General features: G+C 41.6%; 1 protein-coding gene across 2 annotated transcripts; it reads left to right on the forward strand.

Annotated features, from left to right (window-relative positions):
- The first annotated feature begins 45,894 nt into the window (after positions 1-45,894).
- Positions 45,895-85,014, forward strand: LRRC8C (leucine rich repeat containing 8 VRAC subunit C). 2 transcript variants are annotated; one of them, XM_021690147.1, is made up of 3 exons: positions 45,895-46,032; positions 75,259-77,515; positions 84,998-85,014. In XM_021690147.1, the coding sequence occupies exons 1-3, from the start codon at positions 45,895-45,897 to the stop codon at positions 85,012-85,014; spliced, it is 2,412 nt and encodes an 803-aa protein (XP_021545822.1). The 2 variants fall into 2 exon arrangements, with proteins under 2 accessions (XP_021545822.1, XP_021545821.1); XM_021690146.1 differs by lacking the exon at positions 84,998-85,014 and having other exon boundaries at positions 75,259-77,669.
- Positions 85,015-144,179: the final 59,165 nt, after the last annotated feature.

Consider the following 144,179-nt stretch of genomic DNA (forward strand, 5'->3'; position numbering starts at 1 on the left):
CCGGGCGCTGGGCGGCGCTGGCTGCCGCTGGCCCGGCTGCGCGCGGGGCGGCGCTGGAGGCGGCTCCGTTCGCGGCCGGGGAGGCGGAGGGGAGGAGGGCTGCGGGGCTGGGGCGGTAGCTGCGTCCCGGCTGGGAGCCCGCGAAGAGGACGAGGAGGAAGGCGCCGCCGTGGCCGCGGCCGCAGTGCTCCGGGCGCCACACGCCATGAGCAGCGGCCCCGCCGACGACCCCGCTGTCGCCGACCGCCGCTGAGCCGGACCGGGAGACCGCTCGCCGCTCCCCAGCACCCTCCCCGCCGGCACCCTCGCGCCCGGAGGTAAGGGCGGGGACCGCCGAGGGATGGAGAGGGGCGGCCCGCCGAGGACCGCCGGGCTCGGTCCGCTAGGTGCGCGGGAGCCACTGCTCACCCTGCGCCTCGCTCGCGTCTCTGTCTGCTGCTCGCGCTCTCGGGCGGGCGGAAGGTGGTCGCCTGCCCGGGGTTTGCTCCTTGCAGCCACCCGCTGCTGGGGCTCTGGGACCCGCCAGCCCCTACCCCACCCATTCCGAGCCAGCCCCAGCGTCGGGGCCAGGGACCCCAGCCTGGCGCCGAGCACCGCGCGGCCGCCGCAGGTTCTGCGGACTTGGTGGGGGGTGGGGGCATCGGGGGTGGAGGACGAGGAGAAAAGGCGGCCACCGCCGGGGCGATCGTTCTTCTTCCCTACCTGAACCCCCCGCCCCCGAGACCCCACGGCCTGTCCCTTCTGGTCTGCTCTCCCTTTGTACCCCCGAGCCCCTGAAGTTAGCACTTTCGGGGAGAGAGGAATCTGATGGTCTCCGACGGGAACGAGAGCGCGGTGCCTGCCGCTTTGCAGGACCGGCGGGGAGAGAGGGTTTAGCCAGATCGGGCGGGCCCCAGAAGCCAGGTGTCTAGGCCGGCTGTTGAGACCAGGACCGCCGCCTTCAACCCAAACCCAGGGTCGCCGGTCTTTCCCTTTCCAGCTGGTTGCCAGCAGCGAGGTGGTTAGGGATGGAGTCAGCAACTCCGGAACCTTAGGATGTGCTCTGTAGACGCTAATTCCATTCTTTTCTCCCCGGCCAGTTCTTCCCTCCCCCACCCCACGCCTGCGGGTGTACATCACATTACAGTTCCTTCAGAAGCTCGCAGGGTACCTAGCTCTGAATAACCACAGACACCTAGCCCACATCCCAGGACGGTATTTCAGAGTGTGAAGACCAGACTTCACCTGGTTTCAAATTCTTTTTAAACATCTGAAACTCAGCAAACCCGTTAGGAAAACACTTGCAAGTCCACATCCTCCTTAAAGTAAAAAATAAGAACCAATTTTGTGGGAGTGCTAGCGTTGGGCAAAGGGAGGCTTGAGTGACCCTATTTATCGCAGCTTTACGGGGGAGGAATAGATAAAAGAAATGGCAGTCCTATTTTATTCACATACTTCTTATAATGTAAGAAATGGAGCTTCAACCAACGGGCACATTTCCGGACAGGTATGGAGTGGTTTCCTAAGGCATCCATGAGGCTTATTCATGGATAAATCAGTAAGATGTCGTCTAGGTGGGAAAGGAGGCAAACTGATGGTATCCCTCTTGCTTGGCACAAGGAGCTTTATACGTGTATACATTTTTTTTCTTTATTTTTTAATGATTTGTGTAAACCCAAAAGGTACATTGAACTTCCCCAAATTCGCTCCGATTCATAAACCATGTGTTGGATGTGTGGATATAGATGACCCATTAGATGTATACTACTCTAATCTTCGATATTTGTATTTCTTCTGACTTGCTTAATTAGGGAATACCAGGGGTGTAACCCTGATTTACTTTACTTTGGAGTGATTAATTTAAATACTGTCTTGAGGTCAGTTTGTTTGTTTGCTTTTGAGGGGCAGTTGGGGACCAGCTTTGCAAGGATGGATATTTTTCATGGTTCACATAATGGATTGACCACAGATGGGTCCTACCACTTCAACAATGCTATCAGAGATAGCAAGCATGTTTAACAATTTTCTTAGTAATACAGTTATCAAAGTCTCTGTTAATGGTACTAATCTTTTATTTCTCAGATTGACGAAGCACTTTGTTTAATGGAATGCTTTTAGAAGAGAATGCTTTTAGTGAAAAAAATGTATGAGGGAGTATAAAAGAATGAATAATTTTCCACTTATGTAAATTTTAACTTTTAAGTACAATACAAAGTTAGCAATTTTTAAAACGCCTAAGGTGTCTAATTTTTACCAAATTGCTGTTACGATTTTCCAATAGTCTGTAGTATTTTTAAGTTATAGTCACCAATAACATTATAATAGAGCCCAAGTGTAAAAACAGTTGGGGTGGAAAGTTACACATATTTTGCCAAGCATTGTGTTAATGATTTAATGTGGTGGGTACATTGCTATAATATAGTCTAGTACTGTAGGTACCTAACATACATTATACTCAGATATGTACAACACATGTTTAAAGTAGATGGTGCCATCTACTTTTTACAGAAGAAAGATGGTCAGTCTGTGACTTGCCCAAGACAAGACAGCTAACTTAATGCCTGAATGAGGCCAAACCTCTTTAGCCTTAATGACGTACTTTTCTGTTATCCAGAGCTGCCTATCTTTTTTCTACAAAGATTTATCGTTAACTTGCTGTAATGACTCTATGAAGAAGCTGAGATTGAAGAAGTAATCACTATCCAGGGTTTTCCATGTAAATAGTATATAGCAGAATTCACATTTGGAATTGGGGCCATCTATTTCCTAAACCCGTGTTCTTGCCACTGATCTCTATTAAATGACAGATTAAGAACTTAACCTAATGGACATTTTACTTTTTTTTTTTTTTTTAAGATTTTATTTATTTATTTGACAGAGAGAGAGGGAACACAAGCAGGGGGAGCGGGAGAGGGGGAAGCAGGCTTCCCTCTGAGCAGGGAGCCCAATGCGGGGCTCGATCCCAGGACCCTGGGACCGTGACCTGAGCCGAAGGCAGATGCTTAACGAGTGAGCCACCCAGGTGCCCCGACATTTTACTTTTTTTCATCAGCTGTTCTCATCAACATGACAGTGATGGTCTCATAGGCTGTGATACACTCTCAAGATTTTATACTCAGTCCCTGGAGTGCTGGCTGTATCTCCAGCCCTAGATCACTGATGAAAGCATATTTGCAACCAATGAGGGTGACATTACTATGGAGGTATCCTTGAATCCACTTCATTTCTCTTAACTTATAAATCAGGCTAGATTGGCATGGGGGGAAGAGCATGGTCTCAAGATGGGAAAAGCTGGTATCAGATTTGGTTTTACTGTCCAGTAGGAGTGTAAACTAATTCATGCTGTGGAACTTTCCTGAGCCCATTTCCTGATGTATAATGGAGTTAATAAAACCTATTAGTTGGAGTATTGTGCGGACTAAATGTAACAATCTGTATAAAGGACAGCTCCTGTCACCTACTAGGTGTTCAGTAAATGGTAGGGATTAGCACCCCTGTATCCCGGTGTTGATGGAAATTTCTGCTGGAGTTTGCTCCATCTATATTTTACATGCATATAGTGATTAGTCATTGCTATCAGTGATTCATTCTTCATATGGCTAGACAAAGGTCTAATCTGGTTTCTAGCATCTTTAACTTTTGAATCACATCCTTTTTTTGTAGTCCTGACTTACATTTACTCACCTTACATAGTTTGTCATTTGCTCCACTCTGCATATTTTTTAAAACTTTACTAGCCATACTTCAGTGAGTTGGAATTTGTATTTTTGGCAAACACACTTTCCTGTTTTCTGCTTCTCCTGATTTCTCGGCCTTGCTTATCACTCAAGGCACCATGACAGTCCCACTTTCTTCCCACCACATACCTCACCCTTGGCCAGATCTCCACTAGCTAAAATTCTGCATGTCCTTCAAGGCCCAGCCTAAATGCTACCTCCTTCTGGAGGTAGTGTACCTTCCATTTTAAATACTTTCTCAGTTCGCTTATAAATCAGACACCATATACCCTAATAATTAAAAAAAAAAATTTTTTTTTTTTACTTTTTTAGTTATTTGCCCAGATAATATCCTATGAAAGTCTGCACACTCTTTGAGGCAAGGGAATTTTTCTGTTTCTTTATATTTCTTGCTTAGTATAAAATACAAATGGTTTCTAATTTCTGAATGAAAGATGAGTCAGATATTCTGAGGGAGAGCCTTGCAGTAATTAGGAAAGATGCCTAAATTATTTGTCTCTGTTACATGATTATTAGTGACACCTTCCTCTTCGAGACTTGTTTGTCCCAGCCTTCTCCACCAATTTAACTGATATATAACATTTACTGGAAGGCCTTTTTTTCTTTTTCTTTTTAAGAGAGGGAGGGTGGGGCACAGAGGGAGAGGAAGAGAGAATCCCAAGCAGGCTCCACGCCCAGCGCAGAGCCTGACCCCGGGCTCGATCTCACAACCCTGAGATGATGACCTGAGCTGAAATCAAGAGTCTGTCGCTTAACTGACTGAGCCACTCAGACATCCCTGGAAGGCCATACTTCTTAAAGCTTTGGCCATTCGGTACCAGGTAAGATAGCTATGGTTCATTAATAAATGGCTCCTGTGGTGGGATAAAAAACTCATTAAGTTTGCAAGTATTGAGCACACCAACAGTATTTGAGTGGTTTGGTATTTTTAATGGTCCAGATGGATTTCTTTAATAAGGAGTAGGATTTACCTGAGGGAAAGGAATACCTACCTTGAGAGAAGGTTGAGGTAATGAGCAAGGAGGATTTCAAACCACTTTGGTTGGAAATAGGACTAACCATGGCACAGGGTGGAGGCTGCAACCAGAAGTGACTTCGTGAGAGAATTAGCACAGGAAAAAGACGTAGACAGTTTCACACAAATATGAGAGGTGGAAAAAATGGAAGAAGTAACAGAAAGGAAGCATGACTATAATAGTATATGACTGAGGCCTGCTAGATATATGGTATTCCTGGAGTGTAGGAATAGGAAAGAGATGGTGAGGCAAGATTGGCAAGAAAGGAGAGGAACTAGCGTGGCCTCAAAAGTCTAGTACCTTAATACACTTCCATTTGTACCCCGGGCTGGCACAGAAAGACAAGAGGATAATCTCAGAGGTTTGCTTAAAGCAGATAGTTTGGCAGGAAGATATTGAAAGTTTCCTAATTATTAAGAGTAGAGAATGACTGAACTCTTCTCTAGTATCAGACATGAAATAAAGAATCTGGGCTATCTGCTTAGAAGTGTAAAACACTCACAAGTTCTGGTAGTGAATTTAGGATCATTTTCTGATGTTGGATGGGTGTTCTTCTAAAATATGGTTCTATAGGGGCACCTGGGTGGCTCAGTCTGTTAAGCGTCTGCCTTCTGCCCAGGTCATGATCCCAGGGGCCTAGGATCGAGCACCGCATCAGGCTCTCTGCTCAGTGGGAAATCTGCTTCTCCCTCTCCCTCTGCTCTCCTGCTCCCACTTGTGCTTGCTCTCTCAAATGAATAAAATAAAAAATCTTTAAAAAGAATAAAATAAAATAAAATATGGTTATATAGTCTGTGGTATATCTAGTTGTGAATGGCAGCTGGTAGAGAAATGGCAGTATGGGTTCAGAAAATGAATAGGATTTAGAAAAGGGGGAATTGGCAAAATTTAGAAATCAATTTTAAGAAAGATGCCTTAAAGCTTAGGGAAGTAACTGAAGATGTCTCAGAAGACTGAAGTATTTTGAGTCAAAGGAATCCAGAAATATATGTTGTTTGAAGAACACTTCTAAGAACTGGGAAGAACCGGAGCTATTCTACTGGAGAAGGGTGGGAAGGTAGAGCAAAGAGGAGTTATTTTGGCTAAGCCAAAAAACTGCCCGAAGACTTGAAACACTAGGGAGAACATAATGGAGATCATAGAGAAGTGTTTCCCAACCTTTTATTTCATTATTACTCTCCCTCCATGAGTTTTTTTTTAATAGATAAATTATAATACAGATACACTGTATATCTGTTCATGAACTGTGGCCTTTTGGCAGGCCACAAACCATTATTTAAGATTTCTTTTTTTCCCCTGCCCTCCAGAACTGATTTTTGACAGGGACGAGATTGCCCCCCCAGTTGAGAACACATGGGGTGGCACAATTCTATATTATGTCCAAAAATTGTAAAAGAGCCATATGGAACTAAAAGACCTGAAGAAAAGTCAACATATTTATTTGTATGAATGTGTATGATGCCTTACTTGACAAATTCTCTGGCATTAGATTGTTCTTTTCTCTTTTTTGCCTTTATAAAGAAAAGCATACTTTATTGGCTCTTAAGCTGAAATATACATGTAAAAAAATATATAAGGCTTCTAGTTGTCCCAGTTCTACCTTGGCAAAATTATTAAATTTATAAAATTATATTCCAAAGCCCCCTCTACCTGCATTCTTTTGGGGAATAGGGATAGGAAGCCCTCCCCAACCTTTAAATGCTCAACACCCTTTACTTATGTTATGCTGGGAAGGTTCTGCTATTAACTATTCATTCTTGTGACCAGTCAGTTATACATGAGTATGAATTAGTTTGTCTTTAATAGAGCATTTGTATTTTAAGCCATTTATTTATACTTATGAAACACTACGTTCCCTACCAAAGAGATTTCAGGTCATAACAAGTAGATATTTGGTGGGAGGCAGTGGGGCTCTGAAGTCATTCTTAGCTTTTTCGTGTTCTGTTCCTTACTCCAGTTCCCTAGGGAGCATAAGCCTGGGCTTCTGGTGTCCAGTCTCGGGAGCTGCAAGCATTAGAAGAGCTTGGCTTCTTTGCATATTGACTTCTTTTTTTTTTTTTTTTTTTAAGATTTTATTTATTTGAGAGAGAGGATGAGAGGAGAGAGAGAGCACATGAGAGCGGGGAGGGTCAGAGGGAGAAGCAGACTCCCTGCTGAACAGGAAGCCTGATACGGGACTCGATCCTGGGACTCCAGGATCATGACCTGAGCCGAAGGCAGTCGCTTAACCAACTGAGCCACCCAGGCACCCCATTTTTTTTTAAAGACTTTATTTATTTGACAGAGAGAGACACAGTGAGAGAGGGAACACAAGCAGGGGGAGTGGGAGAGGGAGAAGCAGGCTTCCGCAGAGCAGAGAGCCTGACGTGGGGCTGGATCCCAGGACCCTGGGATCATGACCTGAGCCGAAGGCAGACGCTTAATGACTGAGCCACCCAGGCGCCCCTGCATATTGACTTCTTTCAGCATTTGGAGCCCATCAGCCCTTGCACTCTCCCCTCCCCCCAAATCATCTCCTCCAGCTTTTGTTTTAACTGTATTCTTATTTTTCCTTTCCTTCACTGTCAAACCTGCAGCAATTGTTTTTCAACATCTTTTCTCTTTCATTTTTGGAGCTGCACTGAAACCTCCCTGAGGGTAGAGACTGTATCTGTCTTGCTCACTTCTGTATCCACAGCACCTACACAGTGTCTGGGACACAGCTGCTCAAGACAGCATTGTGGGATAAATATTTAATGATAGATGCTACAGTAACATTTCTAAGCTACCAGTTTGGAGTGTATCCTTCTCCCTTTCTATTATTTTAAATTCTGATTATGAAATTTGATAGTGTAACTAGAAGTTATCCTTCTTAATAGGGTCATGAAATATGTACAGGGACATATTTCTATATGTGATTGGAAATTAGGGGCAAGCATTATATAAAATATGAAGTCCGGACACCAAAATAAATCCAAGGCAGAAGTCACTAAATAAGCTAAATATATGAAAACTCATGAGTCCTGTGATTTCATTCTGTGTATTTGAAGACCTTGTCAAACCAATAAAAATTATTAAGTACTCTTTCTCAAATATTGTTGAAGTTTATGAAAATTAGAAACAGGTTCAGGGGGTGCCTGGGTGGCTCAGTCGGTTAAGCACCTATCTGCCTTCAGCTCAGGTTATGATCTCAGGGTCCTGGGATCGAGCCCCACATCGCATCTTGCTCCCTGCTCAGTAGGGAGTCTGCTTCTCCTTCTCTCTCTGCCCCACCCCCCTGCTCATGTTCTCTCTCTCTCAAATAAATAAATAAAATCTTTAAAAAAAAGTTTCAAATATTTTATCAAATAAAATATAACCAAAATATCAAATAAAATATAACCAATAAATCCAACTTCTAGAAAAGTATTATAGAGGCTTATTAAGCTAATAACACCTTGATTTTTCAAAATAACTATGAGAATAGCTTCATTAGAAAAAAACACTGCCAGGCTAATTTGTATTATCTCCCTTGACATTAACTCCAGGATAATGTTCTTATCAGTAAAGTTAGGAAATACTGTCCAGCACACACAACTTTCTAGTTAATGCAAAGCTGTGTGGCTCCCAGAGCACGGTTAAAGCTGAGGAGTTAGTAGCTGCACACGCGTCTAGAGTTTGGATCTGAGTTGAGGGCTTAGGTATTTTATCTACAAATCTATGTGGAATAATGGGAAACATGTATCTGATATTTTGTTAAATGGCCCCATGGTGGATAGAGTGGCTTGGTGTTGAAGCAAGGATTGGAAATGATCTTTGTAAAAATAAAATAAAACAAAATGAAAGGAAGTAGTCAAAACAAAGCAATAAAATTTACTTAAGGAAAGTAAAGGGTTATATCTTGAAGAAAAATCAACAAGCCAACCATATAAATATACCAGAGTTTTGTTTGGGTACGTTCATTTCTGTAGCACCAGTATTTACAATAGTGCCTGACATGTAGCAAAGGATCAATAAATATTTGTTGAATGAATAAATGAATGGAATGCAAGATGGAGACAGACTAACCATATGCCATGAGGGCAAAAGCAAATTTATTCCTAAGGAAATGGTGCTGGATAACTAGAAGACTGAATAGATTGTTAGAAAAGCTTTCTAGACAAATCATTTATTTATGAGCATACATTAAAGTTTTATTTCAGGCTGACATATAAGAGAAAAGGTTTCTGGTAAGTCAGTTTGAAAATTCATTCTTACCAGGGACATCTTATAAAAGTAATGGATGGTTATACATCATTATGAGACTAGATAAAAAATGTGGGTTGAAGGTTATTAGACTTTCGAGTAACAGTTGACAGTTAACTGGGTCTCTCGGTAGCTGGTTTCCAAGGACGGGTCTTATCCCCATTCCACATTGTACAGGAGGCTAGCCAGGGCAATAGGGATGAAAAAAATTAAAGATATAAAGATGAGAAAGGGTGAAGTAAAAATATGTCTCCTTATAAACTTTGTTATTAGAAATTAGGATTCCATATCCTAAGGAATCTATAAAGCGGTAATTAACAATAAGGGTCTCACTAATCTAATTGACCTTCAGGTGTTTAAAATTTACCCAAAAAAAGCTTAGAAGTAAATACGTTGACAGTAATTATTTCAGTCAACCCTTGTACATGAACATGTAGAAGATTTTACTTGTCCTGAGAGTGTATCCTAAAAATGTAATCACATTAATAACATTTTGTCTATTAGCTTTTTCCCCCCCACATGACAGCTTTTCCCATAATGTGATTGCAATAAACAGAGCAGCCTACTATTGACCTAATTAAGGAATTAGGGAGCAAATCAATTAAAACTAATGATTTCCAGCTTCTCTTACTTATGAATGCCATATTCTGGATTGTAGGAGAGGGAGCAGACTTTGGATGCTACCTAGATACTGTCTAGTGTGTATCAGATATATTCTGAGTATAAAAAATCTCCTGTCTTTATTGCTTCAAATTTGGAACATAATCTTAAGACAACATTATAAAATGTTGTCAGAGAAGAATATAGATGCCCAATGATAAGAGAAGGCCATATTGTTGGTTGTTGTATTAACTACTAACAAATCAGGAAGTCTATAAAAAAAAGTCAGAATTTTAATTTCTCTAGAGGCCAGGAATCTCTTATTATTCTGCTTGTTTACTTTCAGTTATTTATCATTTCAATTCCAAAAAACAGTATAAAAGCAAAAAAGCTGGGGTACCTGGGTGGCTCAGTCAGTTAGGTGTCTGTCTGCCTTTGGCTCAGGTCACGATCCCAGGATCCTGGGATCGAGCCCCACGTGGGGCTCCCTGCTTAGCAGGGAGTCTGCTTCTCCCTCTCCCTCTGTTGCTCCCCCTGCTTGTGCTCTCTTGCTGTCTCCCTTAAATAAATAAATAAAGTTTTTAAAAAAAGCAAAAAAGCTAATTGCCTCTTTTGAAAGAACACATTGAGTTGGGTAAAGACAAAAATAACTTTGCTACCTGGGTAGGATATATAAGTAAATAATTTTACAGCCTCATGTTGATAAAAAGCCATCTCAAAAATAATTTTTCTTTCTCAGTTGTCATTTATTCTATTAAGCTACTTTAAAAAATTATTTTATCTCAGTATGTGTTATTTCTCATATAAATCACAAGCTAAGCAATGGTGGATGACAGTATTTAAAATGTTAGACTTTACTTTTTAAGATAAAATTAATTTTATAGAGCATGTTATAAAATAATGATTATGATCTTCGAATGTTATGAAGAACAAATTATGTTTGTATATATGATATGTAAATTTAAACTATCACATGATAGTATTTTGTCAAAGATTATTCATCCATTATCCAATTTTAATATTAGTCCCAAGCCTTAAAATTAATTATCTTGAATTACAATTTACATTGCCATTTAAAAATAGTATAGGTTGTGTCTGGGTGGCTCAGTCAGTTAAGCGTCTGACTCTTGATTTCAGCTCAGGTCATGATCTCAGGGTCGTGAGATCGAGCCCCAAGTAGGGCTCCGTGCTCAGCACAAGAGTCTGCTTGAGATTCTCTCTCTCCCTCTCCCTTTTTCCCACACCCCATGTGCACATGCGCTCTCTCTCTCTCTCTCTAAATAAAGAGATAAAGTCTTTAAAAATAGTATGATCCCTATTCATATTAAAGATCTATCAAAGAAATATGACATTCCATGCTTTCACTTTACTGCAGCATTGCCTAAAATGTATAACCATCATTAAAGAAATAGACACTAGTTATAATTCAATTTTGTTGAACATAACCTACAAACACTTAAATTTTTAGTGTAAATAATGATCTGACCTATGATATAAATACAAGGAATTTAGTATCTTCCAATTAAATATGCATCCTATCAGAGAACAGGTCAGTCATGCATAAGCTAAAATATTTTAACAGCTTTATTGATACATAATTTCCATACTATAACACTTATCTGTTTAAAGGATACAATTCAGTGGTTTTTAGTATAATTACAGAATTCCTCACCATAATCTAATTTTACATTTTTTTCAACCCAAAAAGAAACCTGTACCCATTAGCAATTACTCCCCACCTTGCCCCCCAACATCTCCTCCTCTCGAGCTCTAGGCAGCCACCAATCTATCTTCTGTATCTATAGATTTGCCTATTCCAGACATTTCATGTAAATGGTATCCTACAATATATGGTCTTTTGTGACTGGCTTCTTTCACTTAGCATACATTTGAGGTTTATCCATGTTGTAGAATGTATCAGTACCCCATGCCTTTTTATTGCCAAATAATATTTTATCATATAGATATATCATATTTTCTTTATCCATTTATCAGTTGATGGACTTTAGGTTGTTATAAGGAATAATGCTCCTATGAATGTTTGTATACAAGTTTATGTGTGGACATAGGTTTTCATTTCTCTATTGGATAGGTTTATGTAGAATAGAATTGCTGGGTCATGTATAACTTTGTTTAAAATTTTGATGTGAGTTTGATGTAAATGAGGTATAATTTTTGCATCATATCCCAAACTAGAATAAAATCAGGGCTAAAACATTTAACTGTCTTTTTAATGAAAACAAAACAGTTTAATTTGTCCAAGTATTCATCATTAGGAATATCCACTGAACTTTGAATTTTAACATACTTCAACCACAGTTTGCAAAGTACTATTAATGCACCACTAAATCTCTTTAAATTTTGGATTAAACGTTCTGGTTAAGAAATATAGAAAAGGGTGCACCTGCATGGCTCAGTTGGTTGAGCATCCAACTCTTGATTTTGGCTCAGGTCACAGTCTCGGGGTCCTGGGAGCAAGCCCCGCATTGGGCTCTGTGCGCAGCAAAGAGTCTGCTTGGGATTCTCTCTCTCCCTCTCCCTCTGTCCCTCCCCCTGCTCGTGTTCTCCATCTCTCTCTAAAATAAATAAAATCTTAAAAAAATATATATATATATGTAGAAAGGACTACTGAAGGCTAACTCTGTAGCTATTTGTATATTTTGGGGTTCCCTATCCTTAGTAAACTGAACACCACCAGTTAATGCCAAACTTTTCTTCTGTGTATTTTTCCTCTTTTTATTGTAGGGTGGAGGAGGGATATTTTTCATATTCCCTTACTCTAGAAGTGTATAAGTGTTTATTAGCTTCTGCCTAGAAAATGTGAACTCCATTCATTTGAAAGTCTACAGTCTTGTTAGTTTCCCTCTGGAAAGAGGTAAAGTCACCTATAAAAGTAAAATATCTCTTATTGGTTAAATTTTTTTCAGGTACTGCTCTTTTGCCTGGGATGGTGATAGAGAGGCTGTCTTGATAAATTGGATCTGTTTCAATCTATTTCCTACTATTCTTTTAATTCACTGTTAGACCAAGACCTGAAAGAAATTTCCCTTAACGCTTTCTCTTCACACCCTTGTAAAATCACCCAGATTTCCCTTTTCCCTTCCTTTCAAAGTGAATCTATTTGTTTAAGGAAGTATTCTCCTAACACACAAAAGACAAACTCTTGCAACCACTTAACCTTCATTCTTAGAGGTGTTCTAAGCAAGTGGGAAGCTAAACGTCTAGTAGGGGCCCAAGGGACTCACTCACCATAAAAACAGAATACTATAAATAACCGCTTCCAAACATAAGCAAATGAACAGAAAACCTCTGAAAAAATTCCTACATATAATTTTAACTGTTAGACAAATGCAAATATATACACAATCTGACTGCAAGCAAAACACAGAAAACTTAAGACTTCTGTGAATGTTGTCAAAGGATAATTTTCAAAAAGTTGAACATGACTCTTAATATAGAATGAACACGTCAAGGATTTATTCAAGCTCTTAATAAAGAAGCCAGCTGGTTCAAAGAGCATTCAAGGAACTATCTGAAAAAAGAATGTTAGAATAACATTTCTAGGTTAGATACAAAAAACTAGGTAATGTCCTTCAGGGCTATAAAAAACAAGCAATATTTGGGGTTTTCTTTTATACTGGACAAAAATCTACAAGTCTGGAATTTAATTAGCAATACTTAGCAAGTCCAAGAAAGGTGTATTTCTCTAAATCTTTGGGTGAGCCTGTTAAACAGGTCTTTAGTATTACATCGAAAAGGTGTACTGCCTTCCCTTTGTCTCGTTTCCAAGTTTAGGGTACTTTTTTCCTTAACAATGCATGCTTTTGCTCATCCTAAATTTTCTTAAGGGCTTTGATTGTTTCTTAGTAAAATAACAGACATTTAGCCATGGAATGTGTCAAATATAGAATGCTGGCCATGGAAATCCTCAAAACATGGGACAGAAACTTTGGGTTCTACACTTGACTCCTTGGAAGTCGTTTATGTCTCTCAGATATCAATATACCTCTCTAATCTCATTCTGGGGAGGAGTTCTATTTTAACTTCAAACCCCAGTTCAACGACTTCTTAGAGCCCAAACTGCTCTCCAAGCTCTCAACTTGGATGGCAAGTCATCTAAGCCCAGTAGAATGAGAACCCATTCAGCCATTAGACTTGGACATTCAGGTGCTCAAACTGCCATATCCCAGCAAAAACTCCAAGGCTCAGGAAGAAAAACACAAAGGATCTCAATAGTATACATGCCATGAAGTTCCTTAATCCAGAGGATACTCACAGCTCTGCTTCTTTTGAGATGAGTGAGTCTCCCTTGAACCTTCAAGAACTATTACACTAGGCATTGGCAAACTGTGGCCCACGTCGTTTGGGTCTGCAACCTGTTTTTTATCTGGCCCACTTGCTGAAATTGGTTTTTACATTTTTGAAGGGTTGTTTAAATTTTTTTTGAAAGAATATGCAACACAGACTATATGTGACCTGTAAATCCTAAATATTTACTATCGCTCCCTTTTTAGAACAAGATTACTTATCCCTGCATTTTAAAAAAAAAAATGACAACTTCATTGTTAGTATGTGTCAAAGTTTTATAACAAACTTCCTGTAAGAGAAAAGCTCTCTAGTAGGCTAGTTTAAAGATTTTCTCTTGGTAGGGACATTTTGGGGGAAAAGAGAATGGTTAGAATAGCATTAGATTTGACATCAAAAGAAAATAATATTTGTTAAAGGGCACTAAACTTGGTTGACAGCTGGCCAACTGTGTGGGTGGTAACTAACTTCCCAGAACGAGTCTTAATGTCATTAAAGTTCATGAGAATCATTACTTGAGTGTTGTATTGCAAGCACATTTCTTTCTGGGAAGAGGTTGCAAATTATATCATACAAACAGATTAAGAACAATTTTTCTTTTACAAGGCAATGTATTGTATATTTTAAAAGCATACACTGGGATGCAGTAAAAGAAAAGTAGACTCTAGGAACTTTGACGCCACACTAACTCTTACAGCTTAACTTAGGACTACACAAATAAATAGGAAGATGAAAAATTTGGAAGGGAGTCATAAGACCATCACAAAAGGATTAAAGCATTGAAAAACTGAATCTATGTGGAAAAAATGAAAGGAATTGGATGTTTCAGCTAAGATGAGGAGGACAAGGAGAAATTTAACAATTACTTCCAAGGGTATAAAGAGGTCTCCAACTGAACATGAACAGCGATTGTACATCTCTTCTCAAAAGAGGTAAAAATTTGGGGCACCTGGGTAGCACAATCAATTAAGCATCCGACTCTAGGTTTTAGCTTAGGTTATGATCTCAGGGTTATGAGATTGAGCCCCACATTGGGCTCCACTCTCAGCATGGAGTCTACTTGAGATTCTCTCTCCCTTTCCCTCTGCCCTTCCCACTCCTGCTCTCTCTCTCTCTCTCAAACAAATAAATCTTAAAAAAAGAAAAAAAGGTAAAAACCTGCAGCATGAGGATGACATCAAGACATCAGCCTTTACACAAATTTTCATAGAGCCTGGGTCTTTAAGACACTTTAAAAATAGAGTAGAGTTGGGGCTCTCTGCCATGGGTCATATATGGTCTTGTCTGAAGGCTTAGCCAGATAACCCCTTGAGATCATGTATTTTTCATTTAAGACCATACAGGGTACAAGTCATCAGGTCTGCTATCCTTTGAGATTAAAACCAGCTATTGTCCCTGAGGACTTACTCTTTGACAGAGGGGGTAAGGTAAACAAATATGTAAGTGGCAAAGGTAAGGGGTAGCACTACCACAGGGGGACAAAGAGATATTTGCAAGTATTTTAAGTATCTGGAAAGGGAACCAATGAAAAATATGACTTAGAAGGCAAAGACCTGAACTCAGGGAGGGAGCCATCCCTATCTGAGGAAAAAGCAATCCAGGCAGAGGGAATAGCAAATATAAAGGCATATCCTTGGCACGATGGAGGAACAGCAAAAAGGCCAGGGTGAGGGAAGGGCACTGAGCAAGGGGGAGAATAGCAGTTATTAAGAGAGGATGTTGTAGACTCATGGAGTATCTTGTCTGCTTCTATTTTTTTTAAGATTTTATTTTTAGGTAGTCTCTACATTCAACGTGGGGCTCAACCTCACAACCCAGATCAAGAGTCATATGCTCTACCGACTGAGCCAGCCAGGCACACCCCCCCCCCCCCCCCTTTTAAAGGTTTTTTTTTTTTTCACTTCTACTCTGAGTGAAGTGAGGAGCTGTTAGAGGATTGTGGACAAACAAAGGTCAAAATCTGACTTGACTTTTAAAAGGATCACTCTGGCTGCAGTGTACAGAAGCCCTTAGCCAATTTTTTTTTTTTTGGCCTCGGGGCCTTTCACTCTTAAAAAATTATTGAAGACCCCAAAACGGCTTTGTGTGTCTTTTATCTGTAGATATTTACCATATTAGGAATTTAAAACTAAGTATTTATTTTAAAATGACAATAATAAAGCTACTACATGCTAACACAGATAACATATTTTAATGAAAATAACTGTATTTGTCTCCAAAAAAGAGAAAATGACATTGTTTACATTTTTACAGTCTCCTCAGGGTCTGTTGAGCCTGTTCACTATCACATGTCATGTCGCTTCTAGAAAATACCGTACACTCACAAGAAAGAATAAAAAGGCAAATAATGTGTAGTATTGACCTCACTGATCCCCCGAAAAGGCACCCTTTGAGAAACAGAGGCACAGAAGGGGCTAGGCTGTAGGAGGCAAGCATGGAAGCAGGGAGACGAGTTAGGAAGCTGTTGCAGTGAACCACAGGAGATCTGCTGGTGGCTCAGGTCGTGGCAGTCGATGTGATGAGAAGTGGTCCTATTCTGGAGATATTGTAAGGGTTGACCCCAATAGGCTTTGTGGACGGGATAGACCTGGATGTGAGAGAATAAAGTCAAAATTCCAGGTTTCGAACCAGAAGAACTGAAATGTGGAAGACTGTGGAAAGAGCAGATTTGGGGGTAAAATGAAGAATTCTGATTTGGACTTACTGATTTTGAAATGCCTGTTAAACATCCAGTTATAAATGTCAAGTCTGCAGCTGGATATTTAAGGCTGGGATTTAGGAGAAGGATTTTTTAATTGCCTTTACATCCCTCAGTACTTTTTAAAGAAAGAATGCATAAAAGTAAGTTTTCTGAGCCTTTCAGTGTCTAAAATCTATTATTTACTCTACTCTCAGACTTGAAAGTTAGTTTGGCTGGATATTGAACTCTATATTAACAGTTATTTTCACTATGAATTCTAAAGGTTTTCTTTTGAACCATTTTCTTCTGGTATGTCACTGTATTGTCACTGAAAAGTCTAATGCTGGTCTGAGTTTTGTTTCTTTGTATGTATCCTTTCACTTGGTCTCTCACAGAAGCTTTTAGGATCGCTTCTTTATCCCTGAGTTCTGAAACCTCATGACGGTACATGTATTTATATTCGTTCATTGTGCTAGACACATTGGTCAGCCTTTTTTAATATTGAGTCTCCTATCCTGCAGTTCGGGAAAATTTTACAGTATTTCCCTGGTAGTTTCTTCATTCATTTTATCTTTTTATTCTATGAGATTTCTGTTTTTTTAGCTGTCAGATCTGAAATCTATAGATCTATTTGTTCTTCCCCTTTGCCTTTTTGTTTGACTTTAAGATGAATTTCCTCAGCATTATAATCTAACCCTTACAGTGACTTTTTTATTATCTTATTTTTAATTTCCAAGTGTTTTTCTGATACATTTATTTTATGGATACAGTATCTTCTAGCACTCTGAGGATATTAATTATTAATTTAAATGGGATCTGTTGCAATCTGTTTTGTGTGTTTCTCCTGCTTTTGGTTTTTCTGTGAGTTCATTCATTCTTGATTATGTGTTTATATCTGTCTTTCAGGTTGGAGGCATTCCCCCAATGGCTGGTAATCTATAATAGTGTTTTCACATTTCATAACAAAACATAGAAAGCTGTTTAGGAGTACTGTGTGAATTGTAGAATTTATCCACTGAAGAGCTTCCCAGTAGGATGTTTATGATGGTAAACAGCCTTTCGGGGAAGGTTTCCACTTAGACATCATTGTTCCAGGATTACAACACCTAGCATCTCATTGCCTTTCAAGGTCATGTCTACATCATCTTTATCCTGCACACAACCCGGTAGTGTGTGTCTATATATAATAGTGTGTATTGACTGGACACATAGGTGTGAGACTCTGTTTTATTCATGTAAAAGCACCAGGGCAGTAGGACTTGTCTAATATAGTGTAGTCAGAGATGGAGTTTACTCTAGAACCTTGAACTTCCAGTCTAATGTTCTTTCTACAACTAATGCTCTTCATACTTTCCATCAAGCCTCCTGCAGGATAGAAGAGATTTTCAGAAATCAGACTTTCAGAATTTCAGCTTATTTCAGAAATCTGGAGTAGAACTAGAAGCATTGTTGAAGTACCAGATTTCATTTAATATCTTGTATTTTAACTTTAAAAAGCACATTAAACTACGCCCTTGTTGGTTTCAATATACCACTTTCTTTTAATCCAAAATCTTTTAGTAAAGTCAGCGTGCCTGTAAAATATGCCATGTGTATCCTGTGGCTTCTCATATTCCCCATCTGGCGTGCACTTACTTCCTCTGGGGTGAGCGCTGCCCCATGCGACTAAAGAGTTGAGTCAGGAGTGCAAATACTATCAGAGTCTCTGCTTTCTCCATCCCTAACGGTGACTGAAACAAGAAAGAACACTCTTTCTTTCTGTCTCATACTAGTAGGAACATAATCACATGGGTCTGTGATGTCAAGGGTTCAGCCTTCTCATGTCTTGACGTTCCACCATTGCTTTCATGTATCCCTCACTGGTCTGATTGAAGGTGATGAATACTAAACCTTCATCCCAACTCACAAGTGGGGAGGAGGATATGTTGAGGACAAACTCCTTGCCTTGAAGGGCACAATTCAGAGTTGACTGTATTTTTTTCTCTTTTTATTTCACTGGCTAGGACTAAGTCACATGGTCACCCCTGCCTCCGATGGGACTGGAACATGTACTTACCTATTATCATGTAAAAAGGAGAGACTGGATGTTGGGAGACAATAAGTGATCTTCTCTCGCACCGTGGCATTGCTGTCTTATAGCTGAAGGCACGCAGAAGCAGAGGTGCACACGTTGCTGACCATCCCATGGACCACAGAAAGGCAGCTGTGTTTGTAGATGGCAGCGAGGAACAGCCTTTCCAAAGTTGTGTGTTCTTCACACTAGCAGGTCTACCCATCTGACGGTGTGCGGTAGGGAAGGGCTTGTTCTTAAGGTCAACTGCTCAGTTAACCTTACCATTACTTTATCATTATCATTATCATTAAGATTTCCTTCAACTCAGGAGTTCCTAAAACTCCAGGTCATACTCCAGAGTTTCTAGGTGCTGAGTAAGCTCCAGGAGCCACATAGGCTGTGGGGCATCTGGCAGATTTGCACATCCCGAGACCTCTGGATTTGTAGATACCTGGTTCAAGAATTGGGGCAGGGTGGCATTTTCATGGGGTTTTGTTTCAATATATCAATGCAACAAGGACAGGTAACACATGGAATTAGAGATGTTAATTTGAGGAAACTGGCCTATCTTGAAAAAATTAGCAAACATTTAAAGAGGACACCACAATTTTGGGGTACTTTTTAGACACTTTCCATGAACAGTAAATATAGAGAAACATACAGTAAATAGGATTTTTGAGGATCCAGAATCTTCCCAAGAGAGAAGCCTAGCTCATATTTTCTTAATTAAATAATGAGCTTGATAATTGTCATATTTACTGCCAGGCACTTTTCAAACTGTGCATAATTTAAAAAGGTTGGCACAGATAGATTTTAAACCCAGGTCTTTCTAGCTGTAAAATTTGCATTGTAACCACTACATTAGGTTGAAAAAAAAATGGCAAGTAGGGGTGACTTTTTATTTTTTGGATGAATGTGGCTGCTTATGACTAAACCTCATGTTCTGGGAATGTCGATGTTCAGTGAGGTAATATATATATACAAGGTAATAACAGGAATATTTTTTATTAGTTTTATTGTGGACATATACTTGTTTTGGGCTAAGGACTTTATATCACCCTAGATGTACACAACAACTGTAATCACTTCATAGAGAAGGAAATTTGCACAAACTACCTTTAAATTTTATATTAAAATGCTCTGAAAATCATGCCAGTGTTCTAAGTAGGAGCGTATCCTTTCCTTATAAGTTCATCTAAGGATGGCTGTAGGCTCAGTAAGCAGCGGCTGCTGTGGTTTAGAAGAAGGATGCTTAATCTGATGACAGTGTGCCTCTGCAGAAATTTTCGGGTGATCTATTCTGCCACAGAAGAGAAAAAAATGTTAGACCCAAACTGGAGCCACACACAAAGGACCATATCACATTAGAATTTTTTTTTTTTTAAGATTTTATTTATTTGACAGAGAGAGACACAGCGAGAGAGGGAACACAAGCAGGGGGAGTGGGAGAGGGAGAAACAGGCTTCCCGCTGAGCAGGGAGCCCGATGCGGGGCTCGATCCCAGGACCCCGGGATCATGACCTGAGCTGAAGGCAGCCGCTTAACGACTGAGCCACCCAGGCACCCCACATTAGAATATTTTATATACAAAACGAAAAATGGCGTAGGGGAGGCAAGGTGTGTTCTCAGTGTTAAACAGCAAACATATTTATAGAGAATCTCAGGAACAAGAGTGTATGACTGTGAGCATCTTTACATTTACTCAGCTGTGTAGAGATTTTTTTGTAATCGAAATACAGCATGCTTTCCAAAAGCCCCCTTGTGCCACATCCAAATATGAGCAGAATAGGTCCCTTATATGAGGAAACCACAAATCTTGAAAACAGTGCTGTTCCTTGATGTGCTTTGGCCACACTACTGTTTGGCTTAACTAACATTTCTGGTAATGGAATTGCTTGAGTCTCAGAATTAGTTTGCTTAGAATTTTTATGTTTCTGCCAGGCCTCTTCCTGTTGACACATACAAACCGAATCAAAATTATTTGCATGACATCATAAGCAGTGTAAGTATAGCATCTGAAAACAGTCTTAAGGCTCTGATAGATTAATTAATCTATTTAGGTGTGTTTGCTTGGAACCTGGAGTGAAGACTATTATAAAATATATTTGTTTTTAGAATATAATCAAAAAAGAGAAAATTTGTAACCTCCATAACATTTTAAAATAGTCATTCCTAGGTGCCTGGGTGGCTCAGTCGGTTAAGCGGCTGCCTCCAGCTCAGGTCATGATCCCAGGGTCCTGGGATCAAGCACCACATCGGGCTCCCTGTTCAGTGGGGAGCCTGCTTCTCCTTCTGCCTCTGACCCTCCCCCCTGCTGTGCTCTCTCTCTATCTCAAATAAATAAATAAAATATTTTTTAAAAATTAAAAAAAAATAGTCGTTCTCCATCTCTCAACATCTTGAACTCCAACTAAGACATTTATTTAGTGGAAGTCAGGAAGGTAGAGAAACACAATATTTTAAAAATAGACAACCATGTCCTCACTTCAAAAAAGATTTTACCTAAGCACCATCCCTGTTTTATATTAGAATCACCTATGAAAAGGATTAAAGAAATCTTCCTTGCCTTTCTTTTTTTTTAAGATTGATTGATTGATTGATTTAGAACATGAGTGGGGGTGAGGGGCAGAGGCAGAGGGAGAGAGAGAATCTCAAGTAGACTCCACACTCAGCATGGAGCCTGAAGCAGGGCTCGATCTCATGACTCTGAGATCATGACCTGAGCTGAAATCAAGAGTCAGACGCTTAACTGCCTGAGCCACTCCCCTTCATTGTCTTTCTAAAACTAAGCAATTGGTATAAAAATTGAACCTGTATATTATCAAGCTGTAAACTATGCTTATTAATGATATGGATGTTCAGTATGCTGAAAATGGACACTTTTCTAACAGGAAAGTGGACTATTCATACTCTCATTTAGCTATTGGATGAAGTAGATTCTACCCTTTAAATTCTTTAAAGTTATTAAGTGTTTGACCAAGAGACTTAAGAGCTAAGAGATTTAAAGCCAGAGTATTGGGAGCCACTGCCAATGGAAAAGCAAACAAATTTAAAAGAAAACACACGCTAATATAATACACACACACAGAGTAGATATTATACCCTGAGTAGAATATAAATTTGAAAGAAAGCATCTCTGATATTAAAATGTAAGCTAATAGGAAATTTTAAGTAGCATCACTCCCATTTTTATTTATTTATTTATTTATTTTAAAGATTTTATTTATTTATTTGAGAGAGTGAGAATGAGAGAGAGTACATGAGAGGGGGGAGGGTCAGAGGGAGAAGCAGGCTCCTCGCTGAGCAGGGAGCCCGATGCGGGACTCGATCCCAGGACCCCAGGATCATGACCTGAGCCGAAGGCAGTCGCTTAACCAACTGAGCCACCCAGGCGCCCTCACTCCCATTTTTAAAGAAATTTTTCTGTAGAGGAAAACACCCTTTCTTTTTAACTATTTCCTGAATTAAATCTTGAAGGAATTCAGTCTTCAATTCTGTTGTTTCTATTGTCTGTGGAATGTTAGGTTTAGTGACTTAAAATAGCTGGCTCCAAAAACAGATTCCCTGCCTTGTATTCAGGATTCTCTGCTTAATGTTGTGTAACGCCGGGCAGGACATCTAACCTTCCACAGACTTGGTCTCTTCTGTAAGAGTGGGCTGACAGTACCTGGAGCCTCGGGCTGTTTGGGGATGAAGTAATATGTTATATGCAAAGGGCCAGACACTGACTAGGTGCACAGTCAACCTTAGCTCACGTTGTGCTGGCGGTGCGTTTTCCTTTATATGTAAAGAGATCTTTGCTAGGGAAGATCAATACTTACTGTCATTCTAAAATAAAATGCCTGTAAAATAAAAATGGATTGCAGTTCTAACGTTTAAAAGCATCATCTACATTCAGAGAATGTTCTGGAGGGGTAAATCATTGCTGTCTGTGTGGAGCTTCGTGTTCATGTTCAACCATGACTGCTCAGACAACTAGGGCAGAGTCTAGGAGCGCCAAACTGAGCAACACTCTGCCCTTGCAGGATTTACAGTATGGGAGGGGAGATAGATGGGTGTATAAATAACCCAGGGAGGGGAGTGAAGGAGTGAACAGAGCAGGTAGGGAAAGTGTTGGTCCTGGACTGCGTACAAAAATACTCAGCCACAGGCTTCCAAAATAGGACACTGCAGTTATGGTCTAAGACCCTTGCAGATGTCATCTTGCGGCGAGTATTTCCCATGGGAAGGGGGCTGCAGGGAGAGCCTGTCTTGATGTACTGGTCTGGGGAAAGAGAGGGTCGGAGGTACCTAGTAACTAAAGATGTGATTAACCTATTCCTTATAGCTATAGAGTATAAATTTATAGAGTACCAAAGTCCCTTTAAGTACGTGAATTCTGCTTTGATAGGCCCAGATAAGGCTCTGGTTTTTCCTTCAGATTTCATCTGATGCTTGAGTTTATGTTTTATCAAAAGAAGAGAGATTGGGCGCCTGGGTGGCTCAGTTGGTTAAGTGACTGCCTTCGGCTCAGGTCATGATCCTGGAGTCCCGGGATCGAGTCCCGCATCGGGCTCCCTGCTCAGCAGGGGGTCTGCTTCTCCCTCTGACCCTCTTCCCTCTTGTGCTGTCTCTCATTCTCTCTCTCAAATAAATAAAATCTTTAAAAAAAAAAAAAAGAAGAAGAGAGATTAAGATGTTTGTAGGGAAATAGGTCTCAACCTCAGCTGTGTGTTAGAATCACCTGAGAAACCTCATGCCCAGGTCCCACCCCAGATATACTGACTTAATTGGACCCAAGCATCAGTATCTTTAAAGCTTTCTAGCTGACCCCAGTGTGCAGCCACTACTCTACCTACCCCCAAGATGTTCTAATAAGCTTCAGAAGACCGGCTCAGCCCAGATTCTGTCAACAGGTTTTCCAATTGACAGTTCCTAATTTCATATCAGTCCACGTGTTTTCCCTTTGGAAACATACCCCTCTCTGCTCTTTCATAAGTGACGTTGGCTCCCAGGGAAAGACTTATTTTAGGCTCTGAGTGGAGCGGCAGGGGGCTTTCTCAGCTGGCATTCTGCCTCCAGAGAGAGTCTTGCCTGTTTTTCACACTTCCAAGGCATGACCAACTGACAGGTTTTGTTGTAGAGCCTTCCATTCAATCACTTAATAACAGGTTCTTCCTGTCTACCGTAAACTTCTCACGTAGCGGTTTGAAGTCTGTTTTTATACACAAAGTTGAAGCATTTTGTATTTGGTACCTTAGTCTGTCTGTATATTTACAGGTTCTTGACTCATCTGTTAGACTTCTATATTCCTTTGCTTATCTCAGTGTATGTAACATTTCTCTATGGATTCTGTTTCTACAACTTTTTCATTCAGCAACTATCTATTGAATGACAAATATGGGCCAGACACTCTCCTAGATGTTACAGACAAAATAGTGTCCAAAGCAGGCAAAAATTCCTGGCCTTGTGGGACTTATATTCAAGTGGGAGGAAACAGAAGAGAAATATGTAAGTAAAATATGTGGTATGTTCGAGGTGCTAAATGCTATAAAGAAAAATGAGGCAGGGCAGGAGACACGGAGTGCCGGGGCTGGGAGTGGTTTGTGATATGAAATCAGCTTTGCCATGTTACGCAAGCAAGAGCTGGTGAAGGCTTGGACCGGAGGGGTGGTGACAGAGATGGTGAAAACTGGTTAGAATCTGGATAAGTTTCAGCAAGGCCTGAAGATAGCAAAGCATTGAGCCAGACAGATATCATGAAGAGGAGCATTCCAGGCAGAGGGTACCACAAATGCAAATGCCCCGAGCCAGGAGTGAACCTGGAATGTTCAAGAACCTGCAAGAAGGACCAGCGCTGCTGGAGCAAAGTGAGGGTGAAGGAGAGGACTAGAATACTGCTATTGGAGGTGGGAGGGGTGCAGATTTCATGCGGCCTTGTAGAATTTTGGTAAAGATTATGGCTTTTTTCTCTAAGTGAGATGAGCAGAGATGTCTAGGAGAGTGTCTGTCCCAATATTTTAATAGGATCATTTGGCTGCTCCGTTGAGACTTAATCTGTATAGGTCAGTGGTAGAAGCAGGGAGATCAGTTCTGACTGCAATAATCTAGGTGAGAGATAATGATGGCTTAGACCAGGGTAATAGCAATAGAGATAAGTCAGAAACAGTTGAATCTGGATATATTTTTGAAGGTAGAATTTGTTGCTCTTAAATAAGTGTGTGATGTTTTTTCCACATTCCTCAAACCCCAGTAACGGACCCGAATCATTTTAGTTGTAGGAAAAGATTAACTTTCTGGCCCTTGAATACCCCAAATTCAGTATCCTGTTGTTTTTTTAAAGAACGACAGTATTGCTGATTTGTTCTACTTCTGATCCACCGTAACTTCCCACTTTTTCCTGCACTTGTGCATTGCTGGTCAATTGCCATGGACAATTTTGACTCGAACTATCAATGACCACTGTTGCACTGCTGTTACTTAGTAAACACCTGTTCTTCCTTTCTTGTGGCCTTTACCTGATTCTGTGGTAGGTCCCTGGAAGGTGGCTTAGGCAGGCAATGGGAGTAGAGGAAAGAACATAATCCTACTAATATTTTTTATAAAGGAACCCTAGGTTCAAAATAAATCAGGCTGAGAACACCTCTTTTCCCATTCCCATCTTCCTTCTCCCAACTCCTTGAACAAGGCAAAAAAAAAAAAAAAAAAAAGATTTTTCTTTTCAACCTACTCATAAATCTGTCAGGTGGCCTTGGATTGCCTTCTTTGCATCCCTTTTGCCCCTAAGCAGAGTGCAAGCATGAGAAAATGCAGAGTATTACAGAAGACATCTGGTGGTTCTCTTCCCCCAAACTAAGTGCACTTAACTGCAAATCCTGGTATTCACAGAAATATTTCTGTTACACATTTTTAACCACTGGAAGAATTTCAGAGTAAGTATACCCTTGTCTTTCATTCAGCAACTATTTATTGAGTACTTTTTTATGTGCCAGGCACTGTTCTGCACAATGGGAGATAGGAGTAAACAAGCAAAGTTCCTGTTTCTTTTTTTTTTTTTAAAGATTTTATTTATTTGAGACAGAGAGAATGAGAGAGACAGAGAGCACATGAGAGGGGGAAGGGTCAGAGGGAGAAGCAGGCTCCCTGCCGAGCAGGGAGCCTGACGCGGGACTCAATCCCGGGACTCCAGGATCATGACGTGAGCCGAAGGCAGTCGCCCAACCAACTGAGCCACCCAGGCGCCCAAAGTTCCTGTTTCTTATGGAACTGAGCTTATAACTCAGGAGACAGACAAAAACACAAGTAAACAAGTGAATACATATGTAGTACATCTGACAAAGATAATGCTGTTGAGAAAAGTCACTTAGAATGAAAAAGGGAATGCTGGGCTGGCGTGCTACTGGCCATAGCAAGTTAGTATTAATATTTTTAGTAGGGTAACCAGAAGGGCGCCTGGGTGGCTCAGTCGGTTAAGCAGCCGACTCTTGATTTCAGCTCAGGTCGTGATCTTAGGGTTGTGGCATCAAGCCTCACGTGGGGCTCTGTGCTCAGCAGGAGTCTGCTTGAGAGATTCCCTCTCTGTCTGCCCGACCACCCACTTGTGCTCACTTGCGCGCTCTCTCTCTCAAATAAATAAATCTTAAAAAAAACAAATAGGGTGACCAGAGAAGGCATCTGATAACATGACATTTGCGCAGAAACCGAAGGAAGTGAGAGTGACTCAGTCCCACATCTGGTAGGAAAATGCTCCTTGCTACAGGAAGTCCTTAGGTAGTTTTCTTCTTGCTATGCACTTCCTAAGTGACTTCATCCTGCCCCATGGCATTACCCACTTCCTGTAGGGTGATGACTCCCACATTTGTATCTCCTTCCCAGATCTTCCTAGCTCCAGCCTAGTGTAAACAGCTGTGGATGGAGCCCCTGATAGGTGGCTCAGATTTAACAGGTCTCTAACCAAGCTTATTGCCCCCTCCCCAAACCAGTTCTTGCTGCAGCTTCTCTCTCCCCTTAGCAAATGGCAATCCCATCTTTCTCTTCTGCAAGTCAAAAATCTTGGTGTCATCTCCCTCTCTGAAACCCCACATCTCATCCATCAGGTTGATCAGGATTACTTGTATTGGGGAAAACTGGAAAAGGTGGAAACTTGGGGAGTTGGGACAAAGCAAATGAATAAAGCAGAAAGCAGAGCAGTAATAGAAGTATCTGCAGGGTACTATTTGATGGTATGAAGAAAATCGAAGCTAAGGGAACGTGAGCTCTGGAACTCAGTTGATGTGAAACCACATCATAAGCCAGATGAGTCCCTACAAGAGCTACAACATCGGAGTGGTCCACTCTATTTGGATACGTCTTAACATCGAAAATTAGCTGGCACAACTAAGGCTGTAGCTCCAGGGATTGGAAAGAAACTTTAGGTACCCATGAGAATATTCACATGAAGTTCCCCTGAAGTATTTTTTTTTAAGTTTATTTATTTATTTATTTGAGAGAGAGCCAGGGAAGGGGGATGGGGAAGGGGAGAGGGAGGCAGAGTCTTAAGCAGACTCCACACTGAGCATGGAGCCCAACACCGGGCTCGATCTCATGACCCTGAGATCATGACCCTGAGCACAAAACAAGAGTTGGACTTTTAACCCACTGCGCCACCCAGGCACCCCCACCTGAAGCATTTTCTATTCCCTGTCTCTGGAAACTTTGTGGACCTGGATGGGGAAGCCAGAAATGCAGAGTCATAATTTTAAAAAGATAGTGAACATTTGAGCCATTTTGTAGAAAAAACAACCCTCTTTGTGGGCATCTCTGTAATAAAGCAAAAACTTTGCTAGAGCATCAGGGAAGGGAAATTCTGATAATTTTCTAGAGGCAAGAGATGGTTAATAGTTAAGTGTGTTGGCCAGATTAATTTGAAAAAGAACAATGAAAAGGAAGTAAGTAGTCGCTGTCCTTCTGTTTTAATTTGGTATACATTTCCCAGTATTCAAGTTTTCAGTACAGAAGGTTCTTGCTGTTTTGCTGCTCTGAGTTCCTGGAAATCACATGGAGATTCCCCCAAAAAGAGATTGGAACAGTATAAAGTTTGAGTATGGCATTCTCCAACCAAGGGTTTAGTGTCAAATGAAAAATAGGTATAACCAAATAACCAAAAGTATCACGATAATTAAGGACTCTCTGTGTCTCTGGTAGAATTCTGTTTTTTCTACCTATTTGTGATAGAATAGTAAGTCTCATACCAGTTACTCCTTTACAGAGAGAAACTGAGCCCTTTATAACCTTGAAGAAGATCTTACCCCGGACTGGCTTTCTCTCTCAGTGCGAGATTTTAGACTAGAGTGAGCAAATTGCAAATATGATTGCCCTGAATTCAGTCCTCAGATAGCTAACTCCTCAAATAGGTGGTGTTGCCCATGGATGACAAGGCTGAATTCCCCATAAAGGAAGTTGTTAGAGACTGAAATAATTTCTCTAATCAAGGGGAATGAGCTTGGGCATTGGAATGTGACAGACCCGAGTGGGAAGTTTTTCTGTGCTAGTCACAGCCTTTGAAACTTTGGAGAAATTATTTAATCTCTCTTTGCACACTTCCTCTTCTGTAGGGCAAAGATAATACTACCTCATGGGTTTAACGTGGAAGCCCCACAGATGACATGTTTCATGCCTGGCAAGTAGTAGACACAATAATATTAAATGTTCATTATTATTATGCTTTTCCTTTTCCCTCTAACAAAAATGATTCAAAGTTTGCTTCTTCTGATTTTATAAAGAATTATATTTTAGTGCGATATCCCAAGTTAGAACCAAAGGCTCCAAACGCCAAGGAATTCTTATTCCTAATAGTAGACTCCCTATCACACTTACCAAATTCGATCGTTAGCTTTATCAATAAAATTAGTAGCTGTCATATACTGAGTGCCATTACTGTTTGCTACAATTATCTCTTACTCACTTCTCCCAGTAGTCCGGTGAAGGAAGATTCTATCCTTCTCTCCATTTTAAAGAAGAAGAAACAGATCAAGTAAAACCTGCCCCTTGTCACCCAGGTCACAAGAGGCAGAACCAAGATCCACACTCAGGCACTTGGACTTGAGTGCTGTGCCCCCTGTCACTGTAATTCTAGAGTAATACTTTAAAACTTTGGTACTATATTAATATGACTGTGTATTCTTGCCTTCATTACTAGGGACATATCACCTCCCAAGAAGTAGAGATTGGGCATGGAAAATGTAACCTATTCCTTATATTTGTTTCTTTGTCTTTTCCTATAATAAAACCAGAGCTCTAGAATGTGTGGAGGTGCCATGCCGTTTGGGGGAAAATGAGTGGGTTGGAAATAATACATAAAGCTGAACTTCTAAAGTCATTTAAGATCACACATGACTGAAGAAAGTCTCATTTGATCCCTGTAGACCCTTTGCCTTCCCCCTGTTTAATTCTGGGAGTTAAAGAAAAGAAAGGTACAGAATGTTTATTAGATTAGCTTCGTCCTTATTACTATGGTTCTACTCCCTTGGATATTCTCTTTCTTTAATCTGTTTACATGTTTTTTTGCCTGTTGCCATGGTAAAGCTCATTCCACGAGTGAGAGACCTCAGTGCTGAAGGAGGTTTTCTTAATGTTAAATCTTACATTTTTACTTCCACATTTTATCTTGGTGTTACTAGGGCAACCCAAATAATTTCATTTTCTCTTTGAAGTTGATGCATTTAAAGCTGTTTTACTCTCATGCTGACTCATTCATGTTCTTATTTCTTTTCTAGTTTAATTCCCACAGCTACTTTCTTTACACAGATGTTTTCTGCTTTTCTGTAGCCACAATGGCTGAGGTACTGTTGGTATAGTAGTTAAGTATGTGGGGGGATTAAAATCCTACTGAGGATTAGAAAAGAGCCATGGACCTTCTCACCAGAGGAAAAAATAAATGCCAGTTTAAGAAATAATGGATGAATGTACAATGGGGACAAGACAGTCTCTCCAATAAATGGGTTGAGAAAACTGGACAGCTACCTGCAAAAGAATGAAACTGGACCACTACCTTATACCACACACAAAAGTAAACTCAAAATGAATTAAAGACTTGAACATAAGACCTAAAACCATAAAACTCCTAGAAGAAACATAGGGGATAAGCTCCTTGACATCAGTCTTGGCAATGATTTTTTGGATTTGACCCCAGAAGCAAAGGCAACAAAAGCAAAAATAAACAAGTGGAGACCACATCAGACTAAAAAGCTTCTATATATGAAAGGAAAATGAAAAGGCAACCTATGGAATAGGGGAAAATACTTGCAAACCATATATATGATAAGGGGTTAATATCCAAAATATGTGAAGAACATCTATAATTCAATAGGAAAAAAAAGTAATTCTATTAAAAGTGGGCAGATGGTCTGAATAGTTCTTTTTCCAAAGAAAGCATACAAATGGGCAACAAGTATATGAAAAGGTGCTCAACATCATTAATCATCAGGGAAATGCAAACCAAAACCACAATGAGATATCAGCTCTTGTTATCAACCACTTACTTGTTAGAATAGTTATTATCGAAACAACAAGAAATAACAAGTGTTGGGAGGAGGTAGAGAAAAGGGAACACTTGTGCACTATTGGTAGAAATGTAAATTGGTGTAGGCACTATGGAAAACAGTATGAGGTTCCTGAAAAAATTAAAAATGGAACTACCATACAATCCAGCAGTTCCACCTTCCGGGTATTTATCTGAAGGAAACAAAAACACTAACTCAGAAAGGTATCTACACCCCCATGTGCATTGCAGCATTATTTGCAATAGCCAAAACATGGAAACAACCTAAGCGTCTATTGATGGATCAGTGGATAAAGCAAATGTGGTGTGTATAGACATACAATGGAATATTATTCAGCCATAAAAAGAAGGAAATTCTGCCACTTGTGAAAGTGCATGGACCTTGAGGGCATTATGCTATGTGAAATAAGTAAGACAGAGAAGGACAAATACTGTGTGATCTCACTTAAATGTGGAATCTAAAAAAAAATAAAACAAAATTTGTAGATACAGAGAAGAGATGGCTGGTTACCAGAGGCAAAATGGGTGAAGGGGGTCAAAAAGAATGAACTTTCAGTTACAAAATAATTAAGTGTTGGGATGTAATGTACAGTGTGGCAACTATAGTTAACAATACCGTATTGTATATTTGAAACTTGCTACAAGAGTCCATCTTAAAAGTCCTCATCACAAGGAAAAAGCTGTAACTATGTGTGGTTGGTGGATATTAACTAAACTGATTTGGGTAATCATTTCACAATATATACACATATATCAAATCATATACCTAAAACTAATACAGTGTTATATGTCAATTATATCTTGATTAAAAAAAGACATGATGAAGTGCCTGGGTGGCTCAGTCAGTTGAGTGTCTGCCTCTTGATTTTGGTTCAGGTCATGATCTCAGGGTCCTGGGATCAAGCCCTGCATCAAGGCTCCCCACTCAGTGGGGAATCTGCTTGTCTCCCTCTCCCTCTGCCTCTCTCCCTGCTCACACACACGCATGCTCTCTCTAAAATAATAAATCTTAAAAAAAGACAAAAATATGGAACAAATATTATTTCCTATTATCCGAATTTATTTGGGTCTTGGGTTTTGAATAGCAAGTTGCTAGAGTTCGTATAGCAAAGGATTCACCAAAAAATCTGCCCCACTCTATTCTAAGTTCAGATTGTGAAAGTTAAGACACCTGTTCAGTTCTGTTTTCATTTTTACTTCATCCCAGGGCAATCTCCTGTTTGGTTTTATATCTCTGTCCTTCTCTGGCAAGTCTCTTGGCAAACTACCTGCAGGAGTTAACTGGCTAGTTGGCATGCATCTTTCCCAATGCTGGTCTGGCTCACAAATTTTTGAGTTTGAATTCACGCAGAAAACTAAGGAGCAAAGAGAAAAGATGACACATTTTTTAGTTTCCTTGTTTAACAGATCTGTTACCCACATATTTGACAATAGCTTATTTATCTTTTACCCCCAGTTCTTGACACGTAGTAGTTGGATAACAAATGTTGAAAGAGGGAGGAAAGGAGGAAAGATGGAGGGAAGGGGGAAGAAAGAAAAGGAAAGAAGGGGGTTATATTCAAGAGAAAGAAGAAAAGAAAGAAGAGAAAGAGGAAAAGGAGAAAATTAAAAAAAATAAACCAAAGGAGACTGTCCTCTGGCCAAAGACTGAATTTCCTATGTGTAACTCAGAAGTCAGCTCCAAAGGAGGAATTCTAGATGAATTTTGAGCTAGGTGGCTACACTGCAGGTTGGCACATGTTTGGACAGATGCAGGGGAGAAGAGCAGCCCTTGGCCCTCATAGTTGCCACGTGTGCTCAGTCCCAGGAAATTACTGAGCAGCCCCCTCACTGGTCATGACTCATCTACTGAGATTTGAGAACAATGTCCACTATTTGTGGTGAGCATTTTGTGAATTCAGTACCAAACATGGCCTACCCACCCAGAACTTTGGGGCATCTTTACACAATTAACAAGAGAGTGAAGGCATTGTGTGGAGGATGATTCAGGAGATCCAGTAGAAGTTGGTTCATATGTTTTAGAAGGCATTTTCAGCAGCAAAGTACAAGGTGAAGCTGATAAGGTCTACATGCTTCTACAAAAAGGTTGCTTTGTGTAAATTTTTAGAAAATTAGAAAGACTCTTGGTGAGTCTTGGTGCCTTTGGCATTTCAGTCTAAGAATGTGTAACTTGTTGTCCTCTTTGTCTCGCAATCTGGATCAGCTCGGGCTACCCTGTGTCTCCAGAGATAGAAAATATCAGATCTAACCTTATTCAATGTACACAGAAACAAAACAGTTATGACGAGTGGTGGAGGGCTAAACGGATACATCTTAAAGGGGGAACAAAGAGCCATCATATTACAGACCTTTCATTATGCCTGGAATGTTCTCCTGGTCCTGGCTTCCAACTTTACCTAGATAACTATTCCTATCTATACTTCATATTTCCATGCAGACATCACTTCTTAAACCTGCAGTGTCTCAGGTATCTCAGTATATATCAGTGTCCTAAACTTCCACTTCATCATACCTATCACAACTGTGATTAAATTGTCATTATTTACTATCTATCTCTCCACCATAATGTAAGATTCGTATGGACAAGGGTTATGTCTGGCTTACTCACTAGTATATCCACATTGGTGAGCTCAATACCTTGCAGTTTAAAGCTACTCTAGGACTTGTAGAAAGAATGAATAAGGGGTGCCTACGTGGCTCAGTTGGTTAAGTGTCCAACTCTTGATTTTGGCTCAGGTCATGATCTTGGGGTCCTGGGATCCAGCCCTGCTTTGGGCTCCACGCTTAGCAGGGAGTCTGCTTGAGATTTTCTCTCTCTTCCTCTGCCCCCCCTCTCTCTAGAATAAATAAATCTTAAAAAAAAAAAAAAAGAACAAATGAATAAAGGTGCCAGGCACTGTGGTAAGTGCTAGGGATACAAAGCTCTTAAAGACACTGCATCTATCCTTGAGAAACTGTGCTCCTGAAGTAGGTATCTCCAAGGATAATTTATCCTTCTCTCAGCTTCCAGAGGGGAAAGACCAAGGGTGAATCACGATGGCATGGCTTTCTCCACCTCATTTTCCCAAATCCTACTTTTTTCCCACAAGAATTCCAACATGGACTCTGTTTGTATCTAAGGACATGGAGTAGAAATGAACCACCCTATCTTTCCACCAATTTCTATTTCTTTGTTGAGTGGATATTTATTTTGGTTTTACCAAAACAATTTAAATTTATGTCTATAGAGACATTTTTTTGGTCCCTAAAACATTAGTCTATTAAGCTTTTAACATGGGTCATCTGAAAATAGGATCAAACATTACAGAACAAATAAAAACAAACAAATCCCCACAGTTGTTGTTCCATAAACCTTGATTTTCCCTTGGACCTGAGCCACCCAAAAGATCATCCACGCATTCCTAAATCCCATTTTATTTCAGAACTTCCAGAGTCTCTCAGCTTTGAAATGTTTGTCTTTAAAAAGTTACGTTTTTTTTCTTGTTTCTTCCTTTTTCCAACTAAATCTAAGGTTTTAGATAAATTCCTGTGACCTTTCTACACAATTTTTCATTTTTCAGTATTTGTGATTAATACATAAAACCTCCCAATTTGGGATGCCTGGGTGGCTGGGTCAGTTAAGCATCTCCTTTTAGCTCAGGTCATAATGCCAGGGTTCTGGGATCGAGCACCGCATCGGGCTCCCTGCTCCATGGTAAGCCTCTTCTCCCTCTCCCTCTGCCTGCCACTCCCCCTGCTTATGCTCTCTCTCTCTCACAAATAAATAAAATCTTAAAAAAAATCCCAATTTAACAACTACTGAACTAGTTGTGCTCCTTTGAAGCTTCCCTAGTCTACCTTTTCATCCTACTGATGAAGTTGCTGACCAAAACAACTTTAGAGAACCAGATGGCACCATGCAAGTCGATAGATTGCGGGGCTTCAGTATCTTGTTTTCTAGGTCTTTCAACCATTTTTAAAAATATATTTAGCAGGGGGCCCTCAATGTCTTTGAGACAGTTTTCTCAGGAAGAGACTCCATTGGCCCCAAGCCATCTTTCTTACTAATAATAGCAACTTTAAGTAAACAATTTCAAAATACTATACAGTCTATGAAGGTGGCACTGCTTTGGGTCTTATTCCATGTTAGCTGTTGAGTTCTATTTTTTTCCCCTCTATTTTCTTTTTGCTGACAAAGTATTCAAATGAATAAGCCTGAGATCTCACACTTAGACTGGTCTTATAGCTTTGTTTTTAATTATTCATTTATTCAGTGAATATATGTTGAGCACCTGTTACATGCCAAAGACTGCTAGGTGACAGGAAGAGAATGGAGAGCAACATTCATCCAAGAACCACACAAATGAGTGGAAAATGGGGCCTGTGACAGAGGCCACCTAGGGAGTCCAGGGTGCTGCAGAGCCTGCGTGCTGGGTTTGACGCAGTCGGGGGGTCAGCAGTGGCTTGCTTGAACACGCGGCGCTAGAGCCGAGGTCTGCAGGCTGCATAGGAATCTGCAAAGGAAAGGGGAATTGAAAATATTTATTTCAGTTGTAGGATTAACACCACAAGGCCCTGCTACTATTGCTTGAATCACCCTCATAGTGACTTTAAGAGCCACACAGATCACTTGACCTTTGCAATCATGTAATAATGTAGGTCACCTCCTTTCACTATTTCTTTTGGGGGTAGTTTATTTGTTTTTTGTGTTTTTTAACTAAAGAATCTATTATCTTCAGAAACAACTGTACTTTAATTATTTGATTCATACCTTCCAAGCTTTTATTTCATTTAGATTTTTGGCATATTCGAGGTCTGAGAGGCAAGTAGCCTTTGACCATATTCTCCTAGAACCTTCATATAAAGAAACTTTTATTCCCTCCCTCAGCTTCTAGAATGCAAGCCTCTAGGAGGTATCAAGTATCATCGTGTTAGATTTCATTTAGCTTTGCTGTGAGAAAATAAGAGTTGGAAGAGGGAACTCACATAATATCTAACGTGGATAAGATGGCCCATTAAATCATTATGTTAAATTTAGAGCCAAACGCAACAAATATTTTTCCTGTAGGCAAAGAGCCTTGAATTAAATATTCATGTTGGATGAACAAAAACCTAATATTCTAATTTTTAGGTGCATCCACATCCATTTAAATATTCTGCCAATAAAAGTATGGTCGTTGTTAATTTTCTTACATAGAGTTGTGTCTTCCTGGGGGCTGGAGGATCTGGACTTCCTTCATCAGGGATTTTATTGAGCACATCCAACAAGAAAGACAAACCAAGAGCTGACTTCCTGAAAATAACCTTTTTGAAAAGCCCCAAAGAGGATAACTTAGCAGTTAATGTTTTTTTGTTTTTTGTTGTTGTTGTTGTTGTTGTTGTTGTTTGCTTTCTCAAACCTCTTAAAAGAGAAATTGTAATTGGTAGATCCCTGTAAAGAGTTTAATAAAAAGGGCAATCAAAAGGTTATACTATAAATCTGTTAGTCTTCCAATCTCTCACTTTAAACACCAATCTCTTGTTTCCAGAACAGTGTTACTTTGTTTCCAAGGTGTTATATTTAACATAGCTAGAAATTTTTAAATTTTACCGCATTAAAAAAAAAAAAGCTTAGTGGGAAAGTTCTTAATAATAAGTTGCTTTAGCTGCCTGTCACACTTTTGGTTGACTCTGTTTTTCTAAGTGTCAGTCTATCTATGTTTGTGAAAAGTATTTGTAAAACATGCCAAACTGCCAGGCGCCTGGGTGGCTCAGATGGTTAAGCGTCTGCCTTCGGCTCAGGTCATGGTCCCGGAGTCCTGGGATCGAGTCCCGCATCGGGCTCCCCGCTCTGTGGGAAGTCTGCTTCTCCCTCTGCCTCTCTCTCTCTCTCTCTCTCTCATGAATAAATAAATAAAATCTTTAAAAAAAAAAAAACAACATGCCAAACTGCCCATTGGAACAGACGAGGCAGTTTTCCCCTGTAGAATCATTAGGAATTCAACTTAAACTATGGAGCATGTTACGCCCTGGAGCTAACAGTATGAAATGAAAGGTGACCTCTGGCTTGAAGGCCACTTTAAACTCCAAAAAGTAAGAAACTAGGCGCCTTCAGTGTTGATGTTCTGAAGGACAGGGTCTTCCTGTCTTCCCCGCCATCCTCTGCTGGCTGTCCTTCGGTCAGAAAGGAAGCAGCCTTTCAGGGAGACTGACCACCTGGCCAGCACCTGTTTTGTCTGCATTTTCTGGCCTCTGCTCCGTATGTTCATGGTGCATCTGCTGCTGAGGACTGTTGTGCTTTCCTTGCTCAGGCGGGCAAAATGGGACTGGAGGTAAATGTTTCTTTTTTTCCATTAAAGGAAGAGATAGTCTTCAAAGCAGTCATTACAGATTTACTCAACTGAATCCTAGACTTAGTTTCTGGAAGTCAAGACTGATAAGATGAACTGAAATCTTGTCTCGATCACATTTAAATGATGTCAAGAGTTGGAAGGGAAACACACAGTCTTTTCAAGGGTTTAGAATCCTGTTAGGGAGGGGGTGGAGGTTTATGTGTACACTGTGTCTCCTGCAAGACTGTTCCTGCTTTAAAGGAGAGAGAAACAACCTGAAACAAAGAGTGACCAGGAAGACCAGTGGGATGCCGAGAGCCGAAGCCATATTTCTCGGAGAAACTGTCTGTAAATTCACAATGACACAGATGAGGAAGGTAGTGGGTAACATTTGATGATAATCCTTTATGATCGCTTTTTAGATCACAATGCAGCCTCATTTTAGAAAAGATTTCTGAATTCACATTTACTTGAAATGTACACCATAAGCATTAAATAGTTATTAGTGTCATATGGATGAAGCTGAAGCTCTTTGACGAAAATTCCAAAGAAAGCAAAGCCTTTTTTTAGGATCTCACCGAGATTTAGAAGTGCAGTATTCCAAACCATTATTATCATATGTATGGATCTGTTTTCTGTCTCTTGTTTCTTAATAGAGCAATGTTCTGATAAGGGAGTCACAAAATTTGGCCATTGGGTACACGCTGGACCTAAGAAGTCCTTATTGATCGACACATCCTCTTTAGCACCAGTGACAGAACTTTGTGCATTAAAATTTCAATGATCCTTAACTTTGAAATTATAAATTATTCCTGACTCTTTTCTTCTTCTCAAACACTCTTCAGTAGTGCATGTTCTTTGAATAATCATTATTTACAATGTGAAGCTATATGGTAGTAGTTACTCTTTTATTTATAGCAGTGTCATACTTTTAACAGAGGATAATAATAGAAGAAAGAGCTTGGTCCTTACTACAAAATGCGCAAATGGGTGTGTGTACTATGTGTGAGTATGTGTGTATATGGAGGCCTAGTTTGATTTAACAAATTGGAATTGAGGTCCATTCTAAGGCATTGTGTTGTTTTCTAGAAGACACAGAGATAAACAAGATATAAACCCTGTCTTCAGTAGAGTAAAAATAACCTCTTTAAAGGCATCATTGGCACAGGAAACACTAATCAGTCACATTTACAAAGCAGACCAATTATAACTGATGCTTTCATAGGAATTTCTTTAATACAGGGGTGAGGACAGGTACCTTGTCTTCTGTTCTGTTCACTTCTATTCCCCTAGCACCTAGCACAGTACCTGACATATCTTACACTCCCATTATTCTGTAGCAAGTGCATGAGTAAATAAAGGTAATCCATGCTTGTGAGAAAAAAAATTCAGCTGGTGATCATCATATGTAACAAATTTTTAGTGGATTCAAAAGCTTCTGACTACGATAAAGATAACTGTGGAAACCATCATGCAAAGCAAAGTCCTTGAGATGTAGGACCTGAAGTAGAATGATTAAAGGGATTTTTCTTTAAGTATGTGAAAGGTATAATGAGGAAGAGGTATATCTTTTTTTTAAGAACGTGATTTGCTAGGTAGGGGTAATTTTTGCTTCCCACCTCCACTACCACTCTTAGAAAAACAGGTTAAGCTCAATTTGAATATTTTCCAAATAATGTGATTGGGCCATTAATTTGACATGACATCATGGAAATATGCAAGGAGATAATAACACAGAAGTATCCATTGGGTTGCAAGTTTCACTGGCCTCTTCCCATTCTGTCTGAGTCAAATTCTTGCTTTATGGGACTGTAAGGCCAGTAGAGCTCAAGAATCATTTAAATAAATGTATTAATAATAGCTTTTTAAAATTTCATACCATCAAATAGGAATATGAAAAGAGAAATTAAATACAGGAGAAATTCTACTTAAACAATTTGTTTCTTAGGATATTTAAAATTCTTTACATTCGAATCAGCATGATATAGTATTAACTAAGAGCTAAGGGGTAAGATTTGGTTAGAGGTTATGGCTTACCATTGGCTGTGTTCCTTGGGCAAGTCACCTAAGCTCTCGGCTCAAGTTTACCACTCGTAAAAGGAGAGTTATTGACGAGATCATCTCTGAAGTGCCATTCAGGTTCTAAAATTTTATGACTTGTTTATGATTTTCTTTTAATTGAATATATTTCTGTAGAACCATGGAGTTGATCTTTGGTGGATTTGTCTAGAGATATTTTGTCACGTGTACCACAACTACAGAGTAAAACACAATGTAGAGTCGTGTTCTCCCAAGAGAGAAAGGTATCATTTTAGGAACTGGAAAATTTGGCATTTTCTCCTGTTTTTTATTTCTATCATTGTACTGCCAGAAGAAAAGCAGTTTGTTTTACTTTTATAATTGATGTTTTGAGCATATCCTGATGACTTTATTTGGATTTATGGGGCCTTTGGGTACAGCTGGGAAGAACCCCTAAATAAATCATGGTATTTCTGTGTTCTTCCTCACTTGCACCCCTTCTCCACACTAGCCTCAGGACACCAGCTGATGTCCTGGCCCTGCACCATGGGATCTTCCTCCCATGACATTACTCAGAGACACACTTTGCCTTTATAATGATTATTTCTAAAGCTAAAGGCAATTGCACCCCCCACCCCATCCTTCATTAAAATTATGCATTTTCAACTAATTTATTCAGCAAACATTGAGTGCCTACTAAATGTCAAGCATTATTTTCTGGATAGTTGGGATATATCAATGTACAAAATAGAGCTGAAAAGTACCTGCCTTCATGAAATTTACATTCTTGTAGGAGACAGACAAAAAATTAAGGAACACAACATATTTTGGCAGATTGGATGTGGGATGTAAGAGACAAAGAACAGTCAGGGATGACTCCCAGTTTTTTAACCTAAGCAACTGGAAAGATGGAGTTCCATTGACTGAGATAGGAAAGTTGCAAGAGAAACGGGGCTTTGTTGGAGTTAGGAGGAGGTAGGAATAAGAGAATAGAACTGGAGTGGCTTTGGAACATACTGCATTTAATGTGTCTGGTGGATATCCACATGGAGATGTCAAGTAGACAGTTGGGTCCATGACTCTGGATGCAGATATGAATTTGTGTTTATTACGGATGCTCTTTAAAGCACTGTGCCTAGATGCAATCACCAGAGGAAGAAAGACTTTGGGAAGAGAAGAGGACTAAAGACTGAGCACTGAGCACTCCAAAGTCAGAGGTCAGGTCGAAGAGGAGGAAACAGCAAAGGAGTTAAAGAAGGAACAGCCAGGGAAAGAGGATCTTTCCAATCAGGCTGTGGCATCCTGAAAGTGAAATAAAGAATGGTCAAATTATGCCTATGCTGCTGATATGCTGATAGAGCAAATGGGTGAGGGCTGAGAATTGGCCATTTGATTTAGTAACATAGATGAACAATGTATGTGGATTTCTTTTCTGTAGAATTCATATTTCATGTGCTTAAATTCATTTTTATAATGGGCCACTCACCACATTACAATTACAATACCTGTTATCATTTGGAATTGGCTCTTGTTCCCTTGAATGGTGTATGGATGTACTGTCTAAAGGTGATGCCACTTTCCAGCTTCCAGAAAAATGTAGAACAAAGCAAATGCTGGCCGTAACTGCCCGATAGGCATTGGAGAACTGTGATAGCAATCAGGTTTGAATAGAAGTAGAATAAGTTTCACGTTCTTAAAGGTAAGGGTTAATAGAGCAGAATTTGCTCTGTGTAATTAATTCTGGAGAAGACGATATTAAGATTCTCCTGAGAGGGAAGAAGACGGATTGTTCAGGGAGAGCCAAATAAATGAAAGAAATAAGAAACTCTGGGTTTGCAACTAACTTTACCAATATTCTTTACCAAAGAATTATATGGTACAATCTTATAGAGAAGTAAATTTTGTAGAGCCATTAGAATGACTTTTGGAAATAAGTATTCTTAATAAGGAAATGCACATGGATTTCTGCAAAAGGACACAGAGGCAGATATATAACATAATGTAAAAATTATATAATTTTAATTAGGATACCAGAGTCTCATGATTGAATTGAAATACCATATTTCCAAGGACATTATTTAATTAGGTAAACTAAACTCTTACATATTAAGTTGGAATTTCAAGCTGGAAGAAATATAGAGATAATCATTGACATTTCTAAAATAGAAAAAAAATAGAAATAAAATTATGCTGATTGATCTTTAGGGGAAAAAACTGTTTAAACCCAAGCAGTTAATTTTCAGAAGTGACTTCTTCAGCTTGAAACACTAACTCTTGAAATGGTAACAAATCAATCAGAAGCTACAATAATAATGAAAGAGAGATCAAGTATAGTCCCTGTTATGCATGTCTTTCATCAGAGGTGCTGAAATTTGTGAAAGAAGAACACAAAAAAAAATTTTTTTCAATCAGCGAGCACAAGGTCCATCTGTCCTCTCTTTAGTTATTAGAGGTTTTTAATCAACTTCTTTATCCCTACCCTTTTTTGCATCAAAAATAATTCCAAGGATTATTGCTGTGCTGGATATCACCTTTGAGCCTTATGATATGTTAAAATAATAAAGCCTGTGTGTGGGTATGTATTATACATCTGTCTACATACATTCATATGTAGTATATATGTGCACACATAACATGGCAGGTACATAAACATGCCCATATACATACACTTACCCAAAAGAGATGAAGTGTGTTCGGAGCTCAAACACTAAAAGGCTGTGTCATCTTGACCAGCTGTTTCTCTAACAACCCATCTTTTTTTTTTTTTAATTTTATTTAAATTCAATTGATTAACATATAATATATTATTAGTTTCAGAGGTAGAGGTCAGTGATACATCAGTTGTATATAACACCCAGTGCTCATTCCATCCAGTGCCCTCCTTAATGCCCATCACCCAGTCACCCCAACCCTCCATCCCCCTCCCCTCAAACTGAGCAACCCTCAGTTTGTTTCCTCTGATTAAGAGTCTCTTATGGTTTGTCTCCCTCTCTGATTTCGCCTTGTTTTATTTTTCCCTCCCTTCCCCTATGCTCCTCTGTTTTGCTTCTTAAATTCCACACCTGAGTGAAATCATATGATAATTGTCTTTCTCTGATGGACTTATTTCACTCAGCATAATACCCTCTAGTTCCATCCACATCATTGCAAATGGCAAGATTTCATTTTTTTAATGGCTGAGTAATATTCCCTTGTATATAAATATATATCACATCTTCTTTATCCATTCATCTGTTGTTGGACATCTGGGCTCTTTCCATAGTTTGGCTATTGTGGAGATTGCTACTATAAACATTGGGGTGCAGGTGCTCCTTTGGATCACTACATTTGTATCTTTGGGGTAAATACCCGGTAGTGCAATTGCTGGGTCATAGGGTAGCTCTATTTTCAACTTTTTGAGGAACCTCCATACTGTTTTCCAGAGTGGCTGCACCAGCTTGCATTCCCACCAACAGTGTAAGAGGATTCCCCTTTCTCTGCATCCTTGCCAACATCTGTCGTTTCCTGACTTGTTAATTTTAGCCATTCTGACTGGTGTGAGGTGGTATCTCATTGTGGTTTTGATTTGTATTTCCCTGATGCCGAGTGATGTTGAGCATTTTTTTATGCTCAACATGCTGTTGGTCATGTGTATGTCTTCTTTCTAAGAACCCATCTTAATCAGGCTGTGCCAGTATTAGGAAGCAGTGCATAATACTTAAGTTTCTTAGGTTCTTAGTTTGTCTTTATTTTCCATATTAAGAGACTAGTGCCTGTGAAGGCAACTTGGCCAAGGACTCAGAGAACTTTGCTTAGTCTGAGTGCCCAGGGTTTGCTTTTTTAACAAGAGCTGCAGATAAAGAAAAGAACAGTGAGCCTCTACCTCAGTCCTTCTCAAAGTGTGGTTCATGGAACCCTGGTGGCCTAAACCTTTTTAGGGAGTCCACAAGGTCAAAACTATTTTTTAATGCTAAGATTTTTTGTGTGTGTGTCCTTTTCATTTTGATGCAAAAGTGATGGTGGGCACCTTAGCATGAAACAAGATAGAGGTTTCAGACTGCACTGTGGTGATTATATTCTTCACTGGCATACACTTACAACTTTAAAAATAATACCAGTTTCATTTCATGTCCTTATTGACCAAAAAAAATTATTTTAATAACACAGCCCGTGACTACATATTGTATTAATGCACTGTATGATGGAGAATACATAAAGCATTTCTGCTGCATTGCACAGTACAATGGTTGTCTCAAGGAAAAGTCCTTATTTGGGTTGAAAGTTAAATTAGCTACTTTATCTTATTACGCCACTTTTATTTGACTAAAACAACTGATTTTTCAGACTTTAGTATGTGGAATATATTTTCTCAAAATGAATAAAGTGAGCCTAATGCTTCAAGAAAAGCTACTGATACTATTTCCTGCCAGAAATGAAATTCAAACTTTCAAGTGGTGATTAGAATTTTGGAAAAATTCCCATTCCTTTAAACTTTTCTCATGGAAGCAGTGATGATATGAACAAATGTTATTTTTTTTATATAATTTGTCAACATTGGGAAGATCTGCATAACTCCATGAGCCAATATTTTCCTGATGACCAATGTATGATGTTACAAACCATGTGTGGGTAAAAGATCCATTCGAAGTACAAGATAGATGAATGAGTTTTAATATCATGAAGTTTGAAAAGTTTGCTGATATAGTTTTCAGATTCCATAATCCAGCTAACCACGTCAGTTTGATATATTATCAAAAATTAATATCAACAATTATATGAAAGAGCTATTAAGATACTCCTCTGTTTTCCAACTGCATATCTATTTGATTCATAAATTTCTATCAAAATAACATATTGCAACAGATTGAATGCAGAAGCAGATATGAGAATCCAGCTATATTCCATTAAGCCAGATGTTAAAGAGATTTGCAAAAGTGTAAAACAATGCTATTATTCTCATTTATTTAATTTTTTTTTTGTTTTGGAGACTGGAGTTATTTTTCATAATGTTAATTTAACATGTAATGTGTTTATTTGTGTTAGTTAATATATAGATTTTAAACTTTCTTGGTTTTAATTACAGTGGCTGAAGTAAAGTATACTCGTGTGTTTTCTAATATGGTAAATATTGAGTGGTGCAATCCACATAAAAAAAATGCTCCTTGAGGGGCGCCTGGGTGGCTCAGTTGGTTAAGCATCTGCCTTCGGCTCAGGTCATGATCCTCGAGTCCCAGGATCCAGTCCCGCATCAGGCTCCCTGCTCAGCGGGGAGTCTGCTTCTCCCTCTGCCTGCCGCTCCCCCTGCTTGTACTCTCTCTCTCTCTCTGTCAAATAAATAAATAAAATCTTTTTTTAAAAAGATGTGCCTTGAGGTCCTTCTTACAACTAGAGCATGAAGGGGTCCTGAGATCAAAAAACTTGAAAACCACTGCTCTACACGGGTGCATTTTATTCCTGAAATTGTTCCTCACTTTAAAGAACAAGCCCAGTTCCCCCCAAGGGGTACAGGAACTTACCGTGAGGGAAACAACCAAGAAATCCATCCAAGAATGTAGACCAGAGCACAGGGGCAGCCCTGGTTAACGCTGTCCGGGCAGCTGGTCGGGCTCACCCCCGATCTGACGCGGAGGAGCACCGCTCCGTGAATAAGCATCGGAATGCTCTCATTCACCTATTCAACAACAGTTGTTCAGGGTCTCCTCCTGTTTGCCGGGGACTGTGGTGAGTGATGGGAATGCAAAATAGAATAGGACAGTAGCTTCTGAAGCAGAATTTGGAGGTGAAGAGGACGAGAGCCTCTGTGACTGCCAGTGGAACCTTCGGGACTAGGAAACATTTGGGGCAGTGAGGTTGTAATGATTCATGGAGCAGCAAAGAGGTCATGAAGTGTCAGGACATCAAATTTTGAACTAGTCTGAAATGTCAAGGACTCTGGGAATCTGCAAAAGTTCTTTATTTAGGTTGTGTGGCTTGCTGGCAACCTATGTTTTGAGGACACATAGGCATAGCATATAGGTTCTTCTTTCAAGAAGCTTGCAGCCCAGCGGAAGTAACAGAATGGAGTTAGGAAAGTGGTGTTTTGATAAAATGAGAAAATGGTAAAAAAAAAGAAGTCATCTCAAATGCTACACAGATGTCAAGTAGGTGGGTCATAGGTGATGGCAGCACCAGGCAGTTGAAATTTTCAACATCATGTTAAGGAACAAATCCAAAAAGAAGACAAATCATTGCTTAAGCACCAGGCAGTTGAAATTTTCAACATCATGTTAAGGAACAAATCCAAAAAGAAGACAAATCATTGCTTAAGACAGAATGGATAACATGCTAGTAGTTTCCAAAGATAAACCACCTGTGAACTCAAAGAAGATGCTTTGCTTTGCTTTGCTTTGCTTTGCTTTGCTTTGCTTTGCTTTGGGCTGTTTATTGTACAGCCCTTAATTCAGTATTCAGGAAGGAAAGATCCATAACACAAACAAGGCTTGGGAGAATAAGCAGCCAATGTAGCGTTGCCCTTGCTCTTTAATTAGGACGGAGTAACAAGGATGGATGCAGAGAGCTAGATTATTGGATCCAAAGGTGGCAAAAGGGAGAGAAATGTTCTTTTTGTCTCACATTGGCTACCCTTATTCGTTGCCATGAGATAAGAAAAGAACATTCCTTCTCACAGTAGCGGGATGATGAACTTCAAGTCCCGGATCACAGTAAAGGCAGTGGGACTGAGCCGTGAGAAAGTACAATGCAGACTAGAAGAGGATGTGTCCTCTTTCCCCTTCCCCCCAGAGTCTCAGGTGCATCCTCTTCATTTATCTTCTGTTATTTCGATAGAGATAGACATTTCCAGGGACAACTGATTTCTCAGAGGAGAAAATCAGGATGAATTTGAGGTCCACAGTGAAATATGAGGAATACAGAAAATAGAGAAAAGAAATCAAGTCAAAAGCACAGGGACAAAAAAATGGGAGGCAAGAAAAAATGAAGTCCTTTCCAGAGCATCCCCTCCCCCTATGGTAACCACCACTGATGAGATCTTCCCTCTTATAAGACAAGGACCATGTGGCAAAGTCGTCTGCCTTCCCAGGTAGCAAGCACTATTATTTTACAAAGAGAGATCAGTAAAGCAAAACTTTTAAACTCAGTAAGAGTTTAAAGCAGCCACGCAGGGTGGTAAGGTAAATAGTAGAAACATTTCAAAGGTTGGGCTCTGTTCTCTCTGGCACCTTCATGTTTTGTTTAGGGGAAGGAAGAGTCCAGGAAATAATGCTCTGCCCTGACCATGGTCTCTCTGGTCCACATGGAGCCAAAGGGAACCCACTTATGGGATAATAGTGTTTTCCATGCAGAAACCACTCTACTGGTGGTTTTATTCATTGGCTTCATAAGAAACTCAGGTGCCATGACAACTCCTGGACTGATGCAGACTGTTTCTCACGGGTTGGAGCAGCATTTCGAATACCGTTAATGCGGTGTGTTGTGCATGAAGATAAATTAACTCACAGCCTTTCCTTTCTCAGCAACATGATTCCGGTGACAGAATTCCGGCAGTTCTCTGAGCAGCAGCCTGCCTTCCGTGTGCTGAAACCGTGGTGGGATGTGTTTACCGACTACCTTTCGGTGGCTATGCTGATGATTGGTGTGTTCGGGTGTACTCTCCAGGTAGGTGCCTAGACTCAGGTCAGAACGGAAGCCAGAACAAGACATTAAGCTATCGAGACCTTTAAAAAGAGCTGGCAGTGTGATTTTTAACTACGTAAGTACTAGTCGCCCTTCTCTACCTGTGTGTGGTGTTTGTAGTCATGGCAGGGAGCCCAAAACACATATTTACTGAAATTTCCTAATAAGGTAAATATGGTACCTGTAAGACTTCACTGAGCCCAAACAGCAGTTGCCTATGGTCAAGTAATACTTGATGCCACTAACATCAAGTTATCTTGTGTTTTGTGTAGGGGAAGGAAGAGTCCAGGAAATAACTGATAACACCTTATCTTTCAAAGTTGGGTTTATAGTAAAATATAGTAAAATATAGCATGTACAGCCACAGCATCATTTATATGGCCAAAGTAGAACCTTTGTCTTTTCTTTACCTCTTATACTAACCCCTCATAGGATTTTCTGAAAGAACCAACATTTTGAGGTGACAACATTATTTTACCCCATTTTTTAAAAGATATTTATTTATTTATTTTAGAGAGAATGTGCGCATGCATGAGTGTGTGAGTGGGGGTAGGGGCAAAGGGAGAGAGAGAACCTTAAGCAGACTCCACGCTGTGCGCAGAGCCCAACAGAGGGCTCGATCTCATGACCCTGAGATCATGACCTGAGCCAAAATCAAGCCAGCTGCTTAATTGACTGAGCTATCCAGGCGCCCCTCCCCAAGTTTATTTCTGAATTAAAATGTAACCCAATCAAAATTTATTCTATGTAGATGCTATATATTCATATATTGAATCCAGATACTTTTTGCATACCTGTTATGTGCCAGGCACTGTAGTTTGAAGATACATATATATATAAAAGCAGTTCATTTCTCGGGTAAAACTAAATAAACCAGCAATAAGTGTTATACTATGATAGAGGCATCCATAAAGCACTAAGGGAGTATAGAGGAGGGTCACTGGGCTTGGGGAAGAGAGAAAAGGGGATGGCTGTATTAAAACTTGGAGAACCGGGGAGCTTTGGTGGCTCATTTGGTTAAGCATCTGCCTTTAGCTCAGGTCATGATCCCAGAGTCCTGGGATTGAGCCCCGCATGGGGCTCCCTGCTCGGTGGGGAATCTGCTTCTCCTTTTCTCTCTGTGCTCTCTCTCACTCTTGCCCTCTCTCAAGTAAATGAATAAAATCTTAAAAAAAAAAAAAAAAAAAACTTGGAGGGGCACCTGGGTGGCTCAGTTGGTTAAGCATCTGCTTTTGGCTCCCGTCATGATCCCAGGGTCCTGGGATGGAGCCCCGTGTCGGGTTCCCTGCCCAGCTGGGAGCCTGCTTCTCACTCTGCTCCTGTCCCCTGCTCATGTTCTCTCTCTCTCTCAAATAAATAAATAAAATCTTTTAAAAAATAAAAATAAAGAGCTTCCTGGTCTAGGTGGTAAAATGATGAGCAATTATGCTATATTTCCTTAGGTGCTGTGATAGGGGGCAAACCAGGGTTTGAACTGTTGCAGTTCCTTTTTTTTTTTAAGATTTTTATTCATTTACTTGAGAGAGTCATGATCTCAGGGTCATGAGATAGAGCCCTGCATAGGGCTCTGTGCTGGGCGTGGAGCCTGCTTAGGATTCTCTCCCTCCCTCTGCCCCTCCCCACCAACCCCCTCTCTCCCTCCCTTAAAAAAAAAAGTTGATTTCAATAATAGTTAACACATAGTGCTTCCTAAGTGTCAGGTACTCTTCTGAATACTTCACACATATTTTAACTCATTTCATCCTCATGGCAACCGTAAGATGTAGGTACTATTATTATCCCCATTTCCAGTGAAATAACAAAGGCTCAAAGAGCTTAGGGAAACCTCCAAGGTGAGGTTGCTTGCTGAGGCCCAGGCAGTTTGACCCCAAATTCTCTCCTCTTAATCTCTAACCCCACGCTGCTTTTTATTTGTAGCCTGAAAACATTTTGCCCTTCCTCTACCCCTCAAAAAGGATGCCAGTGAAAAACTAGAGCTTGAAAGAGAGAAAGGACATACGTTCATTAGTAAATAAAACAAATGGTTGTTGAAGAACCTACGGTGTCCCAGGTACTGTCCTAGGTGCTAAGAATTATCAATGCAGGAGGAAAAAGTAAAAGGCAAATATCACCGCCTTATGGAGTTTAAATTCTGTGGGAAAGCCAAATAAGAAAAAAACCAGTTAGTGAATTATATATATTAGAAGGTAATAAGGACAATGGAAAAGAACGGAGAGCATACGGGGATGGTCTCAGCAGGTGATGTTAGGAGTTGCAATTCTCCAACGGGAAGCCTTCATTGGGAAGGTGACTTCTGATGAAGGCACTGAAGCAAGTGCAGGAGCAGACCAGGCAGATGTCCAGGGAGAAGCCTGCCTGGCAGAGAAGAGCAAAAGCAAGAGACACATGGACGAAGTGTTCACAGATCCCTTCCCCTTCTCCAGGAGAATTTGACATTTGACTTTCTCAACTTTCTAGCTCTGTTTCCTGGGAGACCTGATAAAAGTAGAATGTTAGCTGTGTTACTAGGCAACATTGCTGATGGTAGAAATGACCGCTGTTTGGTCAACTGCATCTGCACTGGAGGAATGACAGATGCCTGGGAGGAAGCCACACCACGGGACTTCTGTGATTGTGGGGACACCTCTAACTGGGCATGTCCCTTGACGCACAGAAAGGATATCTATTGAGTTACAACTGATATCAGTCCCTTTGGAGCATAAGGATTTTAAGCCAGGGTAAAGGCAGACCCCACCTCCAGTGGATTTCTTTTCCTTGTGCCTGAGATGATCTTGGGAGGAGGGGCTCGCGGAGCGACGAGGTCCTGGGCAGGGTGTGGACCATACAGTTATGAAGGTTCCTCCAAAGGTAGAAATCTTGATGCTGCTTTGCTGGCAAGCTGTGACTTTAATCCTGGATCTTTCTAAGTGATTTCGGGGTCAGATGAGTGTTAGGATAATCTTAGAGTCTGAATGTTGAGATGAACCTAGAAAGACCCCTGGTGATGTTCCAGGCCTGAAGCAGAGGTGTTCATGGCATGCTGGAGGAAGAGCCTCAAGGCCAGGGGGGCTGAAGCAGAGTGAGGGAGGAGCAGGTAGAAGAATAAGGCCTGAGAGGCCACAGTGGTGGATTACGTAGGACCTTGTTGGCCCCTGTAAAGGTTTGGGCCTTGCTCTGAGCAAAATGGGACATGTTTGGAGGTTCAAGCAGAAAGTTGTCAGTATCAGATTTGTGTTTCGACAGGACCACTCTAGTTGTTAAGAATACAGTGTAAGAGGCAAGGGTGGAAGCAGGGGGGTTATTTAGAAGGCCAGTGCCGTAATCCAGGCAAGACATGAATCACATGGCTTGCACTAGGATTGAAGCTGTGGTTCTGGATATATTTTGAAGGATAAGCACTAAGATTTGCTGAAAGATGGAATGTGATATATGAAGAAAAAGAAAGAAATCATGACTGTAAGGTTTTTAGGCCTGAGCATCTGGGAAAAGTTTGTTTTAGAGCATAACTAGATATCCAAGTAGACCTGTTAAGTCAGCAGTTGGATATAAGACCGAGGAGTTCAGGCTAGGTGAAGAAGGATGGTCATCTTCACAAAGAAGGAGGTGATGGATTCAGGATCCAGGTGGCAGGATAACCCTTGATTTGGGGGGGAAGGGGCATCTTCCACCAGATCAGGAATGATGGCTATAGATGCATTTTGTCGGGGGTGGGGGGGAAGGCACAGAAAGATGAGAGTTTATGCCTTATGGCTTCTGTGAGGTAGAAAGCGACACATCTGTGGGGAGCTGGTGAGGGTCAGGGAGGTGGCAGGATGTGGCAACAAGGAAGGCATGGAGTAAGGCCCTCAAGGAGAAGGGAAATATTTAGAATGGCCGGTTTGGGAACTAGAGAGGGAGGTGACATGGACAGGAGGACTCCGTCTGTTTTACTTTATTACCATGTCATGGCACCCGGCCCTGCCACAGGACCTGCTTACAGAGTGTGGGAATCATTTCTCTCATTCGTGTATCCCATGGCAGGATGAAATGCAGAAAAGAGAAACCGCACAGAGTGTCTTATAAGAACTAGTAGTTTGGGACGCCTGGGTGGTTCGGTTGGTTAAGCATCTGCCTTCAGCTCAGGTTATGATCTCAAGGTCCTGGGATCGAGCCCCGAGTCAGGCTCCCTGCTCAGCGGGGAGTCTGCTTCTCCCTCTGCCCCTCCCCCTGCTCGTACTCTCTTGTGCTCTCTCTCAAATAAATAAATAAAATCTTAAAAGAACTAGTAGTTCGCTTGGAACAAAATGAAAACGAGAGCATGAACCTATGAAAATGTCTATAATGAACATTTAAGAAGTGTGCCCACAGTGAGCTCAGAAGGGACAAGTGAATGAGCTCAAGTCAGTTCAAGCATGACTTGATCATCTCTTCCTGTGCCATGGGCAGAGTCATCCTCCTGGAGCATAGCCCTGTCACGTCTCCCTGCTGTGCAGTGGCCCTTGGTGCTCCCCACGTAGCACCCCGCCCAGCGCCACCGCGGCTCGTCAGAGAGTGACCTACCCTGGGCCCTTCACACAGGTTTCATCCTTACAGCCTTTAAAAGAAAACAGACCTCGGTTAACTAGATCCACGGACTGTAGTCTGAGATGTCAAGGCTCTAAACAGTGTGAAATGCCTCAAAGGAAGATTGCATCAGAGTGTGAAGGCTTCCAGGCTCAGAATTCATAGGGAGTAGACCATTTGATTCAACAAACATCCCTAAGTACCCACAATATGTCAGGCATTGTGTGGGGTGCTAGACGCTGAAAGAGAAATACAGTACAGCCCAGCCTTCAGATCGCTAATAGTCTAAAGATCATAGAAATCCCTAAGTGGTGCCATTCAGTGCCCCTCAATGGCAGTACAGTTCAAGAGCATTAAATATGATGTCATTTCAGCTGCTGGAAGTTAGGGACTTGAGATGTAAATTGAGCTAAGTCTCAATGCATGATTTTATATATATATATGATTTATATATATATATGTGTGTGTGTGATATATATATGATTTAGTATGTATATATATGGTTTAGTATATTTGTATATTTTGTATATATATATTAAAGGAATGGAAGGAAAATATGCACAAACAGAAGACAGGATCATTTTACAAAGCCCTCATTGATGGGTACGCCTTTAAAAATGGCCTTTTAGGGGGCATCCTGCAGTGTGGTGGAACATTCCCACACAGCAGAAGAATTGTCTTATCCAGAATGCTGATAGCATTTCCACTGAGTAACCCTGATAAGGGAACCTGTCCTAGAATCTCTGTGTACTTTAGCTCTTTAGAAGAAAACTGTAGAGGTAGATTAGTCCCGTTTTTCAGATGAGAATTTTCATCTGAAAGGTTAGGTAATTTGTCCCAAAGCCAAAAGGGATGCAAAATATGTTCAGATCTGCTGTTGATTCTCCAGCCTGTACCTTTCATCCCTGTGCACACTGCTGTGGAATAATATGGAATCATTACAGTTGCACAGATCATAGGGCCAAATATTGGCTTGTGAAACAGGATCGTAAGTATAAAAACAAGTGCAAAATGACTAAAAGGGAAAATAGAAAGAGAAAGAATGAATATCCTGAATTACATCTCAGATTTTCTAAAAGATTATTCACTATACACCTGCCATAAAAAAGAGTAACTTTCAACCTATAGTAAACATTAAAGAAACAAAAAATAAAATATGATATAAATTACTTAAGAAAGTAAAAACACCCTATATGTCTGTATTACAAATGAAAGTAATGTTCCTTAGGGGAAGAATTTGAACTCTTATTTTAGTTCTCATATAATCCTCTGAAATTGGCTTAATGACTGATAATATCATAAACAAAAGGTTCTCTGTGAAACTGAAATTCCTTTCCCAATTCCAAGGCAATAGTTTAAATACTTAAATAATCATTAAAATCATATCATAAAATAGGTTTTTATGCCTTGGGTTTCCCTTTGTAAAATGGAAGTGTGATCATTCTTTCTGATCTTATTTACAAAACAAGTTATTCCTATGGTTCAAACACATGACAAAGCAAAATCTAAGGTAGGGTTTCAAGAGCACTCAGTGGTGATAAAACAGTAGTCTGATAGCTTTTCAACTCTTTTCGAAATGGCTTCTTCCAATGGCAAGTAAAAGTTGATTGTTTATTCCTAAAATATTGTGTTCTGCGGCGCCGGGGTGGCTCAGTCGGTTGAGCGTCCGGCTCTTGGTTTTAGCTCAGATCTTTTTTTTTTTTTTTAAGATTTTATTTATTTATTTGACAGAGACAAAACGAGAGAGGGAACACAAGCATGGGGAGTGAGAGAGGGAGAAGCAGGCTTCCCGCCAAGCAGGGAGCCCGATGCAGGACTTGATCCCAGGAGCCTGGGATCCTGACCTGAGCCGAAGGCAGACGCTTAACGACTGAGCCACCCAGGCGCCCCTAGCTCAGATCTTGATCTCAGTGTTGGTCATGAGATCGAGCCCCACTCAGCTCTGAGCTCAGCACGGAACTGCTTGGGTTTCTCTTTCTTCCTTTCCCTCCCCGCCTCTCCCCTGTGCACGAATGCTCATGTGCTTTCTCTCTCTTCAAAATAAATAAATAAATAAATAAAATCTTTTAAAAATGTCTTGTGTTCATAGAGGTTTGACACTATGCATTTTGAAAATGCTGGAGAAAGGAGGAAGTTGTTACCTACGAATCCATTGTTATCCGTGCCCATTCTTTTTTGCCCTGATGTAAAAGGCTTACAGTCAACACTCGGGTCTTACTCTTCGGACAAATATTTGTCCATTTCCAAGCAAGTAGCTATTTTTGAGACTGCCATGCAATAAGAGCATGTATAAAAAGCATTCCTTAGATGATATCAGTGCACATTAGAAGCAAATGTGAACTCATTGTAAACTAGGAGACTGTACATATCCCATTCCTGTACAGTCATACACCCTTCAGGACCAATCGTGTAAACACCCAACTTTGTGCCATAAACAACACTATTTAAAACTCAACACACTCAATAAAAGGGAACAAATCCCGAAAGGTCAACACATTGCTTCCTGGAAAAATAAGATTGCTTTAGATCTCTGCTCCGTGCCTCCAGGTTATCTTATTATGACCAAATCCAAAACAGCCCACAGGCAGGCAGTTACCAAATATAGAGTTAGTAGTTAGAAACCAGAAACAGGAACTGGAAGAAACAAGCCCCCTGGAAGTCCAAGGGGACTGCTTTGTGACTGTTACACAAGAAGACATTTCCTGCTTTCTGAATTAGGAAAGCAAAGAAAGCCAAGAGAATGATTTCAATGACTTGAAAGCACCTACCAAAAAATCCTTGGGGACTTAACCCAATCCCCAGGTGCAGTCTGGCCAGCAGGGTCACCCTGGAGAGGAGTTTGGGACACCTGAGCTTGTTGGTCAGAGTCAACCCCCACCTTGATTTTGGTGCACATTAAGGTAAATTCTGCTTCTCTGAGTTAGAGCCCTCAGTGTCAACTCCACAGCAAAGGGCCTGCAGGTGAAAAGACTCACAGGTGGTTCACTGGAAGGTAGAGGTGATAAAAATGATGGACTCCAGAACGATTCCAGACGAGTTCATTTTGATAACGTGCCCTGAATTCCGGCTTCTGTCTCCTTCCCCCACCCTCAGTCCCATCCTGTCTGGATTTCTAGATCTTTGTCTTTTGTCAAATTTGAATTTAGAGATGGAGACTCAGAAATTCTTACTTAGATTAGCCTATTGTTTTAGGTGAAACTCAGAATTCTGATGAAAGAGCAGATGGCCCTAATGGGTAGACTGAAAATGAAGCCCTCATCTAAGATCTGTTTTATAAAGTTTCTGTGTACCTCATGTCACCATTCTACTTTGGGTCTTTGAGGAATGTAAAACAAATCATTTGATGGCGAAAATAATTTTGAAGAGCAACCTTTCCCATCTCTGTAGGATGGTGGTGGATGCTGTAAGGGAAACACTATTTCAAAGTCCCTGTTGCATCTAAGTAACTAAAATATGCCTTAGTTAGGACTTCCTTGTTATGGTGGTTTATTCAAACTGATACTTTTGATCTTCCCTAGAACTTTACTCTTGTCATCTATCACCTTGACAATTTAATGTGCAGTGAATTCCTGGCCACGAATATAATATATGAGTGCCTTTCACCTCATTTTCTTGGGTTTAACCTGGGCATAAATCTAAATGCTTTTCTTAGATCATCTAGTGCCATCCAATGCCAGTTAGTGAATGAGGAACATTTCTTTTTATCTCACTATTATGGATTGTTATGATCATGTTACCTATTAATTGTTTAATAATGCATCTTTTCCCTCAAATAATACAGCACTGATAGACTTTAGGGGTGTGTGTATGTGTGTGTGCATGTGTGTGTGTTTTCCTATAAGAAGCAAATGAGATTTACCATATATTTAGTCTCTGTTGTTGATCCTGGGTTATAAGTCACCAAGACCTGTGTTTAAAGGTCTCTGTGAGTAGGTTTGCTCTGATATAGAGGACATAATCTTGTGCTTCTTATCAGGGCCCTGCACTTGGAGACCCTCTCCAGTCCTCTAATCCTATCAGCCGAACAGACTCCCTAGTCCTCGTCTGCTCACTTGCTTCCTCTTGAAATCCCTTCCTTCCCATTTCACTGAGGATACTGACAACATATGGGTCCTCTCATCCACACAGGGGCCCTGAGATAAAGATTCGGCTAATACTGGGACTACATTTTAATTGTAAGGCTAGTAAGTTTCTAGGTTATATCTGTAGTCTTCTGTTTAATATAAAGAGTGCTGTTCTTTCTTCCTCTACAGTTCTGTTTTCCTTTATAAACTCCTACATTTTTGTTATGTTTATTTTATAATTTCTATTGTTTTGGAATCTAGCCTTTGTATAGTTAAAAAAATTAACCCAGTAGTGTTTTGTGCTCACTTTTTAAAATATGTAATAAAACATTCCCAACTAGAAGATACATACCAACTAGAAGATTTCACAAAAAAATAAGATACCATTCAAAATAACAACTATCACATATATAGGAATTAAGCTAACCAAGAATACACAGGAACTTCACAGAAAGCTTTAAAATGTCTAGTAAATGACATATAAGACAATTTGAAATAATGGAGAGATATTATATGTCCTTAGATAGCACAGAATTGATACTGCAAAGAGATCCAGTCCCCACAAATTATTTTATGAATTAAAAGCAGTATTAATAAAATTCCAATTTGATTTTTTTAGAAACTTGATAAACTTATACCAAAATTTATATGACAAGTGTTCACTTATGGCAGTGATGGGGGATAGAATGGCATAAAGGAATAAAAGGAAAGAAAGAAAGAGACAGAGGGGGAGGAGGAAGAGAGAGAGGGGAAGGGAGGAAGGAAGAGGCATGGAAGGAATGATAATTACTATGCACTGAGGAATATGGATAATTCAACCCTCTGCCCTTGAGGTTCCCCTCTTCCTAACACACACACACACACACACACACACACATACACACCACCCCAACTATATGAACTAATTTATTTAAATATTCTTTGTAGAATATGAGTCAGGTGCTCCATTTAAATCTCATCCTTTTTTTCAGTTGTAAACTTCTATCTGTGCAAATATTTCTATTGTATTTCACAAGCTGGAAATGTCTCCTTTTTTTTTTTTTTTCCAAGCTGGGAATTTCTTAACTCCAAATTCCACAAGTAGAAGAATCATTAGCTGTAAGATTCATCATCCTTTTGTTTCAAAAGCAAAAATCTAGCTGGAAGAATTACCTCTAAGTGATATAAACTCCATAAGGCCATGCCTCATGTCAGGTTTATCCTCTATCCCCAGGACAAAGAATAGTAGCAGGCTGGTGTAAGCACTCACTGGAATTCGTTCTATGGAATGAAGGGGTGAGTGAGCAAGGAAGAGTAGATGAGACAGTTTTTGCCAAGTGCTAAGGTACAGTGAGCATCTAACAGCTGTGGAAAGGGGCTGAGACCTTTGAATCACAGAGATAGTATATCCATTTGTGGGTATCTCACACTATAACTTAAGAGACTGTGACCAGTACAAGAGAGAAACCCACACCCCCTGTCTGAGGCCTGGTAGAAGGTATGCTTAGCCTAAAGTTGAGAAGATTGATGGAACATGAGAATAGACAGCAGATACTTGAAGAGGTGCCATGTGGAAAATTGAAATGGCTTAAAATTATTCCATGTGTCCTAGAACAGCAAATAGAACCAATAACAGAAGTTTTAGGAGGGGAGATTTTGGCTCAGTACCAACCCAGACCTTCAAAAAGTCAAGAACTTTCTGAAAATGTCATGTGAAGTAGTGAGTTTTCTCTTCTTGGAGATGCCCTTCCAAAAAGTGAATGGCCCAAGAATCCATGTGTCATGCAAACAGTGTTCCTTTGTTCTCTATATATAATAAATAGTGCTAAGCAGTGAGGTCAGGCAGTGATAAAAATGACAAGTCCCTGGTAAAAAAAAATAAATAAACAATTTAAAATACACCAGATATAAGTGCATTGTGAAAAGTAAAGCCATATAAGGAGAGAGAGTGACAAGTATCCTACTCTAAATAGAGTGATCAAGGAAGTCCTCTCTGACAAGGTGACATTTGAGCAGAATTAAAGGAACTGAGAGAGGAGGGATGTGGGTATCTAGAGGAAGAGAATGCCAGCAAAGGAAACAGAAGAGGCCAGTGTACCAGGTCCAGAGGGAGCACAGGGAGGGTGGCCCCTTGAAATTTTTCTTGTTTGCATCCTCTTCATCAGGTTTGACATCAGTATTAACCTAAACTGACCTAAACTTACTAGTGCGTTAGAGCACTGTGCTCCAACAAATATCAGAGGTCTTAGATAACAAACTTTCAGATTTAAGTCTGACTCGTGAGATTTAGGACAAAGAATTTAATCCTACAGCGTTTGGGACCTAGGACCTTATGAACTGCTAAAGCAATTAGCAGTTGACACTTTAGCCAGAGTGTGTGGTGGAAAATGTCAAGAGCATATCTCATTGTCCCTACAAGACTTGAAGTTACTAAAAGGCAGGATGCATGTCTGATTCATCTTTGTGCCCACCTGCATGTCTTAGACTTGACACACACTCAAGAAATGTGTTGAGTGGATGCATTAATATGCTTCAGCAGCTCTAAGAATTCAGTGACTGTCTTAATAACAATTATATGAACATGCTGCTTAAAACTGAATCATAAACTGCCAGAGAAAAGCTTTGTGTGGGGTAATTAATGAAGAGGTAATAAAAATCAGATCTTCCCCCAAAAGTAGAAAAAGCAGCCAGTAACAAGTAATCTTCCTTTAGTATATCAGAGATTAAACGCAGCCTTCTAGAACTGGGTAAACCAAGGGGGGGTGGGGCATCATTCTTAGAATAATTGAATAATTAGCATAAGCCCAGTGACAAAGAAGTGAGATAGGCCCTATGTTTGAGCAACAGATTTGGGGGAAAAAAGCCCTTTGAGGCTGTATTGCAATAATGTGCTAGAGAGAGATCAACTCATCCTGACTTGTATATGGTTATATGCCCTCATGTGCTAGAAAACTACAGGCAAAATTTGTGTAGAAAAAAATATCATGCTCTTATAGCAAAGAAACTTCCAGATATTGAGGTACCTCAGCAGAACAAGTTATAGAGTCAGTTCGGTGAGACCCGTGAAATATATTTTACAGAACTGAGAATTTGACCATATATGGTTGTTTTACAATAAAATTGTAGTTGACTGCCATGGTGAAAACCAGTTTTTTCTTATCCAGACAGTTGCCCATTTATTCAGATGATGCGCAGAGAAGTATACTGCCAGCATCCCAAAGTAAACTACATTATGGGCAGTGATTAAGTTCTATAACAGTATTAATACTTGACCTTGTACCCAGGGATGGGATTTTATGAGCTTCTCTAAGAGTCTAAAAACCTCCATGTTGTTTTGTGGGAAAATGGTTCCTTCATTCTAAACAACCAGTTTTCAAATGGACTTTTGAGGGCTTTTTTAATGTTCATTGACTCTTTAGTATACTTTAGGCTTTCAAGGATTTTTAAAAATTAGCTTAAAATTTAGGGGTTCTTGAGTAATGGTGATAATTTCATGATACTGGTTTATTCTATTCTCTGAAGTTTGTAGTCCTGTACTAATTAAATTTCTTTTAAAAATAAAAATAGCAGAATTTCAGAATTGCCAGAGAATTTAGAGGTGATTTACTATAGGTTCCCATCCAATATAGAAATCTCTTCTATAACATCCTTAACAGATTAATATCTAGTTTTTATTTAAGTATATGTGGTGATCGGGAGAAGTATTCTGTTCAACGAAATTTTTGCCAGGAAACTACAAATACATCAGTATGTATTTATTGGATGGTGACTAGGTGCCCAGGACTGTGTTCAGTATTATGGGGAAAACAAAATAATTAAGGCTCCATCTCTGCCCCAAAGGAGCTTAAGGAATAGTTGGAGAGGCAAAATAACATATTCATTCATTCATTATACCATTTTATTTTATATGCTATGTGACATGCTAAGTTCTGACAACACAAAACTTGGTCTTGGCTCGGAAGACGTTTACACTGTTGCAAAGATAAACATTCATATACATCCATCTAAAATGCAAGATAATTGTTGCAGTGTGTGTGCGCACATGCACATTCATGGTCATATTTCAATGACCATTGTTTGCAATGACTACAAAGGAGGAAGAACAGTTTTAAGTCCACCTGGGGAAATCAAGTTTGTCAGTATTCTATATAGGATGATTTAAATTATATTCCTGGGAGAAGAAAGTGTTATGGTGTGTTACAAAGAATAAGATTTGTGAGACAAAGTAAAAGTTAATATATGTTCACTTGGAAGATTCTACCAAATGAGGACTCAGGTTTTTTTGATATAACAGCATTTCTTCTTCCTAAAGAATAGAGGAATAAAGTCTTTTAAATATGCATAGTGACTTTTCATCATATAATAGCAAGTTCTAAACATTAGCTTTCCTAAGAAGTAAACTATGCTAACTGGCAATATTAGGGTCAGCTGTTTTAAAATTGAGCTGATGTCTCAAAGCATATTAGTCCTTAAGAGCTGGTGAGATTTTTTGCACTAATACCTAAAGCTAAGGCTCTGTAGCTGTAAGTTCAAATATGTTAGCTTATGTTTTGGGATGCTGATGTTAACTTTTAAAATGTAGATGCTATGGTGATATATGGAATTGTTGAATCACTATATTGTACACCTGAAATTAATACAACACTGTATGCTAACTGGAATTAAAATAAAAACTTAATTTAAGGGGCACCTGGGTGTCTAGTTGGGTGAGCAACGGCTCTTGGTTTCAGCTCAGGTCATGATCTCAGGGTCATGGGATCAAGCCCTGCATTGGCCTCCACGCTCAGCGTGGAGTTGGCTCAGGATTCTTTCTCTCCCTCGGCATGTGCTCTCTCAAATAACTATGTCTTCAAAAAATAAAATAAAATAAAAACTTAATTTAAAAAAAGAAGAAGAAAATAAAATGTAGGTGCTAGATATTGGACTCAGAAATACTTAATGCATGATGAGAAAATGTAGAGATATCTCCTTCTGGATCACTTTTGTGTATGACTGTATTGGTTAGTCACTTGATTTTATATTTTTAGAAATTCCATACCATCAACCACAAGTCTTTTGTCTAATAAACAGGCCATCAATTACATCATCATTTTACCTTGTAAGAAACCTCATGTGCTCACTGGAAATGCAAAACCTGGGTTGATTTTTATAATTTCAGCTACATCAAGTAAGTTTAAAGAGAAAAGTTAAGTCTTTCCCCCAGAATGCAAACAGAAAACATGAACTCCCCCATAGACAGGTTTTTAGGTAAAACACATGGCTTTTCTGAGCCTCAGTTTTATTAAATGAGCAGGATAGGCATCATTTCCATTTCACAATTTATTGTGAAAAACTGGTGGTAAAATAGAAATGTATTATTTTTAGTCTCTTTTACTATAGACTTCAAATGCCTACATCTGGTGTATTTCCTTATAGCCTAAATGTGATTAGTTGGGTTCTCTGGTAAACAGATTGAGAAAGGTCTAAGATAAAGGGCCAAATGCTCAATTCTTCCCTCTCCCAGAGGACTGTACAGGAGCTTAGTAGACAGGGGACAAGACCAGTCAAAAGAACATTTGATGAAAGTTCAACTCTGGCCCCAAAGTCACTATATCCATCTCCTGGTGAGCTAAGCCAGACCTCAGATAAGTCACAAGGCCTTCCTTTCCCTAAGCACCGAAAGCTATGTGATCTGGATGAAGAGGGGCTGGGAGGCAGCTCAAGAAGCTTCCTTATCCTCTTTCCCTGCACTTTAAGCTCTGCCTGCCCAGAGGGAGAAAGGGGACACTCCCGGCAAGGAAGAGACGGAGGGGGAAGGGGGAGTTGGGAGAGGGGAAGCGGGGAGAAGGAGATTGCTGATTCACCCTAAAGCCAAGGGGAGAGCTTGTCTGAGCTATCCTCCCCAGGCCTTCCTCAGGTATAGCCCACTTCCAAGAGAAAGGCAGCTCCAGACCTATCATATCTCACCGGCTTCAAGGAAGAAGAGAGAGACTCAAAGTGGTGACTCCCAAGGGAAGCTCTAAAGAGAGAGTCCAGACGAATGGAACTTGAGAGCTCCTGCCACTTGAACTCTTTTGAGCACCAAGGTTCACTACTTTTCCTTTAATGCTACTATCTCTACTAGCCCCATTTCTCCTAGAAAGAAGGAAGGAGGAACAAAGAAGAGTCTTGCATTCTGCCCGGAGGTCAACCATCTAGATAAGTCAGAAAAAGATCCATAACTGAAATTCACCCTACGTGGTAAAAGATCTGTTTGCCTGGAATGTGTGGAAACTTTCTTATCCAAATTAATGATATTTCTGGAGTCCAGAGAGGTTAGCTTCCAAAAAGCATGATGATTTCCTACCATCCAACAAACCTAAATGACTAAGAATTGCCATGACTCTTGCCTTACCTGCAAGCCTTCTATGATGTCCTAACATGGTATTGGTATTCTCTCATAAACGATACCATCTGTTCCTTCACAGAAGATTGACCACAGCCTTGACATCATTCACTTGCTGAGTATTGTAGCAATTTATTCTTTGATTACTAGAGTAAATTTCGAAAATAAATGACCAACTTTAAAAAAACCTTTCAGTACAGTTTTTTGTTTGTATGCTTCCGTTGTTTAAAATTATGCATATTTGTGCTGGTTGTACAGCACTATTGTCTAGATAGCCCAGAGGATTTATGTTTTCTCTTTGGACTCCTCCAATTTCTTTCATCTTACTCCTGTTCACAGATTTATCAGTGAACTGCAGGGTGTCTAGGGATAAGTCAGTTGAGTACAGAACTAGGATTTCAGTTCCTGGGGATTGCTTCAAATAGAGCTTTCCCTTCATTATTTCAAGAGCATAATTATAAGTATTTCAAATTCCTCAGGCAACTGAAACAAACTCTCTCTATTAGGAATCATTAACTGTAGGTTCCTAATGTTTATCCATAGTTTTTTATATCCACTAAATTTTCTCATGTGGTTTTGACTTTGAAATGCTTTCCACTTAAATCCTAAATTGCCATGAATCAAATAATTCACTAGTCCACTTGGTTTATGGGAAAATGCCATGAAGCAAAAACAGTTTTGAATTCGATCCACTCCCTCTTTTTTAATTTTTTTTTCCTAATTCCTTTTGCATCCCAGAGCAGCCGACCTCAAAAGGAGAAGAAAACACAATGTGGATACCACTAAGATACAGGAAATGAGAACGTCCTTGATGGCTGGAAAGTCTCAGGCTAAACAAAGGTTAAAAAAAAATTAACATTTGGGGTGCCTGGGTGGCTCAGTCAGTTAAGCGACCAGCTATGGATTTTGGCTCAGGTCATGATCTCAGGGTCGTGAGATCAAGCCCTGCACTGGGGCTCCATGCTGGGCATGGAGTCTGCTTAGGATTTTCTCTCTCTCCTTCTCCCCCTCCTCCACTGCACTCACAAAATCGCACACACTCACGCTCTCTCTAAAAATAATTAATTAAAATAAAATAACATTTATAGTATGTATAGTTTTCCTTACCCTCAAAAAGTCAGTGTGTCTGTATTTACAGTGGTAGGAGAATCACCTTTATTAAGGGAAGTATCAAATGTAGACAAGATCCTAAGGCAGATGTGATGGTTTCTTTTTTACTGAGGAATAAATGGATAGTGCCTCCCAAATCTGGCCCCCTCTTCGTGTATCTTAAATGAGTAAGCACTTAGCTCCGGCTTTAGGAATCATTAGGCAGACATCATTTGGCAATTTGGAAGATGTGTGAAATGAAATGTTTCATCTCAGAGGAAGGTAGCTAGAAGCCAAATATTTCCAGATGTTCACTGGCATCCAATTTTATAAGTGTGCGTGCTTGCTGTTGTTGTGGTTTGTTTCCCTTTGGTGGGAAAATGTGTTTGTTTATTCACCTCATATTTATTGCATACCTAGTTTGTGCCAGGCCGTGTTAGTAAGGATGGAGCCCCCTTTAAAGAGCTTCCTGGTCTAGGAAGTAAAATGATGAGCAATTACGCTATGTTTCCTTAGGTGCTATGATAGGGGGCAAACCAGGGCTTAAAAGACTGTTCCAGTTCTTTTATTTTTAAGATTTTATTTATTTATTTGAGAGAGAGAGTGCCCAAGCACACTAGCAGTGGGAGGGACAGAGGGAGAGGGAGAAGCAGACTCCCCACCAAGCAAGGAGCTCAATCCCAGGACCCTGGGATAATGACCTGAGCCAAAGGCAGATGCTCAACCAATTAACCAGCTGAGCCACCCAGGCGCCCTGTTCCAGTTCTGTTTAACTGGAATAAGGATTCTGTAAATAATGACTCAGGAAACTATGCCTTAACTTTTTCAGTGTTTAATTCTACTCCCAGACTAATGGCAATCAGTTCCCTCAAGCACAGAAATTTCTGATAATGCTGAACTTGAGCAGATGTGCTTGACGCCTGGGTTTTAGTCACGTACACATGAACCCTATTCCAAGTGTACTATTGCTATACCTTACCACCAAGAGAATTCATAAATTCAAAAATTCAAATTTTAATCAGTTCATCCCTCCAATCCCTTGAATTTTGCTTCAAGGACATCGACTCGTGCGTCAGAGGTGCCAGGGTCTGACTTTTTTTTCCTTCTCCTTTCCCCATTGCCATTGGGGAAATGAGCAACCAATAAAAACAGACATTTTACTCAGCCCTTGTGTTTGTTAATAAACACCTTAAAATTGGGCAGTTTGCTTAAGACTGGTGTTTTTTCTCTCTCTTTCTTGTTACTATCTGGCTATACGTACACTTCCTCCATACACAGTGTGTTATTACCTGTCCATCATATAAGTTTTCGACACCACCCTTAAAGGGAAGGCAGACGTCGTGCCCATGGCACACACGGAACCCCACACCCTTGCACATACGCGTTCCCATTTCCCCTGGAGAAAGGCGCTGGCTTGTGCTGGTGAGAGGGATGCCATGTGCAGTGCTTGGGGATGTCTGTTTGTGCTCCCGTGGTCACTGCCCCCAAACATACACACGCTGGCCTCGGAGAGTAGCAAGACGTGTGAATCGGACATTTGCTGAGAATGAATGCATTTAGATGTTCACCCCTTTAGAACCATCTTTCCTACCGTTTCAGTTCCTTTTCTTTCTCACCAAGATTTGTTTGTACCTAAAATATGTCCAGCAGTTAGCCCTGAAACAAAATCTGCATTTTCAGAGCAAATCTTGTCACTGATGGAGGCAAATATTGTCTCTTGAGAATGGGTGCTTTCTTTATCTTCTAGCACCATCTTTCTGGGAGAGTAAGTTTGTATGTTAACTGATAACTTAGAGACATGAAAATTAACTTCCTTCCCTTGTATTTCTCTGCCTTCTCCCAGGAGAAATGAGTCTACCTCAGAGAGGAAGAGCCACCCTCCATCTTTGGCATCTTTTCTCTTGCTCTTCCCAAGTGCAACCCTATGTTCCTTCCTCTGGACCCACGAGGTTCTGACCTTAACCCTCCCATAACCTATCCAAGTCCAGTAGCTTCAAGGTCCAAATGAAGGTGCTCCAACCCCATGAAGCCCACCCTGCTCGCTGCAAGCCTGAGTGTTCATTGTACTTCCCACACTGTTTACCTGGTGTATGTACTGCCTTGTTTGGATGTACTGCCTTGTTTGGACCCCTGTTTGATTTTCATATGACTCTTTATGTCTCTCCAGTAGAATTGTAAGTGCTTTTAGAACAGCAAACCCTGGTTATGCCTCCTTGATTTTCCTATGCTGCTTAGCATAGAGTGGATATTCAAGAAGTTTTAGTTGATAAAACTAAAACTATTCTACCCTTAGTATCTCTGAACAAGCCCTGGGAAATAGGTCTTTAGGATCTGTTTCTTGCTAGGTCATTCTTGGGTTAGGAGAGATTTTTTTTGATGTCAGATTGGGGGCAAATCTGGATGATTAGCTGCAGGGTAGAACCCTTTGGAATCAGCTGTATTTGAATCTATGGGGTGGGAAGAGGATACGGTTAATCACCTTTATATTGGCCCATCTGCCTCTTTGTGGCTGCCATCTACCTGTTTGTAACTAAGCCATAACGAAGTTAAAGCACTATCTCTTTGGGATGCCTGGGTGGCTCAGTTGGTTAAGTGTCTGCCTTCAGCTCAGGTCATGATCCCAGAGTCCTGGGATCGAGTCCCGCGTCAGGCTCCCTGCTCAGTGGGGGGTCTGCTTCTCCCTCTGCCTCTGTCTGCCACTCTCTCGCTCTCTCTCTCTCTCTGACAAATAAATAAAATCTTTAAAAAAAGGCACTACCTCTTTAAAGAGTCAACCTCAATCTAAAGAATATGCCTGGATCACAAGTTAGCATGTTGGAATGACACCTGCTGTTTTATCGTACGCAGCACATTTTCTCACTTTCAGTGATAATACAGTCAGAACTATGACTTAAAGTCTAGACAAGAGAAATAATTTTGGGGTTCTAATACATAGAAAAAGAGTAATGGACTTAATTGTTGAGGTTGTAGGACAGTACGTGCTCTCATTTGCTGTTATTGGGAGATTTATAAAGAAGTTCAACCTTTGTTTGGTGGGGAGAGGAATTTGGCACCACAGGTGCGCATTGTCTGGTACTACCCAAGCAACGCTGATTCTTCATCATGTTAGTCTTGAGACTAAATTTTCATATTAAAACATACACACACACTTTTTCTTCTGGAAGAGATACTAAAGCAAGCGTTGCACTTCAAAACACTCCCTCTGCTCAATGTAGATAGCCATGATAATGTATAAAAAGAGATTTAAAAAAATTCATACACGGACTCAAAAACAAGACAGCATTTCTGTGGAGCAGGAATGGACTACTGAGTGGGGCTGAGGCAGCTGCCGGGCTGTGAGCCAACAGCAGGAGGCAGCAGCCAGGGGCTCCGCTCTCCCCCCTCTCCCCCCAGCAAGGGGAGCTAAAAATGCATGCTACAAGATAAGAGACTGGAGCCTGGTCACTGTTTGAAGCCAACGGCCCCCCCTCCCGAAAGGAAGCAGAGAAGAATGACAAGTAACTGGATGGTGGACTGGTGCTTCTGAGGAAACCGAGCCTCCCAACCAGGAGCGGAGCCAGCCTGCTTGCTGTTTCCCGACCGGATCTGTGAGACCCTGACATCGAAGCTGAACATCAGAATGCCATGATAAGAGCCAGTGGTGGGTTGGGGGGCTGGGGGTTGGGTGCAGGAAACCACAGAAGAGCACACAAGAGATGGTCAGAGACAATCTCCATCTCAGAAACAGCCTCCCACTGAGGGCACAGGAAGAAAACTATGCTCAGAGAAGGCTCTCAGCAAAATTAGCCGTTGAACCATTGGTTCACTTGAGACCAAACTCCATTTTGAACCAAATAATGAAGTTCAAATAAATACACTTGCAGTGGTCAAAAAGATAAAGATATAACATTAAAAAATGGGGAGTTGTGACAGAAGAGCAAATGGATATAAAACATTTATAAAGTTTGGAAATAAAAAAGTCACTGAATTTAAAAGTATGAAAAGTAAGACCATGAATTAGGTAAGAGTCCTGAGTTTCTCAGAACCCAGCACAGAGAGGCAGTGATTTAAGAGCACACACACCCGCGGGGGGATCTGAGAGGCTCTAACATACATCTAGTAGGAATGACAGGAAAAAAATGGAAGAGATGATGGAGCAAGTGTGGAAGCAATATTTAAAGAAATTTTGCTGAAGTCTTCCAAAATTGAAGAAAGTTGAGTCCTGAGCTACAGATACTGAGCAGGATTAATCCACATATATTCAAAATTAAAGTGAAATTGTAGAAGATCTGGGATTAAAGGCAAGATCTTAAAAGCCAGCGTAGAGGAAGATAGATTGCCCACTGGAGAACAAACTCGAAATGACAGCAGGCTTCCCAGCAGTGAAAATATAGGCCAGAAGATGATGGAACAGTATTCTAAAGTGCTGATGGGAAATTACTGTCAACAGAGAATTTTATAACTTTCTAAACTATTATTCAAGAATGAAAGCAGTAGAGACACGTTCAGGTACACAAGGTATATGAGCTTTCAGTCCACAGACCCTTATTAAAAGAATTATTAACGGATCTACTTAGAGAAGATGCAGGAACTAAGAGAACTGGTGAGTGTATGATTTCATAAACCTATAAATAAGCTCAACTAACTATAGGTAATTTTTTTAAAAAAATGTGTGTTTCAGGAGAAAACTGAAACTAAGCCCAAGAACAACACAGTGGGGTAGTTCAGTGGGTAGTTCAAACATGCTTGGAGCGGGGTTGCAATACTGAAAACTTTAAATGTGTATGTTTTTAGGGGCGCCTGGGTGGCTCAGTCGGTTAAGCGTCTGCCTTCAGCTCAGGTCATGACCCCAGGGTCCTGGGATCCAGCCCCACTTCGGACTCCCTCCTCAGCAGGAAGCCTGCTTCTCCCTCTCCCACTCCCCCTGCTTGTGTTCCCTCTTTCCCTGTGTCTCTCTCTGTCAAATAAATAAAATCTTTAAAAAAAATAAATAAATGTGTATGTTTTTAGAAATTATAGGTAGCCTCTTTCGAGAAATACAGTCTACACCTTACTAACCAGGTGAAGCAGGATGGGAAATAGGAGGTGTGGAAAATGTGATCAGTGCAGCAGAAGGCAGGAAGAAGGAAGGAAAGGGATATATAAAAATAAAAAAAATACAGAAATAAATCCAAATACCAGTAAATATCCAAATATGAGTGAGCAAAATAATGTAATAGGTTAAATTCACTGTAAAAAGAAAGAGGTGATTAGTTTGAATTTTTTTAAGATCCATAAAAGAGACACCTAAAAAATAAAACAAAATCACAGATGGGTGCAAAGTAGATGAAAGAACAATATTTTTTTTAAAAAGCTGGTGGGGTACTGTCAATATTAGACAGCATTTAGCCCTGCCATCTTCAAGAATGCACTCTTTATCAAAACAAGATCTATATTTGAGTTTTAAAACATGCCTAAATCTTGTAACCACCACCATAAACAGGATACAGAAGAATCTCAATAGCCTAAGACATTCCCTGGTGGTGAACCTTTGCCCTGAACCTCTGGCGACTGCCCATCTGTTCTCTGTCCTGTTTTGTAGAATGCCATATAAAATCAGACGGCGTGTCATTTTTTTGACATTGACATTGGTTTCAGTGGAAAAATTACCTAAATGCATGTCATCACTGGAATGTTTTTAGTAAATGATAGCATATCCACACTATGAATTGTCTGGTCCTCAAAATGAAGTAGAGCCCTATGTGCCAATGTGTTAGGGTCTTCAGGACATACGATGAAAGGGAAAAGCTCAAGGTGCAGGAACGGTCCATATAGTGAGATCCCATGTGTTTAAATGTCATATATATGCAAATGCACAGATCAAGATCTGGAAGAGTGTACACCAGACTTAGCAGGCTTACTGAAGAATGGCACAAAGGTAGGGCAGGAAAGAAGGACTCGACCACCTGTGTTTAAAAAAAAAAAAAAAGGTTTATGATAGCAAATAATAAAAGTATTTAGGCATAACATTAAGTGTCCAAAATCTATGTGAGGAAAGCTATAAAACACTCTTGATAGGCATAAAATTGGATGGAAACAAATGGAAACACACCATGGAGAGGAAGAATCAATGCCATAAAGATGTTCTTCTTAAACTAATTTATAAATGTAATTTAATTCCAATAAAAATGCCACCAAGGTGGTTTTTTTCTTTCCCTTCTGGATCTAGGCAGGTTGATTATAAAGTTCATTGTGAAAGATGAGCAGGGGTTTGAGCTGTTAATCACACTGATGACTGATCAGTTGTCTTTCTCCCGTGCTTGACCTTGAAGGGCTTATTGCTCTTGGTATCCCTAACACAGTATCTGACATACAGCAGATAGGCCAAAATGCTTGACTTCTCCTGAGGGCACACACAGAACCACTCCGCAATCCTGGTCTGCCCCTCCCAAAAATGTCATTTCTATCTCCAGCTTTGTTATTTCAAGCAGCTTCTCTGAAGTGAAGTGGTTTGGTTTTATTCTGTTTTGTTTTAACCTCAGCTCTTTGGTGTCTCATTCATGCAAATGGGATACTGTTTCAGCTTGTTACCACAGGTGGGTTCTGCTTTTCACAGCACTGGGTTTCTGGAAATTGTCTAAATTAAATAGATCTTATTTTTATATTATCATAGTGGATGTTATAATTCTAACAAAGTGCTGAGACTCAAATAACTATCATCAAAGCTATATCAGACAGTCTAAGATGTAGGCATGACCACTAATGATTTAAAATAGTGACAAGTATGATCCAAAGGCCCTAATTTTGCTCTGACAGTGCAAGGCATTTCAGTAGGTGATAAAGTATGCACATATTCCACTTAAAAATGCATCTCTTTGCTGGTATAAATTTGACAGTTATAATCTTAAATATTTGATTTCTTTTCTTAGATCTGAGCAGCATTTCGGGCATGGTTTAGATGGGTTGTTTCCTTTTTTTTTTTTTTTAAGATTTTATTTATTTATTTGAGAGAGAGAGAGCATGAGCTGAGGGAGAGGCAGAAGCAGGTTCCCCGATGAGCAGGGAGCCCAATGAAGGAAGGACTCAATCCCAGGACCCTGGGATCGTGACCTGAGCCTGAACCAATGCTTAAGCGGCTGAACCACCCAGGTGCCCTTTCCTTTTTTAAGGCAGCTTGAATTTTCACTTGGTCTCAAAAACACAGTGAGTCGATTCGGTGCTCTCTCTCTCTCTCTCTCTCACACACACACACACACACAAAACACAATGAGTCTCATTTTTCCCCCTAAAAGCAGCTGCTATGTTATCTCAAAATAATGTATAAATGAGAATTTATGAGTCCAAACTTTACTGAGCCCATTTCTGTAATCCCTGAAACCCTTGGGTTTCTTTTCCAGAAACATTACCTAGATATTATCACAGTGATGGAACAATTTTACATGTATATTTTTATCCCTCCGGGCCTTTCACTCTAAGGCCTTGAGGAGCATTTTATACATGTTGATCACCTAGACGTCAGCTGCTCCTTAGGATCTAGAGCATGATGGATCAAATTCCAGTCCATGGCCCCATGGCCCTCTCCAAGTTCTGCAGACTCCTGGAACGATTTGCTTCCCATGGTCCTCATTCCTGCTTCCATGGAAACAGTTTAGATTATAGATTTTTACCATCTCAGGCAAATTCTCCCTGTTTGTACCGATTTGATTGAAGCATGAAAGTTTGTTCCTTTTTGTTGTGATTTTTATAAAATTGACTCACAAAAGCTGTGTGTGTGTGTGTGTGTCTGTCTGTCTGTCAGTATGTCTGTGCATGTGTCTGTGTCTGTATAGCAGATTTTTACCAAAGCTTCAGGCAAGACTGCAAGGTATTGATATCTCAAAATAGAAATAATGAATGTATCCTCCAGCCTCCCACCATGTTGCCTGACCTATTTTCTTTGATTTGAGCCCCTCTCTGCTCTGCTGACTCACCTCCTCCCACCTCCAAGTCTGTACATCCCAGTATAGAGTAGGGTTGGCCATCTTTGTTGCCATGGCTTCATCCGACCTTTACTCTCAGTGACTCACCTTATTCTGTATCCTTCCCCTCCTACTTCCCAAACCAGTTCAGATATTTTCCTTAACACAGTTGATTTTTATTCAAGAATTATTCTCATATCTGCCTTTAGGATAGTAACTTCCTCACCTTGCTGTATTTTGGTTTATCCTGCTTTTTTTCCATTTTTTTTCTCCCCTCCTACCCCATCTCCCTCCCCCTCCAGTCTCCCTTCACAAACACACGTTGTAGCTCCTGGTCTCAAGCCCTTTTCCTCCAAAGGCATTCTAAGGGTTGCCTCTGGATGAAAATGGTGGAATTTCGCTGCACTGTGATGCATGTGTATGAGCTGGGGGTGAGCAAGGTGGGGGGGGTTGTCCCTGCTTACCCCTCAGCCACTCTGCTCCAGCAGCCTGCAACCCTGAGGCTCCTTTGAAATTGGTGTTGCAGCCTTTCTGTAAGGCTTGTTTGGGGCTCTAACCTTTAAATGAATAAAAGTAAAGAGAAGTGAGGTATATCGGTTTAATTAACAAATTTCTCCAAAAAGCGGGAAAGAGGAAACAAAGAATTTCAAGTTCTTACAAGCTGCTGCTGTTTTTTTACAAAGATACCACAAAGCACCCTGTGCCGTTTGTTGTCATGGTTGCCACTGCTGTTTTAGGAAAGCCTGGCCACCTTACTTTTGGCAACCGTACCTTCGAAAATGCACGTCCTTCTCCCAGTTCTTCTCAGTGCTGCCACGTTCAGAAATACTGTGTCTCTTTAACATGGCGGGGGCAACTTCCTTCCTCCGTCCTGTGGCCATTTTACTGTTTAAATGCTCACTCTCCTGCTGCCGGACTCCCTGAAGCTGTCCTGTTCCTTCTCACAGTCCTGGATTAGGCAACCAGCCATCATGTTTTGGGGGAATTCTACTCTGAGCTGCGTCTCTGCTGGAGTCTTCTTAGGAAATGTTCTCTCAGCCGCTGGGGCAGCTATCATCCTTAGCAACTGAGTTTCAGTATTTTTTCGACTCTGTGCTCACTTCTGAATAGTTAACAGCTGCTGGAAAGTAGCTCACCGTCCTTCCCCTCCTGGGATTTAAGTAGGCACATTTTTAAAAATTCTGTCTTCATGAAGATTGAAAGAGAAATAGCCGGCATCAGAAGACTAAAAGGAACTTGGGGAGGTGAGCTCTGTCTCCCTCCCCTACGCTGGGCTGTTTTCTGGGAAGCCCTTCTAGCAGAAGCTTGGTGAGGTGAGAAGACATGTGGAGGGGTAGAAGAACACTAGGCTGTAAACAGGACACAGGTTTAAGTTCCTGCTGTGTGAACTTGGACAAGTTACTGACATTCTCTGAACCTTAGTTGGTTTTTTCTTCTGTAGAATGGGGAGAATATGACCTGCTTCCCTAGCATGGCAGATGCTAGCCAATTAGGTACCTTTGTGCAGAATATAAAAAGTATCCCCACCTTGTGACCATAGATAGCCCCAAGAGAATGGGGCTTCCATCCCACCAAGGAGAGCACAGCAGGATTTCAGCCCACCCTTGTTTGCCCCATTTGCTTGGCACCCTTGTGCAATGGATATACTAAAACCTTATGCAAGCAAGTTCCATAGGTCTATCATCTTCCACCATTAGGAATAAGCCTGGGGAAGTACTAGGCAGGGGGCCAGGAATGGGGTCTGCCTCGTCGCTTGGCAGGGAGTTAGCACTTTAAGAAGGTGCCTGCCTTTTTACCTTCTAACCGATCTTGCTTTCACAAACCAAGTCTTCCGTGTTTTCTTTTCTTTTTTTTTTTTAATAGATTTTTATTATTTGACAAGAGAGACACAGCGAGAGAGGGAACACAAGTGGGGAGTGGGAGAGGGAGAAGCAGGCTTCCCGCTGAGCAGGGAGCCCAATGCGGGGCTCGATCCCAGGACACTGGGATCATGACCCGAGCCGAAGGCAGATGCTTAACGACTGAGCCACCCAGGTGCCCCTTCCGTGTTTTCATCACAACACTAACAATGCCATATTAACACTCAAGCTCGAAGGTGTCACTCTTGGGGAAGGTGCTCAGGGAAGCACTCCCTTTCCCTGCTCATCTCTCGCCTCTACCTTCTGCTTACTACACAGACTGTTGGAGCATTAAATGAGACTATGAGTGGGAGCACATCCAGAACATGACTCCAAACACTAAAGTGCTTATTTGTCTCTCTTCTGTATTCCTTAAGGGTAGTCTGGCATTTGTCTAGACTTCCTCCTACTATTTTCTATTCCAGGGGTTTCAAGGTAGAGTGCTTGACTCCCCAGAAATGCAAAGGGTGCTGCATTGAGATGTGAGATAAAAATGAAAACTTTTATTTAGACAGGCACACCTCATTTTATTGCACTTTGCAGATACTGTGTTTTTCACAAATGGAGGATTTGTGGCAACCCTGGGTCAAGCAGGTCTATTGACGCCATTTTTCCAACAGCATTCACTTGCTTCCTGTCTCAGTGTCACATTTTGGTAATTCTTGCAATGTTTCAAATTTCTTCATTATTATTATAGTTGCTCTGGTAATCTGTGACCAGTGATTATGACTTGCTGAAAGCTCAGATGATGGTGGACATTTCTTTGACATGACACTTTTGCCCTCTTAATAGACCATAGTATAGTGTAAACGTAACTTTTCTATGCACTGGAAAACCAAAAAATTCATTTGACTCGCTGTGTTGCAATATTTGCTTTATTGTGGTAGTTCAGAACCGAACCTGCGCTATCTTCAAGGTATGCCTGCATTTATTTTAAGCTTCAAGGGAAAGGAATTAAGCTTTCCTAATATTTCACATATGGATTGACAGGACTTTATGGATGTAATTATGAATAGACATACATATACTGAGTGGGCACGCTCAACATTTCTTCTCTGACATAGGTACGTGATAAAAACGCTTGAAGGCCACTGCTCAGTTCTCACACCTCTGTAGCCACCGAGTTCTAGAAATGCAGTCACGTGTGTGATTTCTTCCTTGCTTCTCCTGATTGACACAGTAAATAATTGCTCCCCGCTTTATCTTCCAGGACAGAGCTTTTATAACTCTTGTAGTGAGACTTCTTCTCTTCCCCTTAACCTCATTCTTTCATTGTTATCTGCATAGGGTATTGAAGAGGTAAGCTCTTTTCCTGGAACATAATTTGCATAAGGTAATTTGTTATGATAAAGTCAGATTGGGATCTTTTTGGTTTAATTCTAGAAATTCAGTAAAATAAAGTAAGAATGTGGGCTCTGGGTCCAGGTGGCCTGAGCAGGATGACAGTAGCAAGTAACTTAACCTTTCTGTGCCTTGGTCTCCTCATCTGTGAAATGGGAATAATAAGAGTACCTGCCTCATCAGATTCCGGTGACAATTAATGAATACCCATGACATTTTTAGAATAGGCTCAGTTGCATATTAAACACAGCAGAAGTTTTCTGCCATCAGCACTATAGTCACCATCCTTACCTTCTTCCCTAGAAGAGCTAGGGGCCACACGCAGACGTACGCAACTCTGAACCGGAAATACTCATGTCAGTTCAGGATTCATCCACTTTCTCAGCAGATGCATGCGGGTGGTCTCCTTTGTATTGGGCACTCTGCTAAGTGTTGGGCGCTCCACTCCATTGTCAGACCTTGTACGTCTGTCTGGTGGGCGGTGTCCCCCATGTCACCGACTTGGGGTCACATTGCCATGCCATAGCAGCCCACTTCACAGTGAATTCAGCTTCTGCTTCAATAACTGCTATAAAGGGCTTTACTGTTTGTTACCGAAATCACTAAATGTTTTACTATTGCAGAATCACTGAAAGCTACGGATTTCCAGCCATTTGACATTTTTATTTTTTTTTATTTTTTGTTTTTTTAAAGATTTTATTTATTTATTTGAGAGAGAATGAGATAGAGAGAGAGCATGAGAGGGGGGAGGGTCAGAGGGAGAAGCAGACTCCCCGCTGAGCAGGGAGCCCGATGCGGGACTCCATCCCGGGACTCCAGGATCATGACCTGAGCCAAAGGCATTCGCTTAACCAACTGAGCCACCCAGGCGCCCCATTTGACATTTTTAAATAGATTTTCCCTGCATTATTAATTCCACATGTTATCGCTGTCAATTCCTTGGTGGTTATTCTCCCTCTGAACTGTTTGCTTATTGTTCCTGTGGACAGTTCCTCCAGGTTGATTCAAAGAGTATTTGGCCTCGTACTCCATCATCTGCAAAAAGGATGCCCTCTTTCTTACCCAAATTGCAATGTTAGGAGACTACTGGACGTTCTTAGGGCTTACTATTTTTTTTTCTGACAAATTGCAGTATTGGTAGAGGGATAAAAGTTTTCAATGTAATGTTTTTTGTGAAAAGCCAGCAAGTTGAAACCTAATTATTTTACTATGGAGCACTTCTGTATTCTTTCCTATCTCTCTGTGGAGAGATGAAATGGTTTTTCTAAAAGCGTAGTGAATTCACATTTTATGAAGGTCATTTGCATTCATCTATGCATGCAGTCCAGGATATGGGTAGAAAGGAAGGGGTAAATGATAAAGACAGGAATTTCTTCCACATTTCCTCCTGCCAATCCTGTTAATTCTCATACACAAGCCCATCTAATCTGGGGAGCCATCCAGTTCAGGATTGAGTCTGATAAGGGGATGTACTTCCCAGACCAGTGACTGATTCTCCCGGGCTTCAGGGAGAGAAGAAATGCAAAATTTTAAAACACGTGAATGTTCTTTAAATACTTATTTTGTTGTGAGTTCTTCTGGGGCCTAAGAAAACCACTGTGTTGGGCGCCTGGGTGGCTCAGTTGGTTAAGCAACTGCCTTCGGCTCAGGTCATGATCCTGGAGTCCCAGGATCGAGTCCCACATCGGGCTCCCTGCTTGGCAGGGAGTCTGCCTCTCCCTCTGACCCTCCCCCCTCTCATGCTCTCTCTCTCATTCTCTCTCTCAAATAAATAATAGGAAATCTTAAAAAAAAAAAAGAAAGAAAGAAAACTGCTGTGTTTTATGTCATAACTCACACATGATGAGCAAAGTCAAGTATTTCATTTTCCCGGCACATGGGCCGGGAATGAAATCCTGGTGCTGGAATCAAGCATTGTATTCTCCAGGCAAAGGAAATGGACATTTATTGGATGTTATTGCTGCTTGCTTCACGCTAATGACATTATCAGAGCTCTTTGAATAATACAATTTGAAAACATTACTTCTGTGTTTCAGGTCATGCAAGACAAGATCATCTGCCTTCCAAAAAGGGTCCAGCCTTCTCAGAATCATTCTTCCGTGTCCAATGTCTCTCAAGCAGTTGCCAGCACCACCCCGCTGCCTCCCCCTAAACCGTCTCCTACCAACCCTGCCACCGTGGAAATGAAAGGGCTAAAGACAGATTTGGACCTCCAGCAGTACAGTTTTATAAACCAGATGTGTTACGAGCGAGCCCTCCACTGGTATGCCAAGTATTTCCCTTACCTGGTCCTCATCCATACCCTGGTCTTCATGCTCTGCAGCAACTTTTGGTTCAAGTTCCCCGGTTCCAGCTCCAAAATAGAACACTTTATCTCGATCCTGGGGAAGTGTTTTGACTCTCCTTGGACCACACGGGCTTTATCGGAAGTGTCTGGGGAGGATTCAGAGGAAAAGGACAACAGGAAGAACAACATGAGTAGGTCCAACACCATCCAGTCCGGTCCAGAAGGCAGCCTGGTCAACTCTCAGTCATTAAAGTCCATTCCTGAGAAGTTCGTGGTTGACAAATCCACTGCAGGAGCTTTGGATAAGAAGGAAGGTGAGCAAGCAAAGGCCTTATTTGAGAAGGTGAAGAAGTTCAGGCTGCACGTCGAAGAAGGTGATATACTCTATGCTATGTACGTTCGCCAGACTGTGCTTAAAGTTATAAAATTCCTAATCATCATTGGGTATAATAGCGCCCTGGTTTCCAAAGTTCAGTTTACCGTGGACTGTAACGTTGACATTCAGGACATGACTGGATATAAAAACTTTTCTTGTAATCACACCATGGCACACTTGTTCTCAAAACTGTCCTTTTGCTACCTGTGTTTTGTAAGTATCTACGGGTTGACGTGCCTTTACACCTTATACTGGCTGTTCTACCGTTCTCTACGGGAATATTCTTTTGAGTATGTCCGGCAGGAGACTGGAATTGATGATATTCCAGATGTGAAAAATGACTTTGCGTTTATGCTTCATATGATAGATCAGTATGACCCACTGTATTCCAAGAGATTTGCGGTGTTCCTATCTGAAGTGAGTGAGAACAAATTAAAGCAGCTGAACTTAAATAACGAGTGGACTCCCGATAAACTGAGGCAGAAGCTACAGACAAATGCCCATAACCGGTTGGAATTGCCTCTTATTATGCTCTCTGGCCTTCCAGACACAGTCTTTGAGATCACAGAGTTGCAGTCTCTAAAACTTGAAATCATCAAGAACGTGATGATCCCAGCCACCATCGCGCAGCTAGACAATCTCCAAGAGCTCTCGCTACACCAGTGCTCAGTCAAAATCCATAGTCCGGCACTCTCTTTCCTGAAGGAAAACCTCAAGGTCTTGAGCGTCAAGTTTGATGACATGAGGGAGCTGCCCCCCTGGATGTATGGGCTCCGGAATCTGGAAGAGCTCTACCTGGTCGGCTCTCTAAGTCATGATATTTCCAAAAATGTCACGCTTGAGTCTCTGCGGGATCTCAAAAGCCTTAAAATTCTCTCCATCAAAAGCAACGTTTCCAAAATCCCTCAGGCAGTGGTGGACGTTTCCAGCCATCTCCAGAAGATGTGCATCCATAACGACGGCACCAAGCTGGTGATGCTCAACAACTTAAAGAAGATGACCAATCTGACAGAGCTGGAGCTGGTCCACTGCGACCTGGAGCGCATTCCCCATGCCGTGTTTAGTCTGCTCAGCCTCCAGGAATTGGACCTCAAAGAGAATAATCTGAAATCTATAGAGGAAATCGTTAGCTTCCAGCACTTGAGAAAGTTGACGGTGCTGAAACTGTGGCATAACAGCATCACCTACATCCCAGAGCATATCAAGAAACTCACCAGCCTGGAGCGCCTGGCCTTCAGTCACAACAAAATAGAGGTGCTGCCTTCCCACCTCTTCCTATGCAACAAAATCCGATACTTGGACCTGTCCTACAATGACATTCGGTTCATCCCACCCGAAATCGGAGTTCTACAGAGTTTACAGTATTTTTCCATCACTTGTAACAAAGTGGAGAGCCTTCCAGACGAACTCTACTTCTGCAAGAAACTTAAAACTCTGAAGATTGGGAAAAACAGCCTCTCCGTACTTTCACCGAAAATTGGAAATTTATTATTTCTTTCCTACTTAGACGTTAAAGGCAATCACTTTGAAATCCTCCCTCCCGAACTGGGTGACTGTCGGGCCCTGAAGCGAGCCGGGTTGGTTGTGGAAGATGCTCTGTTTGAAACTCTGCCTTCTGATGTCCGGGAACAAATGAAAGCAGAATAACTTATTTTCCTTAAAGCTTGACTGAAACGTGCTTCTACCAAATACAGTATAAATAATTAGGTAGTCTTAATGCCTTTCCTATTTTATTTTTATTTTTTTTTCTTTTTCACACAAAACAAAATGTACACAAAGATTGAGTAAGGAGTATGTATTTTTTAATAAAAATTTAATTGTATTTTTTCAATATTAATATTTTAAAGTTTTATTTGTCCTGGAACCTAATGTATCTATTATTGTTTTCTACTGACAGAAACAGGTGGTTCCGTCTGGGTTTTTTTGTTTTTTGTTTTTTGTTTTTTTTTTTCATTTCATTCTTGTGAAAGGGAGGGAATTTTAAGTTGCATGCTTTTTGGTATTTTTTAAATAGATATTTTGCCAAGGTCATTTTTTGCTTGTTTACACCTGTCCAGGGTCCTTTTGTTTTCATTGTGTATGTACCAAGGAGTCCGTGCTAGTCATTGTAATACCAGCTGCCTTCTGCTTTGGTCAAGTCCTTCATCCTATAGAAAACTCTTCTCTGCTGTGTAAATTCACGTAAGTGCATTGCCACAGGCCATTGTTTTCAAAATTTCTCCTCATCTCCAACAGAACCCTAACTTGTGTTATTTCATATACCTGACTCACAGTCAACGTGATCGTTAGGCTAGAATTTTGTACTGAATTGGTCATTTATCATCTAACTGATTTGTGTTCTCACCAACATTTCAAAAATATCATTTAAAAACAAAATACAGAGGCTCTCCTCCCCCTGCCCTTCATCTTAATATTGCTATGTAGTACTGCTGAACAACCTTAGAGAAGCTAGATTTATTTTAATTAAAATAGGTAATTAAATTTAAAAATCAGAATCAGAAGCCTGGCTTTTAAGTAATGTAATAACCTTTGATATCTTGATATGGGTGTACATCAGATGGAAAAATATTCCCGGCTGAAGCAGTCTATGAAAGGGCTGGTGCATTGTAGTCAGGTGCACTGGTTGCTTCGGGTGGGGGGGGGAGGGGGCATCTCCTCACATTCAGCCTGGTACGCAGAATAACCCTCATCTCCATAAGTGGAGCTCCCGTAATCCTGCCCTTGCTGCGGATGCAAGGGATGCGAGCACAGGAACTCTTTCTGCTTTTTGGCTTAAAATAAGCATCTCATCTAAAATGGTTGTTACTTTTTTCTTTTTAAAGGGGTGAATAAATTGCTAAGTGGATGTCACTTAGAAATAATTTGTACTTGATGGTTAGCAGAGCTTTTATTTACCTTTGTATTTAAACCAACATAGTATAGCATCTTGGGCAAAATCTGTTACTGATTCTTCAGCTGTGTAGGACAGGAAAATGAAAACACTGTGCCCTCAATCCAGGACCAGTATTGCTGATCGTGGGAATTTTGTTTTATGTAGTAAATTCACACTGACTGTCTTCAGAGCTCTAGTCTGATCTAAGAGAGTTTTGTGACTCAACAATGAAAGAAAATAGGAAGATGATTTGGGGTTTCAAAATAATTGCTTTTAAATTTTGCGCCTTGATCCTGGGGATTTTGTGCAGTGCTGCTTTGAGTCATGTACAGAACACAGCTATAGGAACTACTCAGCAGACACACGTACCTCAATCGTGTTTGAGATGCTATGAGATGTCATGGAGTGAAGGATTTGGGAAAGAGATGCTTTTCATTTGTTTAATAATGAAATCATGCAGTCCGGGATGCTTTATTGTTTCTGCTCTATGTCCAAGTGTTAGAATGGTGATTTTGTGTAACTTATTTCCCACCTAGAAATGAAATGATATGTTTAAAATAGTAACATGGCTATATTTCTTGTAGGAGAGAATATTCGATTCCAGAATATAGTTAGGATCCTGATTATGAACAATGTGTTGTATTTAGAAACAGAGCCCTCTTTGTTTTAAGCAAACAAACAAAAGACTTGGAAGATTCTCCATGACTGAGCATGACAAAAATACCCTGTTGAAAGGTAAGCTTAAATAACTACTGGTGAAGCACTGGGTGCACTATTTTTCTGGATAAAATTTATAGTTATTTTCTATATCACCCTTCAAAAGGGATCTATTCAGGTTAAAAATCATATTTATGCTGAAGTCTTTATCTGGTGTTAATTCATAATCTCACATGGGGTTCATAACTGAAGTAAGTGACTAGTAAGTAGTTTTATCACTTGTAATAATTTGCTCCCAATTCCAAATGACTCTGATTTGCTTGCTTAATGATTTCACAGGCTGGCCCCTAAACCAAATTCTAAATAACATCCAGTAAATCAGTATTGTTCTATGACTTTATGCTTTAACTATGAAGGAAATATGAAGGAAAATTCATGGATATTTCTATTAGACTTTATAAAAATTCCAAAGTCTCAAACTTCATCTTGAGTCTCAATTTTCTGACTCTGGCCCTTTTTAATATTGTTAAGTTTTTGTTCACATGTATAAGCAAAAAGTATTTAATTACATTTAGCCTTTAAATGGGAAACTCAGGTAAATGAACTGCTGACTTTTCTAAAGTCCTTTAATGGATCAACTCAGTGTAAAAGGGGTATTTACCTAATCCCTTTCTGTATTTTACAAGTGCTCTTGCTCAAAAGGAACAACTAGCTCTATTTCTGCAACCTCTGTAAGATTCATGAGAAACTGCTTCTGTAAATCTAAAAGCACCGTACGTATTCATAACTCCTGTGGCCGCTTGAAGCCCATGATGGGTATGCTTGCTGGTCGGTTTTCATGGTTAAGCGTAGAGCAGATAATTGTGTGGTGATGATCTGGTTGAAGCAAAGCATAGAAGTATATCCCAGTGGAACTCCCCTAAGAAGACCACACCTCAGAAAACTAGTTATGTGTTAGGTTTTTGTTTTGTTTTGTTTTGTTCTTAACACAGCACTTTTAACATAAATGTTCTTGGTACAGTGAAACAATTGTAGATTTTTCTTGTTCACCCGCCTTTTCCCTGCATTTCCCATGTAGTTGCTGTAAAGAGTTCCAACAATTTACATGGCATCCTGTTCGGCAGGAAGGCTCGGAAGGTATGCTTGGTAGGAGTATTTTGTTCATCCAGAGGTGCCTCTTTATCTGCCTCTCAAGCCATCTTCTTAGAGAGGGTTTTAAACAACCTGGTATCTTTCTCAGGCTACTTGGGATGAGGAAGGTCCAAGTTCTTGCAGTATGCTGTCTTATGATTTCTGATATTAAGAAAAAAGAAGACAGATTCTTTATATCTCTTCTTACTCCTTCCCCCAAGAGGAGTTTTGCTGTTGTTTATTTTTCTAATTCTATCGTTTCAAAAAAAGTCCGTTTTTAAGTAGTTTATTCTACTCTCCAATTTCCTACCAAATAGCCGATCAATAGTAATGCTGTATTTACATAAACAGTGAACATTCGTGATCCATCTCTATGAAAATGGTCAGCAGTACTTAGTAGTGAATAGATAAGATAAATTTTCATGTAATTTCAATGTGTGTCCCCCCATTAATTTTGATGTGATGCTAGTCAAGCAGTTACATTTTTGGTAGGATCTCAATAACTCACAGTAGGGTCCCATAGTAACCTTAAGTGAGTAAAACAAGTGAACAAAACAGCACAGTTATGAGTGAGGGAAATGCCTCAAGAGTCTGTAAGAGATTCTCATCTTTTCTTGTCAATTCAGACACATTGTAAGAAAACTTAGGCAGTCTCAAACAGACCTGCCACTCATTTTTTAGATTTAGGCCTCAGTGACATGCTTCTAATACAATTTCATCCCAGCCTTTCAAACGAGGTGTCCCCTGTTACTGCATCTTCCCAGAGCCAGGCACTGACAAAGGTAACATCCTGAAGTTCACTCTGGAGAGAGGGAAGAGTGTCCTCCCCACCAAGGAATTTTTTTTAATCAGAAGACCTTGAAAAGGGGTACTTTGAACAACTTAACTTGTTGACCATGTTAAGTAACAGTTCCTATGCATGGTTTTTAATGTAGTTAAAAATTTGCTCTCTGCTGAATACTATTCCCTCTCCCACCTGATTCTGCCTCTTGAATGAATATTTTTACTGGGGTTGAAACCCAATGCCTTATGTGCTCCCTCAGTTGTTTTTCCTGCCACTTGTTTTCTCTCACTGTGTTCAGATTGTGTCAAATGCTGGTAAAACCTCTAAGACTGTCAAGAAAATGCTTGAAAGTTGATTTGTCATAGTGCAAATTCCCGATGAAATGTCTTCATGTTATTTGGCTATGTAGTACATAGGAACAGAAAATAACTTAAATAAAGTCATTTTTGTAATTTAAAATTGAGATTCGTCCCTTATTGGATTATAGAAGTCATGTTTATCTTTTGCATTTCTCCTGGTTTTTGCATCTGCCGTTGCAAGGACTCTGTGCTCCGCAGGAAATGGGCCGCATGCCTTCTTTCACTTCGTGTTTAGCTAGTTTCTGCAATTGTGACTAATTATTTCCTTCCTTAATTCACTGTGCTGCTGCATCTACCTCAGGTGCCCCTAGAGTTCCGTCTGAGTAATTAGCACCTGGATATGGAGTCTGGCTTGCAATGGCTGAGCCTTTGCCAGATCAGACTGTGTGATTGCTGTCCAGCGCAGCTTTTCACCCAACACTGTTACGGTAATGGCTATGGTTCCTTGAAGGAATCAGAATGGTTCTGCTCAGCTAGGAAGCCTCCCCTCCTTAACCACACACACTCCGGGCTTATGGAAGCCCTTTTACAGAAAATCTTCTATACCACTTAGGCATAAGAAAATTGTGATTGGTAACTTGTGAAGCTAAATTGTCACCGTATTTTTCTGTAGTCATTTGTGACTCCATCATTTTACTGATAATCAACTGATAGCCCTTGGGAGAAAGTCTATTGAGACAAGGAAGGGTTCTGAGAGTGGCAAGAGGCCCCATGAATGTGTGCGTTCTCACAGGGGGACGCCTGGGTGGCTCAGTCGGTTAAGCGGCTGCCTTTGGCTCAGGTCATGATCCCAGGGTCCTGAGATTGAGCCCCACGTCGGGCTCCCTGCTCAGCAGGAAGCCTGCATCTCCCTCTCCCTCTGCCTGCCGCTCCCCCTCCTTATGCTCTCTCTGACAAAATCTTTTTAAAAAATAATAAAAAACTCACAGGATTGTGGGGCAGCTTGAGGAATTTTGGAGTCATGAGCTGAGAAATGCAATAGAATGGAGACAGCTGGTGAGTCAGTGCAAGTGCCATACAGAGAAGACTGTCCACTGGTACCTTCCAATGTCCCATCGTCCAGTCCTTTCATTTATACACAATATTGAGATAAACACTGACGTTGAATAAATTGAGTCAATTGTTCAGGCTAGCAAGATACAAGTATCTCCGTTTGGGTGCAGAAGTACATAAGAGGGAAGTCACTAAAGACAATTTTAGACTCAGTGGGGGTACTCACATGGCCCCAGGCCTGCCTAAGTTTGAATGTTATCCTCAGTATCCAAGTAGGAAAAAAGTGAGAGGCTGTACTACTTTTGTGTGTAAATCTTTGAATACAGTAGATTTCGTATTTGAACAAAGCAAGGTACAAACATTTTTATGATCAGGCATACCATAGATGAGTGTTTTCCGAGTTTAAATATTTTACATAAAAGACACAGCATTAGGCAAGGTGTTATTACCAAACATAAACCAAACTGGCCATTGTGATTATCTTGATTCAGGGAATCTTGTTAGAAAGTTTGCAAACAAGTAGAAAATGGGCTTTATTAATCTTTCAAGGAATTTATTTCAACTCAAGTTACATCTAGACATCACCGTTTAAAAATGTTTATTCAATTCTTAGTAATAGTTTCAGGTAATATAGCTCTTGGGAATCGTGACACAAAAGAGGCAGCATGTAACTCTTGTGTTTTATATCTCCTTTAGAGTCTAAGAAAAAAATAATAGACTTCCAACAGTGATTTTAATATAAAAATTATAATAGTTCTTCAGTCCTAATTGCAATGGTTCTGGGGATTCCTTTGTGATTTCATATAGTCTTTGTGGAGTAATTTTGTTAAAATCATACTCTAACATTTGGACAGCCTAACTCTATTAACTGATAGCCTTGGGGCTCTGAGGGCCATCATCCCTGTCCAAACTGGTTCTGGGATTGATTATTTTCCTACAGCTGCCATCACAAACTACCACATGCAGGGTGGCTTCCACAAACAAATTTATTGTCTCAGTGCTAGCTCAAGGTGTCAGTAGAGTTGGTGGTATCCAAGGGCTGTAAGAGAAGATCTGCTCCCCGCCTCTCTCCTGTCTTTTGGTGGTTTGTCGGCCGTCTGTGGGAATCCTTGACTTACAGATGCATCATCACTCAATCTCTGCTTTCATTTTCATTTGGCATCCTCCCTGTGTGTCTACCTCTGTGTTCAAACTCTCCCCCGCTTTTAAAGATTTTATTTATTTATTTATTTATTTATTTATTTATTTATTTATTTGAGAGAGAGAGCAAGCATGAGAGGGGGGAGGGGCAGAGGGAGATGGGCAAGCAGACTCCCCGCTGAGCAGGGAGCCTCACACAGGGCTCAAGCTCAGGACCCCGAAATCATGACTTGAGCCAAAGGCAGTCACTTAACCGACCGAGCCACCCAGGTGCCCTGAAACGTCCCCTTTTTAAAAGAACTCCGTCATATTAGATCAGGGCCCACCCTAATAATTTCATCTTAATTTGATAATCTGCAGAGACCCTATTTTCAAATAAGACCACATTCACAGGTACTGGGGGTTAGAACTTCATCATTTTGAGGGTGTTGGAGAGCAAAAATTCGTATCCTCTTCAAGGTCCCTCATATCAGATTGATATGAGAGAGATTAACAGGAGAAATTCAATTTTAATAGCATACCTATGGGGAATCCACACAGACTGGAAGTTCTAAAAACAGGAAAAATGAGATCTATATATCATCCTCAACTAAGGAGAAGGGGGTAGAGGTCTGGGACTTCGAAGGGAAGGAATGCAACTCACAAGGTAATAAGAAGAGCAGACATTTGGTAATTAGATATTTGCCCATCCATATACATAGGTCAGATAAAATTCCTCTCTGCTAATAACCCTTCTTCTGGGAAAGACCCCAATCTATGTAATTAAGGGAGAGGCAAAATTTTCTCTTGAGCCTGCAGGATCTCAATTGCCTTCAGCTCAAAACAATCTTCATGCCAAAGTGGCCCATCTTGGGGCAGCCTGTCCTTGTCACTACGGGAGACACAATTCAATCCATAACACTAGGCAAGAATCTTCTCTTTCTTAATAAAACTATTACATTCTGGGTTTATTAGAAACATAGAATTTGGAGCCCTTAAAGATGGTTAATTCAGAGTTTTCAGATAGTGTTCCAAGAAGCTCTAATGCTCCAACAAAGTATCTCAGGAAGACTCGGAGACTAGATAGGGGTCCTGGTTTCATATCTGTTCCAATTACTATTGCCATGTAACAAACCACCCCAAAACTTAGTAGGCTAAAACAACTACTTTCTTACACTCCCAGATTCTGTGGATCTGGAATTTGGAGGGCATAGCAAAAACAGCTTCTCTCTGCTCCACAGCGTCTCAGACCTCATTTGGGAAGACTCAATGGCTGGGAGCTAGAATCGTCTGGAGTCATCTTCACTCCTACATCTGGCATTTGATTTTGGCTGTCGCCTTGAACCTCAGCTGAGCCTCTCCATACAGCCTGAGCTTCCACACAGCATGTCAGCTTCGGGGTAATCAGAGCTCTTTTGTAATACCTTATGGCTCCCAAGAGACTATTCTAAAAGGCAGAAAGGATGCTGTATCACCTTGTATGACATCACTTTTGTGACATCACTTCCGCCATATTCTATTGGTTGAAACAGTTGTAAATCTTGCCTGGGTTAGGGGCAGGGGAGAGGGGATACAGACCCCACCTTTCAATGGGAGGAGTGTCAATGTCACCTTGGAAGAATAGATGGAACAAGACACCCAGGGGTGGCCTCTGCAAAAATGACAATGTTCCATTATCCACACCAGTCTCTTCAACCAGAGGCAGCACCTCTCCCTGACTAATGTTCACTAGCAACTGTAGCTAGTAAATACAGGACCCACAGAGGCCAAATGACGCTGAGACATTTTACATACTCCTTCAGCAAATCCAGTGATTACTGTAGAAAACCAGAAAATTGAGCTGGCTAATATTCCCTTCACCCTTTTCCTTTGTTTCTAATTTCTTCGGGCAAGATGGGAGAGCCTGGCAGAATTTGTTACGAAATAACTGCAAGAGAGTCATCATTTCATTGTATTGAATTGCATCGTAAAAATCATCAACTTTGGGGGCACCTGGCTGGCTCAGTCGGCAGAGCATGCGACTCTTGATCTGGGGGTCCTGAGTTTGAATGCTACTTGGGGGTAGAGTTTCCTAAAATAAATGTACAGCTTAAAAAAAATTTTTTTAAATCTTCAACCTTTTGACATGGTTTCAGTGAGAGGTTTTCACAAATTTTATTCGACTGTCATATGTTTCTCCCAATGACAGCCAGAATTTCCTGCAGTGCTCAGAGATGCGTGTGTACATAGGGCATGCACAGCCCTGGTCTATGACTTACAGGAACTAGAGGAAAAATCTCATCAGTGTCCGTGCTGAAAGGTGGGGAGAGCTGGAGCGGCCCATCAGCCACTCTTATCCAGGCCCCGGAGGTGGCCCGGTGCCCGGCTCCCTGCCCTCCCTGGGCCCCCCGGCGGCCTCCCTGGCAGCCTCCCCGGCCTCCGTGGCCTCCCCGCAGGAGCAGGGCTCGGCAGTCGCCCACCCCCTGCTTCTCTGCAGCCTTCTCTGTTAGATCTCGTCCTTTCAGCTCAGGAGGAATATTTGGGGTTAGGAAAAATTTTCTAGGAAACAATTACTCACAAGCTAAGGGACCAGAAAAGTCCCAGAGATGTTCTCCAGCAGACAGTTTAAACTAATGACTCGCAGCTGGGCAGCCTGCCCCGTGGGGGCCTGTGTGAACCGAGTCTGTGTCAGGTCGCCTCAAGATCGGTGTCCTCCCTCCAGGCTACTCATCTTCAAACCATTCACTGAGGGCTCCCCTCGCTCTGTTCACTTTTGTAAAATCCACCAGCATACTGAGTTCATTCGGAAAATATAACTATTTCATGGCACGTCTTCCCTCATAAGGTCGTACCGCAGAGGTTAGCTAGAGTCTGGATGTCTCTTTTTTTTTTTTTTTTAAAGATTTTTATTTATTTATTTGAGACAGAGAGAATGAGAGAGACAGAGAGCACATGAGAGGGGGGAGGGTCAGAGGGAGAAGCAGGCTCCCCGCCGAGCCGGGAGCCCGATGCGGGACTCGATCCCGGGACTCCAGGATCATGACCTGAGCCGAAGGCAGTCGCTTAACCAACTGAGCCACCCAGGCGCCCCAGAGTCTGGATGTCTCTTAAGATTTAGAGGACATTGGCTATACCGCCATCCCAGGGGTCCTGCGCCCTCCCCAGACCTCCACACATTTTCGGTGTGTGTATTGTTTCAGGCCACTGGCTCTGAACCTCTGCTTCTATGGAATGTCTTCCAGGTATCACCTCACGGTTCCACGTGTTTGATCATTCTTCCAGACCTGAAAGAGGAACCTGCCCTGTTCTTTGATTTCCCCCAACACACACACACCAGGCTTTGGTGCGTTTGGGAGACTCTAGTGAAAGTTTGGGGAGAGAGCAGAGCATTCACGAGAACCACTCAGGCCACTTTCCTGACTCATATTTGTAAAAGCCCTCAGCCTGTCCACGAACTATTCCTCCACCTCCCCGCACTTTCCCACCTCTCCTCCACCCCCCTTTCCCTTTCCCCTCTCTCTTGTCTGCTCCACACCCCACCCCCAGCTCAAATTCCTCAGTCCAGTGCAGGGCAGTCTAACTTTCCCCATTCTTCCGTGGCCTTCCGCTATGGACCTCCTCACTCACCTCTTCCACCCTGGCAGCTTATCAAAGATTCTCTCAGCACAATTCCCTAAGGGGGATGCTGGCTTCTGCTGTTAAATTATTTTGTCAGCCTGTTTGCTGCAAGTCCTTGCTCTGGGCTGCACCTCTCTGATGTTCCTCCCATCTTCTTCGAATTCCCTGCCTTTCTTCTTCCCTCTGAATATGCCAAATCTCCAAGTTTCATCCTCAGCCCTTTGTCCCCTTTGGTCCTCACAGGAGCCTTTAGTGACCTCATGACTTTCAGGGTGATGTCTGCTGCCTTTCCATAGCAACTCGCAGAGCTGCACCCCTCGTTACCACTGCCCTCCGCCTCTCACCTCCAGCTGCCTTCTGGGCATTTCCTCCTGTCCTGTCATCTCAGGCTTGATGTGTCTGAGAGCAAACTTCATCGAAGCACAACTATTGGCAGCAGCTCCCTGAATGGTCCCCCCACAAGCTGCTCATCCCTCCAGCCTCACTTTCTCCTCTTCTCTGTTGCTAGGCTGGTTTTCCAAAGTGTCATTCTGATCTTACAGCTCCTCTGCTCAAAACCTTCTCGCTGTCTTCTTAATAGAGTCTGCAGACCTTAGTCTGTATTTCAAGGCCCACCAGAATTTAGGTCTGACCCGCATTTCCAACACAGGCCCTGGAATCCAAAGTGAATTCAAATCCTCACTATCCATTTACCTGATGTATAACCTTGAGACAGTTAATGTAAACTCTCTGGTCTCTGTTTATATTAAAGGCATCCATATTCTGCCCCTCCCAGGAAGCGCTAAAATGTTAGGTACCCCCATGCCGATATTACCTCCAATTCTGTCCTTGTTAAATTACAAATCTATTTTCATAGTTTATCACTAGTACTAGTTCCAATCAAGGTAAAGACAATCTGTGCTCTGGAAATTCTACTTGTATCCTCAGCCATAAGTCATAGCTGTTTTCAGGGTCTCTATGGTATGCCCCATGGTTTGATAGCAAGAGAGTAACATGAAGTGACAATGCAATCATATATATAGTCCACCAAGGGGATGGTTAGCTCTATCGTGCGGCAGTTATGGGGCTATGAGGAGACATGGGTGGAGTTAGGGAAGGATGACTTGTTCCCTTTTCTCCAGAAGTTCAAATGGTGACAGGTAGTTGGAAATTCCAGGGGTGAAGGCTAAGCCAAAACTCTGGCCACCTCATAGCATCTGAATTCAAACCAGAGTTGACCTCTCATCTCTGTCACTGTCTGGATGTGTGTATTGGAGCAAAGCCCTTCGCTCCTCGAATCATGGTCTCCTCATCTGTAAAACGGACAGCAGGGAGGGGATACCCACCTTAAGGGCTGGTTGTGATGGTTAGTAGTGTGATGCATGCGATGTGCCTAGCTCAGTGCTTGCACTCAGGAGATTTGCTAGCATCACAATGACTGGGAACTGAACTCTGGGTAATGTAAGAAGTAGCCTACGGTATTGTACGTTTTCCTAAAGCCAACATGTATTTAACACCTAGATGTGCTAGACATTTTCTTAAAGATAGTAAGCTTGTAGCTTTGACCTCAAGGAGCTGGGGCATGCCAGGAGAGTCACAGGGAAACAGTACCCATGGGCAGCATGATGAGTGGGGCAGCAAGTATGTAAACCTGGTATTCTGGAAACACAGGCTCTTTCTCCACCAACTGCATTTTCTAAGTGCACTCCAGGTTCCAGACACTGTTCTAGGTGCTAAAGGATCAAAAATGAATATGATCCTTGTTTTCAAGCAGTTCCTAATCTGACAGAAAATGACAGACAAGTATTTGATAGCTAGAATGTGTTACAAGAGCTCACACTACACAAGTGCAAGGAAGGGTGTGGTCAGATTCACCTGGAGATAGGAAAGCTTTCTGGAGGCAAACCTGAGCTGACTCTTGATGCATGTGACACCCTGGGCAGAAATGAGAGGATTGTGGGGGAAGAGCTTTCTGGGTGGGTACAGAAGCCTGCAAGACCACATGGTGTCAGAGAAGGATCATGAGCCACTGAAGAGATGGAAGGTGCAGATGGGAAGAGATGGAAGGTGCAGATGGGAAGACATGGTAGATCAGCTTGCGGGTGTCCTGTGTGAGCCACCCTTACCAGAGAGCTCATCCTTCAGGCAATGGGAAATGGGAAAGAATTTAAGCCCATCCTCAGTTACATCCAAAGCCTGGATAATCTTACAAAGTCTGTCTGAGAGCTTCCTCTCTGTTTTCAAATCCATGTAAAAAGAAAAAAAAACTACCATCTGGTCCTGCAGAAAACCAAAAGCTGCAAGAGGAAGCCAAGCATCGTCGGCAGACTGACAATGCCCAGAGCAAACTTGGCCACACATAATGAGACTCACAAACAAAGTGTTGCTTGAACTTGTCCTTGGCATTAGGACACCTCAGGGAAACCACCCAGCGGACTCATTCTCCTCTGTCCCTGCTTCTTCCTCTTCTTTCATACCCTAGTTTCTTCCTTTGCTTTGCTGCCATTTTTTTTTTTTTAAATATCCCAGCTAATTGCAGGAAATTTGCCCTGTTTCGAGTCTGGAAAGTCATAAAGGAAACCACTCAATTAAACTGAACTCTACTTGTAAGTCTCAGGACCTATCTCTCCTCCTTCTTCTGCCCCTGCCCTTTGGGGTATTGGGGTCATCATTTGGAGGTACTGTTGATCTCAGGGCACACGAGGATATACACACTTTGTATCTGCCCACCCCTTCTGAAGCCCGCTCCTGGGTGAGCCCAGGCTGCCTGCTTGCCCTGCAGGCTGGATGGTCCAGACCAAGAGATGTGGAGGAGGGCATGGCTCAGCTCAGCCAAGCGTCCCCATCTGACCTCTTGCTCTTTTTCTGTCCCCAAAGGAAAGGTGGAGCTTTCCTGCCCACAGAACTTAATTTCCTTTTCCCGTCCTTTACAACGCTGCATTCCTGTCCTACCTCCTGGGGAGACTGGGTCTTGGTGTTTCATGTGGATAGCCCTCCACAGAATCCCTTTTTTCTCAAAACCAAGGGCTTTGATGGGCCTCCAAGGAAAAGTACAAGTTGAAAAGCTAGAGGTAGTCCCCCTCCTCTGCTGGTACCATTTCTCATTGTATTTCTCACTCCCTTGCTTCCCCCAGGGTGAGGCTCAGATCCTGGCAGGACCCCTGGGAGCCTGCCACAGTGGGAGCATCTCTGTCACCTGCGTTCTCCCTGATCAGACCCAGGGAGCCCCTCCCTCTTCCAACCACTTTCAGACACAAAGGAAGCACAGCACCCCAGTGTCAAACTGCTTCGGCCATGGCTGTCCAGAGGGACCAGGTGACAGAACCCGGAAGTGGGGGCAGTCATGCCTAGTGGGATTTACCTGAACCAAAAACAGAAAGGAGACCACAGGGAGCTGGGAAATATACTCTTCCTCCCTCCTACCGATCATCCCCAAACTCAACTGTTGGGTGTGCCCTGCTAGAGATGTCCCACATCAGCAAGAAACTGGCTGTATTCTACCATGAAGCTGTGACCAACTCATTAACCAGTATTCACTTTCCTCCTTCTCTGCCTCAATTGTTTTTTCCCTCATTTTTATAACCCTGCCATTACACCTCCCAAAGAGGCATTAGCAGGTAAGTATTGCCCCAGACTGTTTTCTAGGGAACCTACTACCAGCAGCCCACTGACCTCAGAATAATGCTCTGGACCCATTAATTTGGTTGCTTTGTTCCTGGATTGGCCTGGGCAGGTTTATATCCACTTCTGCCCAACACACTCTAAAACCCCAAAAGAAAAGCATTGCTTGTTTCTTCCTTGGAGAAGTTCAAATCTCTGAAAACATTTAGTCAGAAGGAGAGCCATCCAGCATAGCACTGTTATCAAGAGTGGGGGCGAGAGGAAGTTAGAAATCATCTAAACTTGCAAAAAACAGAGAGTGATTTTTTTAAATGGTACATTTTTACAATGAAACACTAGATAGACATTGAAAATTATGTTATAGGCATATTTATTGACATAAAAATTTATTCATGATGTGTCAATTGAAAAAAAATCCAAGTACAGCATGATCTCACTTTTGCAAGAAACAAAAATATATATATCTGTGATTTTAAAAATTGGGGGGTTATGTGCCAAATGCAAACAGAAATTGTCATTTGGTGGTAAGATTGAGTTATCCATTATTCTTTATATGTAACAGTATTTTTAATTTTTTTCCTCTAAGAAATATGTATTAATTGTGATTTTTTTTTTAATTTAAAAGGAAAAATATATCTTGGGCCAGTTGCTCAAAAAAGCCTGTTGCTCAAAAATGCATATTCTGCCAGTAAAATATGCTGTAACTTTAGAAAGAAAATGAGATGAAGACCCCGGAGAGACTCCAGAAGACTAATGATAACAGATAAGTTTTCATAGTCTTTTATTTTTGGTGAAAATTATTAAGAGGATATGGTTTGTAATTTTTCCAATGATACACATGTGTTGAAGCATAAAGATACTATGTCTATATCTCTAACAGGAGAAAAGGTATGATATTGCCCTTGTAACTATCTTCCCTGAGGCGGCTCATAAAGTACACCCATGTATTTCATTACTTTATTATAATCGTTGTATTATTCTTTAGAACATGTGTTGCTCCTTGAATACTTCTTTTTGTATGCATTTTAGATCTTGAGAATTTTTTCTAAAGATTTATTTATTTATTTGAGAGTGAGAGAGCATGCACACACAGGGGAGGAGCAGAGAGAAACTCAAGCAGACTCCGCGCTGAGGGAGCCCAACATGGGGCTTGATCCCAGGATCCTGAGATCATGCCCCAAGCCAAAACCAAGAGTTGGAGGCTTAACCCCTGTGCCACCCAGGCACCCCTAGTTCCTGAGAATTTTTAAGAAAAAGCCATTGCATTTGCACGGGGTGGGGCAAATTGTGGGCAGTCCATATAGTACACCAAGCTTTGTCCATTTTTCAGAAACTATGCTGGGTTCTGGGGAATCCGAAGTTAAAGGCATGTACTCCTCCCTCACTGAATTGGTAGGGGGCAAAGACAAGTGAAATGACGTCCGTGGTTGGCCATAGCAGGCACGCTGTGGCCAGAGCTCTATGGGCCACAGAAGAGCCTGCCATCCAGACTAGGGACAGGCGTGGTCAGGAGACGCTTTCCCAGAGTAGGTGGCATCTGAGCTGTATGTTGAAGAATGTGTGGAAATGAGCCAAAGAAAAGGAGAAAGGCATTCCAAGCATAAGCCAAGAGAAGTAAAAGGGAGCAGACCCAGAGACTGGAAAATGAAATCTGTTGATCAGTGCTGTCCAGAACTATCTGCAGTGATGGAAAAGTTCTATATCTGTGCTGTCCAAAATGGTAGCCACAAGCTACATGTGGTTATCAAGCAAGTGAAGAACGAAATTTTAATTTTATTTCTTTTTTTAAATTTAAATTTAAATAGCCACATGTGACTAGTGGCTACTGTATCTTTTTTAATTTTATTTTATTATGTTATATTAATCACCATACAGTACATCATTAGTTTTTGATGTAGTGTTCCATGATTCATTGTTTGAGTATAACACCCAGTGCTCCATTCAATACATGCCCTCTTTAATACCCCTTTATTGAAGTATGATTTGATGTGATTTGATGTGGGGTCTGGGAGTGAATGGTCAAGAAAGAATTCGTGAGGCATCTTCAGTGCAAAAAAACGTGGTTTTATTAAAGCATAGGGATAGAACCCATGGGCAGAAAGACCTACACTGACTGGGGTTTTAAGGAGCTACTGGTTTTATACTTTTAAGTTGTGGGGGGGGGGTAGAGACAAAGAAGTTTCCAAAAACTGATTTCCATATGTTAAAGAAGACTTACAGGATGCTGGAGGTCTGGCTATTGTCAAGCCAAGGTTGCTTTTTGCCTTTAGCAAAGCATTAACACTAAGACAGTTGGGAGTTCCTGGAGGAACGTCATACTCTGCCTGTCCCGAGTATCTGTCAATGGGCTGCAAGTTGTAAGGAAATTTAATTTTGTCTATATCTCCTTTTGCCTTTGTTCTCCACATCATGATTGACATACAAAAAACTGTGAAGAATCGATGTATTCAACTTGATGAGTTTGGAGATAAGTATACACCTGGGAAATCATCATCTCCAAAGCTTTGCTCCTGCCCTCTTTATTTATTATTATTCTGTGTGTGTGTGTGATAAGAACAGTTAACAAAAGAGCCACTCTGGCTACTGTATTAAACAGCATAGCAGCAGGTGAGGTCCGCTGCTAGATCCTCGTTTTTTCTGGTAAGTTTCATTTTCATTCTAAAGGTGGAAAGGAGGGCGCCTGGGTGGCTCAGTCTGTTAAGCATCTGCTTTCAGCTCAGGTCATGATCCTAGGGTCCTGGGATTGAGTCCCGTTTCTGGTTCCCTGCTCTGTGGGGGGCCTGCTTCTCTCTCCCTCTGCCTGTTTCTCCCCCTGCTTGTGCTCTGTGTGTGTGTCAAATAAAGAAATAAAATATTAAAAAATAAATAGATAAAGGTGGAAAGGAGTCGCTGCAAAATTTCAAAACAGAGTAATTACATGAGTTCTCTTAGAAAAAAAGATTACTTGTAAATTAAGAAGCAAACTAATTTGGCCAGTTTTTAGCATGGGTTCATTTCCATGAACTTCCCAGAGAAGGTGACAAAAAGGAAGCATGTAAAACAAACATTGCCATAAAATTCAACTTTGGAAATTGTCTGACTGTGGAAAAGACCAATTAGCTACCTACAAACCAATCAGTAAAAGATAGCCTTCACAGAAGGAAATTGAGTAGATGGCATGAATGGACCATTCCCCACAGCCCGCATACAAATAGCCAATTAAATGCATAAAACAGTGTTCACCTCACTAGTATTCAAAGTCCTTTCAGTGAAAATGAGATTCCCATTTTCAACAACCAAATTAGTAAAAGACCATATGTTGTTGAAGATGGGAGTCACTCTCTTTTTTTAAAAATTTTTTTTGTTATGTTAATCCCCATACATTACATCATAAACACTAGTTTTAGATGTAGTGTTCCATGATTCATTGTTTGTGCATAACACCCAGTGCTCCATGCAGAACGTGCCCTCTTTAATACCCACCACCAGGCTAACCCATCCTCCCACCCCCCTCCCCTCTAGAACCCTCAGTTTGTTTCAGAGTCCATCGTCTTTCATGGTTCATCTACCCCTCCGATTTCCCCCCTTCATTTAAGAGAATGAAAGTATATACATCCATACATTCTGGAGGCCAGTTTGGCAGTATTTTTAGCAAAAGACTTGAAAATGTTTAATCCCTGTCAGCCGGCTATTCTGTTTCTGGGACTTTGCCATAAAGAAGTGATTAGGGGGCGCCTGGGTGGCTCAGTTGGTTAAGCGTTTGCCTTTGGTTCAGGTCATGATCCCAGGGTCCTGGGATCAAGTTCCACATCCGGCTCAGCAAGGAGTCTGCTTGTCCCTCTCCCTCTTCCCCTCTCCTTGCTCATTCTCTTTCTCTCTCAAATAAATAAATAAAATCTTTAAAAAAAAAAAAAAGAAGTGATTAGGGATTCTTGAAAAGATTTATGCACAATGCTATCCAAGTCTGGGTTACATACAACAGTGAAAAAAATGACAACAATCTAATTGAGGTTCTCAGTAGATTTATTAAATAAATTACAACTAACAACTGAGAACCACATAGACATTAAATGTCCTGTTGCATATGAATACTTAACTACATGGGCAAAATGTTTGGGATCTATTTTTTAGTGGAAAAAAAAATCAAATCCCTATGAGAATGTAAGCTTTCAGTTGAATAGTAAAAAATTGTATGAATAGAAAAAAGTACTGAAGGATATTCACCAAAATATTAATGGTATTTATAACTTAGTTGATTTTTATTTTCTTCTTTGTTTCTCTGTATTTTATACTTTTCTACAATGAAATTCTGTGGCTTTTAAAATAGAAAAACTTTTTTTTTAATTGAGGTTGTTAATTATGTAGGTAGTGTTCAATTATAACAGAAGTAACTTAAAGTATGTAATTGCCACACTTCTGTTATACTAGATGGAATCATTAAAGCGGTGGTAGGCATTTACCAGTCTAGACGTGTGGACCACAGAGCTTTTAAGGAGGCAAAATGACTTTGGAGTCCTTTCCAGAAATTCTTCCCTGCTGTTGGGAGCAGCAGAAGTGCTTTAATTAATCAGGATAAAATGTTTCAACCAGAGATAATTATGTATATGAAGATGATTTTGCAGCCAGATATGTGGATGGTTTATGTAAATAGAAGACATTTTCCCCCTGTTAAGTTCTTCCCAATATTTTAACCCTGATGTATCTGGAAAAGAAGAGGACAGTCAGTGGCAAGGAAAGCTTCTACCAGAGACTAAACAACCAGAAACTTCAGCTAATCAGAAATTCTTCTGCCTTTGACGTTTAGGAGAGAATGAAAAATCTCTAGAAAGTGACTGTGAATTAAGAATTTCTGGCAACCAACTTTCAGGATATTTCTCAAGGTTTTGACAATTCAGACTAGTCTCCAGACTTTCTACATCAGTATCTGTCATTATATCTGATGAAAATAATTCCTAATGGTGAATTTGAAATTCCAGAAGGATTTTTATTATCAACTGAAACAGATTAAATTATGTTCTTTATACTCTACTTACTACACAGAAGGAAGGAAGGAAAGAAGGGAAGGAGGGCAGGAAGAAAGGAAGGGAGGGAGGAAGGGAAAAGGGGAGGCTGACTACGTATATAGACTGGGAATACTGGACCCCATCCAAGGCTCGCAGGTCAGCATCCGAGATCTGGCTTCCAAGGGCCTGGCACATCTCTGTGTAGTCTGGACAAATGTCTAGTATCCTACTCTGCCTGGTAATTCCCTGGAGGTGTAAGTGTCCTGCCACCTCCCTTCTCCTCTAGCTCATCTTGGAGGCTCATAGATTTCTCCATGGATAAGGGTGATGGCTGTGCATCAGAGGTGAACTTCATCACTGAGGGCCAGGTGGGAGGTGGGGGAGGTCCAGAAATGGCAGGGGGACCTGGTGGTTCTGTCCTTGGGAAGGGGATTGGGTTTTGCTATTTGCGTATTTATACTGTATCATAGGCACCACACTTCTCCTTATTGTCTGTGTATATATTAATTATCTTGTTTATGATATTTTCCCATGCCAGGGTTTATTTATATTTTTTCAATGTTAATTAAATTGATTTGGGGGGCACCTGGGTGGCTCAGTCGGTTAAGCGTCTGACTCTTGATTTCAGCTCAGGTCATGATCCCAGGGTCGTGAGATTGAGCCCTGAATTGGGCTCTGCGCTGGGCATGGAGCCTGCTTAAGATTCTCTCTTTCCCTCTCCCTCTGCCCCTCTCCCCCTGCCACGTGTGCTCTCTCTCTCTCTAAAAAAAAAAAAAAAAAAAAAAGGCTGATAAGGCTGATGACATGCCATTCTTTAAAAAGTAAATTGATTTGGGTAATTTTTCTTAAAAAAAAAAAAAGGCATTTCATGTCTTTCCCATTCCTCCTCTCCTATGAGTCAAGCCTCATACTTACTGTCACAGCAGGAGCCTTTGCTCCTGAATCTCCCTCGATGCTCTCCTGGGATTCGCAGATGAACTGTCTAGGCAACTCTACTCACACATTTCACTGCCAGTTGTGTTTAGTGACAGGACTGATTTCTGTTTTGACATTTGGAAACTTCATTAATTAGCAATGACTTCTTCATCTCCTCTGGTTCTGGCAGATCCTTAGACAAAGAGAAAGCCATCTTCTATTTTTAAGGTTACCTTGGGTGGGTAATGGGGTTTGGGCCTAGAAGAAGAGATGGAGGTTAGTCAATGACAGGCAACGGCAACTAGAGGTCCCAGAAGACTATTCTGACGGTTACTATTATGTGACCACACCAGTGTGGGGGCAGGACTGGGTATTTTGTAGGTCTCAGTATGAAAGGGAAAAGAAGGACAGTATGAGAGGCCTGTAAATAAACAGATCTACTTATATTATTTTTACGTATATTTTAAACAGATGCTGAGACAGAGGCAGTGTAAATGAATGAGCGATTTCACGATTTTGAGAGCTCAACTTAGTAAGTCTAATCCTGCCGCAAGGGGGCAGCAGGACTCATCTGTTGCTCCCTCCCCCTTGTCCTGCGGCTATAATTAGATTCCTTGGAGAATTCAAATGTACAGTGTATAATATTAATTTAAGCTCCACAAAAGCCAAACTTGCCTGTATCCCCAAGGCCTAGTGCTTAGCACATAGTTGATATTCAATAATTATTTGTTGAATGGGATGAATGAGTGAATGTGAATAATTTATGTGATCACTCCTACCTTTTATTGTTTCCATAGTTGCTCACCTATGACATTGTTTCCAAATCATACCATTGATCTCTGCCTTTGTCTGAGAAAATGACTAGTATGTCCTCTTGGATGAATAATGTAGCCTTAGAGCACTTCACCTGAAGGCAGTCCTGTTAAGCAAGCCGGCTGCCTGATGGAGCCTCCTGCTTCTGCGCAGCGCCCTCTGTCTGTAGGGAAGGCAGGTGCAGTTCTGTGAGGTTCTCGGAGCCCAGTCCCAGGCGGAGCATCTCAGTCAGGCAAAGTGAGGGCAAGGGAGCTGGGGGTGCTTCGGCCCCAGATTCCTTTCTGAAAGTGAGGAAAAGCAAGCTCTGCAAGGAGGAAGGCAAACCTCCACGTGGAGGCTAAGGAGCTTCACCACCTCCACAGCCTCTTAAATGAGGTGCATTCTAGTATGGTGTACCCTCTCCCCTCACTCCTGGACCCCAAATAAAGGACACGCAGCATGACCTCATTCTTTCTTCTCCGGAATAAGGTAAACCCAAGTGTGACCTCATCCCGTGACTCTCAAGTAAAGAAAGCTCATCAATGAGTTCAACTCCTTTTCCCTAAAATGTCAAGCTCAAGCATGCATGACCTCCCCTCAAATCCAGCAGGACCAGGCATGATGTCACTCCCACCCCCATGCCTCTCTTCCACCCTCCTGGTGGCTGACACATTTCCACCCCGAAGGCTTCTTAGAAATGGCTCTGCCCAGAGGTGTGGGCGTCTGGCTGGACGCTGCTTCCTGCCAGCCACAGGGCAAGCCCACCCGTCTGAAAGGCAGCTTCCAGTCAGTGAGAAGTCACATCACCATGACTCAGCGTGCTGTGGCAGATGAGAATTTTACTCAAGGTTCAACATTAAATAAGTTAAATAAGGAGCTTTTAGGCAAGTCTGGAGGGCAAACAGAGCCAACTTGGGATGAGAAACTCAAAAGCAAAAGGGGAAATCCAGGGCTGGGAAATTCCTAGAAAAGAAATCAAAACCCTGGCCTGGAGGAGAAAGTTGCTTGAATTGACAGGGCTACTAAGCGGGGATGGCCTCAGCTGCAGCTCATGGGCATGCCAGCACTCAGGAACCCGGCCATCTGTCTGCGATCCCTGTGTGTCCTTCTGACCCCCTGTGCAGGCACCGGGCCCCCCATTTATGAGGGACAGTGGCAGGCCCCCGACAGACAGGGCAGCCCAGGTGTGCATGGGGGGACTCAGCATCTAGTGAGTAACATTATTTGAATCTGTAGACCAGATTTCATTCCTAAGAAAGAAGCAAGACAGGGAGGGAGTAAATAAAAAGTCTAGCAGGATGTGGATAGTCAGGGAGGCTGGGGGGGGGGGGGGGGGTGTATGGGAACTCTCTGCACTTTCTGCTCGGTTTTGCTGTGAATCTAAAACTGCTCTAAAAAGTAAAATCCACTTTTTAAAAAAGATTTTTATTTATTTATTTGAGAGATTGAGACAGACAGCACTAGCCAGGAGGAGAGGGAGAAGCAGGCTCCCCGCCGAGCAGGGAGCCCGATGTGAGGTCCCATCCCAGGACCCCGGGACCACGACCCAAGCAAAAGGCAGACACTTAACCGACTGAGCCACCCAGGTGCCCCTAAAATCCACTTTTAAAAATTGGCTGCGATTTCTTTTTTAAGTCTATTCTATGGCCACAGAACCCTGCCTAGCATCATGCAGAGGTTGATCCTCGCTCAAGAGGGAGACCGGGTCAGCAGGCCGACTAAGCCATTCTGACTATAGGAACCATAGGAAATGTAACTTTTCCTCTATCTCACACCTTTGGCGTATTCCTAACCCTCATGTTACAATTCCTCAACTGTGTACAATTGCTTTGCATTCTGCAGCTAGGAAGAAAGCGATAACAAATACTTCTGGAAGAGATAGACTCTAACCTATGAATAACTAAGAGATCTATTTTTGCAAAAAAGTTTTTATATGCTAAGCCTCAGTTTCTTCACCTGTAAAATGAAGATAACAATATTACATGTCCTACAGAGATGTCCTACGGATCACTCTTCAGGAAATCTTCACCACTCACCCTATTTAAAAGAGCCACACTCCCCTCCTGGGCCCTCACCAATACTACCTAGCACCCTTCCTCCCTTGATTTTTCTACAAAGCATTTACCATCTTCTCCCTATCCAATATTTTACTTTTAAAATTCTCTTTATCTCCCTCGAGAATGTAAATTCCATGAGGGTAGGGATTTTTGTCTGTTTTATTCTGTATCCCCAGCACCAGGAGCATTTTCTAACATATTATAGTCCTCAGGAAGTATTTATTGGATGAATGATTTCTGTAAAGTGCTCAGCAAAATGGTTATACATGCCAAGTGTGTAATACATGTTGGTTATGATTATTTGCATTATTCCATGCTGCAAGGTTCTAAGAGTAAAGAATGAAGAAGTTCCTGAGAGGAAAGAAAGGGATGCGGACAAGAGAGAATTAGTGAGGACCCAGGAACACAACAACACGTGTGACATCATGTTGCTGTTGTGGGTTGGGCCTACGGATGTGGGTGTGTGAGTCACTCCATGCCAGGCCCCCTAAATAACTTGCAGTGCCACCATATAAGGATGGTTCATCATGTCTCCATCAGAGAGCCCTTCAAACAACGGTATGTGCACGTTAGCCAACTGGTACACCTCTTTTTGATTCTTAGAGCAGAATCTGGTGTGGGCCAATTGTACTTTCCATAGTCATTCTAATCACAAGCATTAAAAACTTTCAGTATTTCATTTGATGCTTAAAAGGAAATATGAAGAATTGCCCCAAACCAGCTCTGGTTAGCCGTCCCACAATAGCACCACCAGGAGGGTGCCGGGCTATAAGAACCAAAACAGAAGCTCCAAGGAGCATCAGAGCAAAAGGCTGGAAGTGCTACAGCAGGCAGAACTGAGCTGTTACAGGCAGCAAGGAAAAAAATCATCCTAAGTAGATAGTAAGCTATCAGGGCATCCTGACAAGGCGTGTTCCTGCTATATGAGCTCACAGGCCATATATAGCCCAAATCAATCAACAGTCTGCCTTCTATCTTGATAGGAAGTTGGTTCTTTCAAAATGTACTTGCATTACCTCACTTCCTACAGCACACACACACACACGCACACACACATACACATACACACACATCCTTGTATTTCAAGCTCAGTTTTCTTATTGAAATGCTCTGCTGACCCTCAAAAGAGAAAGGAGGAATTCTTCAAAGTCGTGATGAAGGTGTCATTGTCTTGATGCTTTGAAAGGATTAGTGTGAAATTGTTTGTTTGGTTTCTTCATCTCAGCTCTTACTTTCCTCACATGGAGGTACACTCAAGCTCCACACAGGGATTCCAGGAGCTGAGCTAGTTGTGGGCAGTCTGTGAAGTCCAGGGGCTTTCTCAAGGGAGAAGAAGAGAAGTCTTGTGAGACCGCTATAGGCAAGTGATTCAAGGGACACAGTTACACATCCAGCGCCTTTGTGTGAACTGTAAAAAGTTGCCTCCTCTAGGCCCATGGATTGGAAAAGTTTTCATTCCTCAAGGCTGAAGCATCCCTGAGCCTGGTGAGAGAAACAGGGCTATATTTTAGCCACTCCCATCCCCTCCCCTTGTTTGGACCTCTCTGTGTGGGATGGAAACTGCCTAATTGTACTTGGTGACTGGCTATGTGAGAGGGGGTGTTGCAGGGCTAGACATACATGAAGAATAAAATACCTGACCCCTACTGTATATACCCCACAGATGAGACCTTTTTCCTTTGCAGCCAGAGTTTAGCCTGTTCTTGTATCTACTCTAGAAGATGTTGAACTCCTATTCTTTCTCATGCATGCTGCCCCCAAGCCACTAGCCAGCTCCTCTCGAGGCCTGTAATGGTATCATTACTCAAACTGGGTGGAACTAGGAAGAATGTCTTTCGTGGGTTTAAAGGTTGAACAAGTAACTTAAAAGTTCATTTGGAAAGGGACAATGTGGTGTTATGGAAAGGCCACAGGATATGGAATCAGCTGACCTGGAATGGTGGCTTGATAAGGGTTAACTTGGTGAGGCTGAACTACATTTCCCAGAATTCCCTTCCCTGCATGTTTCCCATTAGAGTGGCCACAAGAGATGTTCTTGGGTGAGATTTGAAGGGGAGCAGTGAAGCAATAACCATTTCATAGGTTGCACATGTTGTCACTAATCTGTGACTCACCTCACTGGTTCCCCCAAACAAGTGTCTTTTATTGCTGGTCCTGCCTTCCCAGAGCACTCCATCGCAAGAGCAATTGCGTGCTGACCTACCTCACCCACCCCATTCCCAACTTCCTAGTTAAAATTACACTTGCATTTTTCTCTGACAGCGAAATAAGCCAAGCCCAATCCTGTCAACTGACCTCCATCCCCTCCCAGGTGAAATAACAGCATTTTTTCAGGGTTTTTGAGAGATGGGACTTTTACACAAAGAAAGGATGTGAGTAGAATTTGTAGACACCAGACCAGCTGGTGGAGGAGGTATTTTGGGGTATTTGCCTTCAAATCGTGACAGGACTGACACCATATGCTCTATTTGGATTCACAATCAATGTGATTACTTATGACCTTACTAGCAGAGAATATAAATACCTCAAAGAAGGCCTCCACTGTTTAAATTCTTTTCCAGCCTTAGGGACTTGCTGGAATATGGGGTATTCAGACAAGGAGGCCTTTTACCACTCCCTCAGCTCTGTCTGCACCGTCTGCACCCAACGGCCATGAATACACCCTTCCTAAGGTCACTTTCTCCCTTTCATCCTGCTGTGTTATCACCCTGCCTTCCATCTATCTTGTCAAAAGTGAACAAAGGGTATGAGCTACCCTAGGACGGCTTGACACAGAAAAGATGTCCTATCAAAATCCCAGAATGTCACGATGAACTAGTTTAGAAACAGTATGATGCACTGCATTGGCTTTTCCAAAGTCAGTCTCAGGGGAAAAAATATTGAACTTTTGACTCATTCACTGACAATGTGGGAAATTAAATGGGGGAAGAAAAAAAAGAGAAAAAGGAAGGAAGCAATAAATGTCTTCCTTTTTGCCCATAGGTATCTGATTCAGGGCAGCTCAAGAATCTTGGACTACAGTCAGCCACAATCATGGGGGATTCCCCAAGTGAAGAGGCTAAACATTGGCAAAACAAAAAGCAGATTTGGTCCACTGCATTCCTACCCTAATGGATGCTGAAAAATAGATGCTCTATAACCACCCACAAATTTCCTGGTACTGCTGCTATCATTGCAAAATGCTGGCTCTTTCAAAGTATCATCTCTTGCCCCTGCCAGAGAAAGCCAGCCTTTAAAAGAAACTAAATCCAAGGTCACTTATTTCCACATAAAGAGACTATTTCGTCAGCTGCCAAATTCATTTTTCTAATGTACTCTTACCCAATAACTTAAGCCTCGTGTGCTGGGCAGAGTCCAACTTGGGTAATTCCATTCTCCCAACCAAATTCTCCCAAGGAGTTTGAACTGGACATGACATTATTCTTCACTTCTTCAGCTATCCTATTATTAATCCAAATAATGCTTTTCATCCCCAAAGCATAATGGAGATATGAGGATAGAATTTCTTAGAATTTAGTGATGAGAGATTCCATTATATAAATTTAGTAAAGTTCTTTGGAAGTCAAGTCTAGATTCGTTTATTCAATGAATAGTTATTAAAGTATACACCAAGTGCTGTTCTCAACACTGCAGATGTAGCAGGACACAGAGAAGGTTTTTGCCCTCAAAAAGTAACTATTGGAGAGAGGGGCAGGAATCAGACTATTTAAGTCATGATACAGAGTTTGGATATTATTATAGGTGCAGTTGGAGAGTATTGGTGGAAGGATATGATCAGATTTGGGTTTTTTTTTTTATAGGATCACCATGAAGAGGAGAATCCACTATACAGAATATGTATGGGCCAGAGTCCTAGCCTTCTGCTACTTTCCACTGGAATTGAATCATTCCAGGATCAACAAAACTGTGGCCATAATTTCCTCCCAACAGTCCTTCAAACAGCATTGACTCTTGGTTAGCTCAAAGGGTCAAGGGGGCCAAAGCCATGGTTTGATCATGTGGCCATCAGTATTGCATTATTCCATGACAAATCCTACCCCTCTTCTTTTCTAGCTGGCTGTACTTCATACGCTCCCGTTGGTCATATAGGACACCAGACAAGAAGGTAAATGAGGAAGAATTATCTCATCTCCACTGCTCCAAGAGCTGCCTATGATCTGCTGAAGGTGGTTCAGTGGCAAAATCAAAGAGCAAAAGTATCTCTACATATATGTGACTTAACTGAATGGTGGTGTTCTTGGAAGAGCGTTACTACTGACAAAGAGTCACTGAAAACTTTCTATGTATTGCCCTTCCTGTGAACAGTGACAAATATAAATAAGAAAGTCGCAGAATCTGAAAATAAGGGGCACCTAAGTGGTGCAGTCGGTTAAGCATCCAACTCTTCATTTGGGCTCAAATCATGGTCTCAGGGTCATGAAATCAAGCCCTGTGTCAGGCTCTGAGCTCAGGGGGAGTCTGCTTCTCTCCCTCTCTCTCTATGCCCCACTCTCTCTCTCTCTCTAATATAAGTAAATGAGTCTTTAAAAAAAAGGAATCTGAAAATAAAGGGGGACATTAGTGGTCATGAAGTCCAACCTCCCACCTAATGTAAGATTCTTCTATGCAGTGCTGATAAGGAGTCTTTTGTGTTCTATACACCTCCTATGTCAGATTGGGGCCAAATGAATAGCAATTTAATTGCAAATTGTTCTGTTAGCTAGGAAAGATCACCGACTGTGGTACCTATTGCCCAAAGTTGGGGTCTGAAGGATCAAAGGACAGATAAAGTCACATCTTAAAGAGGGGCCAACATTAAGACCCGGAAAAAGAGGACCAAATAAGTTTGTCAATCGCAGAAGCAAGAAGGAGAATAAAGGATACTGAGCCATACAAGAAGATACCCAGGATGCTGATGGATGAGGAATATAGAGTAGGTGGATCAGAGGTAAGTCTGAAGAAATTCTTACGGGTGTGTACATGTTCTCATGATGGAATTTTTAATACAATTCTCACACCAATATGTGATTGTACCAAGTACTTTTGGAGGGGCTGGAAGGGAATTTATATCCTGCTTCCCCTAAATGGTCACTGCCTCACATGGAAGTCCATTGCATCATTAGGAAGTACCAGTGTTCACAATATTCTCTGTATCCTCTTCCTTCTGGCCATAGGTCTGTTCTTGCATGACATACAGAGCAAATCTAATTCCTTTTCCTCATGACAATCCTTCACATAATTAAAAACAGTTTTTATGTCCCCTTTCAGTATTTCCTGTTGTAGGCTCCACATCCCTAGATTCCTTTGGCCCTTCTCAGATAGCATAATTTCATAGCTGCCAAACTTTCAAATTGACAAGGACTTCAGAAACTCAAGTCCAGATCTTCTTCTTTACCCAGGAGGAAGATGAGGTTTAGGGGGTTGAAGTGTAGCTGGGTAGGGAGTGTGTTCTGCCCGGTGTCACCTGGAAGTGGCAGATCCAAAACTTAAACCTCTTAATTCCCAGTCCAGTATTTTCCCCACATCTTTCAACAACCCTTCCTATCCCACTTACCTTCCTCTGGATTCATTCCAGATTCTTAGATTTCTTCTTCAAATGTAGCCCCTGATGTCAAACCCACTTGCAAGTGTTTTCCAACCAGCCAAGAGAATAAGGCAATTGTAATCTACTTTATAGTAAACTCTATACATCCATTAAGGCTGTTATGATTACTTTAGGTTTCTTTGGCAGACCTTGATGATTCATATTGCATATGTAGTTAATTAAAACCATTTGTACATTTCTCTTTAACTTGAAATGCGTCAAGCAAGAAACTTTTCACCTCGTACTAGAATGGTTCATTTTTAATTTAACTTAGGTATAGGATTATATATTGAATCCTCCTAAATATCTCTTGGTTAGTTTAGATATATTCTTTTACCTGGTTGAAGTATTTTTGAATGCTAATTGTCCTATCAGGCATATTAACTAACCACCCACATTTTATGACATACATAGACTCAACAAGCACACTGTAGCAAAGACAGTTCTTGCCAAATATGCCATGTCCTCCCCTACTTTTCCCAGACTCTGTTGTAATTGGGTTGGAGCCATGTGACTACCTCTGGCCAATAGATTGTGAATGAAGGTGACGTCACTTCTGGGCCAAGTCATTAAAGAGCCAATGTGATTCTTCTCTTCTTCTATTCGCCTGATATAGAGAACTTGCAGGCCACGTGGTCTGGATGTCATGACTTTAGAGGAGTTTACATGAGCCCATGGCAATCCATTAAAGACTCTACCTCCAGCTACCAATTCAATTTATTGCCCAAAGATATCATAAAAGACTGAATTAAATGCCTTGTTAAAATTCAAATATATGAAGTCCCAAGGAGCATGGTAATCCATTGTAGGATTTTAAGCATGGGTGTGATATACTCAGATTTGAATTTTAGAGATGCATGGGAGTGGGGCGTGATTGGAAGGAGCTAGGACTAGAAGGAGAGGCAGCTAAGAGGTTGACTTTTGAATGTCTAGAAGGGGAATGTGATGACTGGGGCCAATACGATCTTACTAAGAACAAAGTTTTGTCAGTTACTTCATTTCCACTCTTGCCAGTGTTGCTAGGCTGGCGTAGCAGAGAAATAACCAAGTCCACAGTCCTGAGCCTGGCTCCGGCCTGCCGCTGAGCTGGTCCTGCTCCATTCTCCTTCTCACTTCCAGCCATTTGTACACTTTTCCATTTACTTCGATGCCTTGAGGATTCCCTCTGATGCTGGGCTTTTGCATGAGTCCTTCCTTCTGTTTAGAATGCTTTCTTACCCTGTCCCCCTGTCCACCCTAATTCCTCAAACTTCAGATTTCAAGTTTTTCAGGGAGGCTTCTGACCCCCGCTAAACTAAGTTAGATCTCTTTGTTTAGACCATTTGCCCCATACCCTTCCCTTTTCAGAACATTCAGTACCCCTGAAATCACTTCTTATAAGATCACCTGCTCTCTCCTTGAGACTAAAGGTTCTTTGAGGGCAAAGGCTATCTGTTACCACTGAGAATTTAGACAGTGCTCAGTAGGTATTCAAATAATATTTGAATGGGATTATCTAATAATTTGTTCTGGAAATGTGCCAGAAACCAATGCTAAACTAAATGGATTGTAAATTTTAAAATCTCCTCTTCTTATCCTTTGTCCTTCTCCAGATTTGAGGTATTTGCTCTTTCTTGCAGGACTTCTCAGGAATGACCAAGAGTGATTCTTTCAGGTTTCTGGGGTTGTCATTGCTTTGGTGCAGAGATCTATGAACTACAGCCCAGCCCAAATCTGGCTGGCTGCCTGTTTCATAAATAAAGTTTCATTAGAACAGAGGTACACCTGTTTGTTTCTAAATCACCAATGACTACTTTCACACTACACAAGCAGAGTCGAGTAGTTGCAACCAAAACCATGTGGCCCACAAAGTCTAAAATATCACCTTTACAGAAAAAATTTACCAACTGCTAGTCTAGTAAAAATATTTTAACTCACTGAAGACAGCTAGGTGATTTTTTTTCTGTCATCTCATCTATATTTGGCTTCTTTTCCTTTTTTCCCTAGCTTTGATCTGCCTTTACAATTTGAAATTTATTCTTCCTATTAAAGAATCCATAACAACATAGACAGATGCCTACTGTCATCTGCTGTTATACTTTCTGCTCCATATAGTGTCTCTTCCACATTTGTCTTTTTATGATAAAAATCATTTATTAAAAACAAAAATCAATATTTTTCTTTCTTTATTCAATTCACATTTTCTTTTCTTTTCCAGTTTTATTGAGGTGTATTTGTGGGGGGCGTTGTTTTTTTGTTTATTTATTTTTAAAGATTTTATTTACTTATTTGACAGAGAGAGAGATAGTGAGGGCAGGAACACAAGCAGGGGGAGTGGGAAAGGGAGAAGCAGGCTTCCCGCTGAGCAGGGAGCCCGATGCAGGGCTCTATCCCAGGACCCTGGCTGGGATCATAACCTGAGCCGAAGGCAGACACTCAATGACTGAGTCACCCAGGCACCCCTATTTGTGGGGTTTTTTAAGATTTTATTTACTGTGGCACCTGGGTGGCTGAGTTGGTTAAGTGTCTGACTGTTGATCTCAGCTCAGGTCATGATGTCAGAGTTGTGAGATCCACCCACACGTTGGGCTCTGTGCTCAGTGCAGAATCTACTTGTCCCTCTCCCTCTGCTCCTCTCCCCCACTTACGTGCTCTCTCTAGTAAATATTTATTTATTTTTAGAGAGAGAGAGAGAGAGAGAATGTGCACGAACGGGGAGAGGGGCAATGGGAGGGGGAAAGAATCTCAAGCAGACTCCACGCTAAGCCCAACACGGGGCTCGATCTCATGACCCCAAGATCACGACCTGAGACGAAACCAAGAGTCAGACGCTCAACTGACTGAGCCCCCCAGGTGCCCCTTATTGAGGTATATTTGACATATAACCTTGTATAATAAGTTTAAGGTATATAACACAACAATTTCATATATGTGTATACTGCAAAATGATCACTTCAGTAAGCTTAGTTAACATCCATCACCTCTTCCACATTTGTTCTCCTTGCTCTACACATGTATAACAAAGCTCATTTTATTGCCCTCAGAATTTTTATAAGATGCATTTCACTCTTAGCTTCCTTGAACAGGTTATTGTGCTTTTCTGTACTCCTTCCACCAACAGTTCTTCCATCACCAGGGACTCTTCACAGTAAGAACTCACCAAAGAACTCTTTGCAGGCACAATAATTCCTTCAGGATCATTTTCACTTGTGTTATCAGAATTTTATTTTTGAGAGTTACTTATGTCTCATGGTGGATCTTTCGATTATACCTGTGAATTTTTCTTTTTCTTTTCCAGAAATTTCCAAATGTTATATTTTTTTAAAAAGATCTGTTTATTTATTTTAGAGAGAAAACATGTGTGCACGTGTGTGCATGTGGGTGGGGGGAGGGGCAGAGGAAGCCGAAGAGAGAGAATTCAAGCAGATTCCCCACTGAGCATGGAGCCAGGTGCAGGGCTCGATCCCAGGTCCCCATGATCATGACCTGAGCCAAAATCAAGAGTCAGAGGCCTAACCAACTGAGCCACCCAGGTGTCCCTCTCAAACTTAAGAGTTTTGAGAGCATGTCAGAAGCAGCTCTCAAATTTTGGACTCTTATAAGAATCTACTACCTTTCTACAGTTCCCCAACCAATTCTACCACTTGGTCAGTGTTATGGGTTGAAATATGTCCCCCCAAAGAGATATGTTGGAGCCCTAATCCCCAGTACCTCGGAATGTAACCTTTTTTGGAAATGGGGTGTTTATAGAGGTAATCAAGTTAAAAGAAGATCGTAATCCAATAATAATGACACTTTTATCTCCAACAAAGAGGAGAAATTTGGACACAGAGACAGACACACCATAGGAAGAATGCCATATGAACATGAGAGCAGAGATGGGGTGAGCCTCTGTGAGCCAATGAACAGCAGAGATGGGAAGCAAACCCCCAGAAGCTAGAGAGAGCATAGAACAGATTCTTCCTCCCAGGCTTCAGAAGGACGCAATCTTGCTGACACCTTGATCTTGGACTTCTAGCTTCTGGAACTGTGAGACAACATGTTTCTGTTGTGTAAGTCACCCAATTTTGTGATACTTTGTTACAGCTGCCCTAGCAAATGAATATAGGCAGAATTAGTCCACAGATGGGAGAGTTTGCCTGCTGATTCCAACGTGAACCTCATTTTCCTGGTTCTGCCTGCTCTAGTTCATCCTATCAGAGACCATTGTTACCCCACTAAAGATTCTCAGACTTGAGACCTCATCTCCAGATGTTTTGTTTTGCTAACTGTAAGGTGGAGCCTAGGAATCTAATTTTTATTAAGCCCTAGAGGCAATTCTGAGATATAAGAGTAGGAAGGACTTAACAGACTTTGTGTAGTTGAGTCTCCTTCCTGGCCCCACGGCCTTGGCATATCTGAAAATGGATGGATCCACTTCTGCTGCTGAGCTCAGCCAGGATCCAATGGTCCCAGTGGCAACCAGTGGGATCCTGTGCCCCTTGTATTCCTCTCCAGGTGCCCAGGCTCAGGACCAGGCCTAAGCTGGGGGCCTTCTATTCCCTTATTCCCTTGTTAGCCCTCCCCCTGAGAAGAGCCCTGACCCTAAACCCCAGACTGGTGGCTAGGCCACTAAACTCTGAGGACAGATCTCCCAAATGACTGACTGCTCACTCTCCTGCTTCTTGAGCACCTCCTACCCTCAGTTTCCAACCATGCTCTGGTCATTTTGGAGGAATCATGTACCCAACATGGGAAATACTCTCAGTAACTGCTGCATGACTTATGAAGGGCCCTTCCCTACCCTCTAGACACTGGATGTACCAACCTGGCTATATCTCCATAACCAAGCTCAGCAACTCTTTGGATGGCTCAGTGTGCTAGATCTTGTACTATACACATCCTTCTGGTTTTCATGTTAGGCTTACAATCGAATGAGGGTTACAAAAAGGTACATGGATGCACATTATCTATGAATACAGGGCTCTAAGGGCAAAGAGGTGGAGCACCTGACCAGGGTCTGGAGGGGTTGGAGGTAGGGAAAGCAGCTTGAAGAAGTTTCCATTTAAAACCAAGACCAGGGATGCCTGGGTGGCTCAGTCAGTTAAGCATCTGCCTTTGGCTCAGGTCATGATCCCAGGGTCCTAGGAATGAGCCCTGCGTTGGGCTCTCTGCTCGCTGGGGAGCCTGCTTCTCCCTTTCCCTCTGCCTGATAAGAGCTTGTGCGCTCTCTCTCTCTGTGTCAAATAAATAAATAAAATCTTTAAAAAAAATTTAAAAAAATAAAACCAAGACCAAATAAATAAATAAAATTTTATATAATATACCTATATATTATTAATTTTATGTTATGTATATTGATATTATTATATAATAACACACAATGCTAATATATAAATGTACAAAAACATATTATTAACATATATTAATGTAATGTTAAGAATATAATATATTTTCAATATATTATTTATTATAATTAATAATTATTAATGTTAATGGGTTTGGGAAGAGGGAGAGATCTTCAGGCTCAAGAGCCAGAGAGAGCATGATGGTTTCTGGTAAGAGCAAGTAGCTGGAGGCATGGGCAGGAGGCAAGGGTTTCCCAGCCCCATGGTGTCCTGTAGGAGATCTTTTCTGGAAGAGAGGTAAAACCGACGGATCACTCACGTCAGTCATATTTGAGAACACGTCCCCTGTCCAGCAAAGCATCCCAACACATGCATGAGGGGAAAGTGGGTGGATGCACTTGAACTGACCCTCAGCCCTCATTCAGTCTCTGACTCTCCTCTTGTCAGCTCTCTTCATCTTCTCGATTTAATTTCTCTTCCACGCGACTCAACAGCCTCAAAAGCCACAAAAATAATCTGTTATTGTTATAGGCTGCGGTTTTTTTCAGACTTTAGCAGGCAGCCTCTTCAACCTGATGTAGCTAAAATCTTAGGGATAGCCACCTTGGCCACAACCCTGCACCACCTTTCCCCCATCCCTAACCATTCAGGATGGTCCTTACAGGCAGCCGGCAAGGAAATGAATTCCTGCTTGGAATTAAATAACAAGAAGTTTCTAGCAATCTAGATTTGACACTCACCACTCAAGAACTTGAGACACTGGACATAAGACTGGTCGTGAAAGACCCTCCCCCAGTCCCAGGTATTTGAACTTGCCTGTGATGTAAGTCTTAACCGGGACAGCTTGGGACAGATGGTCTCTTGAACTGCGGGTTATACCTTCCCATTTAAAGGACTATTGATCAGCACAACATGGCAGCTAATATGGAAAGCGAATGGTAAAAAGGAAAGGCAAGCATTTCCTCACTAAACGAAAGAAGAGATCTGAATCTGAGGAGCCCAATCTGGCACTGTTTGAAGGTAAATTACCAGCTGATTAGATGGCTGTAAATACAGGGAGAGAAGGCTCAACAGGCAGCTGGATTGCGTAAGGAAGAGGGAAATTAGAGAGCGCATGGGAGGTGCTGAGCACAGACAGGGCTCTGCAAAGAGGAACAGTGGCAGCTCTGTACTGCCAAGATTATAGAAGCAGGAAGGGACCTGTAGGAAGTGTTCTGTAGATGGAGCCGGCGTGAAAGTGTAGCCCCCCCACCTCCCACTCCAATCCCCCCAGCCCCACATCCCTGATGAGCCCGAAGGACGGATGTTTGTTATTGCAACACAGGAAGTATCAAGGACTTCTGTTCAGTGAGGAAAACCTGTTTTAGGTTATGTGCAATCTGGAAGCTTCTCACTTCCTACCATAAAAGCCACTCTCATAAAAACCACTCACATCCCTGCAGTCTACAGAGACGGAGTCCACGCAGATGTCAATGAGAGATACCGTCCCCCAAAGAGCAGCTGGGCCTGTTTCTGCAGACAGCAAGCACTGAAAGAAGCGAGCCCCTGTGAACACAGAGCTCTGCAATTAGTAGAAGGAGCTTGCCACAAGGAAGGATCGAGTAGTGTAACTAGGAAACTAGGGCTCTCCTGTGCATACCAAAAAGATCCCCTCTTCCTCTGGCAAATCTCGGGAGAGAGTCGGGCCAGCCTGGGAGGAGGTAATTGGGGCAGAAATGGTGGGGGAGAAGGAGGATGGCTGTAATTTTTGCATTAGTGATGGAAGTGAGTTTAGCAAAGGACAGACAGTGGATGCCTTAGTCACATGAATATTACTGTTTCCATAGCCCTGAGCCCTCCCTACAAGCTTCTCTAAGCCCTAAGCGAGGCAGCTGTGTGCTCTCATTGTCCAAGGGGAGAATACAGACAGAATATATAGCTTCTGGGTTAGCTCAGCACCCTCATTTTCTTGGGGTTCCAGCCCACAGGCCCTGGAGATGCTCTCACAGGAAGGAATGCCTGGGGGACATGGGACCAGATGACCACATCAGTTACAGTTTACGTTTAGAAGGAACCATTCCAGTGTCACATGGCAGAAGACGTAAGAGGATGGGTAAGTAATACAGAAAGAAAACTGGGGGGAGGCGTTGAGAAAGAGGTTATTGAGCTTTGGTAAAGTCATTTCTTTAGCCAGATCCGACTAAGGGTGTCACTAATTCCCTAAGATCAGACATTTGAACTGACAACACACTGGATACTTCTTGAAGCTTCTTGTGTGGCTACCACATTTGGATGTTACTGATACAATTAACTGTTTAGATAACTGGATACAGTTCTCATTCCACATGGGGAGTTAGTCATTCTCCACACATCTTTCGATTACCTCTATATAGTTCAGAATTAAAGAACATCTTAAAGCACTGGGGGTGCTTTAAGAAAACTGTTACTGTCAAAATAAAGGTGTTTTTTTTTTTAAGATTTTATTTATTTATTTATTTGACAGAGAGAGACACAGCGAGAGAGGGAACACAAGCAGGGGGAGTGGGAGAGGGAGAAGCAGGCTCCCAGCGGAGCAGGGAGCCCAATGCGGGGCTCGAACCCAGGACCCTGGGATCATGACCTGGGCTGAGAGCAGACACTGAACGACTGAGCCACCAGGCGCCCCAAGATTATGTTGTTCTGAGGGCAGATTCCGGGTATGTAGTCCCTTTCATCAAATGTGTCCTTGCCGCTCTCTGGATGTCACAAAGGCCGGGATGCTGCAGATCACTAAAGGGACACACAGAGCTTACACTGGCCAAGGAAAAAATCAGAGATTCTTTGAACTAGTTTGGGGCCAACTTTGAGATGAGGACAGAAATGCAACTGGGTTCACTTCATCTGGTGTTAACATGAACGTTAACATGCCAAATATCTGAGTCACTGACTAAAAATAAGAACAGATTGGAGAACTAAACGGTGTGACTGGGAGGAAGAGTGATGCTGAAGAAAAGGAGTTCCTCATGTTGACAGCTGCTTCCCTAATGGACAAGGAGTATGAAGAACAGACACTGCAGAGTGTGAGGGTTTCTTGTTTTGGTTTTTTGGTTTTTTAAAGATTTATTTATCTATTTGAGTATGAGAGAGAAAGAAGGCATGAGCAGGGGGAGGAGCAAAGAGAGAGAGAGAGAGAGAAGCAGACTCCCTACTGAGCATGGAGCCTGACGGGGGGCTCAACGAGGGGCTCAATCTTGTGACCCTGAGATCATGACCTGAACTGAAATCAAGAGTCGGACGCTTAGCTGACTGCACCCCCCAGGCCCCCCTCGGAGTGTGAGGTTTTAAAAGACCTTCAACAAAACCATCTTCTTTGCACCACCACATCTCCCCGCCCTGGAACAATTCCCTCAAGTTCATTCAATTCTCTGTCTCTGACAAAGTCGAGGTGAGGATCTAGGGAATGAAGTAAACGTTTGGTTCTCACAGACTCAAGAAGTACAACCTCCTTCTCTTCAGGCATCTCTGTTCTGTTTTCTCAAGACAGCAGGGGAATCCCAAGAAGCTACAGTGTGCCCTAAAGGAGCCAATTGAAAGCATTGAGTCTACTTAGTTTCCAGGAGTCTAGGTTGGAACAGAGTTTATTAGTGAACCTTGCAGCAACTGTAGCTGCCCAATTTTTCCACATAGTTTCTTCTCTGCAGCTAGAAAGTATAAGTAAAAGTATATCTCAGGCAAGAAACGTTTAACAAGGTAAGATTTTAGAACTGCTTTGGTTAAACCTTGCTCTCCAAAAATTCTGCTGCAAGAAAAAAAAAAATACAGTCCTTTCCTAAAACTGATCAGTATTCACGTAATTCCCATCGAAATCTGAACAAGTTTCTTTGCTGGCCTTAACAAGTTTATTCCAAAATTTATATGGAAAGGAAAAGGCTCTAGCACAGCCAAAACAATGTTGAAAAACAAAGTAGGAGAGGAAGTGGGAGAAACCACTCTTCCCAACAGTAGGGCCTCGTGTGTAACTACAGTATTAAGACAGCATGGTACTGGTAGAGGGAAGAGGCACATAGATCAGTGGAACCGAATAAAGAACCGAGATCTAGAGCCACACAAATATGCCTCCGACTAATTTTGATAAGGGAATAAAAGCAATCCAACGGTGGAGAAATAGCCTTTTCAATAAATGGTGCTGGAAAAATTGGACCCTCAGAGTGTGAGGTTTTAAAAGACCTAATGAAAATTAATACGAAGAAAAGACCTAATACGAAAATTAACTCACAATGGATCATGGACTCACCTGTGAGCATAGAACTCTGAAACTTGTAAAAAAGAACACAGGAGAATATTTTTGGGACCCTAGGGCTAGGCAGAGTTCTTGGACTTGACCCTAAAAGCATGATCCATAATAGGAAAAATTTATAAATTGGACTAAACACTTTTGCTCTATGAAAGACTCTGTAAAAGGATGAAAAGACAACAGGCCAGGAGGAAAGATTTACAAATCACACAACCAACAAAGGCCTTGTGTCTAGAATATATATAAAAATTCTAGAAACTCAACATTTAAAAAAAAAATGTATCCAAGGCATCTCTCAGCACCACGTTTCACAGCATGTATTCTTTTTTTTTTAATTTTTTAAAAGATTGATTTACGGGGTGCCTGGGTGGCTCAGTCGTTAAGCGTCTGTCTTCAGCTCAGGTCATGATCCCGGAGTCCTGGGATCGAGCCCCGCATCGGGCTCCCTGCTCGGCGGGAAGCCTGCTTCTCCCTCTCTCACTCCCCCTGCTTGTGTTCCCTCTCTCACTGTGTCTCTCTCTGCCAAATAAATAAAATCTTTAAAAAAATAAAATATTGATTTACTTATTTTGGGGGGGGCGGGGGGAGGGCAGAGGGAGAGGGAGAGAATCCCAAGCAGACTCCCCCCAATGAAGGGCTCAATCTCACAACCCTGAGATCATGACCTGAGCTGAAATCAAGAGTCAGACAGTCAACCAACTAAACTGGACCACCTGACTTAGGATCTTGGGGGTGGGGAGGGGTTGGTAAAATTCAAATTCCTGTGTCTCCAGAAATTCTGATTCCATAGATCTGAGTGGGGCATGGGAAATCTGCCTTTATTTCTTTGTTTGTTATTTATTTATTTTAGCAATTTGCTTTTAAAACAAGCTACTCAGGGTGCCTGGCTAGCTCAGCTGGTAGAGCATGTGAGTCTTGATCTCAGGGTCATGAGTTTGATCCCCATGTTGGGAGTAGAGTTTACTTTAAAAAAAAAAAGAAAGAAAGAAATCTATTAAAAATTAACAATGAAAAATTAAACAAGCTCCTCAGGATATTTATTATTATTATTATTAAAAAGTTTGAGAGCTTCCACAACTATTCAATCTAGTGAACTGTGAAGGAAGAGCCACATTAGAAAGGAAATCGGGATCGGGCCACTTGTGCCCTGAAGGGTACTATTTAAAGACTAACAGGGACTATTTAAAGAACAACAACAAACCAGAAGTGTTACGAATAATTTCTAAGGAGCAGCCACTCTCTAGATTTATTAGGATGTAAATGAAATGATGAAATGCCCTCCCCACCCCCCCACTCAAGTATACAACTATAAGGAGAACTTGCCACATATGGAGAGATTTTAAAAAAATTCTCATAGTCATGCTGCTTGAGGGGCCTGGTGTTCACAAAGGGCTTGTGAGACCCCAGGAAAGACCCTGTTCTCTGAGGATAAAGCATGCACTTTAGCAATTTGGGGGACAATCATGCTCCAGCTGAACCAGTGTCTGTGGGGCTGTGGGGAACCCACAGCCAGGGACCCCAGCTATGAGGGGTGAAGGCCCGCCTCGGGGTTCTCTAACGTCACCTTCTATCACCCTTTCCCACTCACTCACACATACATATATACACAGGTCTAGAGATTAAGGAGCAGCTCCTTCTCACCAACCCACCAAATAGTCCCTGTTTCTGCCTTCACCGTTTTGCCTCCAACGCATCACAGGTGGCAAAAGGAGAGCCTAAGGATGAGACAACATGACTGAGTGCAGACCCAGGTCGAAGCCAGGCTCCTCAGAGCAGCTGGGGAGTAAGAGGGCAGTCGCATCTCTGGGAAACGTGCCGGAGGCCAGCCTGACAAAAGGAACAAGAAAGCTGCCAGGGGAAGGTGAGCCAGGTAGCTGTCAACCCATGAAAAATGAAGTGGCCTTGGGCGCCTGGGTGGCTCAGTTGGTTAAGCGACTGCCTTCGGCTCAGGTCATGATCCTGGAGTCCCGGGATCGAGTCCCGCATCGGGCTCCCTGCTCAGCAGGGAGTCTGCTTCTCCCTCTGACCCTCCTCCCTCTCGTGCTCTCTGTCTCTCATTCTCTCTTTCAAATAAATAAAATCTTTAAAAAAAAAAAAAAAGAAAGAAAGAAAAATGAAGTGGCCTTTAGGAGGACCAAGGCCGGCCCACAGAGCTGCTGGCCAAGAACGCGCGGATCTGAGGGCGGGAATGACCCATCAGCCTGATCCTAAGACGGCCTTTGCCCTCCAAGGACACTGCTGCGTGGCTTTTCAGACCCCAGTACAACCCAGGTCCCTGAGTTTTCCAGTCTTTGCTCACTTGTGTCTGGTATCTCCTCTAGGTCACAGTTGATGGGAGCTGATTGGTGCTGAAGCAGACTCCAGTTCATTTCCTTTCACCTCATTATTTGTTTGAATTCTGGGCTGAAGCCAAGCAACAAACATGAACATTCCCCCTGCGGAGCAGGCGCACACAGACACTTGGAGGCATGCTTACACGTGTCGCACTCTCCCAGGCATGCACACATGTTTACACGAGCGCGCGTCCTCACCCGGACACACTCGCACACAGGCGCTCACCCATGCAGACACCACCTACTTGCCTACACGCACTCCTGCACATGGGCACACACAGCTGCTCCAGCTGCGGTCAGCTGTGCAAGGTCTCTGCCTTCCGTGACTGGGGCGTCTAGGAGAACTTCAAACCTGAGAGTTCCTCCTCTCACCCTCCTGTTCCCCTGGCCGCCTGGACACCGACGCTTCCCATCTGTAATCCATCACTACAGGTCTTACGCCCCATTTCCAGCTATTGTCAATCGAGTGGGAGACCTTCCAACCTTCTGTCTCAATGAAAGTCAACTGTTGTCAACCCAAGCTCCCATGAAGTTCCAGGGACTAGCCTGACTTGGATTTTAAACAGTCTTGCTGCCCGCCCTGCCTGTGAATCAGGCTGGGCTCTAGACAAGGTGGGGAAGCCCTCTAGTGGCCAAGGCTGAAGTGACAATAGGCGTGGAGGGCTCCGGTATGCCGCAGAAACCAGTCCACTCTTCTGAAACCACAGTCCCTAAAATCTTTACAGCCTAAATCCTCCCTCTCCATCACCCCCAGATCCTTCTAGTCACCAGGTCCTATCAATTTCCCTCCCAAACAGCTGTCCCTGTTGCCCACCCTAGCTCTGCCTTATCACCCATGCGTCGTAGGGCTGCAGTGGACCGTTGCCTGGACCTCTGTGACTGATCCATTACGGACCTCGCTGCCAAATTCATCTCCCAGACCCTCACTGTTGGTCTTCTATGTTCTCTGTTTAAGACTTGCAGACATCCCCCCGGGTCTCTAGCGGTGATCCTCAAAAGGGAGACACACTGTCTCAGGACAGGTTGAGCAGCATTTCCACACACAGTCTAGAGATGTTGATGTTCCTCCCCACACCATGCTCATGTTGGACCACTTCTATCGAGGTGTCGTTCCTGCCCTATTACTCAAATGTAGAGGGCTGAGGAAAAGATGGAGAACCACAAGTCCTCGGGGCAAAAGTTCAAACATCTCAGCCTTGAATTTCTTTTCTAGGTTTAGTGTTACAGTGTAACATCAAGGTTAAGGACTAGAATCAGTCTGGCTTAGAACCCCAGGTGTACAACTTATTAGCTCTGTAATGGTATGGAAGGTTCTAGATCCTTAGTTTCTTTACAGGGTTCTTGAAATGTTAATGAGGTAGCCTGTGTATGAGACTTAGCCCAGTGCTTGCCCCACGGTCAGTGCTCACTTAAGGACGGCTGTAATTAGTACTCCTCTGTCTATAAGCCGACTGGTTTGCTCACAGGTCAGGCATGTCCTTGCACTTTCCATCTCTGCACTTCGGCTCTTGACGCTTTATTTGCCTGGAATGTCCCCTCCCTCCTCTCTAATGTCAAGACCTCACCTGTTCTGCTGTGCCCAGCTCAAATTTCTTCACCTGCTTAGGGACCTGAGCTAATCCTGGACTTACGGACCTCATACATTATCTCTTGTGAGAGGGAACAAATACTTTGTGAGAGTGCACCGTATAAACTTATGCAAGTGTGTAATAGACAAATATGTGGGATATTTAATTGTTTGTGCAAACTTATGCAAGTGTGTAATAGACAAATATGTGGGATATTTAATTGTGCAATCATTCTAAAAAATTAGATAAAGCCTTATAATGTGTTTTCATGTGTTACTAGAATAGTTATTCAAATTGTTTTAATATCTTACTTCTCTGCATAACTAGATTATAAATGCCATGAGGATAAAAGCTCTGTTTTATACTTATATTCTCCATAGAACATATCTTTTTTTTTTAAAGATTTTATTTGTTTATTTGACGGAGAGAGACACAGCGAGAGAGGGAACACAAGCAGGGGGAGTGGGAGAGGGAGAAGCAGGCTTCTCGCCGAGCATGGAGCCTGATGCGGGGCTTGATCCCTGGGATCATGACCTGAGCTGAAGGCAGACGCTTAACGACTGAGCCATCCAGGCGCCCCTCCATAGAACATATCTTACATGATACTTTCACTATATTAGGTACTTAGTGATCATTTAATTAAGAAGTGACTGCATTTTTTATAATAGTAGTAACATACGTCCTTGTCCCTTAAAGCAATTTTCCATTCATTATCTTATGAGCTTTGATTATCTAACTTCTACAACATCCCTGAAAGAAAGGCAAATCCTAGGCCTATTTCACAGGGAATTTCTTATTGTAAGTCTTACAAGCAAGCTGTGTTGGTTATATGTGTTACATCACAATAACACAATCTCCAAATGGAAAGGTATCTGGGTCAAAAAGGGCAGGGTGGGTAAATTTTTTAAAGTAATGCCTGTACCATGTTTATTTACAAATCATTTGGAATGTAGCCTATAAATTATATTCTGGAGTCTAAAAACGCTTTCACTGTAAATTGCAAAAATAATTGGTATCCCATGATGAGACACCACTGCACACCTATTAGAATGGCGAAGATATATGTAAAAGACAAAATTGACAGAGATGCAGAGCAACTGTGCTGGTTGACTTGCACAATGCTATATCTGCTTTAGAAAACAATTTGGTAGTTTCTTAGAGAGTTAAAGAAACATGACCCATATGAACCAGCAAACACATGCCTACGTTTTTACCCTAGAAAATTGCACACTTGTGCTCACACAAAAACCTATACGCTAATGCTTATTTATAGTCGGTAAAGATACAGAACGGATTAGTAGTTTCCAGGAATTATGGGTGGGAGAGGGTTTGGCTACACAGGCTCAGCATAAGAGAATTTGAGGTGGGGGGAAGGGATGAAAATTGTCTACATCCTGATTGTGGTAGCGGTTCCACAAATCTACACATGTTAAAAGGTCATAGAACTATACACCCAAAAAAGTAAAGTTCGCTGTACATAAATATAACAGTAAAACCATATTTCTAAGAAAACTCAGAAGCAAAGTTCAGGAAAAAGTGAATGCTGTCAATGAATTCAATATAAAGATATCGATCACCTATTATGTATAAGGCACTGACTGGGGTAGGAGAAAGGGAAACCAGAGCCTAGCGATAAAGCAGTTTTAGGAGCATTAGCTTTGAAATCGGCTACAGCTAAGATTGAACCCCTGGTCTCTTATGAAATGTGGGTTCTTAGGAAGGTTGCCTAACGTCTTTGAGCTTTAGTTTATGAAGATAATAAAACACAGAGTACAGACACAGTAAGAGGTTGAGAAATGCTAACTATTATTACTACCATAGAATTGCTAATGCTAAAGCTGGTGATGTCAGTAAAAATGATGTCTCTGAGGCGCCTGCTGGCTCAGTCAGTTAAGGTTCAACTCTTGGTTTTGGCTCAGGTCATGATCTCAGGCTTGTGAGGTGAAGCACGTCCTGCGGTGGGCTCCAGGCTCAGTGGGGAGCGTGCTTCCCTCCCTCTCCCTCTCCCTCTGCCCCTCCGCCTGCTTGTGTGTGTGCATGCGTGCTCTCTCTCTCAAATCAATCAATCAATCAATCTTTTTAAAAAATGATACCCAGAATCTAACCAGTCTCACACTGCCTCTGCCACCGCCCTGATCCAAAAGCCACCATCCCCTCCTGCGATAGCTTACTAACTGTTCTCCCTGCCCCCATCCTGCAGCCTGTACTTAACCCAGCCACCACAATGATCTCTTTAAAATGTAAGTCCGATTATGTCACTCATCTGCTCAAAACGCTGTTGTGACTCCCCGTGTCACTCAGCGTAAAGGGAGAAGTCATCCCCGTGTCTTTGAAGACCCTGCATGCTCTCACACCATTTGCCTCTCTTATATTATCTTCTATTGCTTCCCCCCTCTTCTTTTTTGAAAAGATTTATTTATTTGAGAGAGAGAGGGAGGGAGGGAGAGAAAGTGAGCAGGGGTAGGGACAGAGGGAGAAGGAGAGAGAATCTCGAGCAGACTCCCCGCAGAACGGGCAGAGCCAGACCCGGGGCTCGATCCCACACCTCCGTGATAACATGAACCGAGACCAAGAGTCGGAGGCTCAGCAGACTGAGCCACCCAGGCTCCCCCACTCTTCTTCTTCCACACTGACCTGTTACCCTGATACGGCCTCTGTTAGCAGCCGTGGTACTGGCTCTTTCCTCTGCCTTGAACAGTTGCCACGTGTTTGCACCGCTCACTCCCTTGCCTCCTTTGTGATTGGCTCCAGTGTCACCCTCCCAAAAAGGAAAAAAAAGGGGCGCCTGGGTGGCTCAGTTGGTTGGGCAACTGCCTTCGGCTCAGGTCATGGTCCTGGAGTCCCGGGATCGAGTCCCACATCGGGCTCCCTGCTCAGCGGGGAGGCTGCTTCTCACTCTGGCCCTCCCCCTCTCATGCTCTCTCTCTCATATAAATAAATGAAATCTTAAAAAAAAAAAAAAGGAAAAAAAAGCCTATCCTAATTGCTGTATTTAAAAGTTCAGCCTGCTCCGCTTTCCCCCAGCCCTAGCAATCCCCCTTGTCTTGCCCAACTTTTCCTTTTCCATATGTCTTATCACCTTCTCTATAACAAAACCAAACATTGGCAGATGGTTCTCTCATAAATTGCTGGTGGGAGTGTTACTTGATACAACCACTTAGGAAATCTTTTAAAAGATTTCAAAATATTTAAGTATTGAAAATTTAATTAAAGATTTAAAAATCTTTAAATGTAAAGAATATCTACTAAAGCTAAAAATATCCTATGCTGCTTCTGCATGTAAATCCAACGGAAAGGAATGCCAAAAGACACGTATTAAGAATGTTAAAAGCAGTTTTATTCATAATATCTCTGAACTGGAAACAACCCAAATATCCACAGTAGAGTGGGTAAATAAGTTGTGATATTTTCAAGCAATAGAGTAATACACAGCAATAAAAAATGAATGATGATACTCTTAACAGCATGAATGAATCCCAGGCCTAATATTGAGCAGGAGACAGAAGAGAATATTGTATATGATTTATTTGATGTTCAAGAAAGGCAAAGACTTTAATGATAAAATCAAAATAGAGCTACTTATTTCCCTAATGGGGAGGTAATCTAATCTCTCTGAAAATAATGATAATAATATCCATCTTGCAGGCTAACTGCAGGAAATGTATCTCTAACATGTAGCACCAGATCCTGGCACAGAGTCCTGGCTAACTGAATGATAGTTTGTATTCATGTATGTTCTCCATTTGCAATAGTTTAGTAATTGGCAAGTAAAAGATCGGTTTAGGTTACCTAACACAAAAGTTTCAGTTGTATATATATACCCTTAGTTGCCTCCCAATAGCCATTCCCTTTTTCCTCTTATTAGTAGAATCTATATTTTTGTTCACAGAAGCCATATACCCAGCCCAGAACAATGAAGCATGACTAAGCCGACCATGGAACTCGCATGCTCCTTTGCCAGACCCACTTTCCCAATCCCCCCTTACACCTAGTGATGCCCATGTGCTCAGTTTGGGCCAATGAGACCTAAAGAGGAATTCTGATGGGAAACCGTTTAGAAAAGATTTGTCCTCCTTGCTAAAAGGAGAGGTACACATTCTCTCACTGCCCCTCTCCCCCCGTTTTCTCCTTTTGGATGGATGATGTTCGGAGCTATGGCAACTGCCTTTTGATCATGAAAATCAGAGAGAAAATGACAAACTTATCAGAATTAGCAAATCACCAACCTTCAAAGTTTTTGTTCTAAGAATTAATTATCTTTATTATTTAAGCTCTATTATTTAAGCCATTGTTAGTTGTGTATTCTGTTACTTTCAGCTGAAATCATTCCTGGGACTATTCCCTTATAGAAAAACAAGTGTGCAAAAGAGAATGCTTACGCCAATGATTAGGACACCTTACCATGCTCTCTTTAATTTGCCCAATGTCAGAGCACAGCCCACTCCTTTCAGGGTCCTTCCACAAGTCTCTTCCTTGCCACTTTACTAAAATGCCTTCACTTTCTAAGGCAAACACCTTTCAGTGGCATGTGAGCACACTAATGAGGTCAGTAACTTTCCTTAGGCATTGAGGCTAAGGAATGAAACTTAAAACAGGAAAATTCTATTCGATTGCTGAATTTGTTGAAGGGTAGCCAACTGCTAAATGCTGGTGGGAGCACATGCTAACCTGCATTTGCCCACAAGCACCCCAGTGCACCAATGCTGTAAATATAAATGTACCGTGAATAGGTGGCTCATTCAGGACTCATTCCTGTGTGGCAGGGCAGATTTATCTTGAAGTTAATGACATTCCATGGCCCTCATGTGCCCACACCTCTTTCCAGGCCCTGTTTGGGGCCCAAGCAATGTGTTCACGTGGTAATACGCTTTTGTAAAACTTGGAAGTATGTTACCCACAATCAGATAAGACCTCTGTCTCTGTCCTCTCCAACTCACCCTCTCTTGCACTTGCCCTGCTGTAGGGTGGTGTTAGAGAGACCATGGGCTGTTTGGGATTCAGCTAAAGGGAAGTTGAGTTGAAGATCCACAGAGTTTGGGTTACGAAGGTTGTATTTATGTGGTTTACTTTCACATCTGGTTAAGTTATTGCTAGCTATTCTGGTGCAGGAATGGCTTCTGGCATTATTCCCACTGCCCACTTTGGCAATGGCAGGGGTCACATTGCAATATGAACATGACCTATTGCACTGGGCATTGAAAGTATATGGGGATTGAAGAAGAAACAAGTTTCCAAAATAATGGAGCAAGAAGCTAGTCTGTGAAAAATTCTGCCAGTCTTCAGATATGTACAATTATAAGGATTTGATTCTCACACATGCCCAGTAAAAACAAAAGTTCTGTCCTGCCAGGAATCTACTCAATAAGCTCTGTATACAGTTATAAGCCCACAATATTCTTTTATGTAAATCACACAAAATAGAACTTACCAGAATTCCTGTGCTTGTGGGGCACAAAGCAACACCAGTTCTATGCTGACTATGTTTGTTTAATCATGTATTTTAAAAATCCAATATATTAGGGGTGCCTGGCTGGCTTAGTCGGTAGAACATCCAACTCTTGGGGCGCCTGGGTGGCTCAGTTGGTTAAGCGACTGCCTTCGGCTCAGGTCATGATCCTGGAGTCCCTGGATCGAGTCCCGCATCGGGCTCCCTGCTCGGCGGGGAGTCTGCTTCTCCCTCTGACCCTCCCCCCTCTCATGTGCTTGCTCTCTCTCATTCTCTCTCTCTCAAATAAATAAATAAAATTCTTTAAAAAAAAAAAAAAAGAACATCCAACTCTTGATCTCAGGGTCAGGAGTTCAAGCCCCATGTTGGGTGTGGAACCTACTTAAAAAAATAAAAGTTAAAGTTAAAGATTAAAAATTTTTAAAAACCCAATATATTGGATCACATCCCGAATAGGACAGCATTTTAGACAAAATGAGATTTAAAAAAAATTATCCATCAATGGAGCACAACAAAAAAAACCCAAAATTACTATACATATTTATAAACAAAGCAATGTATATAGTATTAAGAATAATGTGATTACATGGGGCACCTGGGTGGCACAGTCAGCTGTCATCTGACTCTTGGTTTTGGCTCAGGTTATGATCTTGGGGTGGTAGGATCGAGCCCTGCATCGGGCTCCATGCTGAGCCCAGAGCCCGCTTGAGATTCTCTTTCTCCCTTTGCCCCTTCCCCAGCATTCTCTCTCTATCTCTGAAATGGATAGATAAATCATTAAAAAAAAAAAAAAGAGTAGGGTGCCTGGGTGGCTCAGTCACTTAAGTGTCTGCCTTTGGCTCAGGTCATGATCCCACAGTCCTGGGATTGAGCCCCACATTGGGCTCCCTGCTCAGCAGGGAGCCTGCTTCTCCCTCTCCCTCTGCCACTCCCCTGCTTGTGCGCTCTCTCTGTCAGATAAATAAATAAAATCTTTAAAAAAAAAAAAGAAGGTGATTATACAACCAAGTAGCTTAATGCAATGTGGGGGTTTTTTAATGTATTTTAATTACTCTTTTGTACGTCTTAATTTCAGATATCTTTTATATTCATTCAGAATTGTTGATCATGTCAAAATTCAAAAGAAACTATAGAGGTATGTGTTTAAGACCATTCATTCATAAACACATTATGTAATTTTTCTGAATTTTTTATGTTTATGGTATAGCCAGCATCTTAAAATTTGTGATTTGTTATAATTTTTTTCTCATTCTAAGTAAATATTTGTTTTTATGCCCAATTTTGTTTTCCTAATTTTGCATTTATTTCCTTCAAGAGTGTCCTCTTGAAGTGTGAAATGTACACACCCCCGAGCTGATGCTGCAGGCCAAGCACCAAGTGCGATCAGTAAAGACTGCAAACATCATTTACCAGTGTGGGGACTTTTCAAGCTTTGAAAGGACAAGAATATTAAATGAGAAAAATAAACTTACTTTATGGAATGCCCTACATAGAATTTGTTAAGTGAATGTAACCTGATGTTAAATAGAACACTCTCTCTTCAATTTCTCCAAAGGGACTGATATTATAGCTCTCACCAAATATATGAGACAGAGTGCCATAAGAGGAATCTTAAAAAGAAAAAATAAAATCTGATGTTTAGCCTCAAAAATTCCAGGACTGTTTTCCAGAGTGGCTGCACCAGCTTGCATTCCCACCAACAGTGTAGGAGGGTTCCCCTTTCTCCGCATCCCCACCAACATCTGTCCTTTCCTGACTTGTTTATTTTAGCCATTCTGACTGGTGTGAGATGGTATCTCATTGAGGTTTTGATTTGGATTTCCCTGATGCCGAGCGATATTGAGCACTTTTTCATGTGTCAGTTGGGCATTTGGATGTCTTCTTTGGAAAAATATCTGTTCATGTCTTCTGCCCATTTCTTGATTGGATTCTTTGTTCTTTGGGTGTTGAGTTTGATGAGTTCTTTATAGATTTTGGATACTAGCCCTTTATCTGATATGTCATTTGCAAATATCTTCTCCCATTCTGTCGGTTGTCTTTTGGTTTTATTGACTGTTTCCTTTGCTTTGCAAAAGCTTTTTATCTTGATGAAGTCCCAATAGTTCATTTTTGCCCTTGCTTCCCTTGCCTTTGGCGATGTTTCTAGGAAGAAGTTGCTTCGGCTGAGGTCAAAGAGGTTGCTGCCTGTGTTCTCCTTTAGGATTTGGATGGACTCCTGTCTCACGTTGAGGTCTTTCAACCATTTGGAGTCTATTTTTGTGTGTGGTGTAAGGAAATGGTCCAGTATGGAGGTTCCTCAAAAAGTTGAAAGTAGAGCTACCATATGATCCAGCAATTGCACTACTGGGTATTTACCCCAAAGATACAAAAGTAGGGATCCGAAAGGGTACGTGCACCCCGATGTTTATAGCAGCAATATCCACAATAGCCAAACTGTGGAAAGAGCCAAGATGCCCATCGACAGATGAATGGATAAAGAAGAAGTGGTATATATATACAATGGAATATTATGCAGCCATCAAAAGGAATGAGATCTTGCCATTTGCAACAACGTGGATGGAACTGGAGGGTATTATGTTGAGCGAAATAAGTCAAACAGAGAAAGACATGTATCATATGATCTCACTGATATGAGGAATTCTTAATCGCAGGAAACAAACTGAGGGTTGCTGGAGTGGGGGGTGGGGTGGGAGGGATGGGGTGACTGCGTGATAGACACTGGGGAGGGTATGTGCTCTGGTAAGCGCTGTGAATTGTGCAAGACTGTTGAATCTCAGATCTGTACCTCTGAAACAAATAATGCAATATATGTTAAGAAAAAAAAAAAAGAAGGTAGCAGGAGGGGAAGAATGAAGGGGGGGGAATCGGAGGGGTAGACGAACCATGAGAGACGATGGACTCTGAGAAACAAACTGAGGGTTCTAGAGGGGAGGGGGGTGGGGGGATGGATTAGCCTGGTGATGGGTATTGAGGAGGGCACGTTCTGCATGGAGCACTGGGTGTTATGCACAAACAACGAATCATGGAACACTACATCTAAAACTAATGATGTAATGTATGGGGATTAACATAAGAATAAAAAAAAATGGTTGAAAAAAAAAATTCCAGGACTTCTTTTGCACTTCAAGAATATAAAAAGTTTTTGGAGAGTGGGAAGGAGGAGGAAAGATTCTGGTGGGAAGGATTTCTTGGGGGAAATTTGTGCTGAGAACTTCAAGTCCTATCCTCCCGTGAGGAAATAAGAGGGTGGGTGTGCCTGAACCTCCCCCCGACCCCAGCCTTGGGGAACTTTCAGTATGACCGCTTTGAGAGTCAAATATGTGTGGTGTGGAGTTTGAGGAATGACGAGCTGCCCCAGAAAATACGCAGGGTGGGAGAAAAGCTGGTAAAGCTGGGTTAGGGCCGGTGGAGTCAAGGCAAGTAACTGCTTCATCTGGAAAATTACCTCGTCTCCTCCTGTAACAGGACACAAAGGTGCACAGGATCCAGGACCTGCCCTCCCGAGGCTGTTTTAGGGTCTCCCTAGAAGACCATGTGCAGGAGGCAGTGGGGTTCCAAGAGTGTGTGAGTGGGTCCTCAGAGAAAGTGGGGAGCATCAACACATCTCCAGAGAACCCAGCAGGGGGACCACCACGAGGGTGCTTAAGAGAATATCAACTTTAAACACAAGCCTAACTCAGCACAAAGCCAAGCAATGGTAGATACAACAGAAGTAAGACTGTTTCCTGCTCCTGTCCTTTCCTTTCTCTCTCTGTGTTCCAGCCCTAGGGGTGAGCCCAATGAAGGAAGAGGAGCAAGAAAAGAGAAATAAAGGAAAAATGTGGGCCACCAAGCCACCGGTGGTGTGGTCTGACAAATGGAGATTTGACATTAAATAAAATTCAGAGTTTTAATTATTTCCGGAGCTGGTTATTTTTTTTTTTAAGATTTATTTTTTATTTATTTATTTGAGAGTGAGAGAGAAAGAGCATGCACGTGCACATGGGGGAGGGGCAGAGGAAGAGAGAGGGAGGATCTCAAGCAGACTCCACGCTGAGTGGGGAGCCGATACGGGGCTCAACCTCACCACCTGAGCTGAAATCAAGAGTCTGGTGCTCAACCAGCTGAGGTACACAGGCTCCGCACCAGACCTGGGCATTCTGATGGGTACCTTAGACTGTGTTTGTGACTTAAAATGACAACAGGACTGACTGTATATGGCCTATGGGTGAATCGTATTTATCCAAGGCAGGGAAGGATTACCACAGAAAATAAACTTCATAGGATCAGTATGAACAAAAGTAAAGCCATTTTATCACATTCTACAAATCAAATCTATTTTGCTACATTAACTTAAGAATAAAGGAAATAGAGAGCTAAAAGTAACCTAAAGCTATAGTTAACGGCATTGACTGACCATTTTCTAATCCTTTCTTCAGAGAACTCTATTGAAATCCATATACAGACGTGGCCAAATCCATGTCTCTGTCTTGTTCTTAATCTGAATCACTCATTCAACAAATATTTAATGAGACTTGACAAGTTCAGCTTCCTAAATGCTACTTTCTGTCTTGCCACTCCCCTACTCAAGAACCTTCTTTGACTCCCCACTGCTTACAGCCGTGATTGTCCAGGGGATGAACACTCCTGGGGTGGGGAGAGGGGATATCAGTAGGGTGGAGCTTAAATCACCCTCACCTCCCTCTCTTTTCATTCTGAGACATGCCTTTGGGGAAGTGGGGGGCACCTTTACCTCCCTCTCCAGCCCACTGACCTCACTGCCCTAAAAGCCAGATGCATCAGAGGACTCATTTAATTTGCTTTCATCAGAGCTCCTATCCTTTGTCCACTGAAATCACTTGGATAAAAAGGAAATAGAATTATATTTCATTTGGATTCAACTTACATTTTCTTTTCTTTTCTTTTTTTTATTAAGCTGGGAATAGGATATTGTCTGTTGACCACAGCCCAGCGATAATCGTTTTAGCTCAGATGGCCTCTCTAATGCCATATCCTGGGGAAGAAAAGCTTATGGCGCTTTCATGACAGCCTTCTATCTCTAGGGGCTCTTTAGCCTCTGCCTCTTGCACCTGGCCTGACAGAAGGTTTGGAGGCTTTTGGGGTCAAAGCAGTTTGGTTGGGAGAGGGAGGATGCGGCGGCAGTTACAAAGGTCTGACCTGCACCCGGCTTGTAGAATATCTTTGCCGTTCACACATTTACATGAATTACTCTAAGACAGTAAGCCTCCGCACTCTCTCCTCTGTGGTCTCCAGTACACCTTGTTTGGGAAGGTATTAAAATGAATTTTTTGAATCAAGTATGACTATCCTGTTGCGGCTTGTTCTATATCCCATTGGAAAGGCTAAAAATAGTGATGGAAAACATGTTCACACACAGGTGTTAAGAGAGAAGATTGACATTTGTATTATATGTTTTCTTTTTCTTTTACTTCGTTCATTTTTATTGTATTTTTATATTCGATACCACAATTACTTACTGTGTGCTGGACATTAACAATTAAACAAATCAACAAGAAAGATGGGGCACCTGGGTGGCTCAGTCGGTTAAGCGTCGACTCTTGATTTCGGCTCAGGTCATGATCTCAGGGTCATGGGATCCAGCCCTTTGTTGGGCTCCGGGCTCAGCTCCCTATCCCTCTGCCCCTCACCCCACATACATGTGTGCATGCGCGCACACTCTCTCTTTCTCAAATGAATAAAATTTTTTAAAAAATCAACAAGAAAGAGGCTGGGGGGGAGGGTCTTTGGGAGGAGCAAGTGGGGGGAGTTTGGCCTGATCATAATCTCCAGCAGCCACCCCAAAACCACACAGTTAATATCAGGATGATGACGATGATGATGGTAAATGAAAAGTGTGAAATCTTATGAAAAGAGTACAAATGCGATCCTCATGGATCTAAGCCTGTATTCTCAAAACATAAGCAAATGAAAATGCAGCTTTAAGACAAGATTTAGCCCCCTCTTCCCATCAGATTTGTAAAGCTGCCACAAGAGAAGCTTATGGTCTCTTGGAGTCAGAAACGGATGTGTACACAGTTAAATGAATTACTAGAGGGTAAATGCTATAATGGGGTATTATTGTGTTTTCCTAATGAACCCTTTCCAGGGTGGGCCAAGAGTGCTCATTTTCTTCTCGTAAACAGCAATCTGGCCCCAAGAGATAATCCTCTCCCAAACACCCGGTCAGCACCCACATCTTGATCCTTCCAAGGAGTGTCCTCCTGCGGTTTGATCTTCCTTATTAGACCATGAAGACAGTTTGCCCTGCATCGCTGAACCCATGGCTATGCCTTACTAAGTGCCTTCCTGGCAGGTCCTGCCCTGAGCCATCAGTCGGTCATGCATGGAAAAGTATCTGTATATCGCGCAAGACTGCTGGATTTTCTTCTACCTAGGACAAAGAAAAAAAAAAAAAAAGAACTGGTTCGATAAATGTATGCTTTGCAGGGTCAGTTGACCTTTCTGTCATTATTACTCCAGGAGCATTTTCGGCATGCCGGCACTGTGCATCGGCTGTGCTATGATAAACAAGATGGATGTCCCTCACTCCCTGAGCTCCTTGCCAAACAAGTTACCCCGGCATGTTAGGTTTTCTCTTCCCTTCTTTAGCAGAAAGACCCATCCAGGCTTCCTCCTCTAGGAGCTGCCCCCCAAAGACTAGTCCACACACCTGCAGACAGCTGCCTGTCACACAGATTTCAGCGCTTACGAAATAACATACTTTCCCCCATGATACTCTTTCACAGAACCTTATTTACTGCTTTCATGAGACTTATAATCTAAAGATATTTCATTAATCAATTTGTTCCTTTGTTCATTACCTCACCCTCTCATTAGTATGGAAATTCCATGAAAGCAAGGACAGCTTGGTCTTAGTCCCAGCTGAATCCTCAGTGCGTAATCAGCCCCTTGCACGTTGTAGGTGCTCAATATTTGTTGAATTAATAAATATGTGGAAGGAAGAAGGGAGGAGGAAGGAAGGAGAGGGGAAGAAGGAAGGAGGGAAGAAGAAATAAGGAATAAGAAGGGAGGGAGAAAAGGGAGGAAGAAGGAAGGGAAGGAGATAGAAGAAAAAAAAAAGAGTCAGAAAAGCTTATGCAAGGCTTAAAGGTAAGGTCACCTAGTGTCTTAAAGACTTCACATATCCTTGAATAAGCTCCATTTATAAGGGGATTATGGGTGTGGGGTGGCATCTTCCACTAGTCCGGAGACTCACAATCAGCTCTCCCGGACATTCTCTCAGGGTAAACAGTGAAATACTTTGGGCCTTGCAGACCTTGAGCCACACAGCTAAAAGAGGTTATTATTTCTTGATGTCGCCAAGTAGAGAGACAGGAGCACAAAATCCTGGGCTCTCGGCGGGCAATTGTGTCTGATGGTTTGGATGTGTCCTTGGAGACAGAACACAAGCAAGGTTTGCCTTGCTTGTTTTCCTTTAACCAAGGCAAAAATTCTATTTCTTGGGGTGCGTGGGTAGCTCAGTCAGTTGAGCAACAGACTCTTGATTTCAGCTCGGGTCATGATCTCAGGGTCGTGAGATCAACCCCTGCGTTGAGCTCCAAGCTCGGCGTAGAGCCTGCTTGAGAGATTCTCTCCCTCTCACTCTGCTGCACAACCCCCACACCCCCACCCACTCATGCACAGTTTAATAATAAATAAATACAATCTTCTCAAAAAAGAAAAAATATTTCTTGTTTTATTAGATTATCTTAAATACATTTTTTTCTAATATCCTTAAATATATTTTTCTAGTTAGAGTTCACATAGACTGAAAGCAAGCCTGTTAAATTGGCTAAGCAAGGATATGTGTAGACAAAGAGTTCATTGCTGGGAAATGCATGTGATCAGCAAGGTATGATCCCTTAGAACCACAACCTAGTCCCGAGTTAAGAATTTTAGGTACCTGGGGCACCTGGTCGGCTCAGTTGGTGGAGCATGTGACTCTTGGTCTCTGGGGTTCTGAGTTCGAGCCCCATGTTGGGTGTAGCGACTACTTAAAAATAAAAAAATCTTTAAAAAAATTTATAAAAAAAGAATTTTAGGTGCCTGAAGTCATTTGTTTATTCCTATTTCCTGCATTTATTAAACATTTATTGAACACATATTATGTCTCCAGTGGATTCATTATTCAGTGATAAACTTGGTGAACAAAACCAAATCGCACTTTCTGGAAGGGATAGGGCAGTGGCCACTGCTGGATATCCTGGATACTTAGTATTGAGTGTTCCGTGCTGTGCTGTGTGGGATACAGAACACATCACTCCCACACCTGGAGAGCAGTGTTTCCCAGCCCATGCCCTGTGGGGTTAAAGTGCTTTTTGATGCTACTAAGGGTACAGAGATGTCACTCAAAAGTGTTTACGCCGGAAGATATAGTGGGTCTTGCTGCTTTTTATTAGCCACCATTTATATAAAAATGCTGGTGAGGTCATTCTTGGATAATGCAGTGCAAATGCAAGCACTGATAAGCAGCCCAAATTGTAGCCACACTGTGTGTAAGAGAATTTCAGGGCCAGGCTGCCATTTCTCAGTCTTTCACATTCACTTTTGGTGCTAATGCCAGAATTCACCTTTCTCTGGGTTTCCCGTTTGCTAGCAGATACTACGTACCAGGTTCACCTGCACATCCCACAGGGACTTACTACTATGGGCAGCCTTGCTTGTCAAACAGCAACAACATAGCTGTCCTGTCCCCAGCTGACCCACTGGAATCATGTCACCGGGCAGCGCCTGGGGATCACTCTCCACCATTGACTGATCAGCGGCTTTTTTTGTGATCCTGCCTGACCATCAGATGTGGAATATAACTAACTCACTTATACTATGAAGCATTAAGAATCCCGAAGTTCTCGATGGAGAGGGTACCTTGTATATGTTTTTTGACTGGTTTCTTTAGTCTCTGAGCTTCTTGGTTCTCTCAGCTGGAATAATCTTACCCTGAGCTCAGAATACTTCAGCGGTACCATCCATAATTTATTTTTTTGTTGTTTCTCCCGTGCCTATCTTTGAAGTTAGGAAGATATGTATGGTAAGTAGAACAATGACTCCCCAAAGATGAAAATGCCCTAATCCCTGGAATGTGTGAATGTGATTAGGCCACACAGACCAGGGGCGCTAAAGCTGCAGATGGAACTAAGGTTGCCAATCAGCTGAGGAGATAAGAAGATGATCCTGGGTCGTGCAGGTGAGCCAAATGTAATCTCATGGGTCCTTATAAGTGAAAGAAGGCGGTGGGCCGCTCAGAGTTGGAGGAGGAAATGTTACAAGGGGAACAAGTCTGGAGGGTTCTAACAGCTTGTCTTTCAAGATGGAAGATAGCCACAAGCCAAGGAATGTGGGCAGCCCCCAAAAGCTGGAAAAAAAGGAATGCAGCCTTTCCTTCTTTTTTGAACTTCTGATCTGCAGAACTATAAGGTAATACATTTGTGTTGCTTTAAGCCACTGAGTTCGTGGTAATTTGTTACCACAGCAATAAAATACCAATACAATGTTTGATTCATCTTTTTTTCTGTAAGTGCCCTTGCTTTCTGCATGTGTTGAATGCGTAAATACCAAAGAACTACTGTTTTATACCTATGGTTGATTTTTTTATTGTGATAAAATCTACATAATATATTATTTTTACCATTTGTAAACATACAGTTTGGTGTTACTAAAGTTATTCACAGTGTTGTATAACCATCAGCACTATCTATACCCAAAAGTTTTTAATCCTCGCCCCCCCAAAATTCTCTACTCATTAAACAATAACTTTCCCTTTCTGCACCCCCCACCCCCCGCTCGCAGTCCCTGGTAACCTCTATTATACTTTCTGCCTCTATGAATTTGTCTATTCTCTGTAATTCATAAGTGGGGTCACACACACTAGATGTCCTACGTCTGGCTTATTTCACTAAGCATAATGTTTTCAAGGTTCATCCATTTGATAGTATATGCCAAAATCTGATTCCTTTTTATGGCTGAATAATATTCCATTGCATGCATATGCCACATTTTTTTAGCCATTCATCCGTTGATGGACACTTGGTTTGTTTCCATCTTTGGCTATATAATAATGCCACTATGAACATTGGTGTACAAATATCTGTGCAAGTCTTCCCTGCTTTCAGTTCTTTGGTATATATCCAGGACTGAAATTGCTGGATCATACTGATAGTTCGATGCTCAACCCTTTGAAAAACTGCCAAAATGTTTGCCACAGCAGCTGCACCTTTTTATATTGCCACCAGCACTGCCTGAGGGCTCGTTTCTCCATATCCTCATCAACACTTTTTTTTAAAAACAAAATTATAGCCATCCTAGTAGTTGTGAAGTGGTATCTTAGTGTGGTTTTGATTTTCATCTCCCTAATTACTAACAATGTTGCACATCTTTTAATGGGCTTCTGGACTTTTGCATATCTTCTGTGGAGAAATATATATTAACGTTCTTTACTTATTTTTTGAACTATTTATTTTTGCCCTCGAGTTTTTGTTGTTGAGTTTTAGGTGTTCTTATATATTCTGGTTATTAATCCCTTATCAGATAAATAATTTGCAAATATTTTGCCCCATTCACTATGTTGTATTTTTGCCTTCTTGATAGTACCCTTTGGTCCACTAATGTTCATAAAGTTGGTAAAGTCCAAATTATCTATTTTGTTGTTGTTGTTGCCTACGCTCTTACATCTTATCTCAACTTGGATGACACACAGATTCTATTGGAATGTCTCACAAAAAGCATCATAGGTTTTTTGATTTGGTTTTCCATTCTGTGTCTGTCATCATATAAAGGATTGTCCAAATAGCAGAATTTGTGTGTAGCAAGGTGTTCTTTTACATGTGAAAATCTCTAAGTAGCTTCATTCACAATAGTTTAAAATTGTAAGTAACGCAAATGTCCATCAGTAGTAGAATGAATAAATATAGTGTGGAATATTGATCAGTGGAAGAAGACATCGAGATAAAAAAGAATGCAGTCTTGGGCGCCTGGGTGGCTCAGTCGTTAAGCGTCTGCCTTCAGCTCAGGTCATGATCCCAGCGTCCTGGGATCGAGCCCTGCATCAGGCTCTCTGCTCAGCGGGAAGCCTACTTCTCCCTCTCCCACTCCCCCTGCTTGTGTTCCCTCTTTCGCTGTGTTTCTCTCTGTCAAGTAAATAAAATTAAAAAAAAAAAAAAGAATGCGGTCTTAATACAGATACAAACATGGATGGATCTCAATGACACAATAAAGAGAAAGACGTCAGACACAAAAGTGCACACGCTGAGTGGTTCCATTTATCATGAAGTTAGAGAACAGACAAAACCAATCTATGATGGGACATCTGGCCGGCTCAGTCGGTAAAGCATGCAACTCTTGATCTCAGGGTTGTAGGTTCGAGCCCCATGTTGGGTGTAGAGATTACTTAAAAGCAAAATCTTTACTGAAAAAACAAACAAAAGGGGCACCGGGCTGGCTCAGTTAAGTGTCTGCCTTCGGCCCAGGTTAAGATCTCAGGGTCCTGGGATCAAGCCCCATGTTGGGCTCCGCTCATCGGAGAGTCTGCTTCTCCTTCTCCCTCTCCCTCTCCCTTTGCTTTCTCCCCTCCTCCCATTCATGCTCTCTCTCTCTCAAATAAATAAATAAAACCTTAAAAAAAAAAAAAGACAAACGAAAAACCAATCTATGATAATAGAAGTCAGTTTCATGGTTACCTGGAGTAAAGTATTAACTGGGAAGAGGCCCAAAGGAGACAAGAAATCTTCTGAGATATTGGAAATAATTTATATCTTGATCTAGGCAGTCCCTCCATGGGTGCATATGTATGTATAATCCATCAAATTTATGCAAGATTTGTGCACCTTACTGTTAAATGTTATCCCTTGATTAAAAAAAAATTAAATCTCTGGCTAATAGTGAGAATCCCAGTGTTCATGTTCATAAGTGATCTCGGTGGTGTTTCCTGTCCGGACATGGTCTGAACTGTCTCTCCAAAATGCTCTGCCTTCTTTGGAAAGCTTAAAAAGAACAGTTGATAGAGCAGCAGCGAATAGAAGTTCCTTATGACTGTCTTGGAGTCTTGGAAATGTGCTTGTGGCAGGAAGACTTTTCCTGACGACTTGATAGAAGGGCAGTAAGTCATTAGTTCCTAGATTCCTGTTCTATTCCTAAAATATAAAAATAGGTTCCCTGGAAAAAAGTCAGCGAGCAACCAAGTAGGACGCTTTGAATGCTGGAATATTTGGAAACTATGCCCTTGGTTGCTGCTCAAAGATGTTGCTAAGATACTTTAGGTACCAAGAAACACGATTCAAAAGGGTAATGAGCAATAAAGCAGATTTTGTTTTAAACCCAAGTGTAAGTTCAAGCATGTGTCCTGTTAACACAGACGCAGATGTGAAATTGAGAAAGCATGAAGTGACAGCACATGGCTGCAATTTGTTCATTGCCTTTTTCTCTCAGCAAAGTATGTGGAGATGTGGAAACCCTGTAATACCTGATGTTTGAGAAATTAAAATTTCAAAATCCTTTATATGGGGGCCTGGGAAGATAGAAATATCAGTCATCGATCCACGTCAATGGAACAGAAATATGTTGAGTCCTTGAATGTAAAGTTTGTAGGGCAGGTGGGATGAGCAGGTAATGCTGGGCAGGATTATCCTGAGAAAATGAGGCTATTATTCAAAATTAGATTTATAAAATGGCACACCAAAACCAAGATGAAAGTCCTACAATAAGGATAGGGATATGAGGTTGTACATTTGATTCAATCCATCTTGGGTTCTGAGACAATACTGAAGAAAATGCTTTATCAATGCATGTTATTTCAAAAGTTTTCAAGATACTAGAATGCATTAACAGAAGTCTGACAAAGACGTATGGTACTCAAGTGCTAAAAGGGATCCTCCATGTGCAGATTATTGGCCATACCATATTTTATTCACTGATTATTTGGAATAGTTTTTTTTTTATGGGTTAAATTATAAAGTAATTAGGAATTCAACTTGTATTAAGCAAGTACTATGGCGATAAGCATGGCAGTCCTGGGGTACTTTGATATGATTTAGGTACTACACCAATTTCAGAAAAGTTCCTCTAAACCATCTCCTTAAAAAGAACTATTAAATAATTAGAGATTAACCTTATTGGGGGGGAAAATCATAGGAGTTACTTCATAATCTTCAAGTATGTAATTTCTAGGGTTATAATAAAGAGATCTGATTAGGTGCTGACGTCATTAATAGGGATCAAAACAGAACTGAGATTAAATGCTACTATGACATTCCAGTGTATTGTCTAATTTTGGATTGCACAGCAGTAAATGTGACAGCACCTATCTCAAAAGATCTTTAAAATAAGACCGGCTCCCTCCTGTTTCTGATGGCTTAGGCATTATATATTTTTTGGAGTCAAGGACCGCATGATTTCAAGGACCTCACACTCACAAGAGTTGTTTCTTCAAGTGCTCACCCAACCAACAGATGACAGAATTGGCTATTCTTCTGTGGTCAAATACCAATCTATATTGATACTGAGTAAACTAGATAGTTTTTTAAGATGACTGTGTATTTCCCCAGGAATCAGAATATCTTACACATTCACATGCATATACACTTCTCTTTCTCATTTCAAAGTGCATTTCTGAGCCTCTTTACCCAAAACCTACTGAAAGAATTTCCCCTTTGGCTAGGACTCAGGGCCGACAGCACACTCAGTTCAGAAAAGGATAAGGCTCATGAATGCGGATATGAGGTAGAGCTCTGGGCTCTCTCTTAATAAGGATCCCACCTAAACTGGGCAGTCCTTCCAATAAATGAAAAGCGTAAAATCATTATAAACCACCGCCACCACCAGGTCTCAGTATAACCACTGGACTTTCACCATCTCCCTGAGAGGCCCTGGGATGGATCAGGCCTCACCTGGAGCCAGATCAGACTTCTGACCTCTGTTCCTTGCATCCGAAGTATGGTTCCAAACAGAGGTCCAGTCCACACCCTCCTCTCCTGTCCTTGATCACTTCCTGGATCCTGGTGAGAAATTCAGACTTTGGCTGTTAAGTCTATCCTAAACGGAGTCCAACTCTTCCCAGTGGTTAGTGCACACCTATAAAAGCCAGGGAACTAAGGTCCTAATCAGTGTGTGATTGTATTTATCTTCCTCTTCCTGCAGGATCACATGATCAAACGCTGTGTAACTAGCTTCTGAAACTCCGGGAATCTCATGACCCGTTCTCTACTGGCAAAAACAATAGCTAACACTTAGCATTTATGATGTGCCAGACACTATTCTAAATACATTTATTTATAAAGGCATTTATTCACTTATTCATTCAGCAAGTATTTATTGAGTGACCACTCCTACCAGGCACAGTCCTGGCAAACCAAACACTTCCCTTTTTAGATAGTAGGAAGAGAAAAACAATCACAAAATAAATAATTAAATTATATGGTATATTAGAAAGTTACAGACCCAGAGAGAAAATAATTCAAGTAAGAGGGATAAGAAGTACCGGAGTAGGATGAGTGGCAATTGCTATTTTAAATAAAGTGAGCAGGGACCCCACCAAAAAGGTGGCCTATGGGCAGAGGAAAAAGTCAATTCAAAAGTCCTGGGGCAGGAGTTTGTCTGGCATGTTCAAGAACAGCAAGGATGCCTGTGTGGTAGGAGTAGAGTGAACAAAGGGTAGAGACATAGAAGATGAGGCAGAGGAGGTATTGACAAGGTGGTTAAGCAGATGACGAAGGGGACTTTCAGTCACTCTTGGGAAGTTGACCTTTATTCAGTGGGGGGAAAAAGAAGTTATGGATCTAAAAAAGCTTGATCTAATTTATGGGTTTTTTTTTTTTTAAGATTTTATTTATTTGAGAGAGAGAGAGAGTGCGGGAGGGGAGGGGCAGAGGCAGAGGGAGAAGCCGACTCTCCACTGAGCAGGGAGCCTGACTCGGGGTTCGATCCCAGGACCTTGGGATCATGACCTGAGCCAAAGGCAGATGCTTAACCTGAGCCAAAGGCAGACGCTTAACCGACTGAGCCACCCAGGCGCCCCTAATTTATGTTTTAACAGAGTTGTTGTGTCTGCTTTGTTGAGAAGGACTGCAGAGAGTTAAGGGTAAACATGGAGACCATTCAGACAAGGTGGCCAGGTCTTTGTATCCTTGCATCAGCCAGTCTTTGGTGGGGCTGCCCCTTGGGAAAGCATGGACATTTTGAATGAGGTAGTTCTCTTCAACCAAGGCAGCCTCCCTGAGGGACATAGCCCATGAGGGTTACCTTCAACAACCAATAGTCCCAGCAGGTCGGGGAGGAGCACACTGGTCTCAAAGAGGACATCTGGGAGGAATGGGCACCAAGTAACCACTGTAGAGACAAAGTCGCCGAAACCAAATGATAGCAGTGAACGTGATACAAAGCAATTAGATCCTGGATATATTTTGAAATTAGATTCAGCAGGATTTGCTACTGAGAGGAGTCAAGAATAGTCCATAATTTGGAGACTGAACAAGGGAAAGCTAAGACCACTATTAATTAGACAGTGAACACTGAATCAGTGCTATCTCATTTAATCCACATAATTATGTGGCAAGTACTTTTATTAGCTACATAATGCAGCTGAGGAAACAGAGGCACAGAAATGTCAAATGACAAAGCCAGAATTTGAATCCATCTAGTCCCACTCAAAATACTGTTTTTATCACTTAAAAAAAGATAATGGGGGGTGCCTGGGTAGCTCAGTTGGTTAAGTATCTGACTCTTGGTTTTGGCTCAGGTCATGATCTCAGGGTCATGGGATCAAGCCCCATGTCGGATTCCACACGCAGCATGGAGTCTGCTTGTCACTCTCCCTCTGCTCCTCAATCTCTCTCTCTCAAATAAATAAATAAATAAAACCTTAAAAAAAAAAAAGACAATAGGATCCCTTCTCTGAAATATTTGTTAAGGGGCCCAGAAACTGAACTTCTAGAATCTTGACTTCTCACCCAGTTTAGAACAGTGACTGGTACATACTAGAATGTTCAAAACTGTGTGTGGACTATGTGGAGGTCCAGTTGCAGATACAGAATGCCTGGATGTAGTGGCTGTTTAATGTTATGTTCTTGCCCAAAACTTTTCAGTGCATTCCACCTCCACATTCATAAAGTCCAAATCTTAGTTCAGAATCCATGCTGTGGCTCAAGGCTCATCCCGGCCCCTTCCGTGCTCTTTCATACATCAACTCTTACTTTTCCTTCTTTCTTTTTTTTTTTTAAGATTTATTTATTTAAGAGAGAGAGAGAGAGGGAAAAAAAAGCACAGGAAGGGGGAGGGGCAGAGGGAGAGAGAGAATCTCAGGCAGACTCTCCGCCTAGCCCAACGCAGGGCCTAATCCCATGATCCCGAGATCATGACCTGAGCCAAAATCAAGTCAGTCCCTCAACCAACTGAGTCACCCAGGCACCCCTTTTTCTTGCTCTTTTTTAGGCACTACAGACATGTGTTAACCATGCTCTACCCAGACCCACTGCTTTCCCACCTTCCTCAGAAGCCACCATGCTGGTTTTTCTTCCCTCTCATTGGATAGGACACACTCCATAACTGGGACATTTCTCTTTTCCCTCAATGTAGCTGAATATTCCTGACTTTCAAAGCTGAGGGGGTGACTCTTCTCCATGAAGGTTTCTGCACAAATTAGGATTTTGTTCAATTGCCTGTGACAGAAACTTGACTACGTTGCTTTAACCCAATAGGGCTTTATTTTTCTCACACACCAGGAAGTCTAGAGGGAGGCAGTCCAGGACTGCTATGGCTGCATAAAGAAACCATCAAGGACCAGGTTGCTTCTAACTTCCTTGCCTGCCATCCTTAGCATCTGGCTGTAGTCCTCATGGTTATAAGAGGGCTGCTCCACCCTAGGTGTTGTGTTGGGGTCCCAGGAAGAAAGAAAGGGCAAGGGCAAAGGGTCAAAGGTGCATATCAACTGCATCTGTGCCTTTGTTTCAGAAAAATAATAGCTTTCCAGGGAACCCCACCCAGCAGACTTCCTCTGCCATCCCACTGGCCGGAACTTGATTGCATGGCCACCTCTTAATGGGCATGCTCCTGTCCTAAACAAAACTAGCATTCTGTTAGAAAGCAAGAGGAAGAAACTAAAGGTGAGATGGACAATCAGCAGTGCCTGCCATAGCTTCAGAGCCTACTCCAGGCTGTTTGAACTTAACCCTTCTCTGAGCAGTGATTTATTATTGCAATTTGTGTGCAACTGAAGGACGGAGTCCATGTCTCTATCCCCCTCAACTGAGTACTGAGCATGTGGTAAATGTTCCAATGACTAATATCACGAATGTAGAATGTGATATCACTAATATCACGATGTGGCATAATGGTTACTAGCAAGGTGGCCTGGGTTTGAATCCCAACTCTGCCATTTACCATTGACTTAGTTCTGCAACCTCAGTCAAGTTACTTAACCTCTCTGTTCTTCAATTTCCCATTGTAGACCATGGAGACAATATAGTCATACATTATATATATAAAGTCATACAACTTTATACAGTTGTGACAAGGATTAAATCAGTTTTACTAGAGCATGGAGACTAGTAAGCACAGAAAATGGGATACACAGTTGGACAAGTTAGAGCATCTTTGTGGACCAAAGGCACTGAATAGCTGAAGGCAGGACTACTGAAGACAGTTTGGATGCATGGTGATCACCATGTCTGAGACCAGGTGGCATGCTGGTCAGAGTTCAGGCTCTAAGGTCAGCTGCCCAGATTTGGTGAATTGCTTTTTCCCACTTATTAATTGTGTCCCCCTGGGCAAATCACCAGATCAGCCTAAGCCTTCATTTTCTTATACGTAGAATTGGGGTTAAAAAAAAAAAAAGAAGCAGAGCCTACCCCTTGGGTGTGTCTTGATGATTAAATGAGATCAGTTGTATAGGGTGTTCAGCATGGCTCATGGTTTGTCTGGATAACTATTCGTTTTATTAAGAATCAGGAGCAATGGTCAAGAGGCAAGCCGGACCATTTCACCCTGGCTGAAGGGGGTGCAGGAATATAGAATGAGGCTTTGCCATGACTGTTGATCCTCACATTCGAAATCCCCTAGGAAAAGGTGTCCAAGCTGCAAAGTCCTGGGTCTCCCCGTGGCACTAGGAGGCACAGCCGGGGGCCAGTGTCCTCTTCTTTGAGTCCTGACAATGGGCCTTTTAAAAAAAATGCAGCAAATGAACATCTCCCAATAAATACCTACTTTATATTTGTTCTTAGAACCAGCATTCAGCAGACATTTGCTTAACTCTGGACGTCCCTACCTAACACAAATATAGGCTTATTGAGGCAGCCCCGCACCAAGAAAAACTCGTGGGGCTTGAATCTGGTGCAGCCTTTTCTGAGGAAGGCAGGGCAATGCAAATGGCCACCATCACCCTTCTCCAAGCTCAAGCATGCATGCCTGTCCTTCTCTGTTTCTCAGTTTGAAGCAGGGAGTAGGTTGACTGCTACTAAAAACAAAGCAGAACACCAGAAGCTTGCGACATCACAGTTCATGATTACTAGACCTTTCTTTGTGCATATATCACTTTTTAAAAGCTCACATTTACCATCCAAGAGCCATGATAAAATGGTTAATTTTGGCTCTAATATTGTCATTGCATTATTGCAAGAACAAAATAAAATCCCAAATTGTTGAAAAAAATTGACTACATACTAAGCTGATTCTGTGTAACAAAATCTCCCTCGATTAGAATAATAGAGAAAACCTGGGTCAAAATAACTAATATACATTTGTAGAATGAAAGAACAAAATATGTAAAATACTTTTTGTGAGGTATTTTATCCTTTTAGATAAAATACACATAATTAGCATCAACATATTCTAATAAACTAAATGAGACTAATTAAATGGCAAAAGCTACCGTTTAAAGTAGTTGTATGTCATAACCATACAAGTCTTTGAATATATAAGAAGTAATTGTTGGTTCCTAAAATAGACTGCATATTGAGGAACATAAGTTTTTAATTCCCTCGCTTTGAAAATAAAAGAATGCTATGAATTTAGCAAGTAAGTCTTTGAAAATTCTCAAAAGAAATCATCTCAAAAGCTTAAATTCAGTAAAACGTGTTTGAACTATCATAGAAATTCAGTAAGTTTTCCCCAAGCACCTACTATTTGTATAAGGTATATACCGTAGCTCGCTTACTCCTAATTCCTTGTTACAATGTATGCTATAACACACACACTTCCAAGAAACCAGAGGCTACATATCTTAACCAATATCACATAGTGGGATTTAAACCCCAGCCTTCTAATTTATTTATTTATTAAGTAATCTCTATGCCCAACATGGGGCTCAGACCCACAACCCCAAGGTCAAGAGTTGCAAGTTCCACCAACTGAGCCAGCCAGGCGCCCCCCAGGCTTCTATTTTTAAATTCGTAGTTTGTTACATTTCAAAACAATTTCTTGTATTATAAAATGGAACACAGGACAGTGTGAGTTAATGTGCATTTCCATATTCTCTACAGAAAATCCTTCTCTTAACTTATGATGTGTGGTTGCAAGCAGAAAGATAGGTAACCTGCAGAGAAGATCAGGTCATCTTCCCTAACCCTAACCCTCTGCTTACCCCTAACCCTTCCAAAGCCCCATAAATATGGAAGGCTGTGTTGAGCCAAGGAAAACTTTAAAACCTGGGCTTTGGCCTCAAATGCCACTGCAGTCCCCCAGCAGACAAGCCTGAGCCAGGTCACACCGTCAGTCACACAGCCTACTTGACCCTCCTATCTCGGCACCCTTTGAACACAGCCCCCCATTCCTGCACTTGATGGTAAGGCAAGGCCAATCCAATGAAAATGAGGAATGAGGGTCAAGAAGTGGAGAACACACGAGCCCGTGTGCGCACTGCTGCCCAGGGAAGAGCCACTGTGGACGATCAGCCCCAGCCCTCAGCTGAACCCAGCTCTGCCCTTCTGACTCACCCAGACAAATGAGAAAAAAGAAGGAGAGAATGAAGTAGCCAGGACTCTCCTTTCT

Source organism: Neomonachus schauinslandi, chromosome 4 (assembly GCF_002201575.2).
Source record: "Neomonachus schauinslandi chromosome 4, ASM220157v2, whole genome shotgun sequence".
NCBI classification, from domain to species: Eukaryota; Metazoa; Chordata; class Mammalia; order Carnivora; family Phocidae; genus Neomonachus; species Neomonachus schauinslandi.

Coding starts and splice junctions, on each gene's coding strand:
- LRRC8C (XM_021690147.1), top strand. CDS start 45,895: ATGATTCCGGTGACAGAATTCCGGCAGTTCTCTGAGCAGCAGCCTGCC. Junction 46,033..75,258: donor TGTTCGGGTGTACTCTCCAG/GTAGGTGCCTAG, acceptor TCTGTGTTTCAG/GTCATGCAAGACAAGATCAT.